The following is a 144,179-nucleotide window of genomic DNA, read 5'->3' on the forward strand; positions in this document are numbered from 1 at the left end:
ATGTGCCACAATATACCCTATCAATATCAAGTAATCGAATTATATGAAACAAAGACAACTCTACCTAGCTAATGAAACTGACATGACAGATAACGAATAGCGAACACCAAGTAATCGAATTATATGAAACAAAGACAACAGTTACTCTACCTAGCTAACGAAACTGACATGACAGATAACGAATAGCGAATACCAAGTAATCGAATTATATGAAACAAAGACAACTCTACGTAGCTAATGAAACTGACATTCTAGATAAAGAATAGCGAATATCAAGTAGATGAATTATATGAAACAAAGACAACTAGCCTTCCCTCCAACAGATTACAATGATACACACGTACAGAAAAGAAGTAATTTCCAAATTGTATCATCTCACCCTTACCATATTGGCAGACGAACCGTTTGAACATCCCACAATAATCGACATTATAGGTTTGTGTTGGTCTGATTGTGGTAGAAAATATAAACAGTACACATCAGTTTAACTCCACATTGAATTTCTTGAGAAAAATGTTTTCTCTCATGCCATTGTTGTTATTAAAAATACTGTACCACATTGGAGTATATTGTTGTCTGCAATATCACATAGGATATGTATACAATATTTTATTTCATATATAGCAATTTGTAAGAGTCTCTAGGCTAACATTTCATGTATTTTGCTCCATTCCAGCACGTAAGGTTAACGACCAAGAGTCAAGTCATCATTGCTCGCATTCGAAATTCAATATTTTTGTAGTCATTATTTCACATTATCCCAATAATCGACTATGGAACATGTTTGTATGAGTGATAATGCAAAATTGACACTTACACGCTTAGGGCAGCACAATGCTGTCCAGCTCTGAGACCAAATGCTGAAACTGCGAAATTATAGGGTTCACCTGCCTTCCATTGTCGAAAAGCCTCTGCTGTCCCATCGTAGTGAGTCCAGTAATTCACTCGGTTCAAATCGACGTAGTCAATCCATATATCACTGTGTTGAACTACGCTTCAATAAAGTGGTTATTTTACAATTTAACAAGGTGGTTATTTTACAATTTAACAAGGTGTTTTTTTACAATTTAACAAGGTGGTTATTTTACAATTTACAATTTAACAAGGTGGTTATTTTACAATTAACAAGATGTTTTTTTTACAATTTAACAAAGCGGTTATTTTACAATTTAACAAAGTGGTTATTTTACAATTTAACAAGGTGGTTATTTTACAATTTACAATTTAACAAGGTGGTTATTTTACAATTAACAAGATGGTTTTTTTACAATTTAACAAAGCGGTTATTTTACAATTTAACAAAGTGGTTATTTTACAATTTAACAAGGTGGTTATTTTACAATTTAACAAAGTGGTTATTTTACAATTTAACAAAGTGGTTATTTTACAATTTAACAAGGTGGTTATTTTACAATTTAACAAGGTGGTTATTTTACAATTTAACAAGATGCTTATTTTACAATTTAACAAAGTGGTTATTTTACAATTTAACAAAGTGGTTATTTTACAATTTAACAAAGTGGTTATTTTACAATTTAACAAAGTGGTTATTTTACAATTTAACAAAGTGGTTATTTTACAATTTAACAAGGTGGTTATTTTACAATTTAACAAGGTGGTTATTTTACAATTTAACAAGATGGTTATTTTACAATTTAACAAGGTGGTTATTTTACAATTTAACAAGGTGGTTATTTTATAATTTAACAAGGTGGTTATTTTACAATTTAACAAGGTGGTTATTTTACAATTTAACAAGATGGTTATTTTACAATTTAACAAGGTGATTATTTTACAATTTAACAAGGTGGTTATTTTATAATTTAACAAGGTGGTTATTTTACAATTTAACAAGGTGGTTATTTCACAATTTAACAAGATGGTTATTTTACAATTTAACAAGATGGTTATTTTACAATTTAACAAGGTGGTTATTTTACAATTTAACAAGGTGATTATTTTACAATTTAACAAGGTGGTTATTTTACAATTTAACAAGGTGGTTATTTTACAATTTAACAAGGTGGTTATTTTACAATTTAACAAGGTGGTTATTTTATAATTCGATAAAGTGGTTATTTTATAATTCGATAAAGTGGTTATTTTATAATCCGATAAAAGTGGTTATTTTACAATTCGATAAAGTGGTTATTTTACAATACGATAAAGTGCTTATTTTGCAATTCAATAAAAAGTGGTAATTTCACAATTCAATAAAATGGTTATTTTACAATTCAATAAAATTGTTATTTTACAATTCAATAAAATTGTTATTTTAAAATTCAATAAAGTGGTTATTTTCCAATTCTATAAAGTGAGTAATTTACAATTCGATAAAGTGGTTATTTTACAATTCGATAAAGTTGTTATTTTACAGTTCGATAAAGTGGTTATTTTATAATTTGATAAAGTGTTTATTTTACAATTCGATAAAGTGGTTATTTTACATTCAGGAAGACAGAAAGCATACAATGATTTGCCTTCATTCTTAACTTAGGGAGTGTCCAGATTTTACTTTCAGGGGGACCCCGGAGAATTTCCCCTTTTCCATGTGTACTTTTTTCATGCCCCCCTACAAAAGCTTGGGAAAAAATTATGGCCCCTACAAGTTCTTGAGTTTTTTCCTTGACCCCCCCCCCATACACTTACACATATACACAAACACACTATACATACACAATGTACATATACATATATGTATGTATGTATGTATGTATGTATGTATGTATGTATGTATGTATGTATGTATGTATGTATGTATGTGTCTGTCTGTCTGTCTGTATGCATACAATTAATACAAAACACACACACACACATACATACATACATACATACATACATACATACATACATACATACATACATACATACATACATACATACATACATACATACACACACAAACACAGCTTCAGCGCCATGCCTATATCTTTTGAACCTCTGAACCTTTGTTCAGTTGTGCTAAAAAAAAATACTCATAAATAACCAAATCATTATATTGGAAAAAAAAGCAAGATAACCATTTCATGCACAATGGCAAGAACAACATATTTCCATTGGGTAATGGGGGTATACTTTAAATACTTCACAACTGTTCTACTTTACTTTTTAGACATGTATTGAATACAACTTAGTTCCAATGCCGGTTTGCGTTGTTCAGCTTGTCAACAGTGCAAGTATAAATGTGAATATTTTTAATGTTGGAAGGAATAGTCAAAAACTGAAATAATTTAACTATCAACATTTTCTCTTGTTATACTTTGACTGATATATAAGTTTAACTTCTATTTCCAGGGGTGATTTCGTAAACACAAACCGAGCTGTAGATGACTTCCAACCCTGTGCCAACATAATATCTTGATGAGCACTAATTACCAAAACAGAGAACATTAAAAGAGATAAAAATAGACATAATATCCACTCACGTAGTAGGAACACCAGAATTTTGATGACGCAAAATGACTGCAAATGAAATTAAAACTAATATCATCAACATGAGTGAAACAGATAGTAGTGACTCTGAGACTGAAAGTTACATTTCTGTAATGTATGTTCTAGGGTAGTGATGGAGACAATTGTAATACTGATAGCTCAGAAAATTCATGTACTGCTGATAACACTGATAGTGATTGTGATGAAACAAGTCTTGCACATCCCCACGGACAACTTATACTTTGAAAAGTGCCAGAATTGCAGGTCGATTTATGTTGCATTAAATAATCATGTTTTTTTAATGACCCCCACCCCAGAAAATTGTGAAATTTTTGTTTAGCCCCCCCCCCCTAATCTTTCCTGGGAAAAATTGATGCCCCCCTGAAAATCCTCCGCCCCAGAAGTAAAATCTGGACACTCCCTTACAGTCAATAAAGCCCTTTAAATTTCTGCATGGCAAAAGTATACATAAAAAGATAATGTGAAACAACACATGATCGAACAAGTCCGTGTTTGTAACTTAATAAATTACAAAAAACTAAAACCGTGTGAAAGTTTTGTTATTGTACATACAGGAAATGATTGTTAAACAAATTTGGTGAGGACAAGTACAAGACAAGACATGTCTCTCAGTACTTACGATGTTCATATTCTCGAAGTAGCAAGACAACGGTGTTTAGTGTGTGAGCATCAGGAATTGTCAATAACCTGCCTCCATCGTTACGGCAATATTCATACGCATATTGCGAGGTCGAAATATAATCAGACACCTTGTAAATGCCCATGCTGTCAAGACTGTTAAGACTTATTCCTTAAAAGAAAAGAACCTCGTTACCATGGTTACAAGACTTGTGGTATGTACGACAGTAATATCGTTTACTACACTGCTAAAAATATATCCATTTGGCGTGAGTCTATTTCGAAATGTGCTGACATTCCTTACTTATCAATAAATCATGTGTATGAAACGTTATTACTAAACAATTAATGAATGAAAATGATTTATGTATATAATACCTGGGTATGTCCGTTCTCTATACTGACAAATGAAATTCTTCGAAGTGGAGCAACGTGCATCATTCCACAGACGTTTGCGATGTGCACTATACAACACAAATCATATGAAGGAATAGTTAAGTAAAGAATGGAGAATTGTTCCATATGGTTCTATACAATGAATGCCGCCTTGGGTAATGGATATCTATTAATAGAATCTGGTGTAACTGTACTAAATGTGTTAAATATATCTAGTCTGAGATATGTGGCAGATGAGATACTAGGTATCGTAAAACTCTCTCAATATAGCAAACTGTTTATTATTTATAACAGATTTAAGCGTGCGCGCATGTGTGTGTGTGGGGGGGGGAGGGTTATGCATTTTACACAAGAAATTTTTTGGAACTTCGAATTATTCATGAAGAGGGACATACATACATACATACATACATACGTACATACATACATACATACATACATACATACATACATACATACATACATACATACATACATACATACATACATACATACATACATACATACATACATACATGCACGCACATACACACATTCAATTGTAGCGAAAGAATAACCGGTTTGTTTCATTTCTTACCGAAGATTGGCACAGTTTTCATTGCCGCCTGCATTATTTGGCTCTTTTGGAAACCAGTGGGTTAAGCATAACGGTGAGTTATCGGTATAAACAAAATTACCCTCTTCAAGCAAATCATTAGCATCGAACCATATATCGCCTGACATAGATAATGACATACACTCATAAATACGCCAATATTTATATATATGTGTGTGTGTATATATATATATATATATATATATATATATATATATATATATATATATATATATATATATATATATATATATATATATATATGGATGCGATGTGAATACTTCTACAGGTCAGTATATGGCTACTGCCCTGTGTACGAATTTCTTTCTCTCTTTATAATTATAAGGATTTAAATTGACTAGGTAATTGCAGTACGACTCAAATATGACTGAGAGATGGCAGGTAATACGATACGATATACGATTTATGCATATGCTGTCAGACTATCCACCTGGCCTGCTATCTCACCACACTCTTCCGTGTAGGTTACTGTATCGACAATCAAGTTTAACCTACTGTATCGACAATCAAGTTTATCCTATTGATCACTAAACAGATCTAGAGTTGAAATTGTGTTCACCACTCTGGTTGTTGAATTTGAAACATATTTGGACAGTGCACTCGGGTCATAAGATTAGCTGGGATAATATCGATAATATCAAAATACTTGGCAGGGACCAACGTTGCTTTGTAGGTGCATGGTGTCAAGGAAGCTATCCATATCAGTCAGTCTAAACTTGATTTCAGGTGGGGGATGGGTGGGGGTCGTTTCCAATTTCACTCAAGATTCCAGTGATGAGTCATGTGATCAACCCAGAACTAACAACATTTCACTAACAACACTATGTCCATTATTATAAATGTCATTGTTAAGTCCTAAAAATAATTCATACATACCCACGTTTAGATTTTGCACCCACGTCATAATTGCCATTACCATGTTTTCACTACGAAATCGCAATAAGTGGCCGCTTCTTTCTTCACAGAATGCCTTTGCATCATACCATGTCAACGTTAATATTGGCATTTCGACTTCGGAAAATGGAGACTGCAAATATTGATAGCCTTTAAAAGAAATCCACATGGATAGATTTTTATGTTAAACAATGACATTTTATGTCAGTGTTTGGCTTAAAGGACAGAGTTGCCCTATTTTAAAAGTTTACATGTATTTTTTTTAAATTTTGAATGCAAATTTGTATATGCTGTTTGCAAAAGACTGTACGGTAGTCTAATTGTCTCTAGATCCATTAATTTTAAAAACACTATGCAAAAATAATATTGGAAATTATTCATGTAAATTTGTTAACAGGGTAGGAGTATGGCTTTAAAAAATAATTCAGCACTGTTCAGCCAAAAAACATTAGTGAAACTGGAGAACTAAAAATCATGTCAAAATTTGACAGCCTTTTAACAAAAAAGGGTGCAAAACATGTATATACACAAGTTCCTGTATAAAAAAACAACTAACATTAATTACCCTGTGTACAGCTTCAATATACACTCAAGTAATGTTAAAGTATGTGCAAATGAGTAAAATCTGGAGATTCCAAATGTAAACATGTTCATGCAATTACATTAGAGACAATGTATGTATGTATGTATGTATGTATGTATGTATGTATGTATGTATGTATGTATGTATGTATGTATGTATGTATGTGTGTGTGTTCACATGTGTATGTGTGTGGCTATATATATGTTAAATAAATGTGTGTGGGGGGGGCTTGAAAATTTCTTACCATGTGGAGGGGGGGGGTCTGAATTTTTTGGGGTTATAAAGGGGGGGGGACTTGAAAAAAATCTAATTTTGTCATGATTCCTCCGACCCCCCTTGCCCATTATTTGTGAATGCAGCCTTATAATGTTTATGTTGATGCAATCTTTAAGAGACATTTTTCGAACACTTGATTTCATAGTAAGAATTTTCTTGATATTTATATATTTGTCATTAGATAGTTAAAAATCAAAAGCATTGTTTGGTGTTCATATCACTATTTACTGAATGGCGGCCATATATTTGGTCAACATAACTCAAAAAAGTAGAATATGTAGAGACGCCATTCAAGTAATATCTACACCATATTATCAGGTGCAAACTTTCTTCTATGACCTTGACAACATCGGATTTTAATCAGATTGATACATAATCGTAACTACTCATGTAATTCAGTGTTCAATCACCTACCGTTGATTTGGTAAATCCAACAACATAATGGATATAATAATAGTAAAAATACTGTAATTTTCGATAAACCTGAAGTTAAAATCATCTCGTTGTTTTGATAGGAGATATCCAGCTACTTGTCATGGAGTCAAAATGATCGCCTTGTCTTCATAGGAGAATGCAACCAACTAAGAATATGAGACTGGTGAACAAGTCCCGATGTGTGGACGAAAACTCCAGTTTCACTTTCACCTATGTGTAGTGTTTAGATTCCAATGTCGGTAATTTAGTGTCCGCTTGTCTTAATTCCATCAATATTTCTACCATATCCCTGTTATCAGTTCATATTATAGGTAGGCATATAGCACTATGTTTAAGATAGATGTTTGAGACAGATGGCCATTCTAATTGTATCTCCAACGCCCTTTACCCTAAGGCTGTCTGAAATTTAAAGAGCAAACAGTTTGAGTGTGTAAAATAGCACTGAGCAACATTTTACCCACAACTCCCTCTAATTTTCACTCTCACTCACAAAGCTCCTTCAATTCAGACAAATCTCACCAGTGTACAGGGTTTTGTGAAAACATTTTTCATTTCTTTTTCATTGGTTCAAATATGAATTATGTTTTGTAAAAGATATAGAAATTTTATAATTTTTTCCGTAAACTTTCTTGAAAAGTATGGAAAATATTTGCAAAGAAACTAAGGAAAATACTTGCACCTGTAATTACTTCAACAAAGATACTGATTTCTCTGCACAGGTATAAAAAAGAAATTTAGATATTAAAACTTTCTATACAGACTGACTATCCAAGTTTTGATTGCTTTGTGTTGAAGAGTATTACTTGTTTGTACATTTTTATCCAAAATGTTCAACTTTTTAAATTTTAAATTCTTAACACATTTTTGGTACATATTATTCAACTGTTTGTTATGCTTAACTGTTAAGAAATACGGCTTATAGAGGAAGGTATAAAATAAGGAACATCCAAGCATACAAATCAGAGAGAGAGTTGTGGCTAACTAGTGGGTAAAATATTGTATATCGGAATGCATGGTACAGGTAATCACTGACTGAAAGTGTATGACCTAGCTTGTGGCTCGACGTTGAATTTTTAATGAGTAGTACCATGGTGGTGGTTTTGTTCTGTTCCTCTGTTCCTATATTGATTTGGTCGAGTGATGTGCATGTATCTATGACTGATTTACATAAGTTTCAAAAGTAGGTACGCCTAGAGTCAGAATTGGATTTTCTTTTGTCTTTTCTTTTTCTGGGGTTGACATCTCTATTTAACTTTTTGTAGTGAGGTTGTTTCACTTGACGCATCTCTCACAAAGAAATCTGAATTGTAAATCACTGCATGGTGACAGATAGATATGAACCAGTAAATAAAACACATGACATTATACAACAACAAAGAAGGCAAGATAATGAAATAAGCAGAATGATGAGTCCAATGGTTTGCATATGGTAACAGATAAACATCTCATCAGATTAATTTCTTATATTATATTAATTTCTTTAATTTCTTATATTTACCCAATTTTGTTTACACTTAACCAGCACTGCAGTGAAATCGCAGCCAACCGCAGCGCACACCATACTTTGGAATACGAAATCCATAATTTGATAGTGAACAGAGGACAGCCATTTGAAGTCGTTCTAGAGTTCAACCACAATGTCCAACTTGATGAAGATTCATTAAATTTTGAAGTCCACCTCGGTAAGTATTCAGATGCTGACTTGCCAGTATTCCTGTTCTCCATACCTTGCACACCTAACATACATGTAGTAAGTTTATTCTTGTGGCACCTACATTGTAATACAACTCAGAAATGTTCAGAAATGTTGATAGTGTAGATTGATTTTTAACCTACTTTTTATTATGTTTCGTTAGAATGTAAGAGACACTCTAAATGATCACTGAATTCATTTTCTAAGAGATGTGACTCGACTGGCATGTATTTTAGGTTTCGAGAGCGCTAACCATTTTAAAGTGTGTTTTCTAGCCTGATGTCACAGTGCATAAAAAGACTTACGACCAGGTTGGTTTCTGACTCGCATCCTACAAAACTCATTGATTATATGTTACTGTAGCTACATTCAAATACAATTTGTTACTCTCATTCTGAAATCAACAGAAAACACGACATAAATACAAACTTTATTTTATGTAAACTTTAAAGTGTTTACACAACAGACTGAAATTTTTAACAGATGACTCTTCCTAACACATTTCTGGTTTAATTTCATCACATGTCCCATCCCTTATCGAAACTGCTGGGTTCACTACCTACCACATGTGCCAGTGCGATTTAAACGTACTAATGAAGGAGTACAATTCGGTCAAGTGATTATTACATACTCGTAATACTAAAAGTTTAATTTAGAAACTCTATCAAAGTGCGCTCGCAGGTCAGTATTTTCCCGCAGAAAAGTGCCGTTAAGAGGCACGAGGTTTTACGAGACTAAAGTTGGGAAAGCCCACCACATAATATATGGATTACAGGATATATCTTGCTTTGGACGAAAAATCCAAACGTTTCAGAAGGTAGACCTTCACCGTTATATTGTACTTTAATACAAAGTATGTGTAATTTGTGAGTAGCTCGATACATTACTGGTAACTCCATAGCAAAATAATTGAACATTCACGAGACTGAGGTTCAGTAGTGCTATAGGGATCGCCCGGCGTCTGTCTGTCTGTCTGTCTGTCTGTGATGATTCCATCAGTGATATGCAAATTATTACAATTCCAAAACTACTAAGCAGATTGGGCTGAAATTCAATGGGAATGTATCTTGAGATGTATTGTATGGATGAAGAAATGATACCATGAATATGCAAATTAGGTGTAAAAATGTTCATTTTTGGTCAAAAACTTATATCTCAAAAAGTACTTGGTCACCGAGTCTGAAACTTGGTGAGATGTTTCTGAAAGTGTTATTCTGCAGATTTTCTTCAAAACATTTTGAGAAAATTGGCCCTAGCGACCATGACCACTCCCTTAGCAAAAACCAAATGGCAGTATATTTTGGTCAAATAACAACACCATCTGGTAGGCAAATGAGTAAACATTTAAAAAATGTATGCAAATACCCTAGCAACCATGACCATGCCCATAGCAACAGCCAAACGGTCGTGTATTTCTCAAAGATAACAACAGGGATTAATAGACAGTTGAATAAACATTCAAAAAATGTATGTAAATTTGCCTAGCAACAAGACCACGCCCATAGCAACAGCCAAATAATCATGTATATTGCAAATATAACAGGAATAGAAAGACAAATGAATAAACATTCAAAAAATGTATGCAAATGTGCCTAGCAACAAGACCACGCCCATAGCAACAGCCAAATTATCACATATATTGCAAACATAACGGGGATTAATAGACAATTGAATAAACATTCAAAAATGTATGAAAATATGCCTAGCAACAAGACCATTCCCATAGCAACAGCCAAATGATCACGTATATTGCAAAGATAATATCAGGAATTCATACACAAGTGAACAAAAATATACAAAAATGTATGCAAATATATCTAACAACATGACCACGCCCATAGCAACAGCCAAATGATAGCATATATCATAAAGATAGCAACATGGTTGGATAGGCAACTGGATAGTCATTCAACAAATGAACACTTCTTGTTAGCATGGACTACCATATGGATAAACATTTTTAAAAACTACAGTTGTGCTACAACGCCATTGGCGGTATTTTTCAGTTATGCTATCCTGTTTCCGATATATACACTGGCTGCAACAAGAAACTGCATGAGATATATTTTTTTAGTTTTCATCCACGAGCTCTAGTCTGTCTATACATATGGGATTTATTTCTGGAAGTCCAAAGTTACCATCTAGTACCTAATTGACAAGAGTGCATTAGCTATAATGTTTGTGTCTCATCGACAGGGTCAAAGTTTACGCTACAAATTCGAGTGTCCCAAGATTAATAGTAGGTATGTCCACCATTTGCATGGATCACTGCAGTGCATCGGTGCATCTTTATATAACATGCACAGTCTCAATATCTTTTTCTGGCCCATTTTCGGGTTAATACACATATGGAATGGAAACGTCTCACACCACAATGATATATGATGCATGTTCACTGTCTGAGTTGAAAATTCACAATTCAAATACTGTTCAGTCTTCATTCGAAAAGGATACTACTGTAATTGTACACTAAGAATGTAGTTTATTGGTTATAGACTGAAATACAGTGACGGTCCCAACACTCTGACACAATCACTTTCCCCAATGGCTCATCATTGGTAATGCATATTCCTCTTGGATCGTGGTTCCCTGCCTGGTTTTCACTGATCGCAATGCAATCAAATTCACATTTGGAATTGAATTTCTGTACTCTTCTAGTACTATATTCACACACATACAAATTATTGGCATTATCCAAAGCCAGTCCTTCAGGCTCTACTAGCTGACCATTCTCAGATCCATCAGAGCCAAAAGAAAGCAGGAATTCCCCGTCTTCAGAGAAAACCTGGAGACGATCATTACCACAGTCTGATACAATGATGTTTCCATTGTTCATTATGACAATGTCCCATGGTGACTCGAATTGGCCATGTTCAGAACCCTCACTGCCAAAGGACTTGATGTAGATATCATCTGGCCCATATATATGTATACAGTGGCGACCTCCATCAACTATGTAGCTCCTTCCAGTGGTAGGGCTTATGCCAATGCCCATGGGTCTTACCAATTCATCTTCACCAAAACATCTTATCCATTTCAAAGTATTATCACAGACAATAACCTGTTTATTTCCACTATCAGTAATGTAGATATAACCAGTCTTCGCCACTGCTGCATATCTTGGACAAAAAGCATGTGTAAAATTTGTATATGTGACAACAGCAACCTGAAGTCCATCAATGGTGAATGTCTGTAATCTGTTATTGTCACTGTCACATACCAACATGTTTCCATTGGTCATCATGGTTATGCCATGTGGGTTGTTCAACTGACCTTTATCTGACCCTTCGTGACAAAATTCATGTGACCAACCCTTCCTTGGAATAATCTTTAGTTTCACTGGTGAACCCTGTATTGGTCTTTTATACACTGACACAGACAGTTCGTGATTCCCTTCTGCCTTACCAGTATACATCAAAGAAACTGTGCCATCACCATTGTCACACATGTTTAGTATTTCAATCTTCTTGCCAGGTGTTATTATTTCAGCTATCACATCATTGATCGTAGCAGTAGATGTACCCATCTCCAAAATGACTCTGATTTCATCTCCAATTCTTCCAAAATCCGGTATTTTACTCAATCTGTACATGGTTGTCCTGATGTGGCCTAAACGTTTATCTGCACAGAAATCATCAGATTGCTGAAATTTCAAGCTATCATCTTCAATAGGACTTTGATTAGTCTCAATAGCCAGGAGCCTATCTCCTTGAGATAGCACACCCTTCCTCGCAGACATCACCTGTACTGGACTTCCATGATTCACGAGTCGTTCAGCAAACTCACGTACATGTAAAATGTCTTCTTGCACACCTTCCATTTCTTTGAGTTGCGCTTGTAACCTTGTTTGTCGTCGACCACGTTCTTGCTTCAACTCTTCCAGTAGTTGCTTTCCATTCCCCTTTACCTTACTAGTAAGTTCTTTAAGAGTCTTTTCAACGTGCTCATTGATTTTCCTTTCTTCGACTTGAACAGTCTGCGCGAGAGATGCTGCCATTTGTTGTATCCCAGCAATGCTATCACTAGCTTCATCTTCTTTTGAAGCTAACATTTCAACCATTGCAGTTAGTTTCTCGGTAACATCTGCTGCTGCATCTTGGAGGGATATGTACGTGTGTTCTGTTATGAGGTGATCAGTGGCTACGCATTCTGAGCAGATAGCAACATCACAAGTGGTGCAGTGGAACCTTAGTACAGTGCCAGAGTGTTTACAGCAGAAGGTAGGGGGTCGTACTGAGGTCGGGTCAATGCCCTTTCTTCTTTGGTACTCATCCAGAGTGACCAAATTGTGTGACTGAGTTACGGGGATATTGCCATGAATGCCCACACAACCACCACACAATTCAAAACCACAGTCTAAGCAATACGTCGTGGGTGTTTCGCCTTGCTTTCTACACGCCCCACATACCAAGGAGTTCGCTTCTGCGAATTGCTTCATCAAATCTTCGGTGAACAGATCGGCAGACAATGTTGCCACTTCCCCATGCTGAACTTGGTGTTCTCGACGACAAAACGGGCACAACAACTTTGCATCCTTTACCAGTTTGACGAGACATTGTTCACAAAAAGTGTGCAAACACGGTAAAATTTTAGGATTCTTGTATCGTTCACAGCAAATTCCACAAATTAGGTTATTCTCATCGATTTCGAGGCGTTTTACACTGCTCGTGCTAGCAGCCATGGCTTGACAACGCTCGACGTCAGTTGGTGCCCTTTAACCTTTCCATTATTAACACCCAAGTAACCGGAAATTCTCATTTGCAGATGACTTGGAAAGTCGATGTCGCAGAATGCGCTCTGGGGACGAAATTTCCCAAACATTGCCACCTAGAAGCTTGCTTCTGATTTTTTAAAACAATAGAAAATTGACAATCATTTATTTTCCCACATTCGGCAGCCAAACTGGATTCCAAAATGGCTTAAGTTTGAAAATACTTCGACTCTATTTGAAAAATTTGTATGAGTACCCCTTATTGTTTTCCTTGATTATAACTGAGAATATGTTGTAGTTTTGTGACAGCAAAAATTGAACAGTTTACTTCCTAGGTAGTCTATAGTTCCTGACAGGGACCGCATTACATAATATACATACATGTAATATACATTAAATTTTACAACAGTTGGCATTATTAAAACAAGTACTTGTCCCACCTGACTTGGATACTTGTAGAGCTGAAACACAGACAAGGCAGAAATCATTGTCTGCGACTGAAATAAATATTCACAGGCAATGTTGGCTTAAGAGTAACATTTTAGATCCTTTTCAGTTCGCATTGCTTCACTCAAAATATGTGGGAATCAAAAATTGGGGTTTAAACAACTGAGAATGACACCAGCAAAACCGACAATGTATGATGGACATAAAGTTAAATAAATCAAATATTTAGTCTATTCTTACATCAGATTGGGGATTTAAATTAGTGTATATTATTCTCACTTGGTACAGACTATATATTGATTGCAGGTGTAGCTATCATTAATGACATACTATTGTACATATACAAGGATGATAATGTGTTTACATATGTTTACTTGACTCTATCCCTTTCAGAAGTATTCATCAATATGTCTTCAAACTTTTTTTTAAAGAATAAGATGAATTATTTGACGGCTTCGTCCAAGTCATATAAGTACCCAAACTGTCTTTTCATACATGAGTTACACTTCTTGTTTACTCTTCACGTGTTTGTCTCGTTTAAAGGAGAGAGTCCAAGTTTGAAGAAGAAGAACACCCTTAGGGACCGGTCAGTTTCTTCAGCCGGGGGGGGGGGGCGGTGGATTCTTAAATTGGGCCGACAAAAAGTCACTGACCCCCCATCTGTAAAACCAAAAACAGGCTGACCCCTCTATCACTTAATTCTAAAACATGATGACCCCCCCCCCCCCCCATATATATAATATTCACATGACAGGTATTTTTTGATCGTGACTCAGTGTGGACTGCTTGACTGTCTTGCATCTACTTTATAAGATCCCGGGTTAGCACTATCATAATTATAATTGACTACACAGGGTAAATATATTCTAAAAGGAGTTTAATAGCATCTTGACAGTGAAAGGTATGGGAATATTTTGAGCAGGGAATATGTATATCTCTTATGGGGGGTCCTTGGGGTCTCCCCATAGAAGCCCTGGAGGTTTTTTACTCTGAAAAGTCAATTTTGAGACTATTCAGGCCCTTTCAGACAATAATTTCCAAGCTTTACAAGACAGCATCAATATGTAAAAAGAAAAAAATATTTTTTGAAATATTAAGTTTGATAGCATCTTGACAGTAAGAGGTAGGAGGAAGACCTGGAGACTGGGATGTGTACACCTCATGCAGTGGGGGGGGGGGGGGTCCTAGGGAGTCTCCCCCTAGAAGTCCTGGAAGTTTTTTACTCTGAAAAGTCAATTTTGAGACTATTCAGACCCTTTCAGAAAATAATTTCCAAGCTTTACAAGACAGCACCAACATGTAAAAAGCAACTACACAGGGTTGAAATACTTTTGAAATATACTTTGATAGCATCTTGACAGTAAGAGGGGAAGAGCTTGAGACTTAGATATGTCCACCTCATGTGGGGGGTCCAAGGGAGTCTCCCTTTAGAAGCCCTGCATGGAGGATTTTTACTCTTAAAGCCAATTTTAGGCCATTCAGACCCTTTCAAGCAATAACTCAATCCATGCTTTATAAGACAGCACCATCAAGTATCATAAACTATTCCGTATAACTTACATAGGGTTGAAATATGTTCTTAAACAGTTAAATGGCATCATTATAATATGTAGTAAAGGTCAGCACATCTACTGGTAGTATCATTGGTAGGATAGATTTGGAGTTTAAGGCAATTTAAGACTACCTTGGCAAACATTTCACATCAAGACTATCATCTCAATGTTTAGGTTATTCATAGCCTTTGAGGTAATATTTCCAAGCTTCGAATAGCTAACGTAAATGTAAGTTTCCCATGTCACATAAAAATGGCCCCGTAACATTGGTATAGTGGCATTAATATTGCATGTATAGTAAAGTCACCGGTATGTTAGAGAACTTTAGGTGGTCATACCTAGTGTATAATAGAAACTGGAATCTGATGAGATGTGGTGATTTGTAGTGTCAATAACATGTAGTGTCCAAAATCGAAAGTGTATTAATCCCTTCTGACAAGTTCATAGTGACGAGTAGGGAACATTTTAGATTAACCTCTTTTATAAACTATATGAAGATTACCATTACGAAACCTTCAAGTTCACTTTTACCCCAAAGTGCAATATAAGTGAAACAAATGATTGTGAAACAGCCAAGCATTTACATGACATGTTCTGTAACTAGTGTGGTCGCTAGGTAATACATGTATATGTATATTTATAGTTATGCTTGAACTAATAAGTAATATTAAAGAATTCATGTAAGAAACAGGGAGAAGAACAAATATTTACATGTACCACATTTCAGACAAGGCTATATGCCATTGTAGAAAAAGGATTCTGAAAACAGCATGACCCCCCCCCCCACTGCCAATTTCAAAAACAGGATGACCCCCCCCCCTCCCAATCCACCCCCCCCCCCCCAGGCCGAAGAAACTGACCGGTCCCATATTCGTATTCGATTGGGTAGTGACCACAGAGACAGTAAATGGCAGTTCAAGATTTTGAAACAAGATGGCTGTGTCTTGTCTTTGGCAATTCATTCACCACTAACAGAAATTGTCTGCCGATGTACACTTGTCGTTTCTACTGTGATCAACAGTAAAATAGTCCAACTCTGGCGATCGAAACCCGTGTATATCTTGTTCAATCCTTGGTGCGAAGGTGAGTACTACTAACAATCCGCGTTGAGATTAATTGTAATTAGTATTATCTGCACAGCACCTAACTGTCATCAATATTGTTTGTCAATTCAACTACATGTCGGTAACTTTATTTTGCTTCGATACATTTCTTATATATTGTGGAGTTTATAGACGTTGGTATGACTCATTCTCGCAAGCCAGAGTTCTTATTTCTACCACTACATTTCTACCGTGGAGGCTCGTTAAGAACGTTGCCGTAAAACAGGCCGTGGTTTGCGACGATGGTATGACTTTATATACTTGTACTTTAAACTCCAAATTGCTCGTACAGATGAAGGGGAAGAACTACGCAATGAATATGTTCTGAATGATACCGGATTGTTATATGTTGGGTCCAATTTAAATTCATTTGGAAGACCCTGGAACTTTGGACAGGTACGTAACAAAACAACTGAAGACTACCTACTTATCCTTTTTTTTTTTAGAAGTGGCGACATAGTCAAGTATAATATTTATGGTCTAAAATTATCTTGAAGAACTGACGTTAATGACTTAATTTGTTCATACTCCGAAGGAAATTAGATTTCATAACCTTGAACATTCTCTTGCACTGCGTCTCTCTCTCCTTCATCTGGTCCTAGCAGAGTTTACATTATTTCAACCATCCGGGTCTTTTCGTCTACATAAAAGTACATAAAAGTACGCCTAGCTATCGGTACGCGTAGACATAAATATTATTTTAACTTTTTACGACCTCTTGAGAAACATGTATGTTAAAGTTGTATCCTCGGAAATTCATAACCACTATTTGCAGACAGTTTTGAAACTTGTAATTATAAAGATGAATAGGCCTGAAGACATTCATGGCACAAAAACTCTGAATTGAAATCTTCAATGCCATCACCACCACCATGGTTTTTTTTTCAAAATAAATATTCAGATGAAACCACACTAATATAACAATATTCATAACGTGGTGAAAAAAATGTATGTGTTGGTTAGGTACTTGGAGCAATGTTTTCTAGACACATTATATATTAGGTATATTTGACCAAGTATTAGCTTACTAGATCGAACATTTCACGTGTTTCCAAACAAAGTTTTCCTTCGGTCATATTTTTGCTATTTGTCTATTTGTGTAAGTGGAATAATAACTAAATTATTTGAGGCGCCTTTTAATTGTCGCTTCTAAAAACGAATGTCAGAATCTTGTGAAAACTAGAGGCTTAAATTTGCAACCATCCCTTGTTGCAGGTTCACCCGAAGAAAGAATGGCACTGGAACTTGCAGCAAGTCATGGCAGCAGACCTGATACTTACAGAACAGACAAGAATATCAAGTTGGACTTGAATTGTGTAATATCTGTCAGGAAAAAAGTGACAATTGGAGACGATTTCAACATCGATATTACTATGACAACACTCGCACTGTACAGCATCTGTACGTAAGGTGTTACATATGTCATTATACCGGTGTGCTCGTCAAAGAATGTCAGGCCATAGAGTTTGGAAACGTCATAACTGGCCATAACAGTGGTAAATATATTATAATGTAATAACGTTCATTTCGAGGACGAGCTCAAAGGCTTCAAAAGTATATGAAATCTACAAGACAAACTAAAACAAAAATATATACAAATATACAACAGACACAGAAATTGGAAGGAACACGTAACAACAATTTATTTAGAGCAATCCATGCAATCTGTCATGTCAAATTTACACTTTAATGCAAAGTTCCTGTGAAGAGTTTCTCAGCTATAGAACATATGAGTCCACCATGCAGCAATTTACTTTTTACTTTTTTAGTGTATCGCCAAAATTGGAAAAACTGCATTTATTGATGTAACGATGAAAAATAAAGGTGTTTATTAAAGTTGAAATCAAATAATTGTTTTAAGTTTTGCTAAAGATAAGAATTGAGAACACAAATCGAGATATTTTGATAATTTATATGACTGTGTCTTTTTTTATGGTTCATTTATTTCATTGAAAAAGTAATCAAACCATGTTATTATCCTAATTTTACCTTGTCAGTTTCCAAGTGGACTTTGCATGTAAATAATGTCGACTACGAAGACTTACTCCATGAACACCCTACAATGAAGATCTTTGCTATGGGGCGGTTATCAGAAAATAATGACACTGTAGCTGCGCAGGAAGACTTCTCTCTAACACCGCCCTCTCTGATGACTGTCGTAAACAGTAACTTCGTTATGAGTTTCAGAAGGGGTGCACGGTGGACGCAATTTGTCATGGATTCATCGGCTGACGATGGTAATTCAGACATAAATTCGATGTAATCCACTATTTTTCACTTTAAGATTACTCATAAAATAGTGGATTTTTGCTAGCTTTGATATTCTCCAGTAAAAACGCTCCGTGTGTTGTAAATTCGACAAAGTGTATGAAACTGTATACGATATTGGAAGAAAGTAAGTTCACAGCTTGATTTAGAAGGAATTCAAGTACAACACGTTATATTAAAGTTGTACTAGATGTAACTGGAGGTATTTTTTCTATCAGCCAACCAACAATGTATTCACTGAAAATTGTTAAAATATCAATGATTAGACATTGTACATGTTACTTAGAGGTCGATTTTATTGGTGAGTAGTCAATGATGACGAGTTGATATTTTAATATATCTAGAATGAGTTGTACTTAACCTCTCAAAATGATAAATGTCTAAATTCCAATTTTAATATTTTGTAAGTTTATGCCTGTGACAAAGGTTGACTGTGTCGTTTCTTTGCATTCCTTTATTTATCATATCAAAATATAGATACATTTGGGATATTTGAAGAAAACAAATCTTCACACAGATGAAGACACCTTATAAAGGTAATATCCGTTGTAATTTGCTCAGTTACGTACACTCATTTTGAAACGTTACTTCACCACTGCGACATCAGAAATATGAAACGTTTTATATTTCATTTTCCATAATGCATGAACTGTCACGGATTCGGTGTCGGATTCTGATAGCCTGCCCTCACCGGTAGCGATGTTGTTCGTTGGATGATGACAACAGATATCATGTCAGTATTAAAACAATGGCGATGGATTCCCTGGGTGTGAAAGCTGAATTAATGTAATAATTTCAGAGTAGATATTTGTCTCTGATACTCGATACAGTAATACTACACTTAATCAACCGCTAGCTTTATGCTTGATGTGACAGGCCTAGATGTCGATAACACTTTAACGTAATTACATAGCCAGTTGCATTATATAACTGTACACAAACAGACATATGGGCTTAGTGGGTATTTAAATAAAGTATGTGCTTGGAAAAAAAATATGACATCATGTCTCTTTCGTACAATTTAAACTGTCTCGTTTTGCTAATATGTTTTTTATAATTTGTTGACATTTACAGTTTACAAAGAATTCTATTTTCAAATAACATATTGTTTATATTTTTGCAAAAATAGTACGTCCACAATAACACGACTTATCGGGTTACTACACTAATAACCCACAGGGGCGTGTAATATTTCATAGATTGTTGTTTTCTTATTGCTTAGAATGTCGTTTTCTGAGGAAAAGATCGTACGAATCTTGCTGCTACAAATGTATCAATCTCTATACTACTAAGAAATATCAGTCTCTTTCCGGCCTTACATGTAGGAATATATATTAATCAAAAGGTTGTTATATTTAGTCTGTAGACCTGGAAAACAACAATCTATGAAATATTACACGCCCTTGTGTAATAACCCAGTAAAATCCCCTAAAATTACTAGGGTTTTTTTTCAGTAAATATAACCCCCCCCCCCTCCATGTGTTTTGCGTGACTTCTATCGTTATATGTATGTACAATGCAGGCTTTTATATATATTCTGATCAAAGAAAGCTATGTCTATGTACATTTTGGTTTTGGTGTATTTAACGTATGCGTTGTAAGTCCTGAGGAAGGATATTGATATTGATGTGATGGCTGAGTATTTAAAATAGCAATGTGTGTTAACTTCAGGACATAGTGTGATAACACTGTACGGGGTCAGAATGATTACGTGCCTTGTTTCGTCTACACTTTACTCCGTTTTAAGACACATGCTGGCTTTGTCGTCAAATTATGATAATCAGTTTATTTTAGCTATTGTAATTATTTTAGTTCCACTCCAGTGAATTTTACTTAACAAGTCAAATGTTAATTAAGATATCGATATTGCTTTCCTGTTCTGCAATCTCCCGCTGAATACGATTTAAAACTACATACACATTTTCTTAACTTTTGACATTGAGACAGTTTTGCTTGGATTGCTTTGGTATCGAGTTATTACTATTATAAGACTTACTCCCTGGGTATTTACTGTGACAATTTAAACTTATCCATGGGGGCAAATATCGCTAAAAGAGCCACCCGTTACATTCGTAGTGCCTCCTCAACTTCAGCAACAGAAATATTTGTCATTCGTTATATTTTTTATTTTCATATATGCCCTATGTAAAGTCGAGGCCACAGATTTGGAAAATATATAAGATGAAAAAGAATAAAAATCTCGTTTTCTTGTTCTAAATGTCATATACTTCAAACGCAAGAGTGAAATGGGTTCCTGTTCGTCCCTCGTTTTTCATATCTCGAGGTTGTCCGTAATCTGTTATCTTCTCTAGATTTGCTAACAGTCTTAGAAGCCAGTATGTAAGTTTTGTTTATAAATTCCAGCGTCAGAATTTCAAACGTTAATTTTATGTCTTTATTATACAATTATTTGCAAAATAAGGAGGAGGTGAATACTATAGCTATTTCTTCATATCTGCACACACTCTTCTCCTTATTTTTATGCGGATGACTCTTTCCCAAAGCTATTATTTCTTTTTTTTGCAGAATATTCCATTAGAAAACAATTTTGCATAGCTTTGTTTACCAAGATGTGAATTACATGATGTGAATTACATGATGTGAAGTACATGTGAAGTACATGATGTGAATTACATGATGTGAAGTACATGTGAAGTACATGATGTGAAGTACATGTGAAGTACATGGTGTGAAGTACACGATGTGAAGTACATGATGTAGAGTACATGATGTGAAGTACATGATATGAAGTACATGATGTGAAGTACATGTGAAGTACATGATATGAAGTACATGATGTGAAGTACATGTGAAGTACATGATGCGAATTACATGATGTGAAGTACATGATGTAGAGTACATGATGTGAAGTACATGATGTGAAGTACATGTGAAGTACATGATGTGAAGTACATGATGTGAAGTACATGATGTGAAGTACATGATGTGAAGCACATGATGTTAAGTACATGATGTGAAGTACATAATGCGAAGTGGTATGAAAAAGATACGATGGTAAAAAAAAATAAGTTAATTCAAATTTGATTTCATGAAATCTCAGACCACTAAACAATACATTGATTGGTGGTCTGACATGAAATCGAATATCGTACAATAGAACAAAGTTAATTGAAACTGGTTCATCTAGAGTCTAGCCTTCCAAAGTTTACTTTACATTGTAACAATTAAGTCGCTGAACATATTTTGTAACGAGTTTTTATATGCCCATTTGATACTCTTGAAATGCGCTATTTCTGAATGTGAGGTTAGATTTCATGCCCGCCCATCTTAAGAAAACATTGCTCTTTAAGTATGTTTAGGAGAAACAGGTAACGGTTTCAGTTTTTTAAAAAAAGGCAGGAGTTAACGATTGCAGTCGATTTCCAGTAATTTGTACATTTGAAACGTTTTGGGGATATTTCAATTCCTGTTTAAACTTAGTTCAAAAACTTTATCCCCATCTACAAACTTATACAAACAAATATGGTTTGGTTTGAAATGATAGCATATGCGTAGAGATACTTCATAATCCGTCTTCAAATATGAAATCGTAACTTCTAACAAACACAGGGAAAAATCAAAGTTTGCATGTTATATTCTTCCCTCCTACTGCATGACTGATGAGTTTTCCTCTGTGGAATATGACCTGACGAGTCACTAAGAAATGATTTAGCCTTTGTTTAGTCGCGGTCTTGTGACAATGGCATAAACAGATCGCTTGACACAGCTTACTTCTATTTGGAGAATTTTATTACCACATAAAAGTCAAACCTCAACATACCAGGAATAATTGCGTTCATCCAGCAGCAGTCTTCCATCATCAACCATCTTACATTGCACGCCCTTCAATTAAACCTGTTTATTTTTAAGCGGTTTTTATTGTAATTGTTTTCACAATGTTGTGAAATTATATTCGTGATGGAAATCAAAACTTTCATATCCTGGGCCCATTATTCCTCTAAATAGAATTGCATTGACTTTTATCTACGAGTTTCAGTTCAGTTTCAGTAATTAGCCAATAGCTGCATACATGTAAGGTAAGTTTTGAAAGAACAGGAATCGAAAGATGCAATCATTAGTTGTTTCGGATTGAAACAAAGTTAAAAATGAATGCCTTGGGATCACAAAACAACTCCAACCTGATACGGAATTACGTCACTCTTAGATAAATAGGCTGGATCATACATAGGGATTCAACTTTGACCATCAAAGGTACACCAGTCTTGTATTTGACAGTTCGGGATTGATGATAGAAACTGTGAGCTACTGGAGACAACAGTTCGGTATGTTTGTTGAACAAACAGACAAGTTTGATATCGGAGACCTTGTTTGACCTCTACAAATTTACGATGGGTCTCTCTACTAGGAGTGGCTCCAGCATACCTAGTAGACATCAAATATCGCCTTCTTTTAAAGCAAATACTATTTCGCGGTCTGAAAGAAAGGAAGCAACAGTTGGGGTGAATACAGTTCTCTGTTTCGACAATCTGCAAAGTCTTCAAGAACAACACTCTTTTATTTCTAGAGATTTAGTTCTACCTGTGCGAGAGACATCGATGACACCGGAAAGGGGGGGGGGGGTCCGCACAAAAGTGCAGTGGGTCCTTTTTATGACTTTGGTATAATAAATGGTATGCTTTTCATGTTGAAACTTAAAACTGACATTATCTTTAGTTTATATAATCTGAGATCTTCTCCACGAATGGAAGTCATTATAACCATGTCCGCATTTCATGTTAGCAGAGTTCCAAAACCATAAAACAACCAAAATGACAACAATTCATGACCCTAATCATAATATACCGGATGTTTGGCTTTGGTATGAGAAAGGGTCTCCTTTTTTCGTAAAGGTGCACTTTGAGTTGTTTGAAGGTCTTCACGGAGCCTGTAGTACGATTACACGTGGATTTGCCACACCCCTCCCCTCCCCCTCCAATGATATATCCCACACACCCCGCCCCAATGATATATCCCACACCCCTCCCCTCCAATGATATATCCCATACACCCCTCCCCCTCCAACGATATATCCCATCAGTGTGAAAAGAACGTTTTCAGTTATTTGAATGAACAGCTTTGAAATTCGAATCTATTATAAAATAAATTTCATAAGCTGGAAAATGAGGATTAATGTCGGCACCAGGTGTGTATGTCGTAAAATGGACATGACTTATAATAATTGACCATGATATGGAATGATAAATGCATGATCAATGAAATCCCCTTATGCCTGACTATACTATAAAATCATAAACGATGACAATTCATCAAGGGAAAACCATGAAGATTCGTTTTGATGTCTAGATACGATATATTCACACCTGGGATTTTGTTTCCATATTTTTCGACCTTGGTTCTATATTCAATGTAACTCAGCTGCCCTAAATTTCTTAAAAGTGAAATACAAAATATAACGAGTTCATTAAAGCTCTTTGCATGACCTTTGCATGACCTACAGGGATTGATTGACTATGTAATATATCGATCAAAGAGTATCAATTGTTGGCAAGATATATAGTTCAATGTAGGATAAAAAAAAAATCTTTTAGTTTGGGGGTGGGGTTTGAACCAGTTTAGTTCTCATCCTACAAAATCATTTTTACTTTGAATGGAATCTGTTTTGTGCCCCTAAATACAATTATTTTTAGAAAATGTCGTCAAATCAAGATATGAGAGAATTTTCGCTTTGTAAATGTATGGCATTAAAGTGGTAATAAAAGAGCCATAATTACATGCAGGCGTTGCATTCATAGTAATATAATTTTATATTATACATTCTGATATGAAATTGATTGTGCTGTTTCAATTTTGATTAATTAAGTTAGAAGGAAAGGGGGGGGGGGGTCTGAGACCAAGGTAAAAGAATTTTGCTTTTTATCCTGCATTGAACTATTGATCTTGCCTCTTTGGTGGGTGGGTGGGTTTGTTGATGGCTTGGTTTGCTGGTTGGCCGGTTAGTCACCTCATTCATTCATTCATTCATTCATTCATTCATTCATTATCATACTTTATTCATGCTAGCTTTATATTCATAACTATGTATTTAAACTGGATAACAATTATCTTAAAAGAGTCTTACATATTGTAACAGAACTAACAATAAAAAAAACCAATCTACTATATTTGAAGAAGCATGAAGTCACGTGGTGCTCTGTCAACGTCAGGTCATTCTGGGGTAGTCTAAATAGGTGAAACACGTAAAATAATGTAAAAGATTAGGCCATGTCATTTCATATAATATTGCTGATTGGATGTTTTCAAAACAACAGCGATTATATTCTTTCAAACAAAATAAAATATCAGGTGTACTATTGAACTGCAACAATCTACTAGAAAAGTATACACTGTGACTTAAAAAACATCTATCCATAGGAATTGTTATTTTATCCCATATTGTGATTTTTACTCTGCCGAAAGTACTGTATCTATTATTTCAGGCAGCACAGTTGCGATGACAACGCTTATATGTAAATCATTAATGAACCAAGTCAAGGTTAGTCGACGATTCCCTGGATGTAGAGGGGTCAATGAACTTACACACATTTATATCGGTAAACGATATCATATCATTTTCAATGCACATATACAAATATAGTACAGACGAACGTCGTCCTCACCCAAGACCTCCGTTATTAAAGTCTCTGCCACATGATTATATACTTGCAACACCCGTAAAGGGGTATTTTTTTAATTAGCTATCTCCCGCATTGTTTTTGTGCACCGATGTTCCTTGTCCGCTGTCATTCCGGAGATGTTACCTGTCATTTGAATGTCATTGGTATGTGCACGATGTCAATAGCCAATACATACCCGCACGTTTGCATTAAAATGGTGAACAATATTTCATACCCTCGTCACGTCCGCAACCCATGTTACTGTATTTTATACTAGTAGAGTACTCGAGTCGAGGACGTTTCACCCCCTTTTCAGGTGCCAGCTTTGTTGTACATGTATGTGTATGTAGCAAGAGACATTCGACGATATAAGAAACGAAAAACGTTAAAAACAATTAAGTATGTTTATTATATTGTTAGCTCAGCAGATGGACTTTATTCAGACGTAGTGACACGCTCCTTCTCTCTAGATGAACCCCATTATTACCGCACCATTAGGATTACAGGTCACTAGACTGGCCTTGAAAATCCTTTTTATCATCCAGCTTAACCACTAGCCGCAACGTAACCCCTGGAATACAACAAGGAAAACTAAGAAAATCGTCAATATATGTGTGTTACCCTACACGAGGGCGTAACAATTGAATAAAATTAAATTCCAGATTTTCATACAAATGTATGAAAATGTTGTTGTTTTAAAAAACATACATAACAAATTGGTACCAAAAATTCATAGTATAATGGTTTTTACTAAATGTAGTAAGTGTAAAAGGTTTATTTTGAAATGTACACTAGGTGAATGGAGAGTGTCAGAAATAGCATGATACCAAACACATGCTGAAGTCATCTCTGGGATTGACCAATCAGAGCTCAGTGAGGGACAGTTAATATATTATATCGTTGTTGTATACAAAAGCATTAATTTAGGCCGGGACAGGGAGTACAGTGTTGGAACTGTGTCATGTCATTTTAAAGCTGGTCTGAAGTGTCGTACAAATAGTGGGATTTTCAAAGCAAATTTCAAGTATTTTGACATCAAGATGAGCACCACGGAGGAACCTCAAGTTCAAGACCAGATCGTCCCTGCTGCAGAGACTGCAGATAGCACGGACGCTAATGGCGTGGAAGCGTCTGTTGAAGATACAACACCTAAGGGCGAGACTGACAGTACGCCCAAGGAAAGCTGTGAAAGTCCCGCAGAGGTTGACGTTCAGACTAGCCAAGTCACTGATCCCAGTGTAGAAGTTGAAAACTCACCTCCTCCTAAGGAAGAGGAACCCGTTGCTGATGAAGCAAAGACAGATGAGCAACCCGCAAATGGGGAGACTGATGCACCGGCAGAAGGCACCCCGGCGGATGCAACTGAGGGCGGTGAGGGACAAGAAGGGGCCGCTGCCGAAGGAGACACTGCTACGGCCTCTGAAGACACAGAGACAACAACCACAGTAACAACAACCACCGTTGAAACTACAAAAACAGAAGATGATTCTGGCGTGGATGGAGAAACTATCACTGTTAAAGAAACTGTAGTTGTTAAAACTACTAAGGTGGTCGAAAACATGACAGAAGAGATAGATAAAATATTGAAAGAGATGACAGAAACAGGAGGATCTACAACTGAGACCGTTGTCGTCGAGACGACAACAGTCGAGACAAAACCAGAAGATGAAGTTGACAACAAAGATGAAGAAATCCAGTTGGTGGTTGAAGAAACAACGGAAACCATTCCACAAGCGCCACTGGCAGAAACTGAACCAACCGAGTGTGAACTGGAAGAGAAGCCAGAAGGTGAAGCTGTGGAAAGTGATGCCAAAGAGGACGCTGAAACAGGAGGAGACGCGGGGAGTGATGAACCCGTGTCAGCTGAAGACGGAGGAGCAGCAGATGAACAGAAAGAAGAAGACAAAAAAGAAGAAGGCGACGAACCAGCTAAAGAAGATGAAGAAAAAGAAGAAACCGAAGAACCAGCTAAAGAAGATGAAGAAACAGAAAAGGACGTTGAACCAGCTAAAGAAGATGAAGCAAAAGAAGAGGATGGTGAACCTGTACCAGCTAAAGAAGATGAAGAAAAAGAAGAGGCTGATGAACCAGCTAAAGAAGATGAAGCAAAAGAAGAGGATGGTGAACCAGCCAAAGAAGATGAAGAAAAAGAAGAAGCTGATGAACCAGCTAAAGAAGATGAAGCAAAAGAAGAAGCTGATGAAAAACCAGGCGATGAGCCACTTGTGATAACGGAGGTAGAAACGGAAACGTCTACTGCTAACGAAACCACAAGCGTAACGAAGAAATTGTCTAAACGACAGCTGCGTTCTGCTGGACGACGCGTCGTCCCAGAAGAACAACCAGCTGCCGTCAAGCCCGACGAAGAGGGTAAGTAGCGTTTTACATGTAGATGCCTGCACGCAGACAGCCTGATATTACCATTGCTAAAAATATGCATGTGTCATATTGATCTACAATTAACTGGCATTGCATATGAGAATAGTACGCCAATAATGATGCACAATAGATAAATGGAGTAATCAATCTTAGCTTAATTATATTTCGTGAAAATGGTTGATCTTATGGCAATAACTGACTACATTTTTCAATCAGCAGCAACATTTCCCGGAGATTGCAGGGGGAACGAGGTAAATTTATACCACTAGTTTATCGCTGGGATACTCATCAATCAAAACGTATACATGTCAGTGCTGCCCTCTTTCAACTCTATATATAGTTTGAAAATGGCAAATGACAGAACGTTAATACAATTCTCTCTAGCATTAGATTAAGTGTGAAATTTACCTAGTAAAATCGAATATACATGAATTTGAATTTTTTTTATCATATGCTGAACAGAACCTAACTTTACATGTAAATAAAATGATAAGTTATTTTACACAAACCAGGACTGGAATGTGAATTTTTAATTATTGACGGGAACGCTGCAGCTCACATTTCGCGATCTTTGACCTCGCCTCTTACCCACGCCATGATGACTTCGTTGCTATGGTAATATACCTCCCCCAGCAGAGGGTAGGCGAATATAAGATTATTTTGTTGTAAACGATACTTCAAAGAGCGTGTCTTGTCGACCCGAATATCTTGTTAGAGAAACGATGTTGTAAAAACTGCTGGTACTATTAAAATTAATTCTAAAATGTTCGCAAATATCGACACCATTCGATTGTTGGTAACACTAACAGTTGATTTTACAATTTTTAGAAATCAAAAATGGTAAGAATGCGATGATCGCAGATTACATTCTACATTTAAAGTTATTGTAAAATAACTACAAAATTCTTTACAATTATCTCAATTGTTCGATTTGGCCATTGAGTTCGTAGTGGCAAGGACTCCCCTATCATGCGTTATATAAAATCATATTACATTAACACAGGCGTGTATATGAATTGAATTATTGATGAGTCATGCATATTTAATGAGAACTGATGAACCACATTACATAATGGGACAATACCTTGATATAGACAATTTGAACATCGATATGGGGCATGTTAATAAATTGCTGTTTTTGTAAGTGTCAGCGCCACAGGCTGAGTAAAACAGCTGTGAAAGAAAATAAACTATATGTCTGACCCCAAGATCGTGGTGTTTGTACATGAAGTGCAAACTAAGAGCCCAGGGTGTATGTCTCGCTTCAAAACACAAATGCGTGACTGCTCTAGCCCTGCATTTAACCTCGATTTAATGGAAACAAAATAAGGCAAACTGTCATGGGATCCGTAAGTGTGTACAAATGGTTTATTTATTTGTCAAGTCTTTTTTCCATGCGGGATTGTATAGACCGTTTTAGACGATGAACATTCAGTTACATTTTAATATTTCGAATAGTTTGAAGGATCACTTCTTGTACAATGTGTATACACTGTACTGTAAAAACAAAGTGCATATTGGTATGTAGTCATCGAGTATATTTGGTCTTGAACACTGTACAGTACATGTGTTTCATACCTTTTTTTTCTTGGACATGGTTTGGACGTAATTCTTCCAAATTAAAGTTATCACAGTGTTTCCAAGACGTATAAAAGCAGTGATTATTTATTTTTAAAAGTGTATCTTTTTTCTCAAAGGCTTCAATGCCTGTTCGTTGTTATAAGTATGGGTTGTCGGTGGCCTAGTGGTTAAACCACTTGCCTCTTACCACGCTGTAAGTAAGAAGAGTGTCGTTCAGTTTGACTCTACCGAACAACGCAGGTTTTCCCCGGGTACTCCGGTTTCCTCCTGCATTAACACTGAACCCATGAGGGATGGCCCTCACTGGGCTTCTTGGGAGACAAGTGTTTAAATGCTTAAAGAACTATCCAGTGTATATAAAGATTATTATTATTATTATTATTATTACACTTTGGCCATATGAAGGCCAACCGTGATAATATAAGCTTATGGGTAAGAATAGAATTATGAAATTGTACTATTTTCGCAAAGTGACTATCATCTCTTTTTCTTTTTAACTTAAGTTGTGATGTCAAAAAGACATGACAATTTTGACCCGAGACGAATACACCAGAAACTGTAATACCATATACCATATTATTAAGAATGTTCATTTTATAAGTTGCGCACCATCTCTGTTAGTGATCGATAGTAAAGCGTCAGTCAGCAGTAAAGGTGATCCGTTTACAGTGAAGCTATAAAGTTGTACATCTGAAAGTATGCAACTTGGCTCGTAACATGTGTTCGCTTACATTCGTCCTGTCAGTGATGTTAATTATCTTCGGTCGAGGTCAGAGGTCACGAGTATTGTGTGACATTTTGGGTACCATCAGTCTGCTCAATGACATGAATACTACATAGCTACAGTGGGTGGAGGGGTGTGATAGACACGTGCACGGAATTCGCCTACTTTTGTAATGGGACGGGAAAATGGACATTTAGGTGTAATAGTAAAGTAGTATCATCTAAGGCCAATACACGATTTCTCGTATTTATATAGTCTTATCTGATCAGTGGAACCATTAACATTTGGCTTAGGACCGTTCTTTAAAATTAAGCGTTGAAAAACATTAGTCTGGCTTAGTTACTATTAAAGCGAGACTAATGTTTTTCACCGCTAATTTTGAATCCTAAGTCTAGATGTCTAAACTCTTTGAATAAGTAAACTTAAAAAAATTACGTCATTTGTATTACAAAAACGTTTGAGCAATAAGTCAATTTATGCTTCCCAATTCAAAGAAGGAATTCCAAGGATGGGAGAATTGTATTACATTTTCACTGACCCCTGACCCCCGTGCCACTGTATTTCATATGTAACCAAGAGACGCAGACTTTTATTTAAAGACATCTTTTCGATAGTTTGTCATGATTTCAATTGTTCTCCAGCACAAAACGCATAGGTCTGCCCAACAGCCACTGTAACCCCGTTCCCGAAAGGAAGGGGCATTAACTAAAATATTGCAGTTTTCGTCTAGACATGCTAAAACATATAAACTAATAGTAATAATTAATCACCTTTAGAATGAACTGAAGCTTTGAGCGAGATTAAACATGACTCTATAAAAAATACATAAATATTACGCTATTGTTAGTACAGACTGACACAACTCGCATTGTTTCACATAAAATTTGCGTCAGTAGGTAATAATATTTAAAGTATATAGAGAGCGGGTTATCGTATGGAAGTAGGATTTCCATAATCACCACTATGTGTTGGACCATTTCTCCTTCGCCTAATGTAGGTGAATACACTGCATGCGTGCACAATTGCATGATGGCACCCTCCTAAGTTCATTTTTTTTCTACATTATCTTTCCTTGCTAGTAACAGATGAAGATATTGAGGCATTAACCAATAAACTCAAGGTTAAAAGCATCGATCTACGTTCCTATAGTAACCAGAAAGCCCACCATACGGATGACTATGATGTATACAATGTTGTGCTTCGACGTGGTCAACAATTTGAAATCAAAGTGGGATTCGAGCAACCAGTGAAGCTAGATGACAATACAAGTGAACTCGATCTCGTTATATCACTTGGTAAGTCCATATACATGTACCTATATTACCACATTGATCGGGTTTCTTCCAATCAAATACTGAGTCGTGGTGACATCTTTATTTCTCAAAGGTTCCAGTCCATGTATTTCAGACCCCGCCCCTGGCAATCAATTGAGCTTCAATTATAGGAAACATAAAAGATGCAAGCCGCGTTTAGCCTTGGGATGGTCTCCGATCTCCAGTGTCATATAAATATGGCACATTTACTTATAGTCGCGTTTGAAAATATGGAATGCCACCATTCATTCATTCATTCATTCATTCATTCATTCATTCATTCGTTCGTTCGTTCGTTCGTTCGTTCGTTCGTTCGTTCATTCATTCATTCATTCATTCATTCATTCATTCATTCATTCATTCATTCATTCAATGACATCCATTCATTGTTTGATCGATGGTTAAGTTTACTTTTGTTATCACTGATTTGGGCTAATGAATAATTTTTATATATCATTTTCCAGTCGATATAAATGATTTGCCACGCTGTCAGTTCTATATTTGATTGTTATATCTTTGTTGTTGATAAAGGACCACACGACCCGAAACCAGGTTGGGCGTTTACCAACTTGACTATACTTTATCTATTGAAGGAGATATGCCATTTTCGTTACTTGTTAGCACAAACTTGTTAACGTATTTTGTAATACTGATTTGTCATGTGTGTATGTTGTGCATGTATCTAACACAGGGGCAATTTGAGTTCTAAATTTAGCTGTGAAATTCGGTTGTCTGATAATAACTTGAGATGTAGATCGCCCGGGGCAGAGTCAGCTGTGTTACTAGTATTACCACATTCACTGAACGGCGTGCAATTGTATGTCTAGTTTTGGAATTTGTACTACATGTGACATCTTCACTGACCCCAGACATATTCTATATGCGTAGTACAGACTTTGTTGTTATTGTATAAACAACAATAAATAAGAAGTCATTCATCAACCGTTCACTTCTGGCCATCTAGGGCGGAGAGTGTACATGAGCTTTAAACATGTTTTGCCTCACAACGCACGTAGCTTCGCTGTTTGTTTTTTTTCAAAACTATATTTAACTAACATTGTGTTTTCATTATTACATACATTGTCTGCGCTTGACGTCGCCCCCCCCCCCCTCCTCTCAGCTCGTCCCATTTCAACTCGCCCCAATTTCAACTCACCCCTTTTTCAACTCGCCCTAATGTCAATTCTTCCCACTCTTTCAAAATCACGTAGGAAAGCAATTTACAGCTCTCTGCAATATGATTTACGTGTGCATGTATTTTAGTTATAAAAGACGTTACGATACTACGTCTTCGAAGACGTAAAAATCGTTTCAGTTTGGTTTATCACTCCCTTGTTTTGGTAGGAAAACCAGACCTTTATTGTTAACAGACACTGACAAATATAACAAACAATCAGACCAGAAATCCGATGCACTGAAATTGGGGCGAGTTGACAATGGGGCGAGTTGAAATTGGGACGAGATGATCCGTCACCGAAATTTAACGACACCACTTAGATTACTCCTGTACAGTTGATGAGATTATTATATATCACTTGTTAAGGAAAGGCGTCATAAGTTTAAAAGCTTTAATATTAGATTATTTATGCAATGCTGCATGCAGTGGCACCTCATCTAAAAAATCATTCGTTTTATCGAAACTACAGAACATGTAAAGTCCAACCCTAGAACCCATACAAAACCTTAAAGCATTCCTTCGAAGATAGGACTGGACAATAATCATTACTCTAATAGTAATACAGTGAAATTGAGATAATTGTGACATCGCAGGACATGAACCAGGACACACACACACACACACACACACACACACACACACACACACACACACACACACACACACACACACACACACACACCAGACTGATGAAAAGGCCTGTATGTCAACGTACCGTACGTTTACTCTTGAATTCGGATAATATAGTTGTAATATAATAATAAATCGTAGTCCCTAGCTCTGATAAACATACGATATAATAATAAAGTGACAAGTATGCGATTAAACTAACTCAAAACTTTATAAGAGTTACGTTGAATTCTCAATCAACTCCCTCTGTATGCCAACACGTTTGTTAGATTACCGTTATTTCGCAGCTGATATCATTTGATCATGATCCACCGATCACCGTCCTTGGCCTCCTGAAACAAGTTGTGTTCGGTCATCTTCTGTTATTTTTATAGTCAGTTTATTCGTAACTGACAACTCTGGCACCCACCGTGCAATGATCTATTCTCACATTTATACCATGCAAACGTAGTGCTGTATACAACGGTATCACTTACAGGGATTAACATTCCTCAGACCAGGTCCGTTCACCTTGGCCTACTTATATACTAGTTTTATGTTCTCCTTGAATCAAAAGATCTAGATCAGTCCCCCAGGCTGACTGCATTCTTTTGAGACTCAAATGTGCCAATTATTTTTCAAGCGAGAAAATTAGCATCTAGGTTCCAGAAAATTCTGAATTATTGATTATCATCAATCAAGCAGCGATGTAAAATTTATGAAGAGTAATGGACAATATCTGCGACTGCACAGCAGTGACCATTTAAATTGGGATATTTCAAAATGATTTCCCTGCAGATAAGATCCAATGACACTTTTATACATCATTACATGTACTCGATATCCCCATGTTTTTGCGAATGTTGGTGATATATATAATGATAGAAAGAGATGTTCCATTATTTAAGTGACCTTATGGATGAGGATTGGGTATTTATTTTGGATTTTTCAATTCAGGCTTCCTATTTGAAAAAAATCAACGTGAAAGTTGAAACAACATAGACCCAGTCTGTGTTTGTAACTAATTGCAGTGCAAAAACCTATTTTAAAAAAATGTGAAAAGTTTGTTATTGTACGTACAATAACGAACATTTGACGCATTTATTAATGTTTTGCAATTTATTATGTTCCAAACAAGGCATATGTTTGTTTCACATTAATTTTTCAAGTAGGAAGCCATGATAAAATTGTTTATAAATTAAAAAATCCAAAATTAATACCCGATCCTCATCCATATGGCCACTTTAACAAACAGATACGTATAAAGATTGTTTTTGCAACATACGTGCATAGGATGAACAATTAACCCAGAAAATCGCACGATTGTAGTAAGGTCAACACCTGGCTGTGCTGAATTAGGTTAAAAGGCAAGATGATAAACCAAAAAGAAAAGCCAAAAATATCACAGGGCAAATTAGTCGACAGTAAATGTGATAGAATTCGTTATCAACGTTGTCGTAAGTATTTACACGAGTGTCAAAACAAAATAATAACAAAGCCGCACAAATATCTTGGAAAGTTGTATTATTTTGGGAGTACAATATGCACACCACTTCCCCATCCGCATAAATATCTGTGTAATTTTGACATTTTATTGACATTCAAATGTGTGAAAGGAAGCTTTGCGTATACTATCCATAACCAGTAACAATGGCCACTTGTCAACCTGAGAAAATGCGGGTACACTGCATTCATTAGTTAGTGCACAACTGACAAAGTTACAGCAATGCACTGCCAGTAGGAGGGCCAGGACGCCTAATAGATGGAAGCAAGTGAAGGCAATTCAACAACACCACACGGCAGACATTGCTATGAAAATTGAAAACATCTTAATAGTAAGCTTCTCCATAAAAAAATAATGGTTGACAGATTTGGTACAGACAATCAAAGCACTGTACCGTGTCACGCATTAAGTCATGGACAGAGACAAAAATGTCAAACTTGCAATACCGTCGTTAATTTGTATAGTCTATCAAAGGCAAGCCAATGAGGGGTCATGACCCTGGGTTGTCAGCTGTTTGGTTAGAAACTCGTGTCCATGAAGTATCTATATGTGTACCACAGTGTTATAGATCCATGGACAAATTACACGTAAAGGAAATCAATCAGCTATTCTGTTTTTGATAACTCAATCAATAAAACGTACAAAATTGACGAACCGCGACTTACAACGATACAGCATGTTATACCAACCCACCTCGAATAGTTAAGTATATGATATATCAGAACTGTATATGGGTGACAGATACTTACTTTTTGCAACGCTTGGCAACCAAGCGAAACATAATTTCATGCACATGTGGTTACACCTCATGGAAACCCACAAACAGTAGTAATTAATATCAAAGACTTGTCACTTTACGATGTTTTGTATCGATACATACGACGTGTGTGTATCAACCGTCGAGTTTGTACAAATACGTGTATCCTCCATAGAAAACTGTAGGCCCATAATCTATATCCACTGTGCAAAACAATGGTCTGAGATGTATCTAATGTACCTCGATGTCCCCTTCCTCTGTTTATACCCGTCTACCCCCATTTAACATCTATGTTCAACTGATGTCCAATGACTTTGTTATTTCAAAAGTATGTATCTATAGATAAGCAGCTCCCTTTATGTTTCAAAGACGAGTATTTCATATTGTGTGTACATTTACGCTATTAGTTCTTTTGGCTTTAAATTATATCGGTCTTTCGGTGTGTATGCTTTCCCTTTTTATTCAGAGATTGTTCCAAGATTGTTATTGGGTGTCCATTCATTTTGTACAAGCTTACCGACTGAATCAGTGAAAACTTTCTGAAACTATATTATTTATTGCTAAAATTTCACTTGTTGGAATGAGAAGTGCTAGCTTTATGTAGGACACACTATATTGTTACTGCCGTTGTTGTGTTTTCTTCTAAGTAAATTATAAAACCAACAGATCTAAACAATTGCTAAAATAGGTGTGTTCGTCAGTACTAGTACTTTTAATAAATATGATGGCTGTCACTTGAAAACAACACATTACATAACTTCGGAAACGAAATCTCTACTAAACCTGGTCCTCAGTTTTCACTTTTTTGCAATTTGATAGCAGGTACAATTATCACAATTAAGTTTTCTGTCAATCTTTTTAATTCGAATCATTTGCATTTTTGATTAGGTGAATCTCCTAGAGTGACCAATGATACAAGAATTACAATCCCTGTGGGATCTACGGTGAAAAAATGGCGAGTCGATGTAATTGGGATGAAAGAGGAGGAGATGACGCTGCGTGTACATCCTCCCGCCGATGCACCAGTTGGAAAGCTAAACATTGGTATCAGTGCCGTATTGAAACCTACAGACGACCCACTGCAGTGGAAATATGTTAACTTATATGAACACGACGAACATTTGTATCTCTTGTTCAATCCCTGGTGTCGAGGTACGAGTTTTGGTGTTCTACATCAACCACGTACTAATAAACAAACAAGATTAATTCATATTGATATGCCTGCATGAAGCCCTTTAATAGGGACCTACCTTTAACCCTGAATTGTAACTACTTTCAGACAACGTTCCTTAGATTGTCAATCATACGTATTTCTCCTCTTCGCTCACTTTAGCACTAGCTTAAAGTTACTTTAAGTTATTTAACGCGAAAGGAAAGTTCGCTAATAAATTGTTGAAGCCCAAAAAGCTGCTGTCTATTAAAACTTGACATGGTTAATGATGAGTATTAGTAGTCGTGAAGGTTTACTGATGAAATAAATTGTCCTGGCTTGCCATGTGTTTTGTGAATTCCATGTGTACTCCAGCCAATTACCATAACGGAATATATTGAATGAATAGCCACATACAAAAACATATGCACAAAAATTAAAAGAGTGATCACGAAAAATAAGGGAATATCTGTAATTAGAGAAGATACGGGCTTATCAGCAATTGTTTTGTCTACAGTAATATGAAATACCTTTATCAGAACTAGTAGCATGCTGGCAATTTTTCACTTTATGAAAATAACGGTGGAAATATTAGTATGATAATTAATTTTTGGCAGCTGCTATTTGTTGTCATTTTCAACAGATGATGTTGTCTTTCTGGACAATGAAGACAGTAGACAGGAGTATGTGTTGAACGATGGAGGACTGTTGTTTGAAGGCTCACACAGTAATCCCAAACCAAGGCCATGGAATTTCGGCCAAGTAAGTGGAATTGCGCCAATATTATGTCAAGGCTTCCATTGTAAAGTGATGAGTGTATTCGTGGTGATGACGTTTTACTAAAGATATCTTCTTACTATTTCTTGAATTTACTATATTGCTTCGATGACATTTTACAAGAAAGACATTTAGAATATGGAAATCAACCGTCAAACACACATAAAGGGTGTGTCAAGGAAAGGCAGACGGATAGCGACAAACAGACTGACAGACAGTCAGTCAGCCAGCCAGCCAGACAGAATCGATCACTGGGGTTTTAATTTAACACGATTTTCAACTATCTGCGGTTATCTTCCATCACTTTAAAGTATTGATTTCTCATAACAATCGTAATATTTTTTAATACAAAACCTTGTCCCTTTTATTTTTCCAGTTCGATACATTTGTAGTGTTGGCATCGTTCCATCTCCTAGAGAAAGGTCTCGGTGTTTCGGCTCGTTCCAGTCCAATAAAAGTTGTCCGTGCTATGTCAGCAATGGTTAGTATACTATTTAGAGTATGTAACATGGAAATTTCGATCACGTGACGATCATTCAAGGGATCAAATCATTTCATCTCGTTGTATATTGTTAAACAATAACGTTTGTCCAAAGATCTTCATATTTGTTGTAGCCAAACCTGACACCAAGTTTGTTAAAACATATTTATATGTTCCGTCATATTATATTATAAACAATATTTCTGAACAATATATGAATATATAATATATTGAATTATAATTATTGTGTTTAAATGGATGTAATGGTTTCGTCACATACAGGCACGAAATATGCACTCTCCGTCTTTCTCAATAGATGATATGACACACAATGCATGAAGACAAATCATTTACCCTTAGATCTCACGTAATACAAAAGAAGGTGAAGCTTCGTCGCGAATTTTCCCGCCAAATTGACACGTCAATTCTAGCGTGAAGAAAATGTTGGAAAAAGTGACTCTTTTCACCGTTCTTTCTTACACGAATGAACGAATGGCTATTATTTATATTATTTGCAATTTATATTGAGTACAGATGGAATATAAAATCTACTAAACAGAAACTCTGTGTTCTTTGGCGTGAACGAGGTTGGAATGTAGAATGGAAATGTTTTCTGTGAACTTTCGTTCACACTGCCAACTGCATGTCATCGGAAAATTTGCAAATTGTGATTTCTTTATTTTTTCCAGAGAGAGAGAGAGAGAGATACACATTTTCATTTCGCAAATCGAATAAATTGCAGTGTGACCTTTTTAAACACTTAGATTGTTTTAACGAGCCCACATTTATTTCGTCATTTGGAAAGACGTCAGATGCATAATGCAACAAATACTGTTCAACAGAGTAGACGATGGCGAGGGGTGAGGGGTCAACTGAATTGTGAATACAGAAGTCGTTATAGTCTTACTAGTAATCAAAAGAAGGAATGACTCATATCAAGTAACGTCTGTTATCCTTAAAGGTCAACTCAGAAGATGATGACGGCGTACTGATTGCAAATTGGTCTGGTAACTATGACAACGGTAAAGCTCCATCTGAATGGGCTGGAAGTGTTGAAATACTTTCCACGTACAAGGTCCGAGAACAACCAATCGGATATGCTCAATGTGGAGAGTTTTCTGGAGTTTTAACATCTGGTTAGTTTAAGCATGGGTTCAGCTTATTACAAGTTCAAGTCCACTTTCACAATTTTAGGGATGACATTCAATAACAGCATGTTTTGTAACACGGAATACAGTTGAGAATATTAGAATCTTGATAATTTGTTTTATCAAAAATTCAGAAAACATGAAGCAGATAGTAAGATAATCAACTGCAATGAATGACCTATAGTATTCAGTAAAGTTCTTTGACCCTTGAAAACTTTCTTCGCGAACAAGTTTGGCGTCATTGCCGGACGATGTTGTAAAATTGTTTGTAAATTGAAGGTTTCATAGCTCACTTACTGACATGTCATCTGTTCGTAACCGCTATATTTAAGTCAGTTTGTAATCACTGACGTATGCCAAATTGTTATCACGTAAAACTGTCATCGACTATATGATACCCACATTCACTGCACGCGACCGCGCCCCGGCTTTTTGAAGGCTCCTATCTCATTGTATCTGACCTCCCATGCGCACTGGACAAGAATCTCCGTTTTATCAGTGATTAATGATTTCAACGTTTTGAACTCTTTATTTATAGTTCTGAGATGTCTTGGAATACCAACACGTAGTGTGACAGCTTACAGTTCAGCCCAGGATTCGGATGGCAGTATGACTGTTGATGTACATTGGAATCACGAATACCAGCCATATGCACAGTATAACACTGACACTGTTTGGTAAGATAAAACACACACACACAGAGATTTCTGATATCAATCAACAACTCCTTGACTACTACACACATGTCCTGAAAATAAATAATCGGGGTTTCTGTTTCTCTAAACGATGTATATGATATCGTGAATCGAAATGCCATTTTATAAATAATAGTAATTCTTTGAGTCCCAAAGGAAATGCGCAAAAAATTACATGCAGAAAAAAACATGTAATTTTTGTTGATCAATTCATTAATAGTACATTGTGCGGGGGGGGGGGGGGGTTAGATGTCAGTATGGCATGAGGACACCCCCCCCTCCAACTAAAGGTAATACTTAATAGAAATGGTTGGTGGTTGAATGTTATCCCTTAGCTGTCTTGATGATACTCGTACAATCGAAGTTTAGTTAGTATTTTGGACCCATCCTCACTATATTAAATCATTAAATGCAATTTTCTTACCTCGGGTCTACTTATTTGTTCGGGCCAAGAGAGAAACCACATTTAATTGAATAAAACGCAGTTGTTAAGGAACGTTAAAGTTGGGGTGCAATCACAATTTACGGGGGAGGGCGAGGGTCATACGACTCAATGTTTATCGTGTCATGAAGATAGTTTCTTGATGATGATAAAAAAGACATCAATCCGGAAATATTTCAATAGTCTAACAACAACTTTACTCAACAGATGTCTCTGAGATTATAAATGTTGAAGTGATAAATACTTAATGTTGCACTCAAAGGTTATCGCTGAAAATTCCTTCAGTGTGGTCAAATAGATGCAGTTAATTTTTCCCGCCCAAAAATTTTTTACGCTGCCCTGTCGATTACTCTGATATAACTACCTTGATATAACTGCACTGTCAATTAAAATGATATAACTGCCCTGTCGATTACGCTGATATAACTGCCCTTTCGATTACGCAGATATAACTACCTTGTCGATTACAATTAGAGGATAGGCCTATAACATTAAAATGTCTAACTTACAGAAAATGGAATGTACAGTAACTGTTGTAATGAAAATTGATACGCAGCACAACATTGGGATTTATTTTTCGTGAGAGATTACAAATTAAAGTTGTTTATCTTTCGTCAAACAGGGTTTACCATACCTTTAATGAATGTTATATGGCACGACCGGATTTACACAAGGGAAAGAAGTTGCGCGGATGGCAAGTGGTTGACGGAACACCGGCAGAACGCAGTGATGGTAAGTGTGACGTGTTGTTAATACATGTATATAAAGACTTGGCTTGGAAACAACTTGTTTTTTTAAAAAAAAAAAGATTATTCCATTCCTTATATTTATTTGTATTTATGTTGTAGGCATCTTCCAAAGTGGTCCAGCCCCCGTCCCAGCCATTAAGAGAGGTAACGTAGCTGTGAAATATGACAGTGAATATGCTTTTGCTATGGTGAACGCTGATCGAGTGCACTGGATGATCCAGGAATCTGGAGGAAGTGTGTTCAATAAACGTTTGCTGCACAAAGAACCTAGCAGCATTGGAAGAAAAATCGTCACCAAAGCAGTCGGAAACGATGATATTGATAATATCACATCTACATACAAGTATGCGGAAGGTGAGTTGTATATTATTTTCATCAAAACAGGTTGATAAAGATCAATAAAGTGTCTTCTCCCTGTTTTCTCCGACTATTTCAAACGAAAGAACGAACGAAGGAAAAGAAAATTGAAGGACGTGGTTGATTCTTTTAGTTGCTTTATAGTTTATCGACTACGTGAAAGAGTAGTTTACAGTTCGATCGATGCGAAGTATATCAAAGATTAAGCGATGACAAAAGTATATTATTCCTGCTGAGAGTTTCTATAACAGATATGTTCACCAGACAAATTCTATCCAACATGGTTCTTGATATTACAAACTATTTAAACATAATCCTCATTTATGTGATTTACACCATACTTACAGGCTCCAAGGAGGAACGTCGTGCAGTTAACAATGCTTGTTCCCATGGCACCGTTCACAAGAAATACTTCGAGACCGTCAAATCTAAAGATTTTGACATGAAATTGATGTTTGATCGCCGCGTAAAACTCGGTGATGACGTCAATTTGAAGATGCGACTGACCAACAAGACCGATGTCCAACAACAGGTGGAAATCTTTGTTGAGTGTTATGGCACAAACTATACAGGTGTACTTCAAGATATTTGTAGGAAGGAAAAACTGGAAGCTACCTTACCCCCAGGGCAAAAAGGTTTGTTTCTTTTATTATGTCCTATACTGTATCAAATATTTCCCGCCTAACTTATTTGAAATTGTTGCTTATTTATATTTTGGCTATCGTCAGCATTCTTCGGACTTAAATTATCACAATGGTAATTTTTTGTAAATTTTTGTCAAAATCTGTTGTAATATTCGCAAAATGGGATCACAATATTGTCCTGTATAGATTCGAAATGCATTACAAAGAAGGGTCATGCCTATTTAAATTTCAATACTGGTATTATTAAACGACTACGTCACACCCGTATGGTCATTTTTAATAACCTCCGTTAAAAAGTCCTGGTCTAATTATCTTCAGCTAAAAGCAAAACTGGGACAAAGGAAAAGATCGTATCTGGTGTTGTCACCGCTGTTGGTAGTCTCAGGAGATCGACGTCATCACATCCACCAGCTGATCCCATCGGAGGTGAGAAAAGGAGACGTTCGGCCATTATTCTTTTATAATGATATGCATTGAACGCACAATATGAGTAGATCATAACATATCACGCATATCATAGTTGCTATAAATATAATTCACTTTGAATAAGTCGTCCTCGTGTGCCCCTCGCTAACAAATACATCATCTGTCCATATGTCGTATATTTCTATACACAAAACAACACACTGAACTGTAGTGTAATCTACATAATGGGGGATATTGAACAATACAACAGTTAGTTGCATTCATTTCATATATACATATATAAGAATATAGATGCAAAGCTAATTTTAGAATGGGGAAGATTGTTTGAAATAAGTGTGATCAAAGATCTGTTTTCAGCATACAAAATAGTACAATGAACAGTCATTCTTTATTTGAAAATCAGTGAAATTTACTATAAATTGCTATCTACAGCTGTGCCTCTGGAGGGCGCTAATCTCACTCTTTGTTATTGTTTTTCAGTCACTGACGTTGCCATGACAATATACTATGACGACTACAAGTCCTTCATTCTGGACCATACGGCACTTAAGTTTTTCATAGTTGCTGTGAGAAAAGAACCACGTCGTCATGAGATAGCTTTACAAGATGAAATTATGCTCCAACCTCCAATCCTGAAAATGACAGTAAGTCAACTTGAATACTATTGAAACAATATATTTCGGACAAGTACATTCAGTGTTTTGTCATAGAAAGTTTCAAGTTGGAAGATACGTGAATATATATGGATTACAGTAATTTCCTTTCCATTTATTTCATCGTCTCCAGCTCTGCTTGCAGATATGGGGCACCTTACAAATCTCCCTTATTATTTTTGACTGATGGATCTTTAGATAAGTTTATGACACAAATTTGGAAATGATGTCACAAAATTAACCTTTGACCTCAATATGATATTCGGGATTGAAACGCTGTCAAATGTCCTTGTTTGAGAAAGTGTTACTAACAGGACCCGTCTATTCAATCTACTAGGTTGCTGACCCATCGAAGTTGAAGAGAGATGAAGAGTTCTCGGTGAATATATCTTTCACCAACCCCTTACCAATCACACTGACTGAGTGTAGATTCAACCTGGAAGGGTTGAGGTTCCAACAAAGCAAGATAATACAGCAAGGGTAAGTTGATAAAATTGTACATGATCAAAGCAAGTTCAATGTATAGAGAAAACATTACGGCTAATTTGTAGGGATTCTAAGACAAGTGAACAAACATTCAAAAAGTGTATGCAAATATGCCCAGCAACAAGACCACGCCCATGGCAACAGCCAAATGATCAAATGATATTGCAAAGATAACAACATGTAACAGGGATGAATAGACAAGTGAATAAACATTCAAATAATGTGTGCAAATATACCTAGCAACCAGACTACACCCATAGCAACAGCCAAATGATCATGTATATTGCAAAGATAACATCAGGGATTCAGAGACAAGGGAACGAACATTCAAAAAATGTATGCCGATATGTATAGCAATATGACCACACCCATAGCAACAGCCAAATGATTGTGTATATTGCAAAGATAACAACAGGGTTGAATAGGAAACATTTTCAAAAACTGTACAGTTGTGCTACAACGCCATTGGCGCTGTTTTTTACATCCTCACAAACCACAGCCTGTTTTACCACAATGTTCTTAACGAGTGTAGCGGAAGAAATAACAGCTCTGGCTTGTGAGAATGTATTTTTTAGTTCTGGTTATTTGACAGAACACTCGTCTTCTTTGGCCTATTAGGTCAGAAGAAATGATTGATTACACATGTAAGAAATGAGCAAATTTGCAAGTAGCAGGGACCTGCATTATGATATCATAGATATTAGTGGTACTAGTCTGTTTACAGATGAAGAAGGTCTCAGTAAAATAGATCAATCCATAGACTGTTTCACTGAGATTGTCCTTGTTTGTAAATAAACTACAGTGTTACCTATTCATTGTTGGGTGTAACCCACTGCATATACAGTAACACATTCCTAGACAAGTGCATCATGCTTCGATATATATGACACTTTGATAAAAGTGATTTTAAATGTAGTGTAGCTGCCACTGACATTAATGTGTTAAAGATGCTTTTAAATCTTGTTTTGCATTAAACAAACAAACAAACAAACAAACAAACAAACAAACAAACAAACAAACAAATCATGCTAATGAAGCTCCATATTAAAAGTTATAGTAAGAATAAAACTTGAGGAATGACATAGATGTGCAAAAGAAGTACCCACTGATCATCCTCCAGGGCTCCACTGAATGTTGCCTCAAAAAAAAAAATACCTCAAGGATCAGCTAGATTATAAAAATTGGTACAGGTCAAAGTTCAACCTACACCTAATGGACGCCATGATCATCTGATGATCATTATAGTATTTGTGATGCCCTATTGATTACTACTTGTGTTTATTCATCCCACTGCTTTGCATCATTTAAATTTTTTTTGTAACGTGAGCTGATGATATTTGTTATGGCATTGAAAATCCTGAAATAACCAAATAGATTAGACCGTTGTAGATGGCTGCAGTGGTTCATATGACATGACACAAAAAAATCAGATCGGGAGATTCATTGGGAAGAGACCAGTCTTTAATCAGATGTAACAATTTATTGTGCATGCATGTTGCATAGTATGACATAAGCTGTTACAAGTGTTATATATGAATGTCTAAACTTTTGATTGTTACTTGAGACTTATAGTGACATTTGGGAGTGTTAACCTCTGCCACCAAGAGCAGTTAGCATGCCTAGAATACTTCAATAGATCTATGAGGGCTGTCCTGTTGTTTAGAAGTGAAGGCTTTGACATGTGGTATGGGGCAGAGAATGCTGGAAATTTAACTTCTATAGGTTCATGTAAGGGCGTGTGTGCACATTTTGTATTTCACTGCAGCCATATATCTAATGCTGCCCTCTAGACTCTCATATATCTTGCCATGTTATTTATGCAAAAAAACAAGATATTCATAGACTTAAAATATCAAATATTTGAGAAAAGTATGTGTATGTAATATCCACATATTTTTCTGTAATTTTAATTATATCTTTGCCCCAAACTATTGTATATATTACAGGCAATAATTACAAATATTTTGACAACTGCCATTTGATAGTATAGACTAGTAACTTTATATTTGGAAAATAATCTAACGTAATGTATAATTGATGGGGTTAATAGACCATGATATATGCACATTGTACTAGTTAGGGTTTATAGCAGTTAGTCAGTGGTCTAAATAGATTGTATCTGACTATGTTGCACTATATGGGTCACACAAAAAATTTGATACTTTCTGTAGAAATAAATACTAGGTTGGTTCTTTAGAACATGTTAAATGTGGAATCATGATCAGTGAATGGTTAGATAGGCCGGCTTAGAATCTGCAGGTTGCAGGTTTGAGCCCTATACTATCACTACCTTTTGTTTCTGAGTGGCTATAGTCCTTGGGCAAGATTTGAACCATGATTGTGCCATGATTGGGGAACTGTTAGCATAGCGGTTGCAATGTGAATGCTTTAATCCTAAGCACTTATAAAGGCTGCAATGGATTGAATGCTCCCCAGGGAGTTGCAAAAGTATATATAACAAAGCCATAGTATTTGTAAACTTTTCCAACTGTCTTTAGTAAAACATTTTTTAAAACATTGTGAATTCCATTAGTTGTATCTACTGAAGCATAGTACTGCACTATATGTAAATGTCAAGTGATTGTACGTTTAATACCAAAGCCAACAATTTTTGCAGATGTCCTTTTTATTGTAAAAATACATTTTGTAATTTAAAGATCCATACTGGAAATCAAATAAACTATAATTTGAATACTGAATATCGGTTGAATATCATTTAGCACTCAATTATGAGCCATGAGATAAAACATATCTGACATATCTGACTGGTAACACATCATCATAAATGTATTAATGATTTCAATAGGACTGTCAAGTGTAGTTTCTTTGGAATGGTAAATTAGAAACGATGCTTGAACCATCTACTATGGACCTTGTCACACAATGATTTTAATTATTCAGCATTTAAATGTCTCTCTCAGAATGATTAAATCATTGCATAATCGAGGTGCATTGTAGATGGATTGATATACCCAGTTTATGTTTCCAAAGTAACTATATTTTACTGTCTTATTGATTCTTGGAACGATGAACAATATATTCTCCAAGTTCTCTCTAGTTTCAATTCATTTTAAGTTTTACGATTTGCTAATATTTACGGTGACTTTAACAATTTTTGATATGACATTGATAAATATGATATTTTGAGTAAACGCATATTTCTTTGTTTTATTTTAGGGATATTGAAGCTGAAGCTGATGTCAAGGTTAGCTTTAATCTCACTCCTAAGTTGGCTGGAAGAAAGGTTCTGGTAGCAACACTACATACCAAAGAACTGCAAGGTATCAGTGGCTCACTGCAACTGGAAATACAACTCTAATCAAACTACCTCACTGAAACTGTGTTTTACTTTCCAGTAGTCAAGTGTTTTTGTAGAGATCTAACAACTTAAGTCACTTGGAATGTCTAAACAGTTTGCGTTTCATCGTTTGTAAAGACAGTGTTTCACAGAAATAAACTTTGAAAAGCTGTTGGCATTGTATTGGTTTATGAATTATGGGATGGAGATAACTGGGTCTTCCATAGTGTGGTCTTCCATTGCAAATGTGAGGGAAGGTCAAAATGTCCGTATGTATGGTGACAATCGAACTGTGAGTGGACATATTTAGAAAGTGACTGTAGTGTTCTAAAGCTAAACATTACGTTGTTTACAAAACACTTGATACAACAGAACTAGACACATACACATATACACACACACACATACATACACACACACACACATACATACATACATACATACATACATACATACATACATACATACGTACACACACAGATGGATAGAGACTACGCTACTATTATCCTGGCTAGTCATTCTATTGGTGTACATTATTCACTCAATATTTGTCATAAAAAAATGTATTCTTTGGATTTTTTTGAAAGTCAATCACCCAACGACAAGTTAGAGGGATATTTGTACTTCTTTTATAGATTTGGAAAGTCAGTAATTAGTAAGATTATTGGATAATCATACAAAACACTTAACACTTTCTACCATCAAGTATCTATAACAGTTATAAGTAGATTTTGTATTCAGAGTTTGATCCAAGTGATGTAATGATTTGCCTTCAAAATGTACATGCATCCAAATATGTTCAAATTAGTATATTTCTGATAGTCAGTTACAGCAAAGTTTTAGTTATTAATTTATTTTCTTTCATTTTATTCCATTTGGAACTGTTAGTTATTTTAATGTTAGAATAATGTATTTGTATCGTGTATGTCCCACCACATAATCAACAATTCACGTTATTATTTTCAGTACTTATATTTCAAATCAAACAAATATTAAATGTTATATTCATTTAGTAACTAATTTTAGGTAATGTCAGAGGATATGTATCACACGAAACTTCTAGTATATCAAAAAAAAATTAGAAATATTTCTATGAGTGCATGTTTTAGTTTATAGATTACAACTGACATACCTGAATGTGGTTAATTTTTAGAAAGTACAAAATTGGGATAAGTGCAGATTTTGGTCAAAAATGAGACACTGTTGGAATAATTCAAAGTTAAGTTAGTAAATAAATAAATAGGTGATAGTATTATAGTACACAAAGACAGATTAAGATGTCGACTTTTTAAATATTTTCAAGATTTCTATTGCAAATGTAGCATGCATTACCTGTATTAGTAGTTTTTCAGCACTAGAAATATTTATTAAGTTTTTATGTTAAAACTGAAATATGTAGCAGGGTATTATTTTATTAAGTTATTTTCGAAGTTCATTTTGCCAGTTTTTAAAGTTTTCATTTATTGTCTTCCAGCGTATATTGAATGATTTGTAGCATGAAGTGTGATACAGTTCATTAATAGGGATATATCTCTTAATGCTATGAAGCTACTACAAACAAAACTTTAGACTTTCTTACTGGCTAAGTTGGCACTTTGTTTTCATCGAAATCAACCTACAAAAACTTACCAGAGAAGAAAGTAGATTAACAATATGCATGTAATAGTTTTATTCGTGAAAAGACTAATTCTGGAAATGGTTTGCCCAGGTTAATTTCATGCATATTTGTGACAGTTGATTACAAAACCCACAATCCGAATGATTGTGTTTGGGCATATCTTGGATACACATGTGAACATTGGGACACTGAATGTTAATTTACAGCAAAAAATGACATTGAGCAAACATTTCCAGAATTACATAAAACAAAGTTTTGATCCTAAAAAGTTTGAATATGGTATTACTAGATAAAGAAATATGCAACTTCTCTCAATCACTTTAACATCACTCACCCAAATGTAGCAAAAAATCAGACTTAACAATCAAAATGATAGTAAGGAATTATAACTTTAATGTGGAAATTTGTTTTGAATACAGGGCACTTATTGTTCTCACCTGCTAAGCAAGGGTCAAAGTTCACTCAGTTCATTAGCTGCACAATATGCATATTTGTGTGTAGACACTTCTGGGACACTGGTGCCACAATTTTCTATGGTTCTTCTACAAGGGTTACAACATATCTTCCCTCAGTCCCTGTATCTTTTTTTATATACATGTCTATCAAGTAGAGAATAGCTAACTATGTACTGTCATGTTTTGGAAATAAAAAAAAAAAGTTTTGTTTTCTGATAAAGTCTTCTTTTTTTTTACACATCAATTTTTGAAGTGCAGGTGGGTTGATATCGAGAGTGTGCTGAAAAGAATTGAATGACTTGGAAAAAGTATCTGGCAATGAAATGAAGGTATTGAAGTGACAACTAAATTGATAAATGTATGTTTTGCATCATACTGGTTATATCAAATGTTCATTAACTACATACTTGTGTGTTTCTTTCAATATTAACTTTGCTGTTTAACTTAAATACAATTTCAATTCCTTCTTCTTGTCTACTCAAATCTCTGTACTGAAATACTCAAAACACCGAATCCCTGGTGACTTTCTATTACAAATACTGCACTGCATTCATATGACCAAGATGGATTCACTGTTGTTAGACTGGTCTGGTGACTACGTTTGAAGCAGCATATTATTTCCAGATTATGAAGTGCAGCATATTGTATACCCAATCTCACTCACTCACTTACACACACACACACACACACACACACACACGCACATCGTAGGAGTTGTTTATGAATCAAACTGATTTACTTTTAAAAGAAATTTTCAAGTTATACCTCTATGTATGGTTGTTTGGGATGCAATGCCCTCTAGAGGGCGCTCTAGCATGTCAAAAGCTCTCTGGTAGTAGTACTACTAGTAGTGTAACCCATTGATGTCCAAGTCAACTAGGGTATGTCTTAAAGTAAGGATAACACAACTGTTATGTGGTCTACGAATGTCTGACTTTTTTCATCTTTCCATACATTGCAAGAACTGAAGAGATGAATACAGAACTCATTTACATAATTATGCAAAAACTAAGTTATATATAAAATCACTGATAACATTTACATACAAATTGATGAGATGAGTTTTCTATTCTTCAAAATTTTAATTGCTTGATCTATATCTTTCAATATAATGTGAAAACTTTATTCATACAAACTTTGACCTCAATATGTAAAACTCTCAAGACCCTTGAAAAAGGTCTAGTTTTGTGCTTGTTTTCAAATACAATAAAGTATATATTGATTTAAAGGGTAATATAAAATAAAATAAAAAAAACAAACAAGTCATTTCCTTAAAGACTGGCAGCCTTGGATGACTGGTAATCATCAAGTAAGATTACTTTAGTACGTTGTGTTTGTCCTGGTATGTATGAATAAGTTATATTTGCTGGGATGGTTTCTTGAAAGCTTTCGGTAGGTAAGCCTGTGTAACTTGATTCATAACCACCAATGCTAACATGGCTGGACAGGACAGACTAATGTACCACACTGCATCACTTGCAACTGACACAAACCAGTTGGAGAACAGGCCAAGTACGAGACTTGCACATGCCAGGGAAAACATAAGGAGACCAGATGTTGCATGATATAACTTCATATCTGCCAACTTAACCATTTGAGAAACAACTTTTGGATAGAGGAGAAGAGTACCAGCTAAACACTGCATGCAGGCGTATGTGACAGTGGTAACACCAAGTAATCCATGCCAACTTGTGAAGTGGGATTTTCCCATTTTACTTTTGTTGAGAAAGATGCAGCCAAATCCTCCCAGAGCACACACAACAGCTGTAACATTGTTAATCCAGTGGTATCTAACTTTGGTCTTCCTCAAGGCCTTGGGCAGTAACGTGCTTTCCGGTGAAAAGAACAGAATTGCCTCTGCCATTAGTAAGGCAAACTGTAAAAAGAGGAGAAAGACTTTGAGCACATCTTTATTGTCATATAAAAGTCTTCGCTATTGATCTTTGAACATGACTTTCAATATTTCTTACACAGTGTCAACAGAAACACTAGTGAAACAAAAAATCTAATTCAGCCATTCACTAGTATCATATTGAAGCTTTCTGCCTATACCTTAATAATCAAAAAGGTACATTTGTATACCAGTGACAAAGCAGCAAGTCAGAATTAAGTCATGCATACACACAACCAAGCAAACTGGCCCACAGCTTCTGTGACTAGGTAGGCATGAACACAGTGTTTCAATTTTCATTCAGAAATCTGAGAATTACATTTTCCTTTTCCATATTCATATTCACAATAAATAAATATCATATGACTACTCTCTCAAAACATTACAAGGGAAAAAATGTATGACTAATGATATATACGTGAACTTACAGCAACAGACATCAGCGTTGGATGCCATGAAAATAAACCTGCAATTTGAACAGAACACAAGAAATCAGTCATCAGTTCAAAAACACAACCTGCTTTTTAAAAGATACCTTTATAGGAAGACTGCTCTGAGGTAAACATAAAATCCTGCAAAGCACCTAACACTTAAATGTTTTGTTTTTTTAAATTTCCCATACATTAGAAATTTGACACACTGAAAGTGAAAGTAGCTATAGTATGAAACAAGTATTTCCAGTTAATATTTGCTATTTCTAAATCAACATTACTCGTGTTGTATTCACAATAACGATTTTGTAACCCAAACCATCAAAGTTAGTATCACCATGGATCATTTTGGATGTATTAGTGAGTCTCACTAATAGCATTAGTAATACATCCAATGATTCATGGTATCACACTACAATAAAATGTCGATAATATCGTTGATATTGGCGTATCTAGCCAACTATATATGAAAGGGGTAAAATTACACTTGTTTCTGTGATCGCGCAGGTTCACTCACCGCGAAAGAAGTGTCTTCTTTCTATAAAGTTGACTAAATACGTCAATATCAACGATATCATCGACATTTTATTGTATTCTGATACAGTGATAGAAATATTCTGAGACATAATTTGGGAAACAAATGCCTGTACTGTGGGCATAGCCCAGTGTGTGAACCATAATCACTGTTCAAATAATTAAACTTACTCGATCCTGGCCAGGCATGGTATATAATGATGCCACAGAACACTATTGATGCAAGATGGGCAACCATTCCTAAAAATGCACACACTCCGCCACTTTGTGTAGAATTTTTGGCAATGATGGGCCTTAACTTGTCAGTGTTCTCGTCCGCCATATGCAATGACCTTTCTCTTGAGCGAACTACTCACCAGAGGGTGGGCAGAACATCAGAAAGAGTTGATACAATATCTTGTAATTTCAATTTTTGTCACATGACGAGTAGCCTGGATTTAACTCGACAATTTTAATTGTTTTCATTCAGAATACTCTCTATACGTGCCAACAACATATACAATACAACTAAATCAAATTTTCGATTTCAATATACACCACACAACAAATGGAACATCCCGAAGAGAACAAGGGTCATCTTGAGGTCAACGTACACCACAACATCTCTGAAATACATACACACGTACATGACGTCAACATACACTAGACTTGTACATGTTATATGTATAGAAACCGAAGTATATTGCAACTTGCTTGCACATGGTCTACAATACTTTCTGACAAGCATATTAATTTTGACTGTTTGGAAAAGGAGCAATTTCAAAGCAAAGTTTGTATGTTTGACATTCAAGATGGCAGCCTAACCTAGTTTACATGTAGTAATAGAGTACTCAGTACTGTGTACTCAGGCGGTGTGTTGTGGAATCCATGTACTGTTATGGTTAAGTTGATCTGTTCGAAGAAATAATTATATCTATATTTGATAACAAGCACTGATATCAGTTAAGACTTGTCAAATATCATTGATCAACATAGAGATTAGAAGAGCGAGCAGGTAGGTCTGGTTGTTATCCTAGTCTTAGAATCAATGGATGTTTTCTCATCTACAATGCCAGTTATGCTAATCTCACACAGGGATCAGTCACCATAGTATATAAAATAACCAGATTTACAATCAAACTGATGATTCCATCAGATTATTTAGCAGTGCCAAAACCTATTGTGTTATTTTAAACTTGTACATGTTTACAAGAATTTCCTAAAGTTATATAGTTATATACATATACATGTATTCATCCCCCCTGTAAGACATATATATGGAAGATACAGTGTAAATACATTATTACATGATACCAGGAAAAGGAGATTAGAGGCAGTTGACTATCAACTTAGTCCAATAAACCTTGTAAATGTACATTTTCAAATTTAGACAAAATACCATACCTGGGCTTTCAAAACCTTTCCAAAACACACATGAAGCTGCTTCCTGGCTCAGATAACCATCACTGTGTTGTTTGTCTGGGGTTCAAAGCAATGTTTTTCTCCCCCCCCCCCCCACATTTTAATACGCCCAAGCATTTTTGTCTAATAACATGTTATAATATCAAAAGGAACTGTCAAAAACATATGCAACACTTTGACTGATATTTTTAATGATTGATAAAACATACAGATAACACAGGAATGGAAACACTTTTGATACAACGTAAACAAGCTCAACTAATCATTTTGTATTTTACAGGATCTCTGAGGATGAGACAAGGACTTATGTGAAAATGGGGACAGTGAAAGAAAACAAGATAAAATGTATTTTCTTCAGTGAGTTTCATCCCATTGCTGGTCCAAAGATTTCATACCAGGTAAACATCATTGACAATTGACCTGGAAATTGAAACATGAATTTATGTTCTTTTTTCAATTTTCACTTGAGGTCATCGTAGCTTGAGAGATGTCATTGCTTGTAACTTGATAATTATTACAGCAGTCTGATTGATAGCGACAGTGTATAGACATTGTACTTTTGGAGGAGTCATGTTTGGCAGTGCTGTCCCTGAATAGTGTAAAACAAAGACACTAAGTCCTCATGAGCACCTCAATGAAAATCACATGTCAAATTCACTTTAGTACAAAAATTGTATATAAATTATTAAGCAAAGTACATGCATAGTGACCAAAACAAACAATCTTGCATGTTGATATGCCCCAAGTTTCACTCTTGCAATTACCAAGGTGTTACTAATCTGATCCCTCTTGTAAGAACAATCTCGGGAAATCACTGTCTGCTAGCTTCTTTTACCTCTTTGTCATGGTATTCATTTGAGCACTCACAATTTCTGAAGGGATTGTTTATTACATCATAAATAGAATTAATAATTAATTACATGTGAACAATGGTACAGGGAAGCCAATAGCTTTGTAAATAACTGACAACCACTGTGTCATTTTGCAACATTGCTATGTATCATTCCAAGGAGACATTTTTTTCATATTTTGATATTCAATATTTTGTCTTTTGCTATTGTACTATAGGACCCTGAAGACTACATGTCCAAGGAGCTGTTTGATATATTTCATGTCTACATTATTACAAAGCCACAGTTACACAATAAACTTATAACAGTGTAAGTATTCATGTACCCCTCCAACAGCGCTTATTATGATACATGTATATATTTGGTGCTAGACCATAAAATATATGAAAGACATAGTTACACCTCATTGCAGTCTAACAGTGTTTGTTTGTATGAATAGCAAGGAACTACCAAAGTAACACTGACTTACTACAGTCTATGCTGGTGTCTATGGTGATAATAGTTTTGGATGTTTACTCAGTGTAGGGCAGTAGAAATGTAGCTGTACCTTATTTTTTTGAGTTTCCATGGGAGATTTATTTGTCAAACGTTTATTTGATCTTTGATTTCTTTGAATTGAGTTTCTGCTTACAGATTTAATAGTCTGTTTCCCTGCAATTATTTGTAGTAAATTTGCTAGGAATTATGTCGAGGTAAAGTCTGTATTAAATTTTAGAATACAGTATGCAATATTGACAATACAAGTACTCCAAATTGTAAAATTAGTAAATCTTCCTACAGCAAGAGAACTGTAAAGAGAATCATGAATATTCATGCTGCAAATGAGATGCATGGTATCATGGCTAATAATATCATTGATAGTATATTCTCATCTATCCAGTAGAGCACACTTGTATTTTAAGAAGCATCTCAATATTGTTGCTCATATTTTTATAAATTGGTTTGTTCTTCATATTTTCTCCTTTATCACAGGAATGCATTGGGTCACAAAATTATAGGTTGTCCAGTAGGAATAGAAAATGCCAAATATTCCAGAAATGCATTATTATTCAATTTATGTTTTGTATTTGATGCCTCTGCAACAACATACCCATATGAATCAGTTGTCAAGAAACTTGCCAGTCACCTCATTAATTTAGAGGTAAGATGTGTATTACTGACTTGCCTATCTTATTTGATGATGACAGTAGCCTTAATGTAGTGCCATCTACCACAGGTATTGTCACGTCCTTTTGTTTATCTGCTATAAACAGTAGTGTATTATTATTATTATTATTATTATTATTTAATTCTTAAAGAACGCACTACACATACGTCTCAGTGCATTGTACACAACAAAGTAAAAAAAAAACACAAAAAAACAACAGTGTACAATAACTTTTATTCATTCATTCATACTGTTGATAGTTGGGACATGAGGCCTAACAAAAAAGATTGTTTACCGGTTACCTGACCCCACCTAGTTTTTCACTGCCAACCCTAAACTTTTTTGAACATTCGAGAAAAAAATAATAAAATCGCGAAAAATGTGAAGTCTCTCAAGAAATAGTGGATGGGGAAACTGACATCAGCTTAGAAAGACAGTACAAAATTGTTCTTCCAATCTGTAATGGCTATACAGACAATGTAAAAATCCAATCTGCATGGATTCCAGGCTATAATAAAAAATACGTAATCATTTTATAAAGGAATGCACACATCAGTTTAAATTAAATAACTTAGAAGTATTCACAGTTTGACATATCGTTTTCTTCTGGATTGCATTTCAACAAACATGAAAATACAATTTGCTTGTTAATTACATTAATATTTTTATTTACTTTGTTAGCTTGAAGGTGGATTTCTTTCCAATGAAGAGAGCAAGTCAACACTGCCAAATTTGCTATTTCAACTTAGAGGACAGTTGAATACATTTGGCAAATGCTCTGTACCTGTCAGTAAGTATAATAAATGATGGAATATGTGTATCAGTAAATATCTGATTTAAGAACAACATAAACTTAGATATTTGATTGATGTCTACAACCAAATATACAGGTTGATTTGATATACATATACATGCATGTAGGCATCAGTCAGTGATGTTCATGAATTAATTTGAAAGCAAGATGTCACAAAACAAGAAAAGTAGAAATAGCAAAACTTGAAGATGTCTACTTTTTCAGTTTTTTGCAAAGTCATCCTGACATGTACATAAACTGTTTTATTCAACAAAGAAACTGACAGTTTATAATCAAATTGTCATTTCTCTCGGTAATAAGGCAAAATAAAGATAATAAAATATGACCTTCTAATGTGATATGACATGTTAAAGGTAGTATTATCAACAAGGCAAAGATTTATAAGTACACATAATAGAATAGTAAGTTTGTTTCTGAGTACAATATACTTTGATAGTTGTATGATGTGTGTCATACTTGAAATGTGATTCTTTTTCCTTCAAGATTTTTATTAAGCACTGATAAATAACTGATCTTTGATTGTTAGTTTTCTTTATGCAAAACAACAACAACAACAACAACAACAACAACAACAACAACAACAACAAACACTGATTTTACTCTAGTGTCAGGGACACTAATATTTACTCATAAGTTTATACTGTTATGGAATTTGCCTAGTTTGAATGAAAGTGATGAGAGACTGATTTCAACCATTCATTACAGATGATGCCAACATAATTCATTTGAAGATAGTAACCATGGGAAGTGAGCCACCTATGGTTTTAGAACATCATGTTCCTATGTTTTTAGAAGATAAATGTACTTTTAATTCACGTCACTTGGATCTAACCACACAACAGGTAGGATGAAAGAATCTTGAAGAAACTCAACTTGACAAAAGTGGCTACAAAATGGCAAAATGTCAAAATTATGGAACAGTTCACATAAAGTTCACATAAGTTCAGTAAACAACCATTTTGTACATGCTGCCTAAGCCATTCCATACAATGTGTGCTTCTGATGTAATACAGGGATGTAGATAAGGGCTGGTAGCCAACAAAAATAACAGCTAATCTGTAACTTCTTCAAGCAATTTTTTCAGGAATTCTCTGTTTCAACCATTGTATATCCATTGTTGAGCAGATTCGTGGGTCTCACTTATAAGTATTACTGGCTACTGTTCCAGTTTTCAATTTAGCTACATCACTTTAATGTATATACCCCGGTAGTTATACTTAATAGACACTTTGTTTTCATTTGAAATGAAATCAGAAGTGAACAGGATGTTTAGATTTATGTTGACTGTTTGACAGACCGTAACTACTTTACTCTACTGTTCAACCATTAGTCATAGTTGACTTTGTGATAATTAGTAAATATGTACATTACATTAGCGTTGAATTTATACTATTCTGATAATATAACGTAAAATGGGCTGTGAGCATTTCAGGCCAGTATTGCGTTAATGTACTACATACTTGTACTAACTTCTCTCTCTTTCTTTTCAGATTTTACCATATATTGATGGGTTTAACCATGCACAACGCATCGCAGTAGAAGCAGGTGTACATATGAATTTAGTTAGCATGTGTATCCAGAATTTAGTGTGAGTTTGATATGGCAATTTGTTTTACGTACACATACTAATCATTCATGGAAACATCAAAGCACTGAAATCCTGAAAATAGTAAATGACCTTCTGACCTTCTTGGGCAATGGCAAAATTAACATTCTCACTTTTCTAGATTTATCAGCAGCATTCCACTTAATAGATCATGACATATCTTCCTTCACTGACATGAACACACTTATGGAATTTCTGAATCTCCTCTATCCTGGTTTCAATCTTATTTTGCTGCTAGAACTCAAACAGTAACTGTTAATGTCATGCAATCAATTTCATCATCTCTCTGTTTTGGTGTCCTCCCAAAGGTTCAGTCCTTGGCCCTGTTCATTTTTGTCGACAAGCATTCAATAAATCACCATGCTTTTGCAGATGACAACCAATTATACAGAGAAGCTAAGATCGATCTAATTAATCCAACTATCAAATTGTGCAAAACTGTATTACTGACATCAAGAAGTGGATGACATTGATAGTAAAACAGAAACAATACTAATATCGTCACCCAGACTATCTGCTAAATCATCTTGGGGATGTAATCCTTATTAAGATAACACTAATTCAATGACTTGGGATTGAAATACAGCTCTTTAAATCTTACTGTTTTCAAAGAGGAGGTTTGATGTATGGTTTAAAGTAATTAGAAGCCTTTCAACCCTGTCCCTTAATTGATTTAGTCACATTACCTTCCAAAGGCAAGATAAACTTTGAAAGCCCAGTTTGGATTAGGAATAATATTTATTATGAAAAACAGTAGTCTGGCAGAGATATGGAAAAAGTTGACCCAGAACAAAGGAATGACCCCATGTAATACTTATTAAGATACACTAATGTGATAACCCTGGGTCAAAACATAGCCCTTTAAAGACTCAATTTACAATTCAAGTTAGTTTTGAAAATAGTTGTCTTATCTGGCAGAGCTAGCTATAGAAAAAACGGTCCAGAACTAAAGAATAATCCTGTGTAATCATTATGACTCTACTGATAAGATAACAGTAATGTGAGAGCCTAGTCATTAAACCGTGTAGGAAAGGAGATGAAAGGCTTTCCATCATTAGTCATTATGATATGATGTTTTATTTTATTTTTAGGATTAATAATGAACATAAGTGGGTACATGAATGCAACCAGTAGAAATATAATCACTTCGTCTATTTTTGGTTATGTTTCCTACCACCTTTTATATGTAATAGATAACTGCCTTGATTGGACAATCCATGTAGAATTATCTAAATGTTATAACATATCTGTAAATTATCTGTGTGTGGATAGTATTGTAATGATGATGTGATATCATTTCATTTGTTTCCAATCAGATACCTGGGAGTTGTGACTCTGGTGCCAATATTTCAAGTAAGTATAAACAGGGTTTTGTTAATACAATGTAGTGTGAGAATTTATGTTAAATTTTAATGAGGTTTCCTTTGTTGTATTTCTTGAAAAGGAAGAATAGGGTCTAAATGATCTGTTACTTACTTGGAGTCTATCTAATAAACAATTACCACATGACAATTATTCATTTTAAACCAACATTTCAAGTTCTTTATGATGTTTTGAGTCATTTTCTTAATCTTTGTTGTTTATTTCAACATCATTATGTTAAAGACATGAACAAAAGTAATTTAATAGGGATCTTGCAAACCCACCATATTGAATGTTGCATCATGGGAAATGTTATAATATATACTAATCAATTAGTATTATAAACAATATTGTTATATTGTTTGTAACCACAGATAATCAATTCATAGTTACCCTGACCATTGTTGGAGGTTAATTTTATCAGTACCTCCAGATTATGTATTACGATATTAAACCACAGATAATCCCATAGTCCTTTGCATCTGAGCATGCTCAGTCTGGATTGCTAGTTCCCTATTGGTTGTGCATCAAAGAACTTTACTATATGATGGATTGTTTTGTTTAGATACTAGATACTTGCCCATTCTTCTTCAGCCTCAATGTTGTGGTTGTGTGAGAAGTCCCATTTCAATAGCAAGAATATTGCATATCTTTGATTGTGTCATTATTTTGATGTGCTGTATGTTATTGATGATTGTTCCTGCAGAAAACAGGCTTAGTATGGTTTCTGCTATTCTGTTTGAGGATAATACTATATTGTTGTTGACTTTTTTTATTTCAGTATTCCAATGTCTATGCTCCAACTCCAGACATAAACAAGTTAGTGGACGATAGACAGCTTCAAAAAGAATGTATAAGATATATAGCTAAGACTGGTAAGCTAATAGACCTGTTGCTGGTTCCAAGATGCATTGCATGTCTCTCCATACTATGCCATGTATTGTGTATGTGCTGAGGGGTTTGCACACACTACTCAGGGGGATAGTTGTCACCTGACCATACCCTGAGTTCACCTGTAATTTCCCTCTCTGTCATTGATGGTTTTTAGTCTTTGTTCTATAAAATCAAGAGTTCACATGTCTTTCCATCATTTTCTGATGAAAATCTTATTTCAAACATAATAAAGACAAAACAAGACTAAAGGTAACAACATAAATGATGTCCTCTCGCACACAGCATCTTGGAATCAGAAAATCAATTTTTGCCAACTTTTGTGTTTCAAGAATAGTGCATGCATGATTATTGTTATCAACTTACATATGATTTCGGGTGATAAAATAGCACCATGGTAACCTATTCAGCATTGAAATGTTGTAAAGAACTGCTATTCTGTCAGTTTAGGGATTTGTGGGGAAAGCCTATTGGAAATGACACCACTTTTACTGTAATCTCAATGTCTTGACCATAGATTGTAGTGATACTATTGAAAATACTTCATAAGATGTAAATGAATCATATGTAGTTATTTGGTTTAATTTTAGGTTCTGATTTACCAAGGTTCAGAGCTGTATTTAAATTATACTGTGGTTTGGGTCCAAGTATTAGTGTATCAGATTTCTGTGCCAGACACAATCCACAAAGCTATAATGTGGATGAAAGGTAAAAGTTTGAAGACTTATTTTATTTTGACCTTTTTCATGTCTTTCTTTTCTGATATACATTTAAATTAATCCCAAGTCTTGTGGCAGACCTGTTTATCATTTCAACATACATGTTTTCCTGTATGGATTTTGATAATTTTGTTGATATTAATGTAATGTATCCTGATGTACAAACTTTTTGTGTGTTTAGTTGTATTATTTTCTGCAATTTGCTACCAACAAAATTATTTTCTTCTCCTTGAACACATGTAGTTTGTTATCCTATTTGTACTAATGTCAGCAATGTAGGTGGTCTTCAGAGTGTAGATAATACATTAGTATCTGCTGTCAACACAAAGAAGAATGGACTGTCTCAAAGATGTTCATGTAGTTAGCACCAAATAAGTTAAAAGACAGATTTAGCTTTCAAACTTATAGATTGCTACAACTTCAGTATTTGACAAAATGATCAAAAATTTAGTGATATTCTTTAATATTTTGTTACTATTTTTTTACCAGGAGATTAATTCAGTTTGGTGTTATGAAGGGATTGATCAGACGTCTTCAAAAATATCCAATAAGACTTTTAAGTACATACAGTGAAGCGGCATCTAGTAGAGTGAAACCACTAAATAGGTAGGCAATGTTACTAACATTAGATAACACCAACAATTACATTAGTTTTGTATATATTATTCCAAATGTATGTTTGCATACATAAGGAAATTATGAGTTTATAAGGGGCCAGACAAAGAAATGAGTTACATAAGGAACCTTAAAAGGGAATTATGAGTTACATAAGGAGCCTTAAAAGGAAATTATGAGTTACATAGGGGGCATTGCCACTACTTGTCTTGAACTTGAACTTGGTGTAATTGATGACTTACTGGATAATACAGCTGTATTGCAGCCAGGCCCCTTTATGTAGCTGAGATTGACTTGCAAATAATATACATCATGAACCAAAATGCATATTTCATTATGAATATTTGTTTTGAAAACTAGGCTTTTTGATAACCAGGCTTATGTAGATTTAGACTGATAGATAAAGTTGAAATCTTCATTTAAAGTTGCAGTATTTTCATTTATTTGACTTAATGTTTATCATTCTTTTTTGTGTAGGTATCTCAGAGGTGACCATAACTATGATGAGATATGTTGCAAGGCTGGTATCACCCATCAAGAGTTAGAGGAAAAAATAGAAAATGATCCATATATTGTTATCTGTTGGAAGTGATTAAATTTCATTTATACACCCAGGGATTAATAGAATATGTATGCTGATGAAAACACAACTTCACTGCCAAAGCAGATATTATTTTAGCCAGAGCATAAGTTTGTAAGGTCACCATGACAGGGCGCCCTCAGACATCAGAGAAACCCTTTAGGAGAGTGACACAACATATCTTACAATATTAGCATATACTAGTATCATGTTTACTGTCAATCATATACCATTGTCCCAACCCCTCCCTTTCCTACCCAAAAGCTAAAGATGATTTACCAAAGAATTTTGAAAAATATTTGATCTTAGCTCACTATGTTTTGATAGTATAAAGAAATCCATGGTCTCAATTCCTTTCACATTTTTTGTTATTGTAAAGTCAAAACATTGACTGCATTATGAATCAAATTCCACTGAAACATTATCTGTTGTGTACAGTTAAGAAATCTTGTAGCCACTAAGAGTAAGTCATCTGGTTTTTGACAATGATGCAAGACGGTACAACTGGTTCCAACAAATAAGCTCTTTTATGCAAAAAAGTAATTTGTCTGAATTTCAACGGAAATGCTAAAATCGTACAATTTAAATACTTGTAGTTCTTCCTAATTACTGGGGTATTCAAAAACATTTTTGTTTATTTGTTTGTTTATGATGTGTTAATTTTATTTGTTTTATGTTTTTCTTCTGCAAATGTCACTTTTATGAATTCATCATGGTAGTACATTTGTTTTATGTTTCTAACATCATAGAATTGTATCAATTGAAATAACACTAATTTCACCATCTTTTTTTTATATATTCGCAATGCATTCATTCAAAGCATGAAATAAATTTATAAATAATTAATTTCTCCTTGTTTTCTATGCTTATTTAAATGTTAAGAACTATTATGTTTTATAATCTCAATTATTATGTGTGTGTGTGTGTGGGGGGGTGTTGGTGAGTGTGTCTGTGTGTATGCATGTGTGTGTGTGTGTGTGTGCATTTTTTTCACAGTTCAGGAACGGTAAATCAATGTGTGGTACAGACTTTATAGTGGTGACAACTATTTCAAATTGTAATATGATTTGAAAACGAATAGATCGGATTGAAATGTCCATATGCGAGTATACATGCATGGAATGTAGTTCATAATTCTAGACTCCATACAAAATTATTTACTGTGCATATGAATGTATAAACGTACATGAAATATTGACAAATTTAAAACTAACAGACTGTGATTGGCAATTACGCACAAGTAAAGGATGTTTAGAAACCAAACTATTACCATCGACCGTGTATCAAGCTACATGTATCAAGCTACATGTACTTTTGCTTTATTGTGTAAGTTTATGTAAGATATGCTATAGGCCTAGTAAATACATTGTATGTGAAGTCTTTTACACCAGAACTGTCAGAAACCATTAAATGCAAACATCTTTGATCTTGCAGTGTATTTATCATAGAGTAATACTCGTATCAATCACTAAGCTTCTATGCTAACGATTTGTAGTTTTCCGTTAGTTTTAATCAGCCAATACTTTTGTCGCAAACAAGATTTTTTAGTCTCATCATTTTCAAATGTTTTGAAAATGAGTTTGGTTTTCATTAGCACAACTGAACTGATAAGGTTCAGTAGTGCTATGGGCATGATGCGGTGTCTGTCTGTCTGTCTGTCTGTGTGTGTGTGTATGTGTGTGTGTGTGTATGTTTGTGCGTGTGTGTGTGTGGACGACCTAAACTCAAAAAGTGCCAGACTGATTGCCTTGGTGGGGACATTACTTGTGGTGTCTAGTTGAGAAATTGTTCAAAGCAAAATGATCACATCACAGATGTGTGATTTGGGTAAAAAAATGCCATTTTTGGTCAAAAAACTTAAATTCAAAAACTACTGGGCAGATTGGTTTGAAATTTGGTGGGAACGTTCATAGGGGTGTTTAAATTAAGATCTGTTCATGACATAATAATCAGTAATATGCAAAGTAGGGCTAGAAATGTGTCTTTATGGTAAAAAATCTTTAGTTCCAAAACTACTGAGCAGATTGGGCTGAAATTTAATGGGGATGCATCTAGGGGTGTATAAATGAAGGTATATTAAGCAAATAATATCATCCGTGATATGCAAATTAGACAAAAATGTGATTTTTGGTCAATAACAAAAAGTACTTGGTCAATGAGACTGAAATTTGGGGAGTTGTTTCTAGAAATATTCTGCAGATTTTGATCAAAGCATTTTGACACACACGCAACAACCAAATGCCAGTATATTTTGCTGAAATAACATCATCTGGTAGGTAAGTGAATAAGCATTCAGAAATGTATGCAAATATCCCTAGCAACCATGACCACGCCCATAACAACAGCCAAACAATTGTGTATTTCAAAAAGATAACAGGGATTAATAGACAACTAAATAAACATTCCAAAAATGTATGTAAATGTGCCTAGCAACAAGACCACGCCCATAGCAACAGCCATGTGATGATGTATATCACAAAGATAACGTCAGGTATTTATAGACAAATAAACTTCAAAAAATATATGCAAACATGTCTAGCAACATGACCATGCCTATAGCAACAACCAAATGATCGCATACATTGCACATGTTGCAAAGATAACAACAGAGCTGGATAGGCAACCTAGCATGGATCAGCAGGTGGATACTCGATTTAAAAAAAAACGGACAGTTGTGCTGCATGAAACTCCATTGGCGCTATTTTTTCATTTTAGTTTTGTAAAGCAAAATGTCGTCAACTTTGTTTAAAAACTTTTCCCGGTTTAATACTAGTATCCCAATGATACGGACTGTTTCGCAATCACTCAATCAGGTTATTCTTTCACATACAATAACACAGTTGTGTTTGTTTCTTCTTTTAAAAAAAGTTTTCGGCTTCTGAAATAAAGAATGAAATAAAAGTTCGGAGACTTGAGCAAGTTAAAACTTTCTTGTACTTTCCCGTTACTCGTTCGAAGTTTGCTACTTTAATTCAGCGACAGTTAGGCCCTGTCTGAGTTTATTTCGAGACCTCGAGTTACGAGAACATTTGATCCCAGTCCCTATGTGATGGAGGGACTGTGTTATATATTTGTGTTATATTAGTATACCAGAATTGGCCTGATGTTATTGTAAACACTAAACTGTATCAATGTATATGCAAAAGTCAACGTGTGCAAAGTGGGACCATGTGCGTGGAACGAGGTAAAGCTCCCTTAGGCCGCGGATGTCAACAAAATGCCACCTAAGATAGTATAAATAGCTCAGTACATATTCCCAATAAAATCGTATTATTTGGCCTCATTTGAAAGTTCAAAGGGTGTGCTTCATTAGATACATTTGATAATCATAACATTTCGTCAAATAAACGAGGTAGCTTAGCAATTTGTTGTGACATTATAGGCTCGTACCTTGTAATAGTCACAAAATACTCGAACGAGGGGATAAACGTGGTGTATTGTGGGAAGCACGTTGATGTGTGCAGCGATAAAGGGTAGATAACAACCCTCTGGTGAAAAGTGCTTAGTCTGTCTTGGTAAACATCTCACCCAGATTTCTTTGATTGTCTAAATATCAGCGTGACAGTATAAATTTGTCAATATCACATCGAACAGTTGTTCGGCAATATACAGTGAAAGTTGATTGACAAAAATGGCTCAACGGAGACCCTTCGATCCAGAAGCTTTCGATCTGGATAAGAATTTCCGATTGACGAAATACACCGAATTGAAAGGATGAGGGTGTAAAGTTCCTCAGGAGGTACTGCTCAAACTCCTTGAGGGACTCAAAACGGATGGGAACGTAGCAGATGAACAGCAACAATACTTGGGTCCTACCATGCCGCGTTTCGGTAAGTTCAACAACTGTCAAAAGAAAATGACTTTATTGAGTTGGGCTTGGGAGGTCCTCTCCTTACCCGGGAAACGGGTGTCGTTCTAGGCCTGGCTGAATAACGACATAGTACTTCGGACGTGATTTGGCCATTTTTTCGTATTTTTTAAGACACGATGGTTTAGACAACATTTATTTTAACATTTTACTGCAAATTGACGTGTGGGAAAAACGGTCTGTCGATATTTGGTGTGACGTTGTGATTACCCGAAAGCTCAATATGGAGACAAAGAAAATGGCGCCTAGGCAGGCTCAGCAAGACAACCCAGCTCACGTACACATGGTCCCTGGGATAATTTGCATATCGACATGACGCAGCATAAGTAATGTGTTAACAAATGAACATCGAACAGCTGTACGTTTACAAACATCGTTACAGACTTATAGTCACGTGTAGATGAGATACGCAATAAATCAGTTTATATTAAATCAAACAATATCGCACAAATATAGTACTGCTTTTCTCTCTCTAGTTATTGAAAACAGACAGTTGATGAGGGGGTCAGGGACTTGCTAGAACGATTGATTATTAATCATACCCTTCCATGATCATACAAATATTGAAATATACTACAATGTACATTATCAGTGAGAACAGACTGACATTGTGTAAATCATATGCTGTCATGATGGAAAGAACATTGTATTTATGTTTGTTATCACAGACACATTACACATAAGTAGGCCATTATAACTAAGTGACCCCACTCAGAGCTGTCTCAATGAAGTATGGACCCTGAGTTAGGTTGATACGTCACCTTTTTTATTAACCATTGTTCACTGTGTGACATGACACAACCACATCTTGCACCTTAGTTATGGTGTTGTAAAGTGCATTTGCTGAGTGCATGTTTAAGTTGAAGGGTGATATGTATATTATATTGTTGAGGTAAAGATTAAAAGTACTGCTTGAAATTAACTTTTGTCTTTGGTAGTCCAAGTGGGCTACCAATTTCAGAAAGTAGTAACCCAACGATGGTGACCAATAGTCCTATATTCCTGAACAGAAAACAGAGTTGCTCTATTGGAAATATGACCTATGTCATTAAAATATTTTATGTCTGTAAATCTTCCATCCTTAATTAATTCATCACATAATCAGTGGTAGCCTGAGTGGGCTACCAGCTGCAAATTATCATGGTAGCCCCATGACAAAAATTGGTAGTGTGTGGACATGGGACTACTGTTAATTTTGAGCTTTGAAAACATACAGCTATGTGCAACCAAGCAGTCTCCCCAGACAGTAAAATTATTACTGGAGTGGAATCATAAAAATCAAGAGTTCTTTCATGGAAAGAAGGGAAGATTTTCTCTTTTTATGGTAAAATGATTATTGAACAAGTAGAGTGTCTGTAACAAACAGTAGATCCCAGAATTAGCACTTCCAGGGCCTGTGTTAAAACAGAGATGACTTTGCAAAAATATTTTTATAAAGTCCAACAGGGAGAAAATATTTTAATGAAAATAAGAATTTGTTCTTTGTAGTCAAGTGTGCTGATTTTGTGAGTTTGTTGTGGGACAGACAAACTTGGGATCATCATGTCATGTGGATTACTGTTGCATTAAACTAAAACCTTCAAGAACTCGTGTAAATATTGTGGATTGGTACATTCACAAATTTGCATAAACTGAGTTTGCCAGCAAAATCGTAGACAGTCTGTTGATATCACTTCTTTCCATCACTCTCTATGGTAACTGAATTCTGGCCCACACTTGTCCCAAAATCTGGTTTGAATAGCACATCCTAGTGGCCAAACTACACAACCTTTTGTCTTTCGTGTAACTTGACTGGTACATGATGGCTTGACATTTCCTGCCAGCCTGATCTAATGCCAATATAAAAAATATGCAAACTAATTGAATAATTTAGTAAGCGAAACACTGATTGTTTTGTTATAAGTTAATTGTTGATTTTCAAAAGCAAGTTTGTAAGTGACATAAAGGTATATATGTATTGATATTCAGGTATTGGAATGGACTGTTGTGTTACTCCATTACGGCATGGTGGTTATTCACTGGTACAGACAACAGATTTTTTCTATCCATTGGTGGATGATCCATATATGATGGTGAGTACATGATGTTAGCAATGACCCAAGGGAGGGGGGGGGGGTCTGCTAAAATGGGGTCCACTTTACTATTACAGTTATCTAACACTTTGAATTATGAAATATTATTTTGCACAGATGATATTTTTCCATAGATGCAAATTATATGTACCTGGCTGGTGCCACATCAAATCACATTGTGTACTTGACAGGTTTGAGTGAAGTTTTACTTTACCAGGTACCATTCAAAATCCATTCAAAGATTATTCATAACACATTGATGAATCTGATATTGTTTCACAGAGTAATGCTATGAAACAAGATAGTTTCATGCAAATTGATGTTTAATTATGAGGTTTATTTGACTGTCAATATGTTCTTATGAATTCACTTTGTTGTGTTGTTTTATGGGAAGTACTAACACTACAATTCTTATTTGTTATATTTGATGTCTACAGGGAAGGATTGCTGCTTGTAATACCCTGAGTGATTTGTATGCCATGGGTGTTACAGAGTGTGACAACATGTTGATGCTTCTAGGAATACCACAGAAGTTTACAGAGAAAGAAAGAGATGTTGTGGTACCACTCCTCATTAGTGGTTTCAAAGTAAGTTATATCCAGTTGTATAATGCTCTGTCGCAACAATAAGTAACTACATTTGTATTCACAAATCACTCTAGAATTGGAGATATTCTTATATTTTGGTTTTTAGATTACTGTACAAGCCTGCATATTCTAATTAAGTTGAGTTTGAAGCATTTATTACTAGAAATTACTGTTATTAGTATATGCATAGTGTTAATAAAACTTAATTAAAGTGAACTGCTTTGATTGCAGTATCTTTACTCAAGGTTAAGATACATACAAACAACTTTATGTCGGATCTTGTAGAATTTAATTTTTAGTTTTCTACGCATCAAGTTATCACAAGTTTTGTAAAGTCATCTTGACTTTGTGTTGCTAGGATATAGCCGAAGAAGCTGGTACCAATGTAACTGGAGGGCAGACGGTGATCAGTCCATGGTGCTTGATGGGAGGTGTTGCTACAACTGTATGCCAATCAAACGAATTCATCTCGTAAGTATTTGCCACATCGACACATCTCTTTACCTCAGTCTAGCCTGAAGCACATTTATAAAGTTGGAATTCACTAGGGTTCCTCAAACTTGTTATGTCATTTTCACAATAAGGACATTTTGTTTTACCATACATAGGAATTCTGTGTGATTGCCTACGTAAGATTTGTGTCAATACTTATACACATTCTTGGAATAAAGTACCCGGTATTTAAATTTAAAAACTTAGTTTGTGAATATGTGGCACATGATAAACATGACAACTCCTGTAACTTCCTCAAAAAAGTTAAACTACATTCTGTTCACATTAAAGTCAATTGTTCTCAATTATTGATGCACTTTCTCCCTTCGTTGCCAGACCTGATGAAGCAGTGGCCGGTGATGTATTGGTTTTGACAAAGCCATTAGGGACCCAAGTAGCAGTGAATGCCCATCAGTGGCTAGAAATCCCAGAGAAATGGAACCGTATTAGATTAGTTGTCACTGCTGAAGATGTGGAGAGAGCCTACCAAGAAGCCATGTACAATATGGCTAGATTGAACAGGACAGGTTAGAACATTAGTCTGTCTGCTAAGCTCAGTATATCTGTCATTGGTCAACTGTATCTGCAAAATAGAAATCCAATTTTTGTCCTCGCATTCAAAACAAAATTTAATCATTTGTTTTCAGTTGACTTTAATAAATCAAAATTTTCACACTTGTGAATTTGTACACCATTTGTGTTTGTAGAAACACTGTTAATAATAAACATAATTTGTAGTTAAATAATAACTGGTACATCTGTTCTCAGCATTATCAAATAAGCCTGCGTATGAAGATTCACTTTGATACATCATTTGATATTTTCAGTTGATTAATTTGATACCCACCAGACTTTTCCTTTCTCTTTTAGTTCCACAAATAAAGCTATACATAGAGTCCTCTTTTGTCTTTCATTCCATAGAACGAGCTTTTATATATTGTTAGTTGATTTCTGCAACTTTTGTATGTTTTCTACTACTACACAAACAGCTGCCCATCTGATGCACAAGTACAATGCCCATGGTGCTACAGACATCACAGGCTTTGGAATCCTAGGACATGCTAAGAACTTGGCCAGTCACCAAAAGAATGAAGTATCGTTTGTCATCCACAATTTACCAATGATTGCCAAGATGTCAGCTGTTGGTAAAGCATGTGGTAATATGTTCAATCTGCTTCAAGGATTGTCTCCTGAAACATCTGGTATGTAAATTTTTCTTTTTCATGTTATGTACAATGTAGTTACTGTAGAATGGAGTGAAAAAAACCGAAAGAGGATGCACTCATTTTAGAGCAAATTGTAAAATATTGTTAGTTACATTAATATTACTGATACAAGGCTTTTCAAGTAATTATAAAAATTTGATTTCTCCAAGCACCTAGTCTGTAAGATGTGCTAATGACGGGGTGCCCTCACACATTGGTCAACCCCTCTCAAAACTGACCACCAAGCACCATGGTTATATTTTCACCAAAGTAGCATTTTACATTTTGTTGCTGGAGTTTGAAATGGTTAAGGTTTTTTAGTGAAATTTACACAAATACATGATGATATAAAATCAAACTGACTGGTTGTTCATTGAAACAAATATTTTGCATAATAAAAAGACTGAAGTAGAAGAAATGCTTATTTATGCATTTTTTCTTTTACTTCTAGGTGGCCTGTTGATCTGTTTGCCTCGGGAACAAGCCGCAGCATTCTGTAAAGACATTGACAAAACTGATGGTCATACAGCATGGATCATTGGCATAGTGGAGAAAGGAAGCAATACAGCACGCATCATTGACAAACCCCGATGCATTGATGTTACTACCAAAATGACAAATGGATAAACTTCAGTACTCTTCACCTATAACATTTTACCATCTCAAAAAATTTTTGTTTCAAAGCATTTAACAGATTTCAACCTTAAAAACAAGAAAACTTTACTGTGAATATACTTATCTTGGAACATGTGATATTTCAACAAATATGAGGGGCATTCGTGGAAACTAATGAACAACAGGCAGTACCCGGATTAAAGCGTGAATGTAATTGACAATAGCCCCAAGTAACAACAAAAGATACAAAGATAAAAAACTGCCAACCACTGATTTTTTTAAACTCGAAAGCATAGTATATATGTAGTTTTAGGAAAAGTGACTATAATGAGAAGTTGTAGAACATTCTTAGACTTCCACCAGGTTGCAAAAAAGATGTACTTAATTTCTTGAAGAATTGAGCAGCTTTTTGTAAATTGAATGCATTGATAAAGCAATCTGGTAATTGAGATGTGCTACACGTCTGTCAACTCTATTTGTGAAGCTATACCAGCAAAGCATCTGTCTTGATACAGTGATCTGGTATGGTGGATTTGTTTTCAAGAGTTGATCAGACTACTGTAAGATGTCATCTTAATAGTCTACTAGTGTTCTACTGATATCAATGGAAATGATAGGATGTCGTTATCAGAATAAAGACTTAAATTGCTCTATAAACATGTGGTCCTCTTCATTTGTACAATTGTCTGTAACCGTACCAATGTTACACCCTCCGGTGACCAGAACTTCATACAAATAATACACCAAAAATGATACACCTTTATTCACAATGCCAGACAATTACTGTGTTTTTCACATGCAACAACAATAAATTATTGTAAATGTCAACATATTAAAATAGGCTGTCGTGGCAAGACATGAAGACATGTTCCTAGAAAAATGCCAGTTGTAAAATTTTGGGATGATACAAACACTTGCATTAATATGGCTTCCTGTTGCACACATTGTTACAATCTGTTTAAAATTAGATGTAGATCTCTGCTAATCGTTCATTTTTGTTATTTTTGCCTCTGTATTTTTGCTTGAATTGACCTTTGTGATACATGTTTATGTTTTCGTCTTGATGTAGAGGCAGCCATCAAGACAAAAAAGTATCACAAAGGTCAATTGAAGAAAAAATCTGAGGTAAAATAACAAACAATTAGCCAACATCTCCATTGGATTTTAATCAGATCGACATTGCTATAAATCACGCCCTCTTGTGGTCATTGTTGTACCATAAACCCGATAAGAAAGGCCCATTGCAATATCAGAATAAAGTAAATTCCTTCCTGAGATTGTTGGCTTTCGTGCAAAAGCAGTTCAACTTGGTACATTGTAGACTGAAAGTGTTGACATTAGTGCTAAACAATGTCATTGAATATAGAGATCACATTGATCTTGTACAGATGTGAAGTTATGGAAACATTTTGCACAGGGCACATAGGCAAATTTGCGACACAAGTTTCATTTAAATTTTAAATATCTAAAGCTCATCTAGTATTACATTTATGTTGATTTTTGTCCAGAAAAGAGATTGTATTTGCATTTTCACCATGACATGGTTGTCAGTAGCACTTTTTGGGCGCACCCAAAAAGTGTCACATAGATAATTTAATTGTTTTACCCAACTGCTATGCCACAGATTTCACGCTTACTGGTGATAATAAAGCATTTTTCAGTTAGTTAAATTACATGTGTAATTCCTCATGTGCAACAAAAATCACCCAGAAAGAAATGTTCAGCCCTAGCCCATAGTCATGGCCAACAATACCAGTAACAGTTGTAAGTTATTGAGAGCTGAGTGTGGAGTGGCATGTAGCCCTACTAAAACCTCTCACTGAGAATTCTGTAGACACATGCATGGACACACACACACACACAATTTCTCCAGATATACTCCAAATGTATATATCTCAACATATATACATTTATACACATACAATCAAATGTACATGAAAACAAAATATCAGGATTCAACCCATCTAAGCACATACAGTGTAACACAGCAGCAAACCATTAGGACCTTGGGATATTCACCACTGTTAAAATACCAAGTTTATACCCATGAACACCCACATCATCAGTCAGCTACACGACTCAAGTATCAACAAATATATACATTAAAAAAAAACACACAACACTGAACAATGTACTTGGAAATTCTTTATTTCCATCATTCCCTGCCACCCATCCCTAATTCCACATGGAACCTTTCCTCTTAAATACCGGTACATACCAAATATTCATGCCAACTTGGAGGGGTTTAGTAATTATTACAATATTTTATGAAAACAGACGAGAAAAATACTTGATAGTTTGATCTACAGACTCTGAGGACATATTGACAGCCTATTTGAATGAATGAATGATGAAACAAATAAATTATATTACATATACTGTACCAGACACAACCAAATACATAATCAATGAACTTCAGTCAATAAAATTTAAAGATAAACTTCAAGAAGGAAATTAAAAAACATGAAAAAAAAACTTACAATATCGAAGAATCTAGTGTCTATATAAAATCATGCAAATATATACTTAGATGGCTTTAAACTGAATGTTGTGTGTGTGTGTTAAACATTAGCGGTATCTTTCTCTAGGTTTTGCCAAAACATGCATGTATACAAAAATAATGTGACTGTCTGGGCTTCCGAAGGAGATGATACATACAAATGTCTACATGGTATAGGCTGCACCATACTTTCATTTTTTCACAGAAATATAGTTTAATTGTAAATCCCAACCCCCAAAAATTGTTGCAAATGTTATCAATCAATTATATAAATCTGGACTTGTGGGAAGAAATTTTGCTGTAAATTGTGAATTCTTAACACCCCTTGTCATTTACTCATTTACTACTGTACAAAAGTGCTGCTTCAATCTAGCAAAATATGTTTGTGATATTGGTGCAGTGATACAAATACAAGTGCTCTTATGACACCAGCAAAATGTGAACTGCTCAGAATCGGTCTGTACATGGATATGGCTGTACAGTTTGTACCAGGGAAACCATAGTCATTTCTGTCAAATGTATTTTACAGTGGCCCTCTCACAAACTCAATGTGGGTTGTTTTTTTTAAATTCACAAGACTGTCCTCCACATAGAGCAGTGTATGCAGTTTGTGTGGCTTTTAGGAACACACAGATACTAAATTAGTTCCTGCTACAAGGCATAGACCCAATACAATATATCTTTCCAATAGAGAGTGGCCTTGAATAATGAAGTTGTCCACATAAGAGTGGCCTCAAATTATTTTGAATATAAATGTTGCCTTGTACATTGTATTTGATTGAATTTATTGGTATACCAACTGCACATAACTATCCTCTTTACAAAGACTTCATAAAGCAGTTTTAATTAAGCCAGGAATTTTGAGTTACAGGTGAGGCACTTGTTTGTCAAGCAAAATTCTACTCATCTATTGTCACTGGATTAAACTTGGATGTAGAGCCAAAACAGTTCAAAAGTTTCAGTTCTTTATGATGGCAAGTACTGTAGGTAAACTTGGCCTGAGTTCCCAAGTCTTAGACTGTACTAGGGTTTACCACCAATATCATGGCAAAGAAACACACAGGATTGTGTGTAAATTTTACCAGGTATACTCCTCTCCATCACTGAGTTCTACGAAAAGATAAGACACTATTCTATGCGTAGGCATACACTTACATTCTACTATGATACAAGGATTCACATCATGCAAGTGTGGAAACATATAGAATACATACAACAAAACTTGGCTGAACATGCTATTAAGAATTTTACAAAATTTCAAGTGCACGTGACGAGTAATTTTTAAACCATGACATACTGTACAATGATAGCAGTCGGACTATTGTCACATTGAACATCACGTGTATACTGACATGCTTTGCTTATTGCACATCACTGCTACCTCTCACAATGTTTATGATAAACTGACCATTGCTTTAAAGTAGATGCCATTTTAGAAATTTACAGATCTATTTACATAACCAATGTTAATTAATAACCAAAATTTTATAAATCAAATCAATGCTGTCACCTTCTGCATGACTACAACTGGAATATTTCTTCCTCATTTACTGCTTTTGTGAAATAAATAAAAATGAAAGTTTTTGTACAAATTCTGCAAATGTTAACGATCTGTCATTTGTGTTTCTTAAGCAAACACCTGTTAATACTCATTTGAATAATAGCCTACACTAGCAACTACTCATTTGAATTCTAGACAATGCAACACCTGGTAGGCTAGTACCTATCTCATTTGAAATAAAGGTTGCATTACACCTGATAGGCAAGCATTTATACCTTACACATTTGAACTCTATGCTGTCACACCTGGTATGCTAGCTAGCATTTATACCCTACACATTTGAATTCTAGGTTGTTGTACCTGGTAGGCTAGTATTTATACCCTACACATGTGAATTCAAGAGTGTCACACCTGGTAGACTAATATTTATACCTTACACACATTTCAATTCTAGGTTGTCACACCTGGCAGGCTAGTACCTATCTCATTTGAATTCTACGTTGTCACACCTGGCAGGCAAGTACCTATCTCATTTGAATTCTAGGGTGTCACATCTGGCAGGCTAGTGCCTATCTCATTTGAATTCTATGTTGTCACACCTGGCAGGCTAGTATTTATACCCAACACATTTGAATTCTAGGTTACACCACACCTTGGCTAGCATACAAATTCCACCTCCTTTGAATTGTATACTTTTGCTACACATGCTTAGCTAGCACCCCACACCAAATCTCATTCTCCACCTGAATAAATTGGCAAGTCCTTAAACTAAATGTACTCCATTTCAAAATCAATTTTAAAAAAAACAGAACCATCATATCAATCACTGAATATAACACATTCCCTTCTTTCAATTCAAAATCTTGAAAGTGCTCCTTTGTGTAGAGATCCCTTGGCCAGTGTGAACATTTTCTCTTAGAAAACTTCTTTAAAAAATCCTAGAAAATTGGGGCAACCTGCATTGACACAACAGAGTAGATCAATGGTTCACATCTATGGAGTGCCACCGACCAACCTATCAGCAGTGCAGGTAGATTTTTTTTATGGCATATGTTACCAACCAATCCCAATACATATGAAATAACACAGGTAACAAAATAAAATATTCATATCATGGGCACAGTGACATTTACTTGATACAGATAGGTACATGTTTCTTTTCACTATCTGCTCTATTACTTATTTACATCCTCTTGTCATGTGTCCCCCTACTTAGTCACTTTCTATTGTATCATCCCCTGTTTCATCCTCCACGTTGAGTTGCGTTTCAAGCCCTGTTTGTGGTTCACTGTCTGACCCTGATATGCCATTATTTTTACCACCTTTACTATCTATCATTGTAGTTGATGGTGTGGTAGCTGATGTGGTTGTTGGTGGCTGGTCATCCATGCTGGGCCATGACGTCTGTTCTTCAACTCTGCTGAGACGTTCATTGAGTGCTCTTAGTGCAAGTTGCCTACGGAAAGAGTAGACGAGATAACAAGTTAGATACAAATAGCCCACACTACATGTAATTTCTTATACTACTATAGCAAAAGTCAATAGCTTTATCCAAAATTGTTGTCAATTACCACTTTTTCAACATCTTTTTAGCAGCAAAGAATATTGGATTCTTTTTATGTACACCATACAGTCATGGTCATGGAATGAGATAAATGTACCCTCACAGAAATTTTGTTCAGCGGGTCCTTTTCTGATGGTAATTCAAGTGTTGTAGTTTTTATACACATCAAGTTTAAAAGATGGATTGTTTGGATAACATAATGTTTATTAGACTAATGTTCATCTGTTCATATTGATAACCCACCTCCTTCTTTCAGCATCATTTGGATCACTTCCTGGTAGACTTATTGTTATTGAAGATGGAGCTCCTACATCATACTTTCTGACTTGTTTCTTGCACACTCTGGCTTTGACAAGACCACTATGAACTGAAAGAATCATATACAGGGATTGTTAGTACCGGTACTGTACATTACACTACACCAGATTAACCTACACTAAACTATACTATGCTAAGTTACACTACACTACATTACACTACGCCACTACACTACATTACATTACACTACACTAACCTATACTGAACTATAGTATGCTAAGATACACTGCACTACACTACACTACGCCACTACATTACATTACACTACACTACACTACACTACACTACACTACACTACACTACACTACACTACACTACACTACACTACACTACACTGCACACAACAAATACAAAAATATGACCAGACAGACCACTATGAACTGAAAGAATTGTTCGTACCATACATTAAAGTACATACAACAAAGGTAAGTTTCATTCTTGAAATTCTTGTATAAAGTCATTTCCTGCAGGGTATTGTTAGTTTATATAATGAAATGACACAGGTTTCCTATTTAAACTATAAAGTTATCAATAACATACATGTATGCCAGGGAAGACAATATCACAATAGACTATAAACTTAGGTGTTGTAAGAGCAGGCATTGTCAAAATTTTGGTCAAAAGAGCCCGCCTGAGCCTGAGGGCAGGTATGAAACTGTAATCCTGCTTGAATGAATGTGTCATATGTCACTCATTTATAAAGTACCATCTATCCACAAGGTATATTTTTGTCTCTTTATCAGTTATCAATCATTTCTTTATGTATGTTTATTTTCAAAAATTGTTTGATGATGTCATATGATTTTGTTCTGACCAAAATGTACATACCCTATCAATACTATGGGGTATAAGAACATGCATGTAATGATATGACAACCCCTTAACACGTGATTGCCAGTGTGGCGTATTCAGGATATTTGCACGAGTGCTTGTCGTGTCCTCTGTGGTTCTCTGAGTATAGCAAGTGAAAGTGCAGCAGAAAACACTGCAAGCATGAGTGCAAATTCCCCTCAGTACCCACACTAGCACTCACATGGCATGGGTCTCTGTTATTATTACAAATGTTTAGCTGAAACAGTAAATTTCCATGAAAATCATACTGCATGCTAAGAATGATCATGCCCTCATGTGTATATGGTATGCAATAATGTTTCCAGTATTACACTGCCAGTGAAAATACCACTAGTGTGTACATACACTGGTGCAAATAATCTCTGGTATGTACATATGTAATAATCACTCAAACTATCAAAATGAATCAAAATGACACTGATATTCATTACATACATCGTTATAATAAAGTTGAATCAAACCATGGTACAACTTCTAACTCATACTTGATTTGATTGATATCAATGCACGTTTTTAACCACACTGACTCACCTGTGTTTGCAAGGATTGCAATTGGTGGCTGTACTTTTTCTGGAAAGAAGCTGGCAAATATGAAGGTGTCTGACATGTCTCCTCTTGAATTGTCACTCTGTTTCTGATAAAACCTCAGATAGATCCAACTAACTAATATACCTGCAATTGATAACATACATTTATGTGAAAATGTCAGTGGAAACATAACATATACTCTAAATCAAGCTATGTAGCACAGTAATAAATCTTAACATTTACCGATGTTCCCCAGGCTTTTGCCCAGGGTTCCCTTTGAAAAATGTATACATTTCACAACATTTTCCATCAATCGTTCTTGTAAATTAATGACAAATGTAAATTCTCTATACTAATATTACCATCATGTGAGATTCTACATCATAGTAAACAAGATATCCCAAATACCTGTACAATCTGATCAATCACACAAGATTAATTTCACTGTATATCACGACTTTCTAAATGCTATACTATTACAGTATGGCCTAATCTGCTTTTTGAATACAAATTTTGTTATATTTGACATTTCCAGATGGTAGATATTTTTAATCAGTTTATTTGAAATGAAGCCATGAATGTGAACTGTCATTTCCTATTTTGTTTGTCATTTCTCTATTTTTGTCAGTGTAGATGAAAATTACAACTATGATCATAATTTTGAAAAAAAAACTTGCTGATACAATTTGCATGAAATAATATGTATTGAAAATTGTAACCAGTGACAATAACAGTATTTTGATCTAATTCAGTGCTATACTTATTTTTTTCCCTTTTGTAAAGGAGAAATTGAAAACATCAACCTATAATGGCAAACATCATGGTATTTTTAAATACATTTCCATGTCCTCGCTGTTTTCATTGGTATTAAATTATTCACAATTTTATATGAATTCATGTAGTATTAAACCAGCAGCAGCAGTAACCCTTTACAAACAAATTATACGAGAAAAATAAATATTGACGATTTTCAGCAGTTTTTACTAAGTAGACCACCAACTTGTATACATCATCAACAGTTGTACTATTATCACAATGAAACTGTATGCAAATTAAAAGAACAGCTGGTAAATCTTCATCAAATACATGCACGGATTAAGACTCCTTGACAACAAGCGACAGCTATAATATAAATGTATCTATATGTGTGCAAACTAATACCAGACTGTGTGGGTAAAAGATATGATGATCACAGTATTTGTATAGCATTGAAAGATGTGACACTGATTTCAATCTTGTTAAAATGTCTCCCTTCCACAAGATAACATCATTTATAAGTACAGAGTTTTATCAAAAATTGACAAATGTTTTGAAGGTAATCATTATCATAGATAGCTATATGATATTCAAAAACTAAATAAAATTGGTACATAAAAATATCACAACTACTTTGATAAATTCAGAATGGAAAGCACAACAGGAAGTGTTTGACATATCAATCATATGTCTTCTAGAAACCGGTATTACTATACTTTAGGCTAGCCAATTCATACCTTCACAAGTTCATGTTTCATTAATATACATACCAGCAGTATACTACACTACACTACACTACACTACATTATTTCCATTTTTGTAGTACATACCTCTATGCAGAGATTTTTTTGTATTGCTTCCTTGTTGATTCAAGATAAAGTCAAATATTTTGAAAGAGAGTGCTGTCCAATATTGACAATTTCCATTATCTAGATACTTTCAAATATTGACCTTGAGAGAGCCATGTTTAATCTTTCCTATTAAAATGAGACCGACTGCAGAAAAGTTCATTTGCTAGGTAAGAAATGGTTACGGTATCTTTGTGTGCAAGTAAAAATGTTCAACCACAACTGCGGCTCACACAACACTATTTGAGATTTTATATTTTGTTACCATACTATAGCATTTGTATCAATTTCCAAGTGTTATCATTTGACAAATTTGATATTAACAATACTTTCTAAAATCTGTACTATACTACAAATCGAAATTGACATACTTGGTCATCAGTTATGGTGAACAACATTGTCAAGACAGATAGCCAAACCTCTGGACTAATACACTAAACAGTTCTTAAACCAAAAAAGGTGAACTTTGTATTAGGATTAGGGGCGAAATCAATATTTCAATGTAGGTGAAAAAAGTAAATTCTTTTAGTTAGACCTCAGACACCCCCCCCCCTCTAACTTACTAAGGTGACAAAAATTGATAATTGTTTCAGCCAGTGCAATCAATATCAAATCATTATATAAGTATATAGTACTATGAATACAAGGCCAGTGTGTATTGAGAAAATTGCTCTTTTATTAACACTTTATTGTCATTGTAAAAGGCTATCAACAATAACAACAAAAGTAGAAACCAGTATTTGAACAAGTTGAATTGTGAACATTCTGCTAAGATCTAATTGACAGCCTCAAAAAATACTTTTATGGACGGCATGATTACCCTGTTGTTTTTTAATATTGATCTCCCAGAGCTTGTTTGTTTGTCTCTCAAAATCATTTGATGGATTTTTGTACATTGTGTTAGGAGAACATACACTGGAACTGGTCAAATGACTTACCAAAGTTACCCGCTGTCCCTAACTGTCTGCCGTCCAATCGCAGACACAACGAAAAGAAATTTAAAAGAGTGAGATGTGCGTGCGCATGGACACACAGTGAACGTCATGGATTTTGACCTTATTCACAACATGTCTTCAGTGTCATGCATTTATTGGGAGCGAAAATTCTTACATTTCGCGACTGGACATTTTTTCCAAAATATTTCTACTTTTGGGTGCAAAACAGATTCAATTAAAAGTAAAATTCGATTTTGTCAGATGAGAACTAAAATGGGTTAAACCCTCCTCTCAAAACCCCCTCCCCTAAACTAAAAGAATTTAGTTTTTTATCTGACATTGAAGTACTGATCTCGCCCCTTACATGTTATATTTACATAAAAATGAACTACATGTAGATTTGAAAATAAGTGCCAGACTGAGAGCAACAAAATTCTGCAGTGTGAAAAGAGAGTGGAAAGTTTGATTGATTGCACAGATAAGTGATGGTACTTAGTATATCATGACTTTAAATGAACATTTACTGAATTCATAATTCTGGATTAAAAAACTAACCATACTATCAGCGTTGGAAGTGAGAGTTCAGAATTGAATGCATACTACTTTAGAATCATTCAAGTTTTAAAGCTAGACATTACATAATGAAATCAGTATGCTAACAATACAAATATTCAGGGTTTTACCATCAGGTCTACCAGTACATGCAGGGGCATGTTCAAATACAGGTATAGCTTACAATAACAAATACACGGCACTTTTTGATGTTGAATCACAAAATTATTGAGCAGTGTATCACATCTTTTATAATACCCTGATGCATGCAAAATTATATATCTACAGTCTACACCACCTTTTTTTTCTATCAGAAGTATTGCCAGTTATGACATGTTTATAATACTCCTTTGCAATTTCCCATTTCCCATTGTTCCAACACATGTTAAGAGCAAAGGTCACATTTACAGAATGTCTTAATTCAGTTGGGTTCTCTCCAGACTGAAATTTAGGGCAGTTCTACTTCATGATTTTGTGAAAACAAATTCATTTAAACATTAAATTAATTGACATAACAATGGGGTTTTTTTTGGTTCGCAAATATTTGTGAATATTACTGTCTGTGGAATACTATAGTCTATACATCGAAAGTAAATATTTTACATGCACTTTGTTTAAAACTGTAATCATTCTTTGTGTCAAGTCAATGTTAGCCATTCATAAATACAGTAATTTCAGTACAAAATGACAATGATTGATAAATTGTCAGAATCCTGATACTTTGGTGAATCTTGAATGTCAACCAATAACCTTTGACCTGATAATTCAAACAAATTGCCCTATTCTGACATGACCTATAAATTCAGGTAGGTTACTGTGGATAGCTGAAGGCTGGTCTGTAAAAGGTTCTGTGAAGATTTTTTTTTTTAAATCACACCTGCTTCTTGTAACTGAAGAAGTGCATGTTATCAGTTGAATTAATTAAAGGTAGGTGTTTGGATAGGCTTAGCATCTTGCTTTGATTAACTGATAGAAATAGTTGCCTACATATGCTAATTCATGATAAAGGGAAATCAAGAAAACAATTCTCAAAATGTAACCTACTATTTTGAGATACCCTGCACTAATATTACATACTCTGAACTGCAGTTGTGAATATTTTCAAAGTAACCTATCATGATATTCAAAGTTTTCTTTCAGAAGATGTAACATAACAATATTATGACAAGTAATCCAATGGCCTGGCTAAGACCAAGATCCTGACATAATGTAGAACATGTATGCTACCAGAATATCTTGCACCTGAATCCAAAATAGAATTATTGTATTTCCTTAAATTTGATTATTTTATATCCATTCTTTATAAGTACTTATACGATGCACACGCAAAGTTGAACAAAATATATGGAATTTATACCCTGATCATTCTATGTTATGACAATGAGTGTCTACGTCACTGGTTCTGCTGTGTTCAAAACATATAAGTCAAAATGTAAACAATTGCCATTACTTTCCCCGTTTTTTCAGACATTACTGGCACTGGTATAATTATGTTATTCTCCAATATTTTTCTCATTCAGCTGGAAAATACTCATGACTTAAGGGTTTTGTCACTACTCTTCTCACAACTAAGAGTGACAACGCCCCCTTAGGCCATTCATATTTTACTTGATTTTCCTTAGCTCAAAAAGATATACAAAGCTAGCACAGGAATATAATTATGACATTTAGCGTAGATATGCATATAGCATCTCTCTATGGATATATAAAACAGTCCTGAATCCAATTGTTTTTTATTTGGATGTGAGAGAGGGCTGCTATGCTAGTGTGGAAGTTTTGCTTTGTTTTGAACACAAGCAAAGCACTGCAAGGCTGTTAAAAGACAGCTTGGCTTTAAATATAATGAGTGTATTTATTCAGGGTAGCATATGTTGGGTAATGTATGATCAGTTTTGTTCATTCTGTCTACATGTATTATAATAACCACTTGAATATTACAGTTTTTCAATTTTTCAATTTCAAAGTATTCTGTGCTGAATGAAAATGCAAGATAAATGATAGTTAATTTCATGTACTTTTCTGTTTTGATAAATTTTCAAATCAATAAAGGTAAGGTCATACAAAGTACAATAAAACAATGTAATGTCATAGATACTTCTGTATGAACTCTGCATGAGGAAAAACAAGATAATTACTTTTGCTGTCTAGCAAGGAACAAAACATCATTGTAAACCACTGCCTCGTTTACAAATTGACCTAATTTATTCAAAAGGCTTTGCTAGTTTTATTTTGTCTGAGGTTAAAACTGGGTCAAAATTGACAATTCAATTAAGATATGGGTTGATAAGTACATATTCCTGATTGAAATAACTTCATTAAAAAAAAAATAATATTCATATTCAAATGCAACTTACAAATGACAAAAATCTATGTCCTCCTAAAAATTGATAATTGAAATAAACCTGAAAGTATAACCAATGTCGTGATTTGTGACGTTATCATCAGTTGTTATTGTTTGCTACATCTTCTATATGAATGATGTTATTGTTATCATTTATGAAACTAAAATTGATTTACATGTACCTGCAGTTGTCATTACTGGATAGGCCCCGGATGCAAGTCCAATAACTGCCATAATGACGGACCAAAGAAGCAGTAACATTGGTAACTGTTTGATACGTAACCTCAGAAATGACGTATTAATAAAGTCATAGTCTCCCATCGTTTGCTTCAAGGCAACTGCAATACTAGCCATGTAGCCCGACAATCCATGAATGTGCACGTCAAATAAATAGTCAATGTTGGAAGTTGCCACATACACAGTTAAATACCACACCGCAGAGGCTATCCCTACTCCGATATTCGCAATGGAGAAAAATAACAGCATTTCAAGGGCTCCCCAGAGTGGTTCAATCAATTTGCCACATACAACGAGCGTTAAAATGTCAGCAACAACGTTCCACAGGTGAGTTTCCAAAAATCCGTGAGTAACGTAAGTCCATATTCGGAAGTTTGGAGGGACGATGTAGCCTGGCGTTATGGCTAATGTGTTCAAGATGGATTCGCCTAAGAATGATAATAAATACATTAAACATACTACTATTAGTATAGCTTTCACCACAACACTTGAATTTCGTAATGTAACAGCGATCTGGTTCTGAAATTGGGAGATGTTGATGGGGTTCGCCATTTTCATCGTCGTGGCCGAAGTGACGTCAACTTATCCAGTCACAGCGCCACCGCACGGGATCATCCTGCATTTGCAGCTTGACTATGTCAACCGCAAAACACGGTAATTTTCATTCTATATTTCACCAGAATACAAGTGATTTCATCTGTAAAAATTATTTTATATAAAAAAGACACTAATAGGAAATCCACACATACAAAATCAATTCCTATTTTACATTCAGAGAATGTATTTTCGACGGGTCAGAGGTCATAAAAACATGGCGGATTGTTTTGAAACGTGCGGCGCTGCTGCAACAGATGTGAAACACCTCTTGAAAGTCGGATTTTGATGAAACATGAATACTGGGGAACTACTCGAGTGTTGTTTGGATGAAATTGCCCTGGATGGACTAGAAGGTACATGTAACTTAAACATATTACACTTGCCTTATAACATGTTCAGCCTGTCGTGATTATTACAAAAATTTACATCATTACAATTGTGCTATCTATTTCTTAATAATAATGTTTCTGGATTGTGTCGAATATCGAATATCTACTTACATTGGTTACGGCGAGGGTTCATTTGGTTAGGGGTCCAATTGACTAGGGTCCAATTCACGAGGGGTCCAATTGACTAGAAAGCGGGCTTGAAGCATGGATGTATTAAGTTGGGCCTGGGCGGTGCACGTCCAACTCGGCCCACCAACTCGGCCCACCGTCTGCCAACTCGGCCCACCAACTCGGCCCATTCTCTGTCAACTCTGCCCACCAACTCGGCCCACTCTCTGCCAACTCGGCCCACTCTCTGCCAATTTCACTATAGATATTTAGTCCGCTATTCGTCAATTCGTAAATAGTCAAGATGTACAACTCGACGTGATTGTAACTTCAAAACCGAAACACTTTGAAATAAATGATTGCGTTTATTACTAACGTATCGCCCACTTCGACATAACATGCACTCTAAAATGGGTTGATCTTTTTTATTGTCCATGGAAGTACAAGGCGCTTTTACTTCCATGGTTTGTTTGAACTATTAAAAGTTAGCAACAATCGACACGCGTAGGCTGTTATAGCAGACACCCGTATCGAGTAGCTACATGTTGAATGAGAAACGATCAAGCGTAGTGTGTCAGATCATTTTGGAATTATGTTGTTTCGGTTTGTTTGATGGAGACATTTCAATATGCTTTTATCTCGTAGAAAATAAATAAAGGTTTATAACTATTCATATAACATTGGTGGTAAAGTTAATTTATTGTTTTTTTCTTTAAAGTGTCAAGTTGTTGAATAACTTTGACCATTTGCAAATGGTGTCAAAAGGCAAACGGATGATTGACAGGCTTCGGTCGAGTCATCTGTATGCATGAGGACAAACCGTAAGACTAAGTAAAGGCAATTATTCTGGAGGGAGAATGGTAAGCCTGAGACAGGAATGCACTAGTACTGCAAATCTTCAACTTCAACCTTCTATCACGGTCACTGTTAAGTGACCTTGCTTCCATGTGTGGCATATACGACAGACACACCCCTTCAGTAAATTCATGTGATCTACATTGTATATGTACTACCGGTAGTATGTCAATCCATAGTGTCTTTACAAGTTGTAGTAGTATACCGATGTCGGTGCTTGGAGCAAAGGATTTTTTCTCTGATTATATGAATATTACTAGTATTTGATATTATCACGTCATCGACTCAAGACCTTGGCTTTAAATGACACAAACATTTTCGTCATGACGTGCGTGGGCCGAGTTGGCATGTAAATGGGCCGAGTTGGCATGTGAATGGGCCGAGTTGGCATGTGAATGGGCCGAGTTGGCATGTGAATGGGCCGAGTTGGCAATCACGTGGGCCGAGTTGGCGATGGGCCGAGTTGGCAATGGGCCGAGTTGGTCCTACCCCGGCCTGGGCTAGAGCCTAGACGTAGACTCATTGATATTGACTCACAATCTCTTCTCACGTCTACGGTCTAGCTCACTGAGGTGCTGAGATGAAATTCCAAATTCAATAAAGCCATCCACACAGTCATTAACACAATGTCTTTGTTTAACGAATCACAGACTTCTGTCCAATGATAAGTTAGTGTTTATTTGGGTAAGTTTAGTAATTTCCAAATTGGTACATTTGTTAGATGAAGAATAGGAGGTCCTGAGTCTGAGACTCAGAGCCACGGATATCCTGTACTGTGCCCCAGTGGGTTAGTCCAGCCTGCAGACAGAGTAAGTCAGAACTCGATTCTGACATTGTCCCTGATACAGAAGAAGGAAAATGGACAATGTCTGAATCGAGTTCCAACTTACCACGTCTGCAAATAGGATGAGGCCAAACACTATTCAGTGACACTATCAGTATGGATATATTATCTGTAACTAATGAGCAATTTTACGGGTAGTGTTGTGAAAAATTTACCCTTGCCTTGTGTGCACAAATTGCCTCGATGTGCTGGCTCTCAAGCAAGTACATGTTGTAAAATAGCAGAAAACGAAGGAGTGTGTGAAGTAAGTAAGAAACTTTTTAAAATACAGACATCAAGGGCAGTTTTAGCTTTCTTGTATTTGAGAATTGATAAATATTGGGTTAAAAAATAATCAGACAGATAAACATTATCTTTTATTAGAATTATGAAAGCAGTTCGCTTTAGTACATTGTTGTCGGTAATTTCTTTATTGTTTAGTCTTTATTCAATACTTTCCGTTTCTTCATTTTGTAGGTATAAACATAGCAGGACTGTGGACTAGGCTTGAACAGAGACTGTCAGAGGATTCTGTAAAGCTTGATGAATATTTGAAACAGTTTCTATGGCAATGCATTGCAGCGCATGAAGATATTGAGTTTTTTGAAGTATCGACACCACCTGAACCAATAGGATTATCTAGATTTAGACTAAGAGACCCTGAGCTTGGTTTTGAAATTTGCCCATCCAAGGTACTAGTACTTAAAAGTTTTCCAGTGAATTGTTAGATGTTGTAAGAGTCTGTCATTTTGCATTATATTAATTGACGTGGATGATTCAACATTTGTCGAATAGCTCGTCTTTTTTGCTCCAGTGTTATTTGTGGTTACCATATTCCATCATCTATATACTTTGAAGTCCATCAAGAAAGCCATCATTGAAGCTCAGGGGGTCATGCACTGCACACTTTCTGGCCCTGGAATGTTTACAAACAAGAGTTTGACTCTAAAACTCATAAGTTTCATGGTTTTTGCATGCATCATGTGTAATCCCAAGGTATACCATAGTTTGATCTGTTCTCTTGTACTGATTTGCTTCTTTTTCTGTCCCACCTTGCTCAAAACAGGAGTAGCAGTCATTCAAGTTAAATGTACATATCAGAGCCCCCCCCCCCAAAAAAAAAAAAAAACAACAACAAACCCCTCCCCCCCCCAAAAAAAAAAAAAACACCCCAAAAAACAAACAAGAATGTATACTAAGCAACAAGGGACAGAAAGAGAAGGAAACAGGTACAAGAGAACAGATTAAATCAAGATATACATTGGAATTATACATGATGCTTGAAAAAAATACAAAACTTTTGAATTTTAGTGTCAAACTTTTGTTTGTACACATTCCAAAACACATGTGCTTGGAAAATACACAGTGCATGAGCCCTGAGCTATATTGAAGATCTTATTAAGTATCTACATTTCAGTAATGTGTGTAATTTTTTAGGAAGGGATCCATCCATCCATCCATCAATCAATCAATCAATCAATCAATCAATCAATCAATCAATCAATCAATCAATCAATCAATCAATCAATCAATCAATCAATCAATCAATCAATCAATCAATCAATCAATCAATCAATCAATCAATCAATCAATCAATCAATCAATCCATTCAGTCAGTCAGTCAGTCAGTCAGTCAGTCGGTCAGTCCTTCAGTCAATCAATCAATCAATCAATCAATCAATCAATCAATCAATCAATCAATCAAAAGTGCTTAATACAAATTATGGTATTAGTTCTTGTAAATCTTGTTTTTATTGCAGCAAAATAGAAAGAATGAACTGGATACAATTATCAATGACAAGACAAACAATGTCAGAGGACTTTGTGCAAATTTTCACAGCAGGACTAATGTCACATCAGTTATACGAGGTGAAGACAGAACTGTTTATCTGAAATTACCCTCAGTACTAGAAAAGTAAGTGATGTCTGACTATTAGTTACATATCCATTTGTACACTTACTCCCAAACTTGTCTAAAGTTTGATACATACAGAAAGGCTTCCAAGTTCCTAAAAACAAATCTTTGGAATAAATGAAAGTTTATCTTCCATTTTCTTTCTTTATGTTCAGGCATTTGTAATGGTAGAGAGACAAATGAGGTTGCCAATGGTATGTCGTGGATCCTTTCATAGCATTCAAAACAATGCTGTCTCTGGGGATCTTGCACTTCTATAGTTTCTTTAAAGTTTCTTTTGACTTTAAATCCTTCAGTAGCTCATCTAACATCAATGTATCGTACACAGTACTGCAGTGAACATGGCCTTCATTGATTTTGATTCAATTGGCATCAAGGATCTTGACACCAGTGAAATTGATACTAGCGTCTCTGTACATAGGTGTTTCATCCGTATTGAATATATTTTTGGCTTCGACTTCTTCCATAGTCACTTGTACATCAACATCTTGGGCTACATGTACATCAGTTTATTTGGTGTATGCACATATTTGATAACATTTGATGATTGTATGTAATTTTGTATTTTAGATGGGGTGATAGATTAATACTAGTTGCCTCACAGGACCTACGTAATCTGGCCATATTTGGTAAAGAAGCAGATCCAGAAGTAGAACTAAGTGACATGCATCATGCTATCCTGGAAAAACTGGCCAAATCTAGACACCTTGGACAGCTACAACCAGAAATATGTTCTTCTTTTAACATCGATGCAAAAAATATGTTTTATCAGAGAAAGAAGCTGTTTGCTAAAGGCTACATAACAGTACAGGTAAAAGTCTTGAGTGTAATTTGATTAGTGAGGTTTACAGTAGAGTAAAAAGTAAAAAAAACAGGATTGAAAAAAATTACATGTAAATGAATGAGCTGTACAGGCTATGGCTTATAATGTATATGCCATAGAACTTTAACAACCAGTGGAGGTGGACTGTATATGACTCATGTTGTAGTTTCACACAACTGACTATCTATAGCTGTCAGAACACTGCCAAATTTACAAAATCAAAGTTAGTATGACTACATCAGAAATTTGACAAATTAGCATTTGGTTTAGTAAAATAAATATACTTTGCACTGATTATTCCTCTTTCTGCCTATGGGGTATTTGTTTGTAAGTTGGGAGAAAGAGGATTAAAAATGACTTAGCAAAGAAACACTCTGTGCTATATTTTGACTTTCATTCTCTGAATTCCAGACTACTTTAGCTCACATAAAACAAATGGTAGTAAACATGATTTGTGATTTTAAGCCCCAATTTGTGCTTTGTATATACCATAGGTTATGACATACACCTTCATAAAGTGAAATGTACTCTTTGTTGTGTTGAATGACTAATATGTCAGACTCTATAGAAATTTGAAACCTACATAATTTCCTGGTTCTGTTTTCTTGATTTAGAACTTTGCTGTTCGACTAGCAAGTGGTAGACTGCAAAATTCAGTGTTGCTGCTGTTGAAGAGATTTCATGTAGACTATCGTAGCAAGTACGACACCTTGGCAGAGAAACTGTCAGATATCCTTAATACCAAACCAGAAAAAACAGAGTCATTTACAAATGTGAAAAAAGATATGGTAAGTTAGCATGAGTGAACTCAAATGTAGATTTTATTGTAGTCTGTATTGGCATCATCATCTCACAAACCCTACCAACTTATATGTATAAATACCGGTACAAGTACATATGGATTATAGTACAGGACGTGGTTATGATGCTATGCTGAGTTTTGTTGACTCATTCTGAAGAGACTGCTTCAACTTGCTATTTTGATGAGACAGTGTGTCAGTGATACTGCTAGTCAGAAGTTCAGCAGGAGTCATAAAATGCATTATGTTTATTTCACATCATCATTTTACATGTTTTATATCTTTATGCACATTTTTATGTAAATGTCAAACGGCATACCTGAACAGTTGATGGAGATGTTGAAAAGTGTGTGCGTCTCTGTGTCTGTCTGTCTGTCTGTCTGTCTGTCTGTTTGTCAATCTTTGTGTCAGTTTGTCTGTCTATGTGCCTATGATTATGGGTGTATTGCAAATTGTTTATGAACATATGTGTATGTTTCTGAGTATTGAAGTATATATGTTGTGCATGCCTATATGTACAATCTAACATGGAAAGAATGGCCAATGTTTCATGTATGTGTACATAAAGAGTGTATGTCACCCATCGCATGTTTCGCTTTACTGACAGGGTCTTGTTGAGGATCACCAGACTTTCAAAAAACTGTTGAAGTATGTACTGGGTTTGAACTTAGTCAAAGCATTTCCAGTAAAGAAAGAAATAGACAAGGGAAAACGTGGCAAGAGAACAGAGACTACATGGTGTATCAGATTACTGAAGAGTTACAGTGCTATGAAAGCTGAAGCTGGTGGTGATGAAGATGAAGAAGATGATAGTGATAGTGGTAAAACAATAGACATATCAAATTATCATTTGAATGAATAGAAGTAAGACATATAGACGATTCACACTGGAACTATTTCATCTGGGCTCAGTTCAGACCAAAGTTTCAGCTGGAACCTGGGCCAGGCCTAGACTAATTTTGTTCCAGTTGAGTGTTGAGGGAAGGGATAGGCTGTAAGTCCAGCATGAAGTTAAATTTTTGCCAGACCAAATTGCCAAATTGTATGACCCTATTGTGGCCAGCCCATATGTTTTCCACATAGTTTGTAAAACAACAGTTTACACCAGTTTTTGACTACATGTATGTGGCTCATTCAAATGATGAGAGCTGTGTTGACCAACGGAACATGGCTAAATAATAATAACATCAATAATACACTTGATGACCTCAATATTGAAAAGCTATACATGATAGTTCTGTCATTCGTATTCCACATGAAGTCTTACTGGACTAGTAAAGATGCATGCAGGCAAAGTTACTTGTTGTATGTATGAAATATGGATAAACTTTTAAAATAAAAGTGTGTGTCAGGCATTTTGACCTTGAAGGACATAGACAATAATGTGAGGAAGTTGTAGTTGTGCTTTTGCTCAGCCCAAAAGAAAAGAATATTGCATGTTGTTCATGTCATGATGAATCAAGTAATCATGATTCATTATGAATAAACTTTTTGTAAGTGAACTGTAATTAATATGTGATTAACCCATTGTCCATGCCACAGTCAGTCAAGTTTATCATCATCTGATTATAGGAACTGTCTTTGTGTAAGCTCAGAATATCAACGTTGTGAGTGAATTTTAGCTGTTAAGGAAAACTTATTACTAAATGATATTTCACATTTGTCATCATGACTGATGTTTTCCTAATATCCAATTATATAGTTTCAATTTATTAATGACCCTAACTGTCATTTTGTTTCCAGATTTACAAGCTAACAAAGTAGCCAAGGTTCGAGAATTACCTTTATTAAATCAAGTGTACAATCTGGTTGAGCAATATGGTTCCAATGGAGTCTCTTTGACAGTAAGTACATGTATTGTTTGAAACGTGCCTCAGAAATAAACTCTTGAAACTATTGCTTTTACTGTTTTCAAGAAATCTACAACCTATTTTATTATAAAATTAATAAAAAATCTGGAATCACTATACAAAGGTTTTAAAGAGAGGCCAAAATGATATCAAATAAATAACCTTTTAGACATCTTTAAAATTGCTTTTTGGCAATTATTGAGTTACAAACGCGGATTTGATCTGTGTTGTTTCAAACTGTTTATTAAGTCGAAACAAACATAGCAAGGTTGTTTTATTAATTATTTACCAATCTCAAAGTAATAGACAAGGAATGCTAGTCACGACATTATTTCACTGTCCATGGTAATCATCATACTAAGCATTTGGTAAAGTTATATGTTAGTGCTACTAATTTGTGTTTAAAGAACAAAGTCAAACAAGTACTTTTGTCGCTTAACTCGGAGTCTTCCTGAAACTTTTTTTGTAGTGGCCCAAAACTACAACCCATAACACCAAAGTAAGTGGCCCAAAACTACAAGGATGTAACATATGATAGTCCTGAACATAAGTTCTTATCAAAATTTACAGTGGCCTGTGAAAAGACGTAAACAGTCATACATACAGTTTGTTGACATGGATCATGTTATCCTCTGTGAGATGGTTTTCATGTTGTGCTATTGTTTATAATATATATTTATTTATTTTTAGACTCTGCGAAGGTTGTTGGATTTAGGTAGACTGGAAACCAGACAGATTGGGAAGAACTTGTTAAGAAGTGGCACTGTGCAATGTATTCCTCACGATGAAGGAAGACAGAGAACATATAGGTAGATAAAGTTGATTGTGATGTTTACTGCATTTCAAACACCAAACAATGTGATTCAAACTTGACAATGATCCAAGTTAGTGATAACTGAAGTCTTGACATTGACAAATTTAATGAATTCCAAAACAATAGAATTCTCATGAAGGACAAGCGCAAATGCAGGTTGGTAGAGTTTATCAGGATTTAAAATCCTTGGAACATAGAGGACTAAATTTGATAGATTTACAGTTTTCTAGTCATATAAGAATATTTTGAGCTGAGGACCACAGTAAAAAGACAGGTTGGCTTCAGTTGGTTGGACCTACCTACCCACTTGTAAGAAATGCACTGTCAGTAGGCCTGGTCATAGCTTGTACAAACACATGCCATACGTTTTGAGTCTGGCCAATACAGAGAGGAAAGAAGGTGAATAAAGTGAGTGACACAAACTGTCTTTGTCTGACATGTAATACTTGCAGGTATGTAACCATAAACAACTTGGCTGACAGTAAATTGAGGAAAGATTTGGAAAAAGAGAAGAGAAGAAGTCGACTTCTTGAGAAGAAAACTGAAAAGGTGCCAACTGGTATTTCTCCAAAACAAGAAATCCACTTAGGTGAATCAGAACTGGGTAGGTATTGAGAATGTGATGCTGTATATGTATTCTGTATGTAGAGTGTCAAGAGTGAAAGAATTTGTTGATAATGTTAGAGGAGAATACTGTCAAAGGAGAAACAGAGATGATGAACTGGGCAGGATCGAAGAAAGATCCAACAAGTTGTTTGTGGCAAAAGAAGGTGATTTCAAAATGATTTCATTTACTGTTGAGCTTGTCAGTTTACCTCATAGATTACACATTGTATCAAATTAACTGATATTGTTATTCAAAAGAAGTGTCTGATAATGGCAAAATAAGACTGTTAATTGTTCTTGAAAAAAAGGAAAACTGTCCTAGAGGACTTGGTGTAAACTTTCATACTGCTAAGTTCCTCAAACCAGAAGTTTAGTTTATTATGTACCAGTACGTTCAGATAATGTCAAAAGTGTACTCTACCTTTACATGATGTTTTCTTTTGACTTTTGTAGGAACAGGTAGCATGAATTCAACTCCATGTATGACACCAGCTGGATCACCATTACCTGCTTCTGAACTCTCTAGTCCTAATTCACCTGCAGATTATGTAGCTGGTAGGTAACTTATACATTACTCACACCATCTAGTCCCTGTAGCTGGTAGGTAACTTATACAGTAATCACACCATCTAGTCCCTGTAGCTGGTAGGTAACTTATACAGTACTCCTACCATCTAGTCCCTGTAGCTGGTAGGTAACGTATACAGTACTCACACCATCTAGTCCTTGTAGCTGGTAGGTAACTTATACAGTACTCACACCATCTAGTCCCTGTAGCTGGTAGGTAACTTATACAGTACTCACACCATCTAGTCCCTGTAGCTGGTAGGTAACGTATACAGTACTCATACCATCTAGTCCTTGTAGCTGGTAGGTAACTTATACAGTACTCATACCATCTAGTCCCTGTAGCTGGTAGGTAACTTATACAGTACTCACACCATCTAGTCCCTGTAGCTGGTAGGTAACTTATACAGTAATCACGCCATCTAGTCCCTGTAGCTGGTAGGTAACTTATACAGTACTCACACCATCTAGTCCTTGTAGCTGGTAGGTAACTTATACAGTAATCACACCATCTAGTCCCTGTAGCTGGTAGGTAACGTATACAGTACTCATACCATCTAGTCCCTGTAGCTGGTAGGTAACGTATACAGTACTCATACCATCTAGTCCTTGTAGCTGGTAGGTAACCCATACAGTACTCATACCATCTAGTCCCTGTAGCTGGTAGGTAACTTATACAGTACTCACACCATCTAGTCCCTGTAGCTGGTAGGTAACTTATACAGTACTCACACCATCTAGTCCCTGTAGCTGGTAGGTAACCCATACAGTACTCATACCATCTAGTCCCTGTAGCTGGTAGGTAACTTATACAGTACTCACACCATCTAGTCCCTGTAGCTGGTAGGTAACTTATACAGTACTCATACCATCTAGTCCTTGTAGCTGGTAGGTAACCCATACAGTACTCATACCATCTAGTCCCTGTAGCTGGTAGGTAACTTATACAGTACTCACACCATCTAGTCCCTGTAGCTGGTTGGTAACTTATGCAGTACTCACACCATCTAGTCCCTGTAGCTGGTAGGTAACTTATACAGTACTCATACCATCTAGTCAAACCTAATTTCTAACCTGTAGTAAACAATGTAGATGTTAGGTAACATGTACCAGTCTTGTTTCGCTATTTGTATTTGGTGGTTATTTCAAGACTATTTCCAAGAGATGAGAAATATCATTTTGTCAGCTTACATACAGATGACAATGAGAAAAGACATGTATAACATGTTCACATCTGTCTGTTGTGCTTTGATTGTTTGTCCTATGTCAACAAAGAATTAAGCAGTAGGGAAATAACAAAAATATAAATCAACAAGAGAAGTCTGTTTATTTGCATAGATTACTTTCAGAAGTTTACTTATTTGAGTAGAACTTTCATCTCTGATAATACAAAATGTCATATTTGTGTGTGTGTGTGTGTGTGTGTGTGTGTGTGTGTGTGTGTGTGTGTGTGTGTGCGCGTGTGTGTGTGTGTGTGTGTGTGTGAGTGTATTGTTTATATAAGTAAGACCTTCATCTGTGATCGTGCAAAATTCCATATTTCTCTGTGTAGCTAAAATGGAATCTGTGAAAGATAAAGAAATTGAAGGTATCATTCCTGGAAAGAGCACTAAGATGATGACAGCTAGAGTGCTGAAGAGACGAAATATCATCATTGAAACTGTCAGAACATGTAGAGTTGTTCATGGTGTTATCACACTTCTTAAGGTAAATCTGTTTGTTTCTTACTATGAGAAAGACTGATCTTTCAACTCGTGAACCACCAATCATCACTAGAGGGCTCTGTCTGACTGAAAGGTCTGTCATCTTAAATTAGATATAGTTGGTTTGAACCTTATATGGCAATGTTCAATATTTGAAAGACCATACGATTGATAATTTTCTGAAAAGTGAGTTAGAGCACTTTCTATTACTGTGTCATAGATTGTTTTGTTTCAAATTCTACACTTCTGCTCTTTCATATCTGATTGTACTCATCTTCCCTCTTGTTGTATAGGCTGTCTTGAATGCTGAAAGAGAAGAAGGTATAAACTACCGATGCGATAAGAAGTCCATTATCAGGTATTGTACATGTATGCCATTATAGCTCTTTCAAAACAAACTATGAGTACAATGCATGACTTTTGATGGTCATTGTACTGATATATCTATCTAGTACATCCTAACATATCAATACAAATCTCTTCACCTTGATGTAACATCTATAGCCGAAGGGTAGACTCCTTTATATTAATCTTGCTTTCCATTTCTCTGTTAATAGAATTTTTGTCTCATTTTGGCTTGATATAGTAATGATGTAAATTTGACAGTGGGGGTGGTAAGGAGGCATGTCAGTAACTCCTTTACACATGACAGTGTTGTCCAGTGGAAGGTACTCAAATATCACAGAAAGTAATGTCAAAGATGAATTCAATATACCTACTTTAGCAAGCGTTGCATACTTCGCAGGGAGCTGAGAATGTATGACTGGTTGACAAAAATAGGTCTGTTCTCAGCACATGTATATAATGCTTAGAGCACACCATCACTATCAAAATTACTACAAATGTATATTAGATGTAATAAGCTGTATAGATATGCCTAGGTTAACCAAGCTGTATCAATGTGTGCCTATTAAATTACTTTATGTCCTGTTTGCCTAATGCGATAAACATGGTGTCTTTCTCAGGGTATTACAGAAATATAATGGATGTACAAATGACTTAATTGTGATAGATGTTATTGTATAACAGTACAACACATAGCTATGAAAGAAAATGATCTAAATGTATATAAATCATATTGAAAGTATTATTATATGCATATCTATATCAATATGTATTCTTATTTTCTAATTATGTCACTGTCACTGACTCAGACTTGTGAAGACATTGGTTCAAGAAGGACTTATTCGTCAGTTCACGACTATAGTAGCTACAGATGATGGGTCTGCAAGGACTAAGGTAAGAGTAACACTTGAACAGTGTATGTGGGAAAATGATTTCATTAGAACAACATGTACAGCGTGACAGTTCACATCAGAATTTAGCCAATTGTTAATGTCGGCCATTAAGTTCTTAAAGTTAGCATGATACCATGTGTGTAAAAAACTATTTATAAATAATTAGTAAAGAATACATGTTTTGACTCAGTTTCTGTTTGTTATTTTGCAGGTTGATTTTATCACTGATGTTAACATCAAATGTGATGATGAATTGGTGAAAAGTGCAGTCATGCAGATCAAATTCCGTATGGAAAATGTTCTCAAACAAAAGCAGGAAAAACTTGAGAAACTAGAGAAAGCAGAAATTAAGCACAAACATGAGGTATTGAAATGACAATTTGACAGATTGCATCACCCCCCCCCCACCTCCCCCGTTTCAGCATTGTTATCCCCAAAGTTTACTAATATTGATCTATATCAGTATCAGCTCCAGCTGTCTATATTGATGAGTAATTATGATTTGTTTTCAACAATATCTGTCAATATTTGTCTGACCTAGTTCATCAAACATTCTATAGTGTAGTGTTAGTGTATCTTGTTTCTGTAAAAACATGCAGTACTTGAGAGCACATGTACATAATGCACTACTGCATAGACAGACAGACAAAGACACACAGACACACCTGCGCACATACACGCACATGTGCACATGCATAAACACGCACACACATGCATGCATGCATGTATGTATGTATGTATGTATGTATGTATGTATGTATGTATGTATGTATGTATGTATATGCGTGCACACACTCACATGCACACACAGACACATACACACACCTGGACACACACAAACAAACAACGAACCACATGCACACATACAACACACACACTGCAATGACTAACATGTTGACAGGCTCTGAAATCATCAACAAACATCACACACAATCAATTTCAGATTAGCCAAAACCATAGACAATCTCTACATTGTCTATGATAAATACAACAAAATGATACTGCAGTGATTAATGATGACTGAAAGACAAGTTTGAATTTTCAAGGTTGGAATACACTATTCATGCTTTTCATAGTTCATTTCTAACTTGTATAAACCACCCCTAGCTAAGTTACAAATGTTGATAAAGTCACTGTTTTTCTTTGGACATTGAAATTCAAAACACAAGTTTAATTCATTAATCTGTACTTTTACACTTCCTCTTTTTTCTTCAGCCAAGGTTACGTAGAACATCCTCAAGTAAAAGTAAGAAATGTGGAAAGCACAAAACTGAAGATGTCAAATTGGAAAGAATAAAATTAACATCGGTAAGATGCATTTATTGTTACACTATTCTGCTCTTTGTTTATCCATGATTGTTTGCACAAAATTCAGTAGTGCTACAGCCATGGTAAAGTGTGTATGTGTGAGTGTGTGTATTTATATGTGTTGTTTGAGATTTAGAGTAAAAATATAAGCACTTGACTGATTACCATGGTATTTAGTAGGGATGTGACTATAAAGGGTGTCTAGTTGGGATATTTTTGTAAATGTAAACCACTGCACAAAAACTGTTAATCAGGTAAAAAAAAAAGAGTTCATTTTGCTCACAAGAATCAACCCAGAAGCCACCACCAGGCAAAATGGTCTCAAGTAAAGTATTTTAGATGCCAATGGTTTTGACTGGTGTCTTGTTCTTTTTTTCACAGGGAATTATTGGCAGTGATGTAAGAAAGTATGGCTACCTCCCCAAAATGCCAAGGTTAAAACTAATTCATGAATACATATGGTATCTTGTGTATGGCTACAAAGGCAAACTGCCTAGAAAAGTCAATGATGAGGAGGTAGTCCTGGTTACAAATGAAGGAAAAGACAAAGAAGAGATTACAGGGGATATGAGCAAGGTTTCTGATGAGTCATTGGAGCTAGGCACAACGTCCAAACATGCTGATATTTCACAGACAAGTCTTGATGGGAAAAGCCAAAAGCAACAGGAAGAAGAAACAGTGCATGGTAGCGAAGTTCAATACAGCGAAGAAGACGGTCAAAATAAGTCTGAGACTGATAACCAAGGAGACACACATTCTGAATGTGTAATTTTGGATCCTACCCCAGGAACACCACATGTAACAGTTGGTGAGACACATACCCTCACAGACACTGCCAAAGAGCCTATGCTGCATTCAGGAAAAGAATCAAATCCGGAGAGCACATCTAAAGCATTAGCAACTGTGTATGTAGATGAGATGAATTGGCGTCGTTTTCTGCCACCATTGCCACGATACAACGACTGTGGACAGGGCTGGTGTTTAGTCAGTGATCTGCTGCTGTGGATGCCATTGTCAATATTTTGTAGTATAGTACAATTGTCATATAAGGTAGGTCACAGGAACCTTAGAATAAGTAAAGTGTGAGATATATCCTCTGTTCATTGTTTTATTAAGCAAACTGTAAAAGCTACTATTGATGCAGAAATGAAAATCAACATAACCTAGCATTGTGGGTTTATGTTTTACCATATTCTGTAGACCAATCAATCAACCAATCAATCAATCAATCAATCAATCAATCAATCAATCAATCAATCAATCAATCAATCAATCAATCAATCAATCAATCAATCAAACAACCAACCAACCAATCAATCAATCAATCAATCAATCAATCAATCAATCAATCAATCAGAAAAGTTATAGAACACCTGTATCCAATACAAAGTAAAGTTCAGAGGCACTGTACACTTATACATTGAAAGCTTCCGCGAATAAGTCTGTTTTAAGGTACTTCCTGAAGGCATTAACTCTTGCTCTGAGAGCATGGATTCTTGGCCAGGTTTATCAGCTTAGTTACTAATCACAGTATCTAGGTACACTTCTTGTACTTGGTCTGTTGTCATTGAACACAACTGGTTGTACATTTTCTTTAGGTTGATAATTTGGAAGAGTACTTAAGTCATCCACTCAAGAGAAATATACTACTGGGTCACCTGCCAAGAAGGATGCGTATTCAGTTACTTCAGCGTCGTAAATATGTATTTACGTTTGATGAAAACATCAAAAGATTGTCAGCTATGGGACTTGTTATCTATGGACCTCAGAAAAGTGAAATGAAAGACCAGGTTAGATCATTCTTTCTCCACTGTTGTGGTATAGATGCAGAGAAGATAAATAAATTATAACAAAAATGAATATGATGATTTTGATTGTGTAAAAATTGTGCCAAGACTTTAGTAAAGATTTTGTCTGTAAAGCACACAAAGTTGTTTGCTATTTTGTGATTCATTTACAACCAACATTTGCGTGCGTTTTATGGATTGTATAATGATTTCATGAAACTAGGTACCAAATGTAAAGATTTATCAAACACGGATATTTGGAAAAGTGAACATATATAGTTGTTGTTTGTATCAAAATGAAAATTTGTGTGAAATTTGTACTCCCATAGTCAAGAAATTTGCCAAAAGCAAATCCCTAAATGTTAATCTGTGATCTGTGATATCTGTGATAACAATCCATTGTAGTACACCCCTCCTGATGCTGCTGACGAGACATCAGTGAAAATATTGGAATCGCGTTCAGAAAATTATTTGACTTAGTGAGTGGAAATTTTCATCTGATATGATAAACCCAGAGTCCAGGAACATACATTCTTGTACATTTATAGTTATTTGTGTTTTTAGTACAATTAACATTTTCACATTCTTACAGATTTCATTATGATTTTATCAAACTAAGAAAGAAAAGATTCCTTCTGACTTCTTTTTGATATTGATTTTATGTTCAATTGATGTAGGTATTCATATACGTATGTAAAAATGCCTCATTGAAAGACACATCACCATGTTTGCCACACTACAACCGTGCAATGGGTGGTCCTTTCAAGAAGAAGCAGTACTGCTTAACGTCAGAAAGAGAACTAGAACAATACTGGTTTGCTTTGCAGTGTATCTGTCTCAGTACACCACTAGGTAAGTCAACTTGGTGAGCTGAACCAGTTTTTCTGTTAGGAGTGGCAAGTAAAATCTACCAGAGTCTCCAAGATGTACCTCTGTCACCTGGGTTTTGAAACCTTAACAAAAACACTTTGAACAGTTGTATTAGGAGTAACAGTAGTACAGATGGATGGATGGACATGGTGCAGTACAGACCACAACATAGAGCACACTTTCAACCAGTATTATACAAACAAGAACTCCAAGTACCAATGAGATGGATACACATGGAAATTAATACCATTGTTTCTTCAAGACGTGAATTGATTGATTCTTATAGATTGAAAAAAATAAACATCTTGTATTTTGTACCAGCAGCCCTATAGTAATCTGACATTATCTTGTCTGTCTTGCTATCATTTTATCACACTACAGGTGTGGTCCGTGCAGAGAGAAAGAAAGGGAACCACAAAACAAGAAAAGATGAAAATGGAGTGGCAACCAATGCAGGGACAAAAAAAGATGAAAATGCATTGTCAAATACAATAAAATCTCTGTTTATGACAGTGGATGATATTAGTAAACCACCCCGTGAAGATAATGGAACCATCCCAGGTGATTCGCAAGGTGCAGGTGGCATGGATTCTAGTTTCTATGCGTAAGTACATATTTGGATCTGTTTTCAGATTTGAGAAGAAAATATGATAAATTAAATACATAGCTGCTTAATACAAAATCCTTGATGATTGTGAACAGTCTTGGCTCTGGGTTTAATTAATATTGCTGTGTTCATAAAGATGGCCAATTGCTATGTCAGGATGTAGCAAAGGCCATACAAATGTCACTTTTCAGACTATGAGAGTATGTGGGGTGGGAGTGTCTATGATGGGGATGGGGGTGTCACTGCATAGGTTGATGATTCTAACACATTTGTGTTCACTTGTTTGATATTGTTGACTTTTGAGTCTGTCTGGACATCTTACACCTGGCTGGTTTGACAAATCCCGGCCCTGTTCGTACCAAATACCAATACACGACACATTTAGCTACAAAAACCCAAGACTGAAACTATCCTACCAAGAATTGACTGTACATTAGAATATTGCAATATACATACACTAGCTGCTTTGTAAAATTAAGTCTCAACTATGCATATGATGCCATTAACACCAAGACATGCATTGAACTAGAGCATACTGTCATGGTGATGTAACAAACAATTCAATATAGTCACCATACAATTATAACATGGTCAGGAATCCTAAAACTAAGTATCTCACAAATTTTGTTGATTTACATCAAAATTATCATAATGATATTTTAAGTTTTATGAAGAAAAAAGGCAACAGAGAAACCTCGCTGAAATCAACAATGTCAATGGCCTCTGTAGTTGTGTCATGTGAGAAAGTCTCAGTACAGATTCCTAGATGTCAGCTACTTTATAAAAAGTTCATTATTCAAACTATATTTGATCTATTTATACGTTGCCATGGTTATGTTTTCATAACTGGAGTAAGGATTCTTCTCTTTATGGGATTTAAATATTGTTGGTTTTTTTATTCAGACACTTGAAGAGAAACTGGCAATGGGTTGTACCCCACAAAGGTAGACATGGACAGAGCAGTAAAATGGTAATGACGTCACCATCCTGCAAACCAATGGCGGATATCCTAGAAGAAGGTGTAGCATCAACTTCTGGTGAGCTTGGAAACATAGTGATCTTGTCAATTTTGTTCTTTTTGATTTTTTATACATGTTTATACAGAAGTAATATGTTGAGGATATATGTGTTGTGTGTTCTTGTATTTGTTTTATGAAATAATTTTGTGGAATTGGACTGGAAATTCTGAAATACCTTTCCAATACTGCCAATACAATTTGTAACAATGGTGAACTGGTGTGCCTTCAGAACAGTTGCTTTTACTGATTGATGTAAAATTATGAAGAAAAAAAAGTCCTGATCTGTAAACACTATTGAGTAACCATTTTTTCCCCCAAAGTGAAGTTCATGTCTGGTATTTGTGAGTAAAAAACTCATATTTGTCAAAATTGGTACATCAAATATGCATGACTTTGTATGAATATCACAATAGACTGTCACAATAACACATATGAAATCATAATCAGGTGTTTTTGTCATATTTCCTGTATGTCATATTTTGTCACAATCGACAATGCCATGTTGAAAGTCTTGACTATTTTCACAGGAGAGTTGACACCTGATGCTTTGATACAGTTAGTGTCTGAACCCAGTAGAGTTCTGAGAAGGACTGTCGGTGAAACAGTCAAGAAAAAAAAGAAACCAACATCAGCTAAAATATCAGCCAAGAAGAAGCAGAAAGCAACTAAAGCTACTAAGAAACCCAGTAAGTTTACTGTTATTGTTGTCATGGAAACCCAGTAAGTTTACTGTTATTGTTGTCATGGAAACCAAAAACAGTTTACTGTTATTGTTGTCATGGCAAATCATGTGGATAGTGTAAATAAGAATGTAAATTATGTTCTGTCAAAAGTCTACATTTTCCTTTTAAAAACATTTTGTGCAAAACTAGTCAATACCTCAAGTCCTCTCAATTATTGTAGTGTTTGAAATCAAGTTATGTTGCTCTTAAACAAGAAATATCTATAATATTCTGTATAGTTACCATCCAATCTTAACACTGTTGACAGAACATTTCTCAAACCAGCGATGTACAATGTATTTTGTGTTGTGTAGAAAGTAAACTTACTTCTCAAACCAGTCATATACAGTGTATTTTGTGTTGTGTAGAAAGTGGACCAAGAGATGCAACAGATGCCAGGGCATTACAGAAAATGACAAAGCAAAGAGTTGGGTGGACTGCCCAAGAGGATAGTTTGGTGAGTCACTTTATCTAGTCACACAACCCAGCTTTGAATTAGTCCTGACTTGTGTGTGTGTGTGTGTGTGGGTGGGTGGGTGGGGGGTGGGTTGTTGTTGTTGTTGTTGTTGTTGTTGTTGTTATTATTGTATGCTATTGATGTAAAAATCAGCTAAGCAGGTGACTGACTTGTTAAAACTTGAGGTAAAACTTATTCAATGATGAAATATGATGTATTGGAATTAGCGCAATCTTATTTCATTGAGAGATTCATATACTTCACCTATTCTAAGTTCATTTGATTTTCTTAATACGACAGTTACTGTTGTGTAGAGTGGCATCAACTCTATTGAACAAGAAGAAGAAAGACTTTGTTGCTTGGAGTGTTGTCAGAGATTTACTACATCAAAGCTATGAGGTAAGGTGATCCCAAATATCAAACAAAACATTATGACTATCTCTGAAGAATGATAGTATCTGACAGTTGAGTTGATCTAATGGCAACTAGAAATTTCTGTCATCTTCATTTTCAACATTCAGGGGAGTAGGAGGGTTGGGGGTCATGTTTGGAATTTGTCAAATGTAAAAACAGTGGGAAAAAATTGTTATTTCTTTTCTCCAATGTATAATGGAAATTTAAGATATTGCAAGGACACACAATTATGAAAGTTTAGTCTGTCAATTTTTAGAAAAATATGTTGTCAAAATGAAAATAGAATGTGTTACACATGAAAACATAACATAAGCGAACAAAACATAAAACAGCTGAAGTATTTACATATTGATTTTGATATACAACAATAGAGGTATAATAGATATCATCAGTTCATTAGCATTTACCCTATATTTGTTTTATCTTATAAACTGACAATCATACTTGGGTCTAAATTACTGTTTTATGTATTATGCGAAAACTAAGTATATTCTATTATCGTTGCCATGGAAATACATTTATTTTACAGTGCTCCACAGATAAGACATCAGCTGCAGTTAACAGGAGATCTAAGTATATATTGAATAATCCACAGACAGGGTTGAACCTAAAGATCTGTCTTGCAGAAGTCTATCAAGATAAGGTATATAGAAACATTGAATTCTGTTTTGATTTGAAATATCAGGTGATAAAACAAGTGTTACTGTACACCCATTCCAGTCCTAAAACCCCACACCCAACACATCATTATACCCTTACTCTCTACCAATATATATACCGTGTAGACATATTTAGATCTGAAGATCTGTCTCAAGAAGTTTTTCAAGCCATTAGTGAAATCATGTAATTCTGTTTTTAACCTGAACTTTCTGCTGATAAATCAAGAAGTGTTACCCCATTTCTGCCCTTTGGATTCTGAGTTATGATCATAGTTTTCTTCATGGCTCAACTTAGCCGATAAGAACAAAAAATTGCATATGATTATGAATTATTGCATGTATCATAATTTCATTTGTACTGTAGGAGTTACTACAGAGTATCATGGCTGAGAAGGGAGACTATGATAACCCTGAAGTGTGTACTGCAGAATATAATGACCTTGTCTCAAAACTCAGAGATAAATTCAGGTAAGAACTGTTAGAATTTTTCATTATGTCTCAAGGTATGGCTATGAGCATGTAAGAGTTACTAGTTCTGTCCACACACATCTAGTCCAAGTCAATTCAACCTTGATATTCATAATAGCACCCATTTTGTACCTAAATTTCTGAGTACGCCATACATTATGCACCACATTTCATACTCACTCATTTTGCCATTGACCAGATCAGTAGTGGCCTCTGCCCAAAGTGTTTTCTACTTTGCTTTAGATTTATTTGATGTGTAGTTATTTTGTGTCTTTTATTATCGTATTTATTTTCCATAGTAAACAACATGATTTGTACTGTATTTTGGATGTGTGTCAAACATGTATTTTGTTTTACTGTTGCCTTTCCCTGATTATTTTAAAAAGAAGTATTTCTGTGAAAATGAAATCCAGATACAAAAGTATCGGTAAGGACACTTTCAGTGAATCCTAAAATATGGCATTCATAATGATTATTACTAAGTATGTGATGAATGCAATTTCAAGTATCTGTTACAGAGAACAAATTTTCTGCAAGTTTGACAAGAACGTGAAGTTGTTATGTTTTCGCAAATAATACATTTACACTTTCATATACATTTCAAAGCCTTGCTTCAAACTGAAGGTAAAAGCCATATGATAATTACGTTGTTTTCCACCCCTACTTTTGTTTTTTTATCATTTGTACATCAAGTTCTCTACCTGGTGATTCAGAGTTTGATCTTCCTGATACTTTAGAAGAACTTCATAACAAATACAAACTGGTTCCTATTGGCCATAAAACAAGTGTTGATAACAGTGTGGTGCTAAGAACGAAAGAAGACATTATCAAGGCACAACTTATGAATTTGATCCAGGTAAGTGTAATCAGGGTTGTCTGTAACTTGAAATATGTCTATGTCTGATGTCTGATGTCTAGTATGTGGCTACATCTGGTGTCTATGAAGGAATCATGTATCATACTTCAGGAACATGACTAACTGGAGACCTACATGTACATGATTCACTACAAATGTGAAGTAAATAAATTTTACCATATATAAAACATGTCTAAGTAGTGCATGTTAGCCCAGAGATTTCGCTTTTGGGCTCGTCAATGTTATAGCCAGAACAGCCAAAGCTTGAGGCCCGGCAAGTAGCTTTCTACTGTATACTACACACATTCTTTCAGATGGTCAAATATCAGGATTCAAATTGTTCCAGCAGATTGTAAATTTGTACTGTTTATTTTTCACCTCACAGATATCATTATCCATGGATCCAAGTGAGTATAATTCACACCAGGTTTTCAAAGTATATGAGAACTACCCTACTGAGTTACTGGAAGCTGCATTTCTTGCACTCAGAAATAAAGGCTTGGTTAACAGAAAGGTAAGTTACTACAAACTACACTTAGTCTTCTAGTATTTTGTAGTGTTTTATTACATGTAATTTCAGGGAACCCTTGTAATGGAGAAAATTTGATGAAACCAAAATCTGGTAAAATTTACATTTAGATTTCAATCTATACCTAGTACCATAATTTCGGTGGAAAACTCTGGAAACACCTAGTGAACTCGGGTAGATTTACCTGCTTGTAATACCACCTCCCTTAACAGGAACAATGTCTACCACTCAGGTCATTTTTCTGAGAGCATATAATAAGGAACTAGTTTGTAATTTGCAGAACATTATTTGATCGAGGAAAGTTTACTCGTCACTACATTCCAAACACTGCTAGATTTATATTTCTTACAAAATTTAGGTGACATTTGAAAGTGGAGCAAACATTAAACAAATTGTGTTTATTGAATGGGAACTTGTATTTGGAAACTTTTGTTATCAATTCATAGTTGCTTTTGTTTTTTGCTTTCCTGTGCCAAGGAAAGGGACAGTTCCTTTTCTAGAAATGATAGAGATAAAACTAAAATAATGTGACAGTTGCAATATTTATGTATCACCGTAGACATGAAATAGTGTGTGTGTTTACTTTTCAGCGTGGTTCTGAGGGTTACAAGACAACACGTAATGTTCCATTTGCAGCAATGTCTTATCAACTATCCATGAAATACCACAGATATTTCCTAGGCCTCATACCAGTCTCTGTATTTCAAGAAAGTAAACAGTTCTTTCAGAAACTGAAGTCAAAATCATCAGGTAATAACATCTTTCTGCATATACTGTTTTTTAGAATTTTTTTCCATATACTTACAAATGACCAAAATTGAATGATATTGATGACTCTGATTTTTCTCAGCAATGCCATAACTCTTCCAGACACCCATAAGTGAATTTATGATTGTCATTTTCCCTTAAGTCTCTTTTCTTCTCAAAGCTTTTCTACAAAATTAATTATGTTGATGTATTACAGAGGACGACTTCTGGTTAAACTTTCCAACGGATTCAACAGGTGGTCCACTATGCTGCATTGCTACCTTGATGACTATGAAGAAGGTAATGACAATTAGATAAATTAGATGTTTGCTATGAAACACATGTATAGTACTCATTATCAGACTACACTTTGTTGTTTTGTATGCTAAATATGGATTTGCTAGGTATTTATGAAGTATGGTCATTATCCTATGGAACAGTCGTATCAAAAATTGGATTCAATTTGATATTTTCAAAGAATTCATATTCCATATTTTGACATAGGATACTCTATCATGGTAAGCAAACTTGACACAAGTTATTGTTATCTATAGTGCACACAAACCTATAGACTGTAGGGTACGCTATGACTGGGCACCCTCACACATTGATCATCCCCTTTGGGAGCAGGCTGGTGAGGGGAGAGTGACATAATGTATCTAACTCTAGGTGGGTGATAATAATCATTGTGTTATAAGTAAGAAGTAAGAAAGTAATAAGTGGGAATTATTCATGTTTTTATGTTATTATTGTGTTTTTTTCTGTAGCTTGTCTTTAATGTGGTAATACCAGAACAAGTGGTTTTAGTGGATAGCGAGTTATTGGAAAATCAAGTTATGAATGCTGGTAAGCTGTCAGTGAATAGTAGTACCATTAATTCAGATGATAGTGATGATGAAGAACCCACTGAAAGTGATTTATCACGATTGACTCTCTTAGCTCAGGCAACTCTGCAGGCTTCAGCTTCAACAAAGAAAGCAACAGGGTCACAAATACAGTCTAAGACATCAACCCCAGCTGTAGATGTCCAAGTGGATTCAGAGAAAACAGAACCAATGGCTAGTACATCCAGAGGGGATGAGCCTATGCCCGGCCCTTCCCAGGAGATTGAACCTATGCTAAGTACATCCCAAGAAAGTGGACCTATGCCTGCGTCATCCAGGGATGATGAACCAGTCACAAATACATCTGGTGTAGCCACTCCTACCAGCACATCAAGTGCCCAGAATATTACATATGATGTGACGCCAAGACAGGCATCACGATCTAATTTACTACTATTTCGTGGACAGTATTCTCCAGGAATTGTCAATAAACGGAACTTAAACCCTCAAGACAATATTGTAGTCAACCCTTGCACACTTTCTATGGCTTTGGCGCCTGAAGATGACAGTGAAAGAGCAATGGTCAAATTTGAAAGTGACAGTAATGACTTCAAATCAGTCCCGAGGACAATTTGTGCAATGGAAGATACAGAATCAGTAAACCTGGCAGATCTGTGTAAAAGTACTATTGTACCACGCAACAATGTTTCACTGGATGATGTCATAGCCAAGTGCAAAGGTCAAGGTTATGAGGAGTCTTTCACAAATGTGTTAAAAGATGTGTACGATATGATTGATATCAAGAAATTGTTTGGAGTCCCTAAGTCAGCTGTTGGTATGATGTTAGATGTGGCAGATAAACATGCAGTAGAGAAAGCCGTTGATGTACTACTTGCTGACTACTTGGTAAGTAATTTATGCAACAATATGTATAATAAAAAAGATTAAAATTTAGAAGTGAAAAACAGTTGTCTGCTAGCTATACAAAGAGCTGGTCCAGAACAAAAGAATAATCCTATTTAATGTATTTGGCTACATTGTCATTGACAAGATAACGGTAATGCAAGAACCTGGGATTGAAACCCTGGCCTTTAAGAATATCCTTTTAGAAAACTTTCAGGCCATTAGATTTACACTGAGAAGTGTAAAGTTCATTCTATTGCAGTATAATTCGTCAGTTAATTGTGCTAATTGTACATAGCACTGCAGGCATGGCAGTGTTGAATTATGATAAAGTGTAAGTTTTTACTGCACAATAACTATGTTTTACCTAATTCTTTGTTTGTAGGTCATTGAAGTTGGTGTTTCGGAACCAGTTTTAGTCAGTAGACAGTATGCATCTCCATGGTTAATACATTCATTCAAAGTACCTAGGTCTTCTAAACTCATTGGCAGTGATAGCAGCAGTCAGGCTGGAGATGCTGGTACAAGAACACTTTGTGGTAGCAGTGAGAAAGGGGGTGGTGGTACTTCAAAGACCACGTCCAGTAACAGGCAGGGTAGTGATGTTGATACGTCGAACACACAGCATGTTAGAAGTCAGGATACTTCAACTACACAGTGTGCTAGTAGTCTGGATGGGAATGGTGATACAACAACACAGCGTGGTAGCAGCAAGGATAGGGATGTTGTTGGTTCAACCACACACCAACGAAAGAAGCTCAGAACTTCAGAGAAATCACAAACAGCAAATATAGAGACTGAAAACCTACAACATGAGGAGTAAGTGTCTAATTATTTAAATCTATTAACCAGAAATTCAACTCATAAATTATTCTGTGCACTTTTGTGTTTTAAAAGTCAAACGCTTCTCTGAGAGGCTAATAAATCATAGAATACAGTAAAACTCAATAACAACATTGTTTCCCCTATTATCAAAAACAATCATTTCTTTTTATTGAGCACATGCATTCAAACATTCAGAGTGTAAAAATTTCCTTTTTAAAAGTTCCAAGTGATTTTTGTCAACCTTACACCATGTCCAAAAGTATCTATTTGATTCATATTCTGTACTACACAAAATAACATATTTGCAAGGTGCACAATTGTCTATATAAACTTTTATGTCCATTTCTGCCATTTCTTAGTCTGATAAGGTATGCTATGATGGAGCGCCCTCACACATCTGCCAACTCCTTTTCACAAGCTGATAGGCATGGCACGATGTGTCATATCTAACATGTAGACTAGCTATTTCGCAACCTGAAGTACAATTAAAAATGCAGAGAATGAACACTAATTCTGGTATTCTTATTTTACACATCTCAAGCTATCATGGTAGATATTTAATTACATACATTTATAGTGGTTTGTATGTCTTCCATGTAATCAATAAAGCATACAGGGTGTTAAGTTTTAACTTTGTGTTAACTAGCAGTATCACACACACATCAGAATTAGTTTGTTGTAACTGCATAGTTTTAATGGGAATGCAGTATACCTTGTTTTACTGTAATGTCAGAATTAATTCCTCCATGACATGGTTCTTATCATCTATTACAGTCCCTATGAGCCAGTAGAGTTTCTGTCCCATCCCTGGCTCACAGTGGAAGGCAAACCTAACATTGCAACCCTACGGACCATGCTGCAAGGTGTATTGCTGTTAATCATGAACTCACCAGGCATTACTCATGCAGCCACTGTACGCAAATATCAAGGTGTGCTCCATCCTGTGGCTGTAGAACTTGTATTACAGGTATGTTTATCAATCAATACTGTACTGTTTTATGTAAATTATAACCTGGGGAATTAAATGTGATGGGTATTATAAAATTTGAACTTAAGTCAGCTCTGTTGATGTTAGGTCAAGTACTGAAGTTAAGTTCATGGTCAGAGGTGTAAGGTCAACCTTAGTCAGGTACCAGTACTTTGAGGTCAAATTTATGGTTTGGGAACTCCACATGAACTTGGTTCAGTCAGGTGACCCTATGCCAAAGGCGAGGTCAGATTTTGTCCTAGCTGCTTTAGTTGATGTCAAGTAAGTCATAAAAAGTCACCTAGACCACCTCTACATTGTGTGACTTCTCGACAAATAAGAGAAATACAATTTTTGAAATCAGCCATGTGAGCAAGTTGTTGGTCAAGTGATTTTTTACTACTCTATTTATGTCATTTCAGATGTTACTAGATTTAGGATGTGTTACCAAGACAACAAGGCAACAAAAGAAATGTTCACTATTTTCGGATTCATGGGACACAACAAAAGGTAAGTTTTACATCTATTTCTAACTAGACTCTATCGCCTATAAAGTTACACTACTGACGGTAACTGTCAGTAACTATACAGCTTAGCAACCACCACCACCATTTTATCATCTTTATTCTAACTTGGTAGAATTGTCCAATGTTTGTTGTTTAAAACACTTATTTTCTAAAATATTGCATTTACACTATAAAACTGGAAATTCAAGTTTATTTCCTGTGGATATATAAGAGTATGATCATATTCAAAAATTTAGAATAGAGTGTACAAGAATCTGCCAGTCACTTTTCACCGTATTGCTGTGAGGAACAGAGAAAGCACCGCCTCAGTACCTTCACTTTCCAACCTTACCTTTGACTGGTCATCAGTCCAGACTTATTATATCAGCCTGTTTGGAGAAAGGGAGGTTAGACCGAGCCCACAACGGCTGATCTGTCAATCACCTAAAATGTTCACATTATATAATCATTACTTCATCTTGTTCACAGAACCTCCATTATGCAGATGAAGTGAATTTCGACAACCAGGGTATTATACTAGGGATAAATTTTGATAATAAACTATCTCTGTTCTTTTGTTTCTCCAGCCCCAACTGTAGGTGAACATGTCTACTATGAACCAACTGTTGACTGTGTCCTCAAACTAGCTGCTAGCCAGTAACATATGGTGTAATGAAGCAATATTAATGTGTAGCATACAAGAAAGGATATGTTACAACCAACTCCAGCTAAATGTCAGCAAACCTAAAGCAAGAAAACGAGTAATAGGTGTATGCCCGATTTTTTGATAAATAGAAGTAGATATTTAACAGATAGAGATAATAAATTGTTGTATTTTACCACTTACAACAGTGGAAATCCGGCTTTCAGCTAACAATAAAATTGTGTGGTTCCGATTATGCTCAATTTCAGAATACATGTAGGTTAGGTAGATTTTTTATTTTTCATTATTTTTTTAATTATTTATTTTGTATGTGTCTAGTTCAGGTAGTTATGTTTTCCGTTGTTTTCAACATGGTTTCTGTGTTATTGGTTTCTTCTCATCAGATGTACAGCCATTAGAGATTGGAAGAACTTGTCTTTTTAAGTTGATGTCAGTTTCTGCATCCACTATTTCTTGCGAGACATCACAATTTTTGTGATTTTGTTATTTTTTTTCATAAAAAAAAGTTTAGGGTTGGCATGGGATCAGGTAACCGGAACCAAACAATTTTCTATTAGGCCTAACTAAAATAGACACAGACTAAAACTGTTGTTGTGACATGTTGATATAAACTTTTGATGGATGATGGTTTAATTGTACACTCAGTAGGGTGGCATTTCTGATGATCTTGCAGTGTAGTTTTTGGGAACTTCCAGTGTTTACCCTATCTTGATTACCATTCTCACATTCTCACAAACCAGTGCTGTTATTTCTTCCACGAACTTCGAAATAACGAGACTGTTCGGACGACACGTTTTGGATGGTGCTGTAAAAGAGGCCGTGGTTTGCGACGATGCTTGATTACTGGGTGATTACATTTGCACAAAAAAGGCATTGCTACCACCCACTTGTGTAAACCACCAAACCAAACAACATTAGTTTTAGCTGGTGTCTATCTTAGTAAGCTGAAAGCTTGGTTTTCCGCAGTTCAATTTCGTGTTTCCACTAACCACAGTGAGAAACATTTAGTCTTGTCATGTAGAAAACCATGAAATAATTTCCAATTTGTTGATAAAAAAAACACATTTTCTGCTGCTTTTTGACTTCTCTCACATCCTCAAAACGTTGACGTCATAATTGATGCTGTCATTGCATGAATTCATTGTCATATTTACAATTATATATTAGATTATATTATGATGTAACTATCTGACTGCTGTCATCTCCAAAAATAAAACATCCAAAGTGATACAAAGAATATCATTCATGAAAGTGTGTTTTATTTCTAGACCACACATATTTACAAATCAAAATACACAGTTCACACCACAGTCATATTTAAACAGTAAAAAAGTGGGAGGCACTGATAGAGTTTGGAAAAAAAATGAAAACATACTAATTTCTTGAGTACCACATTTGCTGATCTTTAAGAATGTCATGAATTGTAACAAAAAATGTAGAATCACATTCATTTATGCTGTCAATTGATTATGGTATATTACATAATAATAACCAAATTTAGACCAGAAACATTTATAACTAAACTAAAACAACGACAGAAAATATACATAAATGAAATTGCTGTAAAACTGTGATATGAGTGACCAACAAAATGTTTTCACTAGGTTATTAGGAAATATACATTTCACATATATGATATTCATTTTAATACTTCGATTGATGTCCATGTGTAGTTCTAAAATCTAGTTCATGGCAATCAAATATAGCATTTATACTTCTTGCTGGCTGTGTGATTTTGACATACTCAATGCCATACATCAGAGTGTCGATATGATGTAAGTTGTCCGAGAAGTAGTTTGATGATGATGATGATGATGATGATGATGACACGATGACAATGACAATGGTTGTGGTGATGATGATGATTGATGATGAATGTGAAAGGATGACAGTAAATACGAAAGGATGATCATGATAATGTTAGTGATGATACCGATAACGATGTTATTAACATTGTAAGAATGATATGGATGTAAAGATGTAAAGAGAATATCAAGGTGGTGAATCAAGTTATGATTCTCTCTCATTTACGGTCAAAGTTCATATGTCTTAGCCAATGCTTCTATTTCTGTAGCTTTATCAGATTGGACTGATTCTAAATACTTGAAAAGGTCTTTTACAACTGAAAAGGAAAAAAAAATACATTTAGGTATTACAGTATATAGAAGTCATTTTGGTAAGGCACGTCAAAAGAAAAGGTAACGTTATACCTTCACATCATTAAATATATTCTGATTGTTTTTCATACGTTCACACATCCGGTTCAACGACAGTAGTCAATTGAAAACAAACCAAGAATGACTAATTCTAATATCCGTAATTCAATTTACCTATTCTGTCATATACTCTTCTTAAAATCCTCTCTACCAGGGGGTGTATTTGTTTACACACAAACAACTATACGTTGAGTACAACTCTGCTGTCCATGACACGAATAGGAGATATGCTTTCTTTCCACCATACACAGGAATTTCAGGCTAAATATAGTAAGCACTGATAAACTAACTTCTATGCACATCAAGTGCAGAGATTTTAAACTATGAGCTTGTTCAAGAATTTTTCCATTTTGTTGACATTGAATGTTACCATCTGGCAGACAGCTATGACCCTACATTGATGTAAAGTATATTTGGCACTGAGAGTTATGTCACAACCACAAAATAGAGTCTTACCTTGTTTTTCTTTTGAAGACATGAACATAATGTTCATACTAAATCTTTTCACATTGGACAAATTTTTGAGTACATCAAAAACTGGTTCTTCATTTCTAGTTGAAAATTACACAAAAAAGATTAATTTACAAGAGAATAAAGATTACTATATTACAGATAGCAATGTAGTTTGCTAATAATGCAAGAAAGTGGTTGTAACACTAACACAGCAAGATGGGTTCTGATAAATGTTTTGTATATTGAACTCACTCTAGGCATGAATTACTTTGTGTTTACCATCACAGGGTATTGCCATGTATTCTAGTAAGATTTCCACAGAGGATAGAGATGAACCACTACTAATCTTATAATATACCAAGTATTGCTTCTAAAGTAATGCAATGAGAACATGTACATTGAACCTGTGCAATAATCCATCCCTGGCACACTTTGCCCCAAATATGGCAATGATGTGGTTGTCGATATCTGTCACTTCAGTGATCGGGCTTTGATTTTCTTCCTCATTATTCTTACATACTTTGTGCATAAAATGATGTTCCACTGTAAATTTATGTAATATGTGATTCAAATGATGTTTCCATGTCAGTTTAGAGCTACAAAGCATGTATGATGATAACTGGATAAATTCTTTGTGGTCCTGATATGGGTTTTGCGAACCTTGATAGTACAGCTTATAGGCACTCCTAAAGTTGGACCCCTTCTGCTGTACAACCTTGATCTTCAAACTTAATATTCAGACCATATAGATTCTTACAAGCTGCAAATCATACTTACTGTATGTAGTAATCCTTGAGTAAACACAGTATCTTGTTTAGCATAATGGAGTCTAAGGATTGCTGGAACAACTTGGAATAATTTGACGGTGGTATTTGCTGAAATCAGTAGAAATATAAAAATCAAAATTATGCTTGAAATTTCTGATTGTCATTGGTTCAAATATATTAATTACAAGATAAGGCAATTGATTGACAGGGACTAGTGATATATATGACACATTCCATTCATGGTTTGTGCATAATTACCATCAAATTTGTACAAGAGTTCTGGTGTTATAACATTGAAAATATTTCTGTGTTTTCCAAATTGAAAACAACATTTTATCAACACCAATATTTCACATTGAAAAAATCCTTTACCCCACCCTTCACACACCACACACACTCACACAAACACACAAACACTTGCTCGCTCATTCACACAAACACTCACTCACTCACTCACACACACTGTTATCCATTTTAAAACTACATTTGATTAGAATTATATCTAATACATGATTTCATAGTTGATTTACACAGGTTATAATGAACAAGCAGTTCAAAGGTTTTTCAGCATTGAGCTTTGATCAGTCTTGGTTTCATGGTTTATTCAAAAACTAAAGCTATGAGAACCACTACATTGCCATACCTTAAAGTATTTGTATAATTGTTCAGGGAATCCTTGTAGTTTCCTCCAGTCAGTCTGTAGTTGAAATGATGTAGTGGGCACGTCTGGTATTACTGGTACTGGTTTAGGCACTGTAGGAGTTGATACACTTTCTTTTACTGGTTTACTTTTTACGTTACTTTCTTCTTTAACTATCTTCTCTTCACTCTTGGTTTTACTACAAATGAAATATGATAGATTTCACTGAAGTTCATCTTATGATGATGAGAGTACTGCCTTTCAAAAACACAGAACCATTGTTATGGTGGGAGACATGGATATCCGGTCATGACTTAACTGTTTAAATTCACTCAAGTCAACTGACAGTTGTTGAGTTTAATGTCAGAGGAGTCAAAATCAATCAAAAACTTATCAAACTTTCATCCTATTAGAGCATTGGTTCTGAGAACTATTATCTGTGATCATGACCAATCACCACTAACAGTTAGCAGTGGTCTTTGACCAATAAACAGCAAGTAAATGGTGACCTATGACCTAACAATTTAGGCATATCACCTATAAGCAACAACTGTAAATGGTGACCTATGACTTGCCAGTTAGCCATGGCCTATGCCAGTTAGTACTGACCTGTGACCTATCAGTAGGAAGTGAATGGTGACCTATGATCTACAGCAGTAACCTTTGACCTACCTGTTCACCTCTGATATTAAGTTCCCCGATGGCTCTTCTTGCAATCTTCCATTAATCTCTAAGTCAGTTTTGTGACTGTTAGAGTTGTTTGAAGCTGCCTTGATAACATCTGCTGGGCTGGTAAATGTAGGGTTTTCCACAGTATCCGTGGTTGCCTTGGTTACTGCATGCGTCTCTGTCTGTTTGTTTGCAGCATTCACATCATTTTCCTCTTCTTCCCCATCACTGCCTATTTCTTCTATCTGTATTCTTCGTAGAGGTTTCTGAAAGGCATAGTGATGTGAAAACACGTTTAATTCATGGAGGCTTTTGTCAGCAGTTAACCATTTAAACTAAGGCCTGAACTTTAGCAATATCTGATTATGGTAAATAGGTTGGCAATGTCAGACCAAAATATCAAAGATATGTATACATATATATTGTATGTTTGTGTTCACTGGAGTGGTAATATTTTTATGGGAATATCAATTTAATTTACACATATTTTGTTTGATAATAACAGAAGTATATTATTCAAGGCCAAAGATGGACTAAGATTCAAATTCTGGTCTGGCATATCTGTAGATTAAGTTGGTCCTAAATGAAATAAAGATCCTATTTAACCCTTATGTCTCCACTGATCAGATAGTACTAATCTAAGACTATGCTATGAGATCCAAACATTTGGGTTTAAATCTCCAAGTGCAATGAATCATTTTGTTAGCATGCACATGTAAGTTGTTTTTGACAGGGGTTGTTTCAATCCCAGGTCATCACATTAGTTTTATAAAAATTAAATATTACATATGATTGTTCTTTTGTTCTGGACAACTTTTTCTATAGCTCTGCCAAACAACCATTTTTTTTCACCTATATTTTAATCCTAATCTGAAATGGATCTTTAAAACATCAGTCAGCAACATAGCTAACCAGGGCTTTACTGTACAGTATCCTTCAACTGAAAGTGATAACAATTCACCAAGATTCTACCTTTGATCTTTCATGTGGTTTCTTTTCAATTGGTTTAACTATAGCCATTGCTGCCTTTTCAGCTTCCTTCCTTGCATCCTCTTCCCTTTGCAACATTAATTTCCCGATCCTCTTCAGTTCTGACATTGCCGGCTTATTGGAAGGTTCTATGTTAAGTACTTGTTCAAAATCTGCAAAGTTGTACACAGTAGTAGAGTGTGTGTATTACAAGGTAGGATTATAGTGTGTCAAGCATTCCATGATCCATTTGTATGGTACAAATCAACTGCTTACAGCATGTAAAATATGACAAAGCAATGGTAAAATCAAGTCAAAGCATAACGGTTGTCTGCACACACACACACACACACACACACACACACACACACACACACACACACACAATATCAACAATATTTACACATAACTGTCTTATTTCACATTTCTATTGAATGTTATCCTATGCAAGAAAGGATGGGTAATACCTACTTGTTGTAGAATCTCAAGGAGACAGTGTATGATTCAGAATATAAAAAGTTCATTGGATTGTAGTTTTTTTTCTTCATTTCTCATACTTTAATCTCAAGTCAAGACAATGATTCAACACTGTCTTACCTTTTTCAGCTTCTTCTAGTTTGCCCAATTCTATTCTTGCAGTACCTCTCCTATGATATGCTTTGACATATGTATAATCTATAGACAAAGCTGCAGTACAATCTGTTTCAGCATCTACATACCTACAAGGAGTAATGTTTAATCAATGAATTCTACATGTGGCATACCAAAATATGATAAACACAATGTGACATCCAATGTATGTTTTGACTAGTATTTCCCCATTTAATGGTTTTGATATATGTCATAGTTCTGTATATCACTTACACACTTGCACATGCTATTAAACTTACACAAACATCCATATCGAGGCAGTAAAAATATGCACTGGACTAATTCACTCATAAACAATCAATGAAACTATGAACAGGTCATTAAAACTACAATATGATTATGTATAATGTGATGATGATGATGATGATGATGATGATGATGATGATGATGATGATGATGATGATGATGATGATGGTGGTGGTGATGATGATGATGATGATGATGATGATGATGATGATGATGATGATGATGATGATGATGATGATGATGATGATGATGATGATGATGATGATGATGATGATGATGATGATGATGATGATGATGATGATGTTGAGATATACTATATACAAGTACGACTGCTTGATATGTAACTGACATCTTGATATACATATCATTGCTATATTTGTCATTGACTTACTTTTCCATCTTGATATATGCCATTGCTCTATTTGCTGGTAGTATGGCATTGAATGGATCACATTCCATACCAATTGTATAACAGTGTACGGCTTCTTTATACTGACCCTTCTTGAAGTATGAGTTCCCCTGCAAAGTCAAATATTAGGTATTTAGTTAGTAATAGGAGGTATGGCAGGTTCTCTCTTTCATTAACACTGAACTCATGAGGGGTTAGTCAAAACAAGACATCTTTGTAGCACTTTCATGTGTATACCTTGATATATACATCTTTCACTCCCCCCTGTGTCTCATACATGTACATCAGTTGTTTGTACAACCAAAATACTCCTATGATGAATGGCATCCTTTTCCTTGTATCTATTCTTTTCTCTATCTCAAAACCATGTGCATACATTCACATCTTACCCTATCTTTCTCAAAGACGGCTTGTTGTTGTTTTCTTTCAGCCTCCAATTCAGCTTCACTGTCAGTTTCATACTCAGATGATGATTGTCTGTCACCATCATCCAATGCAGCAAGTTCTTTATCCTGTACAAAGCAAATGGGGTTAGGAAAATCAAAATTTGATTTCAATCAAGTGGAAGTCAGGTTACCATGAATCAACTTAATTTAAATTAAAGTTAGTACTGGAAACAGGACTTATTATAATATTCTCCTGATTTGGTTACTATTTTAGTGAACGTCTGTTTTTTAAATAAAAGATGTGGAATGGTAAATAACTATATGTTATTGCTTGATGAAGAATCTTCTCAACTAAGTACAGGTTCTACTTTCTTAACCATGTTGAATCTTGGGACTGGCATCCAACTATAATCTACAATACAGCATATATTATACAACAATGTTCACTTCAGAAGTTCACTGATGTACACAGGTGAGAAGAAGAAAGCCACTGTGACCAAACTGAGAACATTTGACATATAGTCTTACCACATCATATTTATCCCACGATCTGTAATCATAAGCTCTCAGTTTCTTCTTTTTAGCTTCTTTTTGTTTCTCACTTTCCACAGGCTTCTCTTTCTTTTTGACCTTCTTTGGTCTTTGTGATGCATTCCTCACTGGTGGTAGTTCCTATAAGAATGAAGGATACAACATGTTTATAGAGATAAGACTAGCTGTTATACACTGACAATTGAGATTTCGATGTGCTCCATCCACACTTGGAAAATTATCAGCTCAAATTATATTATGATATTTTCATTCTTTGTAAACAAAGTTCATGCTAAAATACTTTGCAACATTATAACACAAGACATGGCTTATAAGGACTTCACCGATTCAATCAAAGGAGAGCCATGGGTATCCAGTAGCACATTTTAATTCTGCTAACCATAAAATTGAAGATATGGAATTGATCAGCATTGATACTTGTCCTGCTAATTGTACACATAAAATTGAAACAGGAAAGAAAGCTACTGAATTTTTCAACTATTAACCATTCAATTTCAACTTCATGGCCTGAATCTGAGAGATGACCTGGCCATTTATCATGCCATTATTAATTGATAGCATTTGTTTTATTTGTAGATACTACTAGATTTAGTATTAAACTTATTATTTGTTATTTCTTTTCCTTTCATTTCTTTAATGCAATCCAGGACATAAATTACGTTGATTATCTATTTGTAATTTACATGCATGACTATTTTACAATCTTACAGTTCTATACAATGCAATTCAAACTTCTTAAAAAGCCTGCTAAGGTGTGAATCTAGTCAAAGATTCAAGTCATTTGTATACTCATTTACTTACAGAATGAGTATGACATTGGAGGACAATATGAGACCAGCTCATACTTTGATTAAAAAGCTTTACCTTTTCTTCCTCCACAACCCCATGCTTTTGTTTCTGTAATTTGTCATCTTTCTTTTTTATGTTACTTTCCCAGTTGTCCATGTCTTTGAGGAAATCCTGGATCTCTGCAGCATTGTTGCGGACCTGGTTTTGCAGTTCCAAAGCTTTTTCCATGGTGATGCACTAAACAGAAAGTAAGGATACGATTCATGATCGGATATTTTGGTGGACGGATAAGTTGTGGACAAATCATACAGATGTTAAATTATTATATTGTATCGGTACATACAAAATAATTTGTTCAGCTTTAATTTTAGTCAAGCAAAGCTCCGAGGACTGTGAGAGAGTCTAGATGACCCTAGACTGGAATATTACCATTGCATTCTGGAATAGAATATTAGCTCACAAGTGACTGTGATTGTAGAATATACAAATCGGTGGTCAATATGTTAAGAGTCTAAACCTCTATTCCCATCCTAAGGGAACCCTACGCCTAACTCCCTATAAATAAACTTGAATACAAAGGTGCATCGACTACATGTGTATAGTACTACAGTCAGTTCACTGTTCTACATCACTGCCCTATGTCACCACAGGCACTCGAATTAATTTGCACGATTTAAAAAAAAAATCATACAAATTTATTCTAGTGCCTGTGTGTCACATTGTGTGTGCGTGTGTGTGTGTATTCGTCATCCAACCATGGATACATCCATGATCCAACGTACACAAACAAACGTGCCGTTACAAGTTTCTATTGAACAAGTTTATTGCTGTCTGCACAGCAATGACATCATGTTGATGTCCAACTACATGCATAAACTTATCACAATTATAAATGATAGAATATCATACATACCTACCAAAATTCACCAATCAATGATGACTTTAATGCTGAATTTTGTAAAACTTGCTCCCACTGGCCTCGAACTTTCTACAGCATGGACGCGGCCATATTGAAATGTTTAATGGTACGTTGTTTCTGCACACCAATGTTTAGCGAGCGAGATCGAAACGACCCAAAATGACTGGAGATTCCTTTTCAGTGACACTAAAATCAATTCATGAACAATCCTTTTTCCTAGTATTAATGTTGCAATTTGTGTGACGCTACCGCAATGCGGATTTTGGCAACAAAGCGCAATGCCTTCGGAGACTAATTCAGATTCAAATTCATGCTGAATCCGAAAACGATGCTCACCAGTGAATGCTGTGCTCAGACCATAGATCTTCCACTTACTACCCACCGTGGAGGGCCGAGGGTCTATGCTCAGAACACAGTTCAAAGGGATATAGGCTGTTCATTTGTTTTCTGATACACAGTTCAGATCTTTGCCATGAGAACATTCTAATTTACACGTAGCAGACAAGACAGGAAATGTTTGCATACTTGAATATTATGTCATGGATGTGAGAAGGCCTTCTCACCTATAACATTATCCCATGATAGCTAGTGGGGAACGTGTGGAATGGGGGGAGGGGGTAAGCATTGAAACAAATGAGGACATGTAGTAGCCTAAAATTTTAAACCATACACATATCAAAAGTCATACAGTACTTGAAAATTGGCTATTTATATAATCGAATGCTAAAGGTGAAATGGAGAGAGAGAGAGAGAGAGAGAGAGAGAGAGAGAGAGAGAGAGAGAGAGAGAGAGAGAGAGAGAGAGAGAGAGAGAGAGAGAGAGAGAGAGAGAGAGAGAGAGAGAGAGAGAGAGAGAGAGAGAGAGAGCCGGAAGCCGGAGAGAGGGGACAGACAGGGGGAGGGGGAGAGAGATACAGATAAAGATACGTACAGACACAGATAAACAGACAGGGGCATACACAAATATAACCTACCTCATCACAGAATATAGGTTTTAGAAGTTTTTAGGATTTTTTAATTTACTCGGTAAACAACTGCTCCTGAGGTTTAGGGACCGGTCAGTTTCTCCAGCCTGGGGGGGGGGCGGTGGATTCTTAAATCGGGCCGACAAAAAGTCACTGACCCCCCCTATCTGTAAAACCAAAAACAGGCTGACCCCCCCTATCACATAATTCTAAAACATGATGACCCCCCCCCCCCCCATATATAATATTCGCATGACAGGTATTTTTTTATCGTGACTCAGTGTGGACTGCTTGACTGTCTTGCATCTACTTTATAAGATCCCAGGTTAGCACTATCATATTTATAATTATTGACTACACAGGGTAAATATATTCGAAAAGGAGTTTAATAGCATCTTGGCTGTGAAAGGTAGGAAAGCTTGAGAAGGGAATATGTACATCTGTTATGGGGGTCCGAGGGGGTCTCCCCCTAGAAGCCTAGGAGGTTTTTAACTCTGAAAAGTCAATATTGAGACTATTCAGACATTTTCAGAAAATAATTTCCAAGCTTTACAAGACAGCACCAACATGTAAAATGCAACTACATAAGGTTGAAATATTTTTGAAATATAGTTTGATAGGATCTTGACAGTAAGAGGAGAAGAGCTTGAGACTGGGATATGTCCACCTCATGTGGTGGGTCTGAGGGGGGTCTCCCTCTAGAAACCCTGGAGGATTTTTACTCTTAAAGCCAATATTTAGGCTATTCAGACCCTTTCAAGCAATAACTTAATCCATGCTTTAGAAGACAGCAAGTATCAGAAACTATTCTTTATAACTTACACTAAGGGTTGAAATATGTTCTTAAAAAGTTTAAATGGCATCATTATATACATGTAGTAAAGGTCAGCACATCTATAATGGTAGTATCATTGGTAGGGGAGATTTGGAGTTTAAGGCAATTTTAGACTATCTTGGCAAAAACGTTTCAGATCTTGAAAAGACAATATCATATTAAATTAGAATAGGGTGAAAATATTTAAGAAAAGTTTAATACCATTATGACAGTAAAAAGGTTGTTGGTGCATCTGATTGTTGGTTGAATGTATGAGTGAAGATACTAAGGCAATGTTTAGGTTATTCATAACCTTTGAGGTAATATATCCAAGCTTCGAAAAGCTAACGTAAAACGTTTTTAAATGAGTTTCTCATATCACATAAAATGGAATGTAACATTAGTATATAGGGGCATTAATATTGCATGTATAATAAAGTCACCGGTATGTTAGAGAACTTTAGGTGGTCATACCTAGTGTATAAATAGTAACTGGAATCTGATGAGATGTGGTGATTTGTAGTGTCAATAGCATGAGGAGTAGAACAATTTAGATTCACTTCATTTATAAACTATCTATGAAAATTACCATTACGAAACCTTCAAGTTCACTTTTGCCCCAAACTGCAATATAAGCGAAGCATTGATTGTGAAACAGCCAAGCATTTACATGACATGTTCTGTAACTAGTGTGGTAGGTAGGTAATACCGGTACATGTATATGAATATGTATAGTTAGGTTTGAACTAATAAGTAATGTTAAAGAATTCATGTAAGAAACAGGGACAAGAACAAATATTGACATGTACCACATTTCAGACAAGGCAATATGCCATTGTAGAAAGGCTTTTTTTTCTTCCATCACAATCTAAAACACAATGACCCCCCCTATCCACAATTTTCAAAACAGCATGACCCCCCCTACTGCCAATTTCAAAAACAGGGTGACCCCCCTACCAATCCACCGCCCCCCCAGGCCGAAGAAACTGACCGGTCCCTTAATTTGGTTCAAATCACGAGCAAAATACCCCCCCCCCCCTAGACCATCAGAATTTTCATTTTTGAACCCTCAATTTTTCTCATGCCCCTCCCAATTTCGCCCAGCCTCCCTGCCGTAAATTCAGACCGTAGCCTGGAATATAACTTCATGAAGAGTATCATACATGTAAATTCCTTTGTGAAATTATCATGTATGGACATTTAAAGAGTTATAGCTTACACAAATTCACTGTTACTCTTTTTAAAACATGCAGTAAAATTTTTTGAAGTAATTGTTTTGCTTGTGATTTTTTTTTTGTTACTTTTCGTATTACTATACAGATTGTCTCATCATCGAACGTTTACATGTAATGTGAATATAAATACACCTATAATTCTGATGCTAATTTCGTTATGCGTGAACGTTTCAGCGTTTTCCGTTTTCGCAACGCACGCACGTTCAGTGGCGCAAAATGGCGGACGGGTAAGTGTCGCTCGCATTCGTAGCGCTTTCTGCCGTGGCGTTTGTGAAACGAGTGTGCTCGCCAAAGGAACGTTTCGAAACCATATGCATTCATCATGTAGCGCGAGCAAGCCCGAGGCCCTGTACATGTGATTTTTACGACGACGTCAGAAAGAGAAACTGTTTTCTTGTGAACTTGAAGTGGGTCTTCGCCACACCGATGATTTGACACACGTAACACCTGTACATGTAACATAAACGTAAATATTTTGGGCGCGCGACTTGCAAATGAACCTGGACATGCCACTGGGACATGCCAAGTTTACAATCAAGCCAATGCTGTTCAGAATTGACTTTACCCTGATACATGTACGATGACTAGCCGTAGGTTTACATGACTTCCAGCTTTCGTTTAGTGTCGAAACTGGTTATTCTAATTTCTAGGATTGATTCTCGCAAATGCTGTACTTTACTATTATAGACATGATTAGGGGAGAACCATTTGATTTCTGGGGGGGGGGGTATGGCGGATTTTGAGAAGAAGAAAAATTGTTTCCAGGTGAACCAGAAAAAAAAATTTTGATCCTGTAATGGCTTGAGAAAAAAAATTGTCATAACAGACAGAAGTGGAAAAAGAAATTGTCACAATGCACCAGAAATGAGCAAATTTGAAAACCTTATTCTCATGTATTCTTTGGCAGCGGGCCACAATAGGCGGCGCAAATGTTTTTAATACAAGTATAAATTCCTGTTTTTTCCAGCACTTATCATTAAAGCATGCACTATATAGCTCTGCTTTAAACCCAAGTGCACATAAAATTTTCCTTTCCTTTTCTGACCCAAGAAAACATTTCAGGATTTTTGTTGCAATATCTCAATGACACAGTCAGTATCTGAAGGGGACTATTTGGCTTCTGTAAATTAAGACAATTTAAAAAACAAGACCGGAGTCAATAAACTGGTGTTAAAATCAATATATTTTTCTTTCAATATAAATCTCTTATAAAGATATTTTCTTCTGGTTCCTGGTACTACTATGATAGCTTAAAGGAAAGCAATTCACAGGGGTCAGGAGTACAGCACTCCCCAGATCAGTCAGCTCCTCAGGGATATTTTACCAGTCATCTTTTGTACATACAAATTTAAGTAGCAGAAGTATGGTTGGTAGACAGACGTCTTTCATACTAACTGCTAATTCTTCTACTTGCACAGTTATTTAGAGGTACAGTTGTTAACCATTGTGATGTGGTATAGGTATGAACAACGCATTACAAACTTAATGACTAATTAAAAAAAAAATTTGCACTGCTACTCCATTTGAAAAAAAAAAATTGATGCAGGATTGACAGTAGAAAAAAAAAATTTGCTCCCATACCTACTTCCTCCATACCCCCCAGAAATCAAATGGTTCTCCCCTTACAGTACATAGTTGCAAACAAGTTGTACTACTGTGTGTACTCGCACAGTTTTCATGGTATTTATCTGAGTTCGACCTCACTTTGTATCTTATTGTAGTCTTGATTTTTGCAAGAATGATTTGTAAATTGTACAAAGTATTTTTTGTTAATTTTTGTTAGCACAACTGAACTGATAAGGTTCTGTCTGTCTGTCTGTGTGTGTGTGTGTGTGTGTGTGTGTGTGTGTGTGTGTGTGTGTGTGGACGACTCAAAATCCACCAGACACCTTGGTTTTATATTTGGTGGGGACATTACTTTTGGTGTCTAGTTGGGAAATTGTTCAAAGCAAAATGATCGCATCACAAGTATGTGATTTTATAGGTAAGAAAATGGCATTTTGGGCCAAAAAACTTCAACTCAGATTGGTCTGAAATTTGGTGGGAACGTTCTTAGGGGTGTGTAAATTAAGATTTGTTCATGACATGATGGTTCCATCAGTAATATGCAAATTAGTGTCTTTTTGGTCAAAAATTCTAAAACTGCAGAGCAGATTTGGGTGAAATTTAATGAGGATGCACCAGGGGGTTTATGGATGAAAAAAAATATTAAGCATATAATCACATCGGCAATATGCAAATTAAGTGTGAAAATGTGAATTTGGTCAAAAACTTATATCTCAGAAAGTACTTGGTTAATGAAACTGAATTTTGGTGAGATGTTTTTAGAAGTATTATTCTGCACATTTTGTTCAAATCATTTTGACACAGTTGGCCCTAGCAACCATGACCACACCCATAGCAACAGCCAAACGATGGTGTATTTCACAAAGATAACAGATTCCTAGACAAGTGAACAAACATTCAAAGAGTTGAAATATGCCTAGCAACAAGACCACGCCCAATCCCTAGCAACAGCCAAATGATCATGTATATTACAAAGATAACAGATTAATAGACAAATGAATAAACATTCCAAAAATGTATGCCCATAGTAACAGCCAAATGATCGCATATATTGCAAAGATGATGACAGGGCTAGATAGGCAATAGATAATTATTCAACAAATGAACACCTATACCTAACATGGATCAGCATGTGGATAAACATTTTAAAAAAATGTACAGTTGTGCTAAAACACCATTGGCACTATTTTAAAATAATCTTCATTTGTTCAAATATATTTGGAAACATGCTTGTCTCTTCATTTCACGACATTGTCCTGTATAGCAAAATGGCAGCCTCAGGGGTGGTCTATGTCTTGTGTGAAACCTAAACCAAATCAAGAAAGATAAACCAAATGTAGAAAGTGAATAGGAGAATGATATTAATTTGACAATCCTTGCATTTCAAATTCAAATGAAATATCTACTGAAGCATTCATAAGCTTATTATCATCATTGACTAGATAAATTATTTGAAATATATGTTGAGAAATTAAATATTGAAAACGAAATATAGCTTTTCCATGAATCGTACTCTGGACATATGGATGATGGATCAATTCTATTTTGTGAGGAGTATGTGCCATATTTTATGAAGAGTTTGTGGAACGGAAGATAATATGAATAATAATATGAATAATTTAGTATTTATGTGTTCAGACCAGCACAATCTACCCAGCCATATAATGACAGTGAAAAGATAAATTAATAATACAACACAAACAGTTCAATAGACAATATACAGCATTGCAAGAATATAAATGATACACAGTATGTACAACAGTAAACACTGAAATCATTGGGAAATAAATTCGGAAATAAAACTTTTCAAGTTTTTTTTTTTAGATATTGAAATTGGTTGATTTTTCTATAATGGATGATCAGTGAAAACAATTTGAATTTTGACAAGTGCATTATTGAAGAGATACACATAACATATATCTAGTTCAAATTTCAGGGTTCCTTTTAGCACCGACAGGCATTGCCACAATGACCACACTGAGTCAGGAGAGGGCTATGTACATTATATGGCTTCTCCATGGATGTGGAATGCACAGGTTGATTTTATCAAAACTTAGTAAAAAAGGGTCGTGTATGTACTCCTATGGTTTGCATGTGAATGATGTATTATTCCGTTTTTTTTTAGATGTATCGATGATAACCTGACAGTAGTAGTATTTCCTGATGGTACGGAAGCAACCCTGGAAGCTGCTGCTGCTGCATGTGAAACAGTTGATGGATCTACAGGTAAATGATTATCAATTCAAATCTTTTCATTCTCATAATTTTACTGTGAACATTTCTTTTTTAGGTTATTCATTTAAAGTGACTGTCTATTGGCTTACGTATTCATAGACAATGATTATATTCGACTAGGGACATTTTAATCGGCTGGAAACTAACTAACTGTTGCTGCGTGCATAGAAGTGACAGCAAAACTGATGTACAAGCACCTTGAACTTGAAGCCAAAATGTTGCTACCTCATAGAAGTACAAACCCTTATTCTTACAGAATCACCACTACCACAAGAACTGTCTGAACAGATGTCCACTGATGATGTTCCTGAGGAACAGTCCGAACCTGAAGTGAAGGCTGCAAGGGTACCTCAGTGGACATATGACGCTGTTTGCTTTCTAATAGAAATGTACAAGAATTACATGGAGATGTTCAAAGGCCCTGATGTTAAAAAGATGGATGTTTGGAAGAAAATAGCATTATTGATGAAGCAGGAGGGGCACAATTTCTCTTTCAATGCTTGTGATAAAAAAATTAGAATGTTGAAATACCGGTAAGCCTGACCTCATAGCATACAATATATACAGCGTCAACAATAAGAGTGTGGCATTAGCTTTGTTGACGGAGATGAATTCAGCTCAGCCTCTACATCAACTAAGTTCAACCACAATTGTTTATGTTATCATTCTTAATAATAATAAAGGTTTATTTCCAAACACTGTGACCTAATGGTCAAATTATGATAGTTACATTGCTTTTTAAAACACATAAAGGACAAAGACACTGCTGGTAACTAAAAAGTGTGGTAACATTACAATTAAAAAACAAATTACAATGACGAGACACACTGGAGACAATGACTATTTATCAACAAATTGACACAGTAGACAACTGGACTGAGGTCTTTCTGTTTAGTTCTTACTTTAAAGTTCCTAACATTGCGATCTCTTGTTGGGTACTTGTGATTTGTTATGTGCATGGAACATGGTGATTGAGTTTATGGTCTGGTTTTCTCTCTTAAGAAGCAAACTGTTGTTACAATCATTATTGCAAACATCCTGTTGAATTTATAATGTGGATGTTAATGGCACACTGCTGACTGTAATCAACAGTAATCCATTGCTCAATTTTCTTGTGGTGACAGAAACTTGTTTTGAACTATTTTAACTGAATCAATTCACTTTTGAGTCAGTTTTGAATAAATTCAGCTGGGGACGGCAAATTTCTTTGTAACTGAGACTTCATACAACTTTAATATTTACAGGTACAGGCAAATTAATGAAGAACAGGAGAGAGCAGAAAGGAAGAAGCCAATAGCATGGGAATTCTATTCACGAGTAGATGAGATGATGGCGTGTGATCCACTTAGTGTTAAACGCCCATTTAAAAAGGTGACCCCTTTTCCACTGCATATAAAACCAGGTTAGTATAATGGAAATGAATATATACTAGACTAAAAGACTTATCATTGTGTAATCTAATTACGCCATTACAAACTGTGTTTAGCTTATTATGGTGGTTAATGGCACTGTCAACAACAACAACAACAACAACAACAACAACAACAACAACAACTCCTCTTTAAGTATATACCAAAATAAAAGGATATGTTGTGTCTCTAGTCTGTCAATGATGAAGTAACTTATGTGGAAATCTGTAGTTTTTTGTTTGTGATGATCAGGGCATTTGGTTTATCGTTTGACCACAGGAGTGAAAGGGTTTAATATAAAAAAGATAGTACATGTACAATTTATAGGGGAATATATATGACATTTAACTGCATTTCTTATGTGTAAGAAACCCCAAAACTTATTTCTACGAACCCTACATTGTATAACATCTCTAAAAATTGGCAAATCTGGCTCAGAAAAGACCAGCTTGACATGGTAAGGTATTTTTGTTCTCACAACAGCATTGTTTCAATAAGTTTAAAGTTCTTAACATTGGTTATTTCCCAGAATGCCTCTCACTATTAAGGTTTTTCTGAATTTTTTATTTGTCAGTTTTCATATTTTCATTTTAGAGAGGCCACATGATGCAGAATGCAGGTAGAAATAATTTTTCTGGGCTTCCTTAGCCTAAGAAATGCAGCAAAGATAAAATATGTCTCCCCTTTGCTTTCAATGTAATAGAATCCTAGCATTACTTTAAGAGGATCATAAGCTTTTTTTTTTTTCATTTCAGCAAAACAAAGAAAAAATGACTTTGGTGTACAGTGGAGTCATGAAGCAATATTACTCCTTTTGGAATTGTACAAAAAATACAGGGGAATGTTTTATTATCCTGGTACAACAAAGGCTTCTGTCTATAAGAAAATATCAACCACCATGGAAAGCCATGGTCATCACTATTCCGCAGATTTTTGTGATAAAAAGATGAGATCCTTAAAATATCGGTAGGAAATTTTTACCTCCACAAGGGATACGTATGTGTTGATTCTGTCTGTCTGTCTGTCTGTCTGTCTGTCTGTCTGTCTGTCTGTCTGTCTGTCTGTCTGTCTGTCTGTGTGTCTGGCTATCTGTCTGTCTGTCTGGCTATCTGTTGTTCTGTGTCAACATTTTCTTACAAACTATTGCTTCAAATGAAATTAAAATACAAATAGATACAGACCTCATTTGAATGTCTATACCGATGTTATCTATGATGAGCTTTTTTAATGAGACCTTGAACTTTGACTCTGACTTCTGTTCAAGGTCCAATAGCCAAAAATGTACACCTCTGACATGCATGGCCCAATTTCAACCAAACCTGGCACAAATGGCAGGTACAGTAGTCCAGTCATGCACATCATGTTGAAACAATGGCTGAATGGCAGCCTTATTTGTTGTAAAAATTCACATAATTGACTCACTAACTCTGGAGGCATAGATAGAGACCACATTTGAGCATCTACATCCATGTTAATTCTCATAAAGAGCTTTCTTTTGAGACTTTGACTGTGACCTATACATGTATGTTCAAGGTCAAATAATCCAAAATATTTAATGTATATCAGTCTGTACACCTTGCATGCATGGACCAATTGCAACTAAACCAGGCACAAGTGTCAGATACTATATGCATGTCACTTTGATTCTTGACGTTGGCAATAATGGCCGAATGGCAGCTGTATTTATCATAAATATGTAGTTTAGTCCACCAACTCAGGAATCTTAATAGTTAAGAGAACTTGTTTGATTGTCTAAACCCATGTTATGCATGATAAGCCTTCTATTGAAATCTTGACCCTTGACATTGAATTCAATGTTCTCAAGGTCAGACGACCCCAAAATATTCATTGTTCATGTTTAACTCTGACATGCATGGACTGGTTTCAAACAAACCTAGCACAACTGTCAGCTACTGTAGTCCAATTATGTACATCACTTCATAACATGGGCATTGGCCTACCCGATAATGACTGAATGATTGGCCATATTTGTTGTACACAAATTCAGAATATGAACGAGTAAGTTGTGAAATGTTGTCTTCAACGAAGACTGGTTATTGTTCTACATCTTCATGTATATTTCAGATACAAACTAATTGCATACACGACAGATGGCAATGAAAGACGTAAAAGGAAGTGGGAGTACTATGAGGTGATGAGAGATGTCTTGGCATATGATGCATCTCAATGTGCACGAAAGATTGAAGTGCCAGATACTCCTATTCTCAATCTAAAACGTAAGCATACAAACTCAACCGTAGGTTTCTCTAGATAATTGTGCTTTGTAAGGAGATTTAACACTGTTTAATAAATCAGAGACCCATTACCGTTGGTGACTCTCCAAAGCCCCTTGTGGGGGGGGGGGGGGGGGGTTTAGGGTTTCCCACTCTAAATTGTAGTGCCGATGCATTTGTTGATCAATGCAATTTTCCATATTTTGAAGTACTCTTGGTTTCTGATTCCTTGCTATCAGAGTGATGATGTGTTTACAAATGTAAAATGCAAAATTCTTTTTTTAAATGATAAAAATGGAACTATTAATGGTAATTTTCAAGTAAAAAAAAGTGATGCCTAGGTCCATTTCCAGCAGGTACAGATAGTATTTGATGCTTGATGTGAAACGTCTGCCATTCTTTTTAAGTCTAACTTAGTATGTGTTGTTATCTTTTTTATATTGGTAGCACCTGACCCAATTAACATGCACAGTTGGACTCATGATGCCATTGTCCTGCTAATACAAACATACAGTGACCTTAAGCCATTGTTTTACAACCGTGCTGTGAAAAAGTTGGATGTTTGGAAAAAGGTTGCAGAGAAATTGACAAGTCATGGCTTCAACTATCCGATAGAAGTCTGTGATAAGAAAATGAGAGCACTTAAGTATCGGTAAGCACCCACCCCACCCCCAGTATTCACCCCACCCACCCCCAGTACTCAGCTGTCATTCTGACTTTGCTGATCACTGAATGTCTTGTGAATGATTTCTTGCCAAGTTGACAACAATTTTTAATTACTTGTATTCATAAAGCGATGCGAAACTTGTCCAGGATTAGCACAAGCTGATAATGCTCGCATTTTCCTGGTAACTCACAATGTATAATACGTTTAAGGAGTATACAACAAAGTTGTCCATATCTTTGTCACCATGGAAATATGCTTCTCAGTCTTTGAATGGTTCACAGTAATTGAAATAAACAGAGCACTGTTCGTTCCTTACTTGAAGTCAAAAAGAGAACTGTGACAAGTAACAATGATAATGGTACTCTGTCTTCTATTCCAGGTATAAACTTATTGTAGACGAAGAAAAGAAAGGAGACAGGAAAGGAAGAAGAAGATGGTATTATTTTCAACACATGCATCGACTATATAAAAATGATACAATCTTCTGGAAAAAACACAAACCTGAAAAACCTGAAACTTCACCTACAGAAGGTATTTGCATACAAAGTAAAAAATACAAGACCTCTCCAGCAAAAGTGCCCTCTAACCATACAATATTAAATTGAGAACAGAGTGCGAAATTAACGCTGGTCTGTCAGTCCGAGACCGACAGATTTTCATTCAGACCAATAGTGTTTCAGAATTACATCAACTTTTTGTTCTTTTTGACCAATTGGAATTGGAGTAAATAATAACATTTATTCAAAGATATATCCAATTTTATCTACATAAGTCTGATCTTGTGTATGTTACCTGTTGTACTCTCACTCATCAAATTACCTGTCAATCATAAGAGCTAGCTAGCTCACTTGCTAGAGTTTTTGTCAATGTTGATATAAAGTCATTTGATCTGTACAGTGGGGGAGAGGGGTGTTGTTCATGCAGATACAGGTCATGAATGTGAACTGCATTAAGTATTTTGCTAACTGTCAGCCCATATGACCAGTAGTCATTTCCCCTTAATTTCACACACTGATTGATAGATTAGAGGCCATATACACAACTTGAAAGTTAAAAATCCACCCCAGTGCAACTTGTGACCAATAATAACCATTAATTATCATGTGAGATTCCAAACTAGAAACTCCTATAATAACAATTTCTACTCAGTCAAAAATGTCATGGAAGTGAATACCAAATTTTCACTGATGTCTTGTCAGCATTGTCAGGAGTGTCCTCCAATGGCTTATTGTCATGTGTCTCTTCCAAGACACACGACACTCCTCACTGTCATTAGTTCTCCTTAAGGTTCAATATAACAAAGGATCATGCTATGTGTAACTTAAAGTGCTGTGTAAAGATTGGTAGACCCATATACTGGTAGACACAGGGATAGTTACAATGTGTAATGAGTGGTAGACCCATGTACCGATTGACAGAGAAAGTTACAATGTGTGATTAGGAGTACTGGTATGATTGTGTGTCCATTTGTTTAGGAATGTACTTTACTATTCATTGATGTATCTCCACTATATCACTTTCCTTTCAGATGAAACGATCGGTGAAGAGACTTCATCATTTGAAGCTTCCACCACACAACCTGCGACACTGCCATCAACATCAGCAACACAGCAAACAACACCAGGATCGGCAGCAGAACAGTTATCAATATTTGCATCAATATCAGCAAAGTCATCAGCAGCATCAACAAGGCCATCAACATCAAAATCAGTACTTTCCTCTTATAAACCAATGGCAGCGAAAGCAAAGAAATCAGATAGAACAAAGAAGTCTGAACAACCCAGTGAAAAGAAGAAAACTGAAGTGGAACCCCCAGCATGGTTTTTGAAATTTGCTGAAGAACAGAGGACACAAATGAAGGAACTGAAAGAGCTTCAACAAAGTGCACTGGAAGTTGCCAGAGAAAGAAACAATATTTTGAAAACTTTTGCGGACATACTAGCTAAAAAGTGACATTCATGATTATTCAAAATGCTATTTTTTTAGTCCCCCCCCCCCCACCCACCCAAAGGGCTTGGAGGAGCTATCCATTCGTCAAAACAAACACACAGGACAAACTCAATTTCAACCAAACATGGCACAAATGTCAGTACTATTGACGACATGTGCACATCACTTTATTTCATGATCTTGACTGTTCAATAACTTTGAAGGTTTGCACATGTCATAAGAAGTCAACTTTCCAAGTCAGACATGATTCTTCACCTTCACCTTTACAATGTAATATAGTCCCATTCAAGTTTCCACACAAATATAATAACAGAGGTCCATTTTCTCCTGTGATTCGGTCACAACATCACTTTATGTTATGAGTAGACTACGTTGTAGTAGGCTGACAGTTAAAGTATTGGACCTCATTTTAAATATCAGTTAACTGTAGGTTGATGTTATGGTGCCAGTACATCTAGAATACTTTGGATAGTATATACTTCATTGAAAAAATAACAGATCGATGCTATCCAGAAATGCTACTGAACTTACAAAGTACACCCATGGTTAATGTGTTTTGACTAAATGACTTATAATCTATGCTTTTGTACACAATATGGCATTGTAAGTCTCAAAGTTTGATGACAGTTTTGTATCATGTTTTATGACAAAATGTTATTGGTATGTGATGTTTGGTTGATTATTTCATATCCTAACATGTTTACATAGGAAGAGATAAAGGACTGCATTTGATGTTAAATGAATGGTTGTTGGTTTCCAAGTTGTCTTGTGCAAGTGTATGGGATACATTTGTTTCCTTCTTTGTGATGCTCTATGATACTTTTTTAGTTATGTTATACTTCTGTCTGTCTGTCTGTCTGTGTGTGTGTGCGTGCGTGCATCTATCTGTGAACACCATATCTCAAAAACCACTGCATCAGTTCTAATGAAACTTGCTACACATCTTCCATATGGTAATGACAAGAACTTATTAGATTATGGTAAACATCTAGAAGACATTGCAACAATATTCAGACTAAATGCCAGGCTAAATTCTTTAATCTATGAAGATTATATGCGCAAAAGCAGTAGGCTGTTGCAAGTGTTATTAAGTAATGTAAAGTATGAGTTGCATCTTCATTTCCCCATACAAACATTTCCAAAATACTGACTTACATCACATGAATGATCATTTTCTACAAATCACTGATGAACAACATCTTTATTCAACAAAGAACAGGGTCAAATTTCAAAGAAAGAAAACAGCTCCTCACGTCGTGTAACATTCCAGTTCTTAAATTACTGGAGTCAAGAAAGACCACCGACCATTCAGTACACCATGGTACATCGTGAATTGCAGACTGCATTGTACAGATGTTTGTTGAAATTTCTCACTTTTTGCTTGTTCATGTATCTGCACTATTCCTCTGCACATTAGACAAATTTATTGTGCAATGGTGTACTCCTGACCATAGCACCCATGTCAGTTTTTTGAATATAAATCAGTCATTAGCATCACTTATTTCATTTGCTATATCCTTCCTTTTAGCTTCTGCAGCTGAAGAAATGGTCCTATTTGTTGGAATCTCATGTACATCAAATTCTATCTCAACACTGTCAATGTCCTCATCATCTACACACTCATTCATTAAGATAACATTATGGAGTATGCATGCAACTGTGATGACAGTTGGTATTTCATTTTTTATTTGCATATCAAGTAATTTCAAGCGAGTGAAGTTCGATTTGAGAAGCCCAAAAGCTTTTCTGATACACATCCAAGTTAAAGCATGACGTTTATTATATTTATTTTCGGCATCAGTCAGGTCCATTCTGGGAGAATAAGGTACCAGTAGGTTTGTAGACATTGGATATGCAGAATCACCAAGTATATGCAACTCTGGCGGTAGCAGATCCTGTGCTAGCTTTTTTCGTAATGGACTGCTTCTGAACACCGGACAATCTTTAGTAGATCCTGGCTTTCCTGTGTAAATATCAAGGAACCTAGCATGGCTGTCACATACAGCCTGGAGATGGATACTGGGATGTCCCATGTTCTCTATGTGGGAATCATTGACTCTGGGAAGTCGAAGAGCAATGCGTGTACTATCTATCGCACCCACCACTCCTGGAAATCCATATTTTTTCTGAAAATCTTCAGCTATGTCCTTCAATTGTTCTTGTTTTGGCCATTTGATAAATAGATGGCGTGCCTTCATTAGGGAGTGGTTTACACTGATTAGTATATCATGCAAAGAAGACTTTGACAGTCCAAAACGATCACCAACACATCTGATAGATTCTTGATGGCCAAGATGCCATAGGGTTGCTAACAGTTTCTTTTCAAGCTTAGTCACCCTGCCATTCCGTAAATATGGTGCAAGTGCTCTGTGAAGTACCTGTAAAACGATAAGAGTTTGTAATCAGTTTGTGTGATTTTAAGAAGTTTATGAAACAGGTTTACATACATGCACACCATGACATGTACATTTTATATGTACTGTATTATGTATATTGTCCTGATGATGCTCAGGGTGAAAGCTATAGTCAAATTTTTTGGAAACCCTTTGAATTTAGACCGTCCAGTTTGCAATTGTGTTATTGTATAATGTCTTTATGTAGATTTCTTTCATGAAGGCACACTTCATGTAGCAACATATTGTAAACAATGTCAATATTAGGAATAATCCAAATCCAAACTACCGAGTGCTAGTAGTATACTAGTATAGATTTGTGTTATAAATAGTTATTCATAGACCATTAGTTACATACACACAGTGACACACACACACACATTTGAAAGCATTCCCTCCTGTACCACCCCACATGCAATTTTTTAGCATGTATTGTCATCAATTACCTTAACATGTTGATTTAACACCAGAAAGCACTCTTTTTAGTCCTTGAATTTCAAAAATTGCCAGGAGCAGGAGGAAGTGGGTACCTTCTGTACCCACCGTACCCCCACAGTAGCTGTTGTGGTGGCTGCTGGGATTAAATTCTACCCCCCCCCCCCCCCACACCACACACACACACAAATCACATTATTTAACCCCTGGGCAAACCAAAAGCATGCAGTCGTAGGTGCACAAGAACACTGATGTGCATTCTTTCCAGTTTATAAGTAACTTGCGTACCTCAAATGTTGATCTCTTCATCCGGAATTGAGTTTTAAAGTCTATGTCTGACAATAATGGAACTACAAAGTTTACAAAACCGTTTACATCACGGCCGTGTCGCCTGACAAGTCGGCGACGACGACGGTGTGTAACAGCAATGCCCATTGCAGCATTTAAAGTCAACATAGATGAGTGTGTCGCCGAAAAAAGGGCGTTAAAATCGACCCCGTCCTCCGCAAACTCATCTAGTACCATGAACCACGCTTGTTTTGTCAGCGAGTCCTCCATGATGATTCGTATTTTCTACTAGTGTCCACTGTACTTGATTCCTTTGTTTTCGAACGAGTTTAAAGTATGTTCGATAGAGGGCGATGTTCATATGAATATGCCATGGCATACCATAGTAAACCATTTGAGGGGGGGGGGGGCACACTCTGTATGGCGCCTGTATGCGGGACATAATTACGGATAATTTCTTTGACTTGATTACTACATTTTCAACAACTTATTTGACTCAACCACCACATTACATTTTCAAATTACAAATTATTTTGCTCTTCGATAACTTCTTTGACTTGACCACTACATTTCATTAATTACAAATATATATTAAAAACTTTTGACCCTGCACATTTTGGATACCCAAACTGATTTTGCCTCCTGCTCGAAGTACAGCTCATACATTAACGCCGTTTTTGGCCACCACAGGTCCAAGTACAAGCTAGTGCACAAAAAGAGTCATAAAATCATTGATTTTGATGGTCAAAAAACCCCCCACTTTTGGAAGTCTTGATTTCTGGGGAGGAGGAATTTTTTTTGGGAAAAAATGTCAGCAAATGAAGGAGAGAAAAAAATAATCTGATCCCGTAAGAGTTTGAGAGAAAAAATTTTTCCAACAGAAAGAAGGGAAAAAAAATTGTGGTACATTAAATGTATAATAACACTTGGTTGGTATGTACAGATAAATGTTTTGAGGTGGTTCTAAATTGCAGACACATGAGTACATGTAATACATTTGTAGAAATGAGTTGGTTTGCACAATCTCTGGACCATGGGGTAGCTATAGGTCTGTCTGGAGTGGAACTGATTGGGAAATGCCATTTATCATCATAGGATTCACTTGCAACCATTTTCTTATGGTTTTTTTTTTTCATTTTTTGTATATGATACTGGTTTACAATCAATTGTATTAATTGCCCATATTACACCAATATTAACATATGCAGCTGAAATATAGGCAATTAATATGAATGGTGAAGAACTGGAACAAAACTGAGACTGAAAAATACCATCTAAAATGGTGTAGACAAATTTTAAATGTTAACAACAAAACAAGTAGCATAGGTTGCAGGATGGAACTTGGTAGAATGACACTCTTGCCAATCATCCAAGTGAAAGCAGTACAGTACTATAGAAATATAGAAGACAATAAGAAAGGACACATTTATCACGCCATGAAAAGAATTACAAGAACATAATTATCCTGGCTCATGGCTAGATACAATGAGTAACACTGAAGTAAAGCGCTTTCTCTATGTACTACATTCATTTATAGCATTCATATCAAGTGTAAAAGTATACTGTTTCAATTGGTTTATTTACATGCCTAGCATATGGCCTTTCTAGTGTGGTCAATAAGCAAATGAAACAGTATACTTTTACACTTGATATGGATGCTATAAACAATTGTGGTACATACAGAAAATACTTTACTTTGGTGTTATGGGTTGTAATTTTAAAAAATGAAAGAAGAATATGGAATTTCAAACATCAACAATACCACAAAGGAACACTTTTTGAACATTTGTAAAGATTATTTCACCCAGAAATGGACCAAAGACAATGAAAGACAAGACTCAAAGCTCAGGGAGAACTTACAAATTGTTTACACAATAAAGATACAAAACAGCCAATTATCTTAAAATTGAATGATGACATTTGGGCTAAGTTTGAATGTAATATTTGTAAATGCAAGGCGACATATGTTTGTGGATGGGAGCAATCTGTATGCTCAAAAAGTATCAACACTCACAATCAACAATATATTTAGATTTTATTATTGTATCTAACTTAAAGAAACCTCAATTACATAAAAAAATAGAATAAAACTCTTCCTGGTGTTACAAGCCTCAAGAAAGGTGGCACAAAAGAAACCAATAAAACATTTCAACAGTAGCTCATCTAGTAGTCCATATAACTAATGTTTTAATATAAACAATGATCTACTAACTGATTATCATTATTATTGGCAGTTTGCAATTTGAACAGAGAAGTTTATGGAATCACACTTCTCTGAAACATGGGTTTTAATCAATTTTAATTTTAACATTTTACTTGTAAAAAAGACTGAATATAAATTTCAAATGACTTATTTTTTTAAATCGTAGACAAGAGGTTCAGGGACTGACAAAGTAAGTTACATAATTTGAATAGCATATATGAATAATATTTGAATAAATATATAACATATTATCTATGATTTCCATGGCAGTAAATTTAGCAATTTTTATTCACAAAGAAGTACTAAACCCCCCTGTACGTAGTTTAAATAGCACTCAAAGTTCCACTGTTTGCAAAAGAGGTCTGTTTTCTGTACAGCAAACGTACTTGCAACAGCTACATACATCCCCAAGTTTCAACAACCTTCCTGTTTCATGAAATTTTTCATCTTGACACCATAGAAACTTAAGACACACTGAACTCTATAAGTTTTTGGGGTTGAAATTCTTGACTTCACCACCAAATAAACATGAAAAAATACTGAACTCTGTGAATTTCAGGGTTGATCTTCTTCACTTCACCATCACAGGAACATAAACAATACTGAACTCTAAAAGGTTCTTTGGCAACTATAACACACTGTTATGTATTCTTTGACACATGTCTTTACAGGTAATTACTTTCCATAATTTCTCTTTCAGTGTTGTGCTGGTTATCAGAGTAAAAACACACAGAATAGGAGTCAAAAGTTGACATTTTTGACATCTCAATGGCCTTCTTCAGAGTTAACGTCTAGAAATCTCCAAAATGTTTGACACACTATATAGTAATCAAACTGAAAGTATAATAGATTTGTGACATTCCCAATGGACTCCTTCATAGTTTGATTCTAGGAATCTTTCAAATGTCCACTTAAGCACACTGTGGTGTATAGTAACCAAACTGTAGAATTTATCTAGAAATACTAGTAACTTTGTCATGCAGAACACCAAAGTTACTGACCACTACATTTCTGTTCTTTTTTATCACTACGTTTCCGTCCTTTTTTGCCAGTTTTCTCCACTAGTTTAAGGAGATGTTTAAATCCAGGTGGTGGGTGCAATGAGTGGCTATCACATCCTACACCCCCCGGTATACTGCTACCAGTACTCTGAAAGAAAAACATACACAAATATAAGTCAGCCCAACACAAATTGTCATGTCACACACACACACACACACACACACACACACACACACACACACACGTCAGCTCAAACACAAATTGTCAAATTCCATACCCCAAATTGTTTGTAAAAAAGTGAATATTTATTTTTTTCAAAGAATATTACTATTGAATATATTAAGCAATTGTGATATCTGAGGTAGTTTAGAAATTTGTAAATTTGAATTTATAAAATTGTAAACTTACCAGTGTTAATGCCTTCTTCTCTAACACCACAGTATTCCTGAGATCAGCAGTATTGTAACACTGACTTTGATAACACAGGGGAGCCTCAACAGTAGACTTATAGGTCTGACTACTCACAGGATATTCAAAATTTTCCTGCAAACAAACAAAATGTATAAATTAGGCTAGTGGTCATTCTAATAAGTACAACTGTCAAGTCAAATCCAAATTTACACATCAAGCTAACCTGATTAAAATCTGAACTTAGTGCAATTTCTTTATTTACCTCTCTTTCCTACTCTTATTGTTGTTTGTTCTTTTTTTGTTCTGTGAGTGCCTACATCTGACACAATGCCATACAAGTTTTTTGTTCAGTGAGTGCCTACATCTGACACAATGCCATACAAGTTTTTTGTTCAGTGAGTGCCTACATCTGACACAATGCCATACAAGTTTTTTGTTCAGTGAGTGCCTACATCTGACACATGCCATACAAGTTTTTTGTTCTGTGAGTGCCTACATCTGACACAATACCATACAAGTTTTTTGTTCGGTGAGTGCCTACATCTGACACAATGCCATACAAGTTTTTTGTTCGGTGAGTGCCTACATCTGACACAATGCCATACAAGTTCAAGTTCAAATCACATACTTATATGTAGAATCCGTCTTACAATATACACTAGACGATCAAAATCACAAAGAGAACACCAAACAATAGCAATAATGTCACTGTCTGCACTCTACGCTTGAGCTATTTTTGAACGGAGCTTTCTGAAGGTACAGTACCTGTAAGTTTTGGCATACGACACATTCTCATTGGTTGAATAAATTCACTCAGTGCTTGAGATTTGTATGAGAACTCCTATGGTATTGTGTCAGATGTAGGTACAACATGCTCAAAGAACACAAACGAACAAACAAAAATAAAAGTAGGAAATTGCACCAAGTTCACTTTATCAGAGTTTAGTTAGATTGATATCAAGTAAGCCAACTTACCCCAACTTGACTGAGTACCTGTAGTAATACCCTATTCATTAGTAGTCTCTTTTTGGCACGAGTCACAGCCACATACAATAAATTCAATTCATCTTCTGGTAAATCTTCTGTAAACGTAAACAGTAAAGGTCAGTGACATTTGTTTCTACTTCAAGACATTCAAGATGATGGCTAGAAACTGACAGATGTTTTCTCATTGTTTTAGCTTTGTATTAAAACGACGTACGAACACAGCACCAGAAATGTTCACAATTTATATATTTCTATATTTCAGTTTGAAATTTGATATATTTTCCACTTGTTTTAGATTCACAAAAACAAAACAAAACAAAACAATTTTGAAAAGACATAAGCCTTATAACCTGACAGGTTACCATGGTTACTTATCTAGTTTCATATCAAATACATCTCATAATTTTACCTAACAATGCAGCACAATTCATCACTATTGGTTACTGACTGAACTCTCAACTGTTTTTACCAAAAAAAAAAAGTGAAAAACTTACGGTAAGATACACCATCAGGGTAATTGAGAATACCACTAAGGTAGTCATCAGTCAGTTTCACTGTGTCAAACTCTAATCCCTTAGACTTGTGAGCTGTACTGAGTACTACATCTGTAAACATACAAGTAGTGTTTGTATATCATTAGTATTGTCAAATCTCTGTCTATAAATAAAAATGTCAACCATACAATTCTAACCCAAATATTTTGAAGAGACTGAGCTCCTCTTCATCGGTGGGTCTCCAGTTGATATATACTTAACAATAGATGTATCGTAGTTTACAGACTACTGGGTTTGAACACAAACTTTTTACATGAATTCAGAGATAAAACAACATGCATAGATTCATTCATCGTAACTCTTAATTGTTATGTTGCTAAATATGCCCATGAGTTTCATAAAATTGTAACTTAAACGGACTTGGACCAGATCTGAACGTGTTTCTGCATTGCTTTTGTTTCATCTGAACAATTACATTATGCTAGTCTATTTACTGAAATAAAGTTTAATCATTGCTAGTAGCCTTGAGATCTGTAATATAGCAGTGATTGAATGATGATATGACATCACTTTTGGGTGCACACAAACACTGCTGATGATATCATCATAGAGAAATGTACCTGCATAAACCTACCAAAGCTGAGCTCTATGGACATGTTACACTCAAGTCAATACATTTACCCAGTATATGTTAATACAACTATAATGACATGTATAAAGATAACAATACTATGGAGATGCTACACTCATTTCAATACACATATGATCAACGTAACGAATTCAATGATACTAGATAAAGCTGATGTATTTTTTAAGTACATGTATTTATAGACTAGATAAAAGAATATCTCAAATTGGTCTACATCCCTTCAATCATCAGCTAATGATAACAAAACAGACACATTTCCAACAGAACTGACCTGCAAGTCTCATATCGTGACAAGCTCTGCTCCTTATCTTGGCAGTGTGTCGTGGAATCTTGACATGGTGGATTTCTACGATATGTATCTTGTACAGCAGTTCATTGTCTTGTACATTACTTGCATAGTTCTTCAATGAATTGAAACTGGCAAACTTCTTGATGAATTTATTCTTGATCTCTCGGTCTTTCACTAAAAAAATACAAGTTACAGGAATGAATAAATGTTATATGTAAAAGTCAAATTTTTTATGATACTTCTAAGTGGCAGTTGGGAAGGTACTGATGTGTGTGTGTGTGTGTGTGTGTGTGTGTGTGTGTGTGTGTGTGTGTGGAGGGATGTTGTTACTGTGCATGTTTGATGGTGTGCAAAAGTGTGAGTATCATGGGT

The 144,179-nt window shown here is 35.5% G+C and overlaps 10 protein-coding genes across 12 annotated transcripts in view; 5 read left to right on the forward strand and 5 right to left on the reverse strand.

Annotated features, from left to right (window-relative positions):
• Nucleotides 1-11,446: 11,446 nt before the first annotated feature.
• On the reverse strand, nt 11,447-13,645 carry LOC144433203 (tripartite motif-containing protein 2-like). The gene has a single exon (XM_078121515.1). It carries the CDS (start codon nt 13,643-13,645, stop codon nt 11,447-11,449), a length of 2,199 nt encoding a protein of 732 aa, XP_077977641.1.
• Nucleotides 13,646-26,596: 12,951 nt separating this feature from the next.
• Nucleotides 26,597-47,449, forward strand: LOC144453493 (protein-glutamine gamma-glutamyltransferase K-like). Of its 2 annotated transcripts, none has more exons than XM_078144806.1 (14): nt 26,597-28,030; nt 31,424-31,639; nt 36,593-36,856; nt 37,498-37,616; nt 38,008-38,112; nt 39,074-39,248; nt 39,799-39,937; nt 41,020-41,129; nt 41,246-41,500; nt 41,851-42,138; nt 42,466-42,573; nt 43,054-43,217; nt 43,564-43,706; nt 46,890-47,449. In XM_078144806.1, the coding sequence occupies exons 1-14, from the start codon at nt 26,701-26,703 to the stop codon at nt 47,029-47,031; spliced, it is 3,558 nt and encodes a 1,185-aa protein (XP_078000932.1). In that variant the 5' UTR covers nt 26,597-26,700; the 3' UTR covers nt 47,032-47,449. The 2 variants fall into 2 exon arrangements, with proteins under 2 accessions (XP_078000932.1, XP_078000941.1); XM_078144815.1 differs by having other exon boundaries at nt 31,430-31,639.
• Nucleotides 47,450-49,762: 2,313 nt separating this feature from the next.
• LOC144453509 (transmembrane reductase CYB561D2-like) lies at nt 49,763-52,261 on the reverse strand. Its single transcript, XM_078144825.1, has 3 exons — nt 52,111-52,261; nt 51,403-51,440; nt 49,763-50,959 (listed from the first exon to the last, which is right to left on the reverse strand). Exons 1-3 carry the CDS (start codon nt 52,259-52,261, stop codon nt 50,441-50,443), a joined length of 708 nt encoding a protein of 235 aa, XP_078000951.1. The 3' UTR covers nt 49,763-50,440.
• Nucleotides 52,262-53,623: 1,362 nt separating this feature from the next.
• Nucleotides 53,624-62,573, forward strand: LOC144438724 (GATOR1 complex protein NPRL2-like). The gene is made up of 11 exons (XM_078127880.1): nt 53,624-53,738; nt 54,409-54,500; nt 55,164-55,332; nt 56,020-56,128; nt 56,858-56,994; nt 57,643-57,740; nt 59,075-59,111; nt 59,902-59,995; nt 60,602-60,719; nt 61,220-61,336; nt 61,823-62,573. The coding sequence occupies exons 1-11, from the start codon at nt 53,655-53,657 to the stop codon at nt 61,935-61,937; spliced, it is 1,170 nt and encodes a 389-aa protein (XP_077984006.1). The 5' UTR covers nt 53,624-53,654; the 3' UTR covers nt 61,938-62,573.
• Nucleotides 62,574-65,392: 2,819 nt separating this feature from the next.
• On the forward strand, nt 65,393-71,408 carry LOC144437216 (selenide, water dikinase 1-like). The gene is made up of 7 exons (XM_078126114.1): nt 65,393-65,755; nt 67,762-67,865; nt 68,303-68,452; nt 68,811-68,923; nt 69,281-69,471; nt 69,934-70,146; nt 70,601-71,408. Exons 1-7 carry the CDS (start codon nt 65,557-65,559, stop codon nt 70,774-70,776), a joined length of 1,146 nt encoding a protein of 381 aa, XP_077982240.1. The 5' UTR covers nt 65,393-65,556; the 3' UTR covers nt 70,777-71,408.
• Nucleotides 71,409-72,929: 1,521 nt separating this feature from the next.
• Nucleotides 72,930-84,293, reverse strand: LOC144432621 (transmembrane protein 115-like). Its single transcript, XM_078120886.1, has 4 exons — nt 83,642-84,293; nt 78,031-78,171; nt 76,573-76,696; nt 72,930-76,221 (listed from the first exon to the last, which is right to left on the reverse strand). The coding sequence occupies exons 1-4, from the start codon at nt 84,252-84,254 to the stop codon at nt 75,978-75,980; spliced, it is 1,122 nt and encodes a 373-aa protein (XP_077977012.1). The 5' UTR covers nt 84,255-84,293; the 3' UTR covers nt 72,930-75,977.
• A 257-nt stretch (nt 84,294-84,550) lies between these two features.
• Nucleotides 84,551-113,004, forward strand: LOC144433214 (general transcription factor 3C polypeptide 1-like). The gene is made up of 34 exons (XM_078121526.1): nt 84,551-84,646; nt 86,946-87,160; nt 88,229-88,383; nt 88,954-89,194; nt 89,821-89,994; nt 90,614-90,827; nt 91,750-91,850; nt 92,547-92,665; nt 93,123-93,274; nt 93,730-93,831; nt 95,396-95,550; nt 95,840-95,904; nt 96,701-96,785; nt 96,996-97,148; nt 98,000-98,092; nt 98,474-99,142; nt 99,691-99,882; nt 100,557-100,731; nt 101,131-101,353; nt 102,260-102,393; nt 102,903-103,061; nt 103,466-103,554; nt 103,855-103,953; nt 104,498-104,611; nt 104,992-105,095; nt 105,789-105,951; nt 106,337-106,465; nt 107,071-107,230; nt 107,445-107,527; nt 107,995-108,957; nt 109,340-109,773; nt 110,554-110,746; nt 111,169-111,256; nt 111,840-113,004. Exons 1-34 carry the CDS (start codon nt 84,586-84,588, stop codon nt 111,911-111,913), a joined length of 6,330 nt encoding a protein of 2,109 aa, XP_077977652.1. The 5' UTR covers nt 84,551-84,585; the 3' UTR covers nt 111,914-113,004.
• A 215-nt stretch (nt 113,005-113,219) lies between these two features.
• On the reverse strand, nt 113,220-121,840 carry LOC144439460 (RNA polymerase II-associated protein 3-like). 2 transcript variants are annotated; one of them, XM_078128757.1, is made up of 12 exons: nt 121,581-121,840; nt 120,739-120,900; nt 119,851-119,994; nt 119,326-119,448; nt 118,919-119,046; nt 118,228-118,349; nt 117,634-117,803; nt 116,665-116,927; nt 115,996-116,191; nt 115,363-115,460; nt 114,589-114,683; nt 113,220-114,038 (listed from the first exon to the last, which is right to left on the reverse strand). In XM_078128757.1, the coding sequence occupies exons 2-12, from the start codon at nt 120,889-120,891 to the stop codon at nt 113,950-113,952; spliced, it is 1,581 nt and encodes a 526-aa protein (XP_077984883.1). In that variant the 5' UTR covers nt 120,892-120,900; nt 121,581-121,840; the 3' UTR covers nt 113,220-113,949. The 2 variants fall into 2 exon arrangements, with proteins under 2 accessions (XP_077984883.1, XP_077984875.1); XM_078128749.1 differs by having other exon boundaries at nt 121,577-121,840.
• Nucleotides 121,841-124,797: 2,957 nt separating this feature from the next.
• Nucleotides 124,798-135,272, forward strand: LOC144433225 (uncharacterized). The gene is made up of 9 exons (XM_078121537.1): nt 124,798-124,822; nt 128,287-128,387; nt 128,653-128,929; nt 129,641-129,798; nt 130,561-130,771; nt 131,891-132,042; nt 132,487-132,691; nt 133,086-133,237; nt 134,235-135,272. The coding sequence occupies exons 1-9, from the start codon at nt 124,812-124,814 to the stop codon at nt 134,657-134,659; spliced, it is 1,692 nt and encodes a 563-aa protein (XP_077977663.1). The 5' UTR covers nt 124,798-124,811; the 3' UTR covers nt 134,660-135,272.
• Nucleotides 135,273-140,887: 5,615 nt separating this feature from the next.
• The window catches only part of LOC144433244 (F-box DNA helicase 1-like), a 13,789-nt gene continuing 10,497 nt past the window's right edge, over nt 140,888-144,179 (reverse strand). Inside the window, exons 16-20 of the mRNA XM_078121556.1 lie at nt 143,790-143,981; nt 142,870-142,980; nt 142,364-142,470; nt 141,386-141,520; nt 140,888-141,124 (exon numbers count right to left, since the gene is read on the reverse strand). Coding sequence (XP_077977682.1) covers nt 140,969-141,124; nt 141,386-141,520; nt 142,364-142,470; nt 142,870-142,980; nt 143,790-143,981 — 701 coding nt within the window. The 3' untranslated portion in view covers nt 140,888-140,968. The remainder of the gene's footprint in view (nt 141,125-141,385; nt 141,521-142,363; nt 142,471-142,869; nt 142,981-143,789; nt 143,982-144,179) is intronic.

The sequence above is a fragment of the Glandiceps talaboti genome, chromosome 1 (assembly GCF_964340395.1).
Source record: "Glandiceps talaboti chromosome 1, keGlaTala1.1, whole genome shotgun sequence".
NCBI classification, from domain to species: Eukaryota; Metazoa; Hemichordata; class Enteropneusta; family Spengelidae; genus Glandiceps; species Glandiceps talaboti.

Coding starts and splice junctions, on each gene's coding strand:
- LOC144433203 (XM_078121515.1), bottom strand. CDS start 13,645: ATGGCTGCTAGCACGAGCAGTGTAAAACGCCTCGAAATCGATGAGAAT.
- LOC144453493 (XM_078144806.1), top strand. CDS start 26,701: ATGAGCACCACGGAGGAACCTCAAGTTCAAGACCAGATCGTCCCTGCT. Junction 36,857..37,497: donor GTTCAATCCCTGGTGTCGAG/GTACGAGTTTTG, acceptor CATTTTCAACAG/ATGATGTTGTCTTTCTGGAC. Junction 42,574..43,053: donor ACCAGCTGATCCCATCGGAG/GTGAGAAAAGGA, acceptor ATTGTTTTTCAG/TCACTGACGTTGCCATGACA.
- LOC144453509 (XM_078144825.1), bottom strand. CDS start 52,261: ATGGCGGACGAGAACACTGACAAGTTAAGGCCCATCATTGCCAAAAAT. Junction 51,441..52,110: donor CCATGCCTGGCCAGGATCGA/GTAAGTTTAATT, acceptor TTCAAATTGCAG/GTTTATTTTCATGGCATCCA. Junction 50,960..51,402: donor CAACGCTGATGTCTGTTGCT/GTAAGTTCACGT, acceptor CTCTTTTTACAG/TTTGCCTTACTAATGGCAGA.
- LOC144438724 (XM_078127880.1), top strand. CDS start 53,655: ATGGGGACAGTGAAAGAAAACAAGATAAAATGTATTTTCTTCAGTGAG. Junction 55,333..56,019: donor GTCACCTCATTAATTTAGAG/GTAAGATGTGTA, acceptor TTACTTTGTTAG/CTTGAAGGTGGATTTCTTTC. Junction 56,129..56,857: donor CAAATGCTCTGTACCTGTCA/GTAAGTATAATA, acceptor CATTCATTACAG/ATGATGCCAACATAATTCAT.
- LOC144432621 (XM_078120886.1), bottom strand. CDS start 84,254: ATGAAAATGGCGAACCCCATCAACATCTCCCAATTTCAGAACCAGATC. Junction 78,172..83,641: donor TCCAGTAATGACAACTGCAG/GTACATGTAAAT, acceptor TATCAATTGCAG/GTATATTAGTTAGTTGGATC. Junction 76,222..76,572: donor AATGATGCTGAAAGAAGGAG/GTGGGTTATCAA, acceptor CTCTTTCCGTAG/GCAACTTGCACTAAGAGCAC.
- LOC144433214 (XM_078121526.1), top strand. CDS start 84,586: ATGAATACTGGGGAACTACTCGAGTGTTGTTTGGATGAAATTGCCCTG. Junction 93,275..93,729: donor CTTAGGTGAATCAGAACTGG/GTAGGTATTGAG, acceptor TGACTTTTGTAG/GAACAGGTAGCATGAATTCA. Junction 107,231..107,444: donor ACTGAAGTCAAAATCATCAG/GTAATAACATCT, acceptor GATGTATTACAG/AGGACGACTTCTGGTTAAAC.
- LOC144439460 (XM_078128757.1), bottom strand. CDS start 120,891: ATGGAAAAAGCTTTGGAACTGCAAAACCAGGTCCGCAACAATGCTGCA. Junction 116,928..117,633: donor AACCACATGAAAGATCAAAG/GTAGAATCTTGG, acceptor TATGCCTTTCAG/AAACCTCTACGAAGAATACA. Junction 114,684..115,362: donor CTCAAGGATTACTACATACA/GTAAGTATGATT, acceptor ATTTTCAACTAG/AAATGAAGAACCAGTTTTTG.
- LOC144433225 (XM_078121537.1), top strand. Junction 129,799..130,560: donor TCCACTGCATATAAAACCAG/GTTAGTATAATG, acceptor TTTTCATTTCAG/CAAAACAAAGAAAAAATGAC. Junction 130,772..131,890: donor ATGAGATCCTTAAAATATCG/GTAGGAAATTTT, acceptor TGTATATTTCAG/ATACAAACTAATTGCATACA.